At 39.3% G+C, this 121,896-nt stretch overlaps 5 protein-coding genes and 2 pseudogenes across 11 annotated transcripts; 4 read left to right on the top strand and 3 right to left on the bottom strand.

Moving 5' to 3' along the window:
- The first annotated feature begins 2,210 nt into the window (after positions 1-2,210).
- LOC129379299 (transmembrane protein 237A-like) lies at positions 2,211-6,704 on the top strand. Its single transcript, XM_055060009.1, is given in 11 exon segments — positions 2,211-2,238; positions 2,241-2,279; positions 2,361-2,480; positions 2,918-3,023; positions 3,870-4,024; positions 4,346-4,466; positions 4,818-5,009; positions 5,091-5,164; positions 5,250-5,337; positions 6,016-6,137; positions 6,491-6,704. Coding segments are annotated over 11 exon segments (1,113 nt in total). The 3' UTR covers positions 6,559-6,704.
- A 722-nt stretch (positions 6,705-7,426) lies between these two features.
- On the top strand, positions 7,427-38,319 carry LOC129379298 (abl interactor 2-like). 7 transcript variants are annotated; one of them, XM_055060001.1, is made up of 12 exons: positions 7,427-7,572; positions 19,854-20,021; positions 23,885-24,061; positions 25,792-25,809; positions 26,715-26,818; positions 30,228-30,383; positions 32,929-33,053; positions 34,285-34,611; positions 35,408-35,566; positions 36,289-36,369; positions 36,500-36,679; positions 37,509-38,319. In XM_055060001.1, exons 1-12 carry the CDS (start codon positions 7,456-7,458, stop codon positions 37,682-37,684), a joined length of 1,788 nt encoding a protein of 595 aa, XP_054915976.1. In that variant the 5' UTR covers positions 7,427-7,455; the 3' UTR covers positions 37,685-38,319. The 7 variants fall into 7 exon arrangements, with proteins under 7 accessions (XP_054915976.1, XP_054915977.1, XP_054915978.1 ...); XM_055060002.1 differs by lacking the exon at positions 25,792-25,809; XM_055060003.1 differs by lacking the exon at positions 30,228-30,383.
- A 2,519-nt stretch (positions 38,320-40,838) lies between these two features.
- On the top strand, positions 40,839-46,164 carry LOC129379301 (CCR4-NOT transcription complex subunit 11-like; annotated as a pseudogene).
- An 835-nt stretch (positions 46,165-46,999) lies between these two features.
- LOC129379300 (plastin-2-like) lies at positions 47,000-57,353 on the bottom strand (annotated as a pseudogene).
- A 2,159-nt stretch (positions 57,354-59,512) lies between these two features.
- LOC129379303 (GDP-Man:Man(3)GlcNAc(2)-PP-Dol alpha-1,2-mannosyltransferase-like) lies at positions 59,513-63,680 on the top strand. Its single transcript, XM_055060012.1, has 6 exons — positions 59,513-59,629; positions 59,825-60,046; positions 61,049-61,251; positions 61,422-61,590; positions 62,361-63,001; positions 63,396-63,680. The coding sequence occupies exons 1-6, from the start codon at positions 59,580-59,582 to the stop codon at positions 63,677-63,679; spliced, it is 1,569 nt and encodes a 522-aa protein (XP_054915987.1). The 5' UTR covers positions 59,513-59,579; the 3' UTR covers position 63,680.
- Positions 63,681-65,381: 1,701 nt separating this feature from the next.
- Positions 65,382-82,677, bottom strand: LOC129379116 (serine/threonine-protein kinase Nek5-like). The gene is given in 26 exon segments (XM_055059721.1): positions 65,382-66,017; positions 66,474-66,594; positions 66,681-66,734; positions 66,737-66,763; positions 66,853-67,027; positions 67,098-67,181; positions 67,383-67,454; positions 68,170-68,265; positions 69,058-69,138; positions 69,235-69,348; positions 70,375-70,453; positions 70,721-70,921; positions 71,665-71,723; positions 71,821-71,927; positions 72,429-72,534; positions 73,334-73,420; positions 74,973-75,025; positions 75,028-75,085; positions 75,378-75,432; positions 76,985-77,071; positions 78,290-78,360; positions 79,555-79,638; positions 79,726-79,823; positions 80,016-80,112; positions 81,127-81,263; positions 82,663-82,677. Coding segments are annotated over 25 exon segments (2,409 nt in total). The 5' UTR covers positions 81,250-81,263; positions 82,663-82,677; the 3' UTR covers positions 65,382-65,797.
- A 1,231-nt stretch (positions 82,678-83,908) lies between these two features.
- LOC129379151 (integral membrane protein 2B-like) lies at positions 83,909-105,017 on the bottom strand. The gene is given in 8 exon segments (XM_055059779.1): positions 83,909-84,172; positions 85,264-85,414; positions 86,198-86,308; positions 86,403-86,546; positions 86,694-86,762; positions 88,849-88,896; positions 88,899-88,982; positions 104,755-105,017. Coding segments are annotated over 8 exon segments (780 nt in total). The 5' UTR covers positions 104,839-105,017; the 3' UTR covers positions 83,909-84,083.
- Positions 105,018-121,896: the final 16,879 nt, after the last annotated feature.

Here is a 121,896-nt window from a genome sequence, read left to right as displayed (position 1 = left end):
AGAAATGTTTTTTAAAATCTTTGTCAGCTGTTTGTGTTGACTAATGCTCATAGGATACAGGATCTGGACCCTGACAGCATCAGTGATGTCAGTACCGCATTATTTAGTAATGCGTCAGACCACTTTTTTCAGTAACGAGTAATCTAACGCGTTGCTGTTTCAAACCCACTAATCAGACTACAGTTACTTATCAAAATCGCTGTGCGTTTCTATTTTCCTTTGTCATTTTATTTTATTTCCTCTCTGCATCTTGGGGAGTGACCGCCATTTCTATGCGACACTATCAGCAGCGACAAAAACATAGACAATGGAGGGAAGAAAGAGATGTGCATTTTGTTGCTAGAAAAACAAGAACTAATTTGAGTTTTGGTCACCAAGTCTGTTCAATATAAGCAGCTTTGGGCTTGTTTTTTTCTAAAGTCGCTTGCAGATTTAATGAGTCGCGGGTTGCGGTTTGGAAATAAGGAGACATAAACCCCAGATGTCGTAAACGACATCCAGTTAGCTATAGTCAGACTCTCCCCGTCCATTGTTTCCCGGATGATCCGTCCCGCTGTGTCTTTGTTAATGTCAAGTAAATATATTACCTGAATGATGTCGAGCTTCGCTTTGCGCTACAACAGACTGCAAACATTGAGACTAAATGTAATAAACATGAAAAGAGCCACAAATGAATGAGTCTATAAAGTTGTGCAACTAAATGCCATTATAATTATTCATATTAAGATAAATGTCACAAATCTGTGCAGCCATCTGAGTTGTGGAGCCACAGGAAGAGCTCTGTGTGCTGCAGCAAACACAGGGCCGTAAAGCAGAATCTGGAGGCTGGGGTGGGGGGATGGTCTGAAATCCTATTTATAGTTTTCCAGACAATAGAAACACACAAAAACATGCACAAGAGTGCACTAAACATGCACTAAAGTTGTTGTTTTTTTGTACTGTTGTAACCATTAAATAATCTCACCTTCAGTTCAAACATATAAGTGGAGACAAATTATTGATGTAATCATTATAAAACAGCTTACAATGAAGTATAGGCAAAGATCAATGTGATGTTCACAGGTGGCAGAGCGTTGTTATTGTTAGCAGCTGCTGAATGTAACTAAAAACATTACTTTTAATGTAACTTTGTTACTTTCCAAATCAAGTAATCAGTAAACAAAATGATTTTTTCAAGGAGTAATCAGTAATCTGATTAGAGTTACTTTCTCAAAGTAACTATACCATCACTGGACAGTAATGCGGTGTTGAAGAGCTAGAATTTCATCAGTCAACAGAGATTTAAGACTTGACTTGAAATTGGGGCAAAAGACTTGATTTGAGACTTGACTTTACAAAAATTTATTGAGAAACATAATCTAATTGCTTTCATTAAAGGGGCAGTGTTAAAAAAATATGACTTTTTTTTTACTTTCCATCATGTGATAATGTTATTCCCTCATCAAAAACCTGCAGTGTTGCCTTGATTCTTTTATGTGTGTTTGAGAAATCCTTTAATTTTCATGGCAACCATTCAGCTTTCCAAGCTTCCTTCTCACAGAGCTCTCTTCCCTCCACTCAGCTCCTTCAGACTAGTCAGCAGCAATTAGCAAGCATCTGTTGGAACTGCAAATCTGCTGAGCTTAACATTAAAGGGTTGATCTGGTTAACCCTTTAATGTTAACCACTTTAACCTTCTGACGTTGTGAGGACAGGTGATGACTTCCTGGAGGCGGAGTTTCAGAAAGAGCAGGAGTTTTTTTGTTTGTTGTTGTTTTTAAAGAGACAGAGGCCCAATTTCAAAAAATTAAATTACAAAATCTAATTTGTTTTGAGTTTTATTTGATTTGAGGCAATTTCATAGCAACTGAAGTTAGCATGGTTAATTGATTGTGTCAGTGACTGGAAAGTACATAACACTGTCTGTTTAAAGACATTGGCAGATGAACTGAGAGGTACATGAAATTCACCTTGTGGGAAGCGCGTGCCTCGTGCTTTTTGATCTGTTTTCCAAAGCGTCGCCCCGCCACCTGTCTTCTGGCTAATCCAGCTTCCTCTGACATGCAGCACCGCCCGCCCGGCCTGCCGCCTTCAAAATCCCCATAGACGTTCATCTCGTGACCTAAATCAGTCCCGGAGAGGTGGCGGCCTCGCGGCGCCGTCCTCGCGCGCCTCCGGCGGCCTTCCCGCTGAAGCCTTGAGCTCCGGCGTCGTCACCGGGAGACGTCGCCATGCCGACGGTGAAGAGCAAGAAGAAGAAGCGAGGAAGGAGGTGACTGAGGCGGAGGAGCAGGGCGAAGGTGAGCGAGCGCCACCTCGCGGCGGCTCCTCCCGCTCGCCTGCTGCTGTTTTGTCGCTTCATTCCGTGTTTCGTGCCGCAGCGGGGCTGGAGGTGGAGGCGGAGGACAGGAGCCACTCCGACAGCAGAGACCGTCTGACCCCGGATCTGCACGACGCAACGCCGCACAAGAAGAAGAAGAAGAAAAAGGCGTCAACTATTGGTACGAGCATTGACGCTGAAAAGGGTTGAGTCAAATCTATCTTTAAAGCTGCAGTATCTGACTTACAACAACTATTATTGTTTTTCTTTGAAAAAATCCATCATTTTTACTACTGCCACATGAAAAATGCATCAAAAACAACCAGTCAGAGCTAAGAGGCAGGCCTTAGCGCTGTCAATCATTCTTGTACACATGATGCTAAATGTGCTTATAGCGGAGAAGCAAATCACCATTCCAGGAAAACCACATATCCGCTGTCATTTGCGGCTATGCTAACTCGCCTTAGAGTTCATGAAAGAACTGGCTGTAGAATAGCCGAGAGAAAGGGGGCAGAGGCACAAAAGGTGATTGACAGCGCCGGGGCCCTTCCCAAAAACGCAATGATCTGAGCAGAGTGCCTGTCACAGAGTGTGTCTGACCGTGTGTCGCTCGGACAGATCAGGAAACAGAACACGGGGATGTGCCAAACGGCAGCACGGCCGAGGCGGTCGGGGAAGGAGAGGAGATGACTGTTGCCGTCACCAGAAAGACAAAAAGGAAGAAGTAAGTACCAGTACCTGCAGCAGGATTTAAAACATCGGACTGATCTGACGTCAAGCAGAGGAAGTTCAAGAGTTACTGGTTAAAAACAAACAACGAGAAAAGGAGGAAGTGAGAGCAACTTAGCAGCTTCAATTACAAATAGAGTAAGGATTAACTGAGCAAGAAATGCATTGACTAGAAGTCATGACTTTTATGAGCTGACTTTTACCCAGAGCCATTTCAAAAATGCAAATCACAGAGACAGTTGTTTGTTTTTGTGGAAATATTGCTTCATCTTCGGTTATTGTTCATTAATAGTTTTTAAAAATGTTCACTTTAATGTGAAATCTGATTCCAGTAATATGTTCAAAGAGTTTTCAACATGTTACCATGGTGTACATTAGGGGCGTTACAGATTGAGAAACAGAAGTAAATATTGCCCCCAAGAGATCATCAATTTTTAGAATAATTTCAGAAATTATCTGTCAGTTTCGACAGTCATAAATGTTTGATTTTTCAAAATAAGAAATTTGTAAACTTTCTCTAAAAAAGTTTTGACTTTTGAAACAGAAATTTCCTAAGTCGAAAAGTGTAAATAAGAAGTTTCCCAGTGTTTTTCTGGAAAATTTCTGAGATTAATCATAATATATGAGGGGTTTTCTTTTTTTTTTTTTTTGGTAAATGATCAACTTTTTGGAAATTTCCAAGTTCTTTCTAAGAAATTTCAAAATTGATCGCAACATTTCTGAGTATTTTGGTGGAAATCTACTCCTCTTTTGTTTTCTGTCTTAATCCGTCGTTATTTATGGTTTGCCGGTTTCTGGTCACTTCTTCTTTCAAACTCTTCTTTGCTTTCTCCCATGACAGGAAGGCGAAGGCGACGGAGCACTACAGCAATGATCTGGAAGTCGAGGACGAAGACATCATCACCGACGCTCAGTCTCCCATTCCGCAGCATTCCCTGTTCTCCGCCCCCCACGGACACAGCCAGCCGGTCGGCAAAGTTTTTGTGGAGAGGAACCGTGAGTGGGAATCTGATAAGTGAAAGGTGTTGAGTTCCTCTTTCAATTTTCTATTGAAAAAGTCAAACTTTTTTCTTGTTTCAAACCATTGGTTTACATGAATTGAGCTCTTTCCCGATCTACAGTAACAGAAGAATATGAATTAACATGAGTTACAACAACATTTAGTTTTCCCTTGGGATCAATAAAATGTTTTTTGAATTTGAATTGAATTTAGGGTTGACCCAAAACTTTGGCACAATAATGTTTCCAGGGAAGTTTCTACAGGTGTCTCCAGAACATGTTGGTCTTTGTGTGTGAGGGGGACCTGTGTGTGCGCAGGGCGTTTCCAGGCCGACCGAGTGGAGCAGCTCAGGCACTCGGAGCTGACTGAGGACTACATGGACCCCAGGCAGATCTGGACCACCAGGGACGTCTCTCTGAAGGTTCACAACAGCTTCAGGTTTGTTGAGACATGTGAGCGCTCAAGCAAAACAAGCATGTAGCATGATATCAACTCCTTTTCACTTTAAATATCCCAAGCTGTTTGCTAAGTTGTTACGACAAAGCGACAGTGGGCTTTAGGGGTAGAAAAGGGAACCTGAACCTCTCTGGAATACATGTCCACTGACTAATGCATTGAAGAATATTTTTGTGACAATAGCTTAAACCACTGTCATCCTTTAAAAGAGACCAATAGGTGTCCGCTACCGATGAAAAACCAGAAACGAGCAATCCAGGCAACCCGCTGATGAAGCAACATTAGGTCTATAAATTGAATGCATATATACGGTCGTGTGTCTTCCACTTGCAGGGTGGTCGGTTTGTTCTCTCATGGGTTCCTGGCTGGCTATGCGGTATGGAACATCATCGTGGTGTACGTGTTGGCCGGCGAGCAGATGACCACGCTGCACAACCTGCTACAGCAGTACCACCCTCTGGCCTACCCGGCTCAGTCTCTGCTCTACCTGCTGTTGGCCATCAGCACCGTGTCCGCATTCGACAGGTCTCTGTGGGCAAAAACAGCACCTCCGAGATTTGTGTTTCTGTATGAAATTAACATCTGAAGTTGGGCGTATCATCATAGGGTCAACCTGGCCAAGACATCGATGGCCTTGAGAGGCTTCCTCACTCTGGACCCGGTGGCCGTGGCTTCCTTCTGTAAGACCTCGACTAATGTCATTGATGATGATTACGACGATGGAGATGATGACAATGTTTTCATGCCATCTCTGTGTGTATTCAGTATATTTCATAGCCCTGATACTGTCCCTCAGCCAGCAGATGACCAGCGACCGCATCAACCTTTATCCTTCGGCCAATGAAACTCTGTGGTGAGATCCGTTGTTATTCATTCAACTTCAGCGCTTCGAAAATCATCTAAAAAAACCAAGACTATTGTAAGCATTTAAAACCAACTCAATGCTTTTTGTGACGAGACATTGAACAGGTGTTCCTACTAAAGAGACCAATGGGTGTGGTTCAGAATGTGAGTTTTTCCAAACCCATTGGAATCCCATGTAGTCTTTGAAAAAGGGTTCTCGGTAATGCTGAATAAAACCTGGCCTGGCCATCTCCTTTTCATGCAGTTCTGCTCCCATTGAGCGAGATTTCTCAGAGCGGATTTCATCCGGGCCGATCAGCTAACAGAAGAATTTCAAATTGTAGAGCTCCTGTGGTTGTAGTTTAAGAATGGCGGTGGAGGAAGTGAATGAAGCCGTTCAGTCTGTGTTGGCCACACTTCCTAATACTGTGCAATTCAAGTTGGAGCAAGAGGAATGTTTAATACATTGTACTGCTGGCAAAGATGTTGTGACACAATGGATGTTTTTCTTTTTACAGAACTCCCTAGCTTCATAGCACTGTTTGAGATGGTGCAAGCATTAGTGATTGGCTGAAACCAGATCAAACTTTAACAAAGTCTCAATAGTTGAGGGTCCTGGCAATCCATACGATTGATTTTTATGGGGCTAGCTAACACCCAAACACTTGTCGAATTTTTTCACCTTCAGGCCTCCAGGTTCCGAGCAGCAGATATTGCGGCCGTGGATCGTGGTCAACCTGGTGGTGGCGCTGTTGGTGGGTGTCGCATGGGCTGTTGTGTCCACGCGCCCAGACATCGACTACACAGAAGGTGAGCCTGGATGACATCCAGGATAAAATCTGTTTGGAAATACCTTCTTATTAATTGCAGTTTTTTCCCCCTCTATTACATGTATTTCATAAGAGCTGGTCTTACTTTGATGTTGAAACAATGTTAATTAAAAAAAACAAACTGATAAAATCTTATCTTTTAGTGCGTCATAGCTGCTCATCATAGTTATTATTGCTCATCATCGTGGTGGTTTTTATTCTGCCACTAGATGGCAGTAAAGTCATTATTAGTAAAGTTCTTATTACAGTATAAGAACTGTAATATTGGGTTCATTGCTTGGTCGCAATGAACCCAATACTCAAAAAGATTTTGCTTCTTTTGTGTATGAGCAGAATTTTTGATGACGATGGAGGTGGAGGGTTTCCCCAGAGGAGAAGAAAACCTGGACATCCCTGCCTAAAACCAGACGTGTTGAATCTATGTCAGCCTGTGTACTAGACTGGAAATCGAACGGCTATTCGATCTATGATTCTGTTTGAGTAAATGTGTATTATTTGTTTGCTGAATGTTATTTTGTAAATCAATAAATGAGTTTATGTACGGTCACCGCTGTGTGGTTTGAGTGTGTTTGCCTGCAGGGGAATATGAACCAAACAGTTTTGAAGTTAAACTAGAGACTGATAATTTTCAGAGTCGTGTGAAAATATTTAGACCTTCTCTATTCAAAGAAGAAGAAAAAAAACACTATAATCGGCACGTCTTCAAAATAGTCAAGATACATTTAACCTGTGCTTTCAGGATGTTGCTAATTCAGTCAAAACAAGACGTGATGGAATAATATCTCACTTTCTTTATTGATGTCAAAGTAGACAAAATGTGTTTTCCTCAGGATTTTGTTATATAGTGCCCTAAATGCAAAACCAAAATAACTTACACTGAAGTTTTGTGCTGTCAGTTATGGTTGTTTATGATGTAATATATTCTACAAATTAGCTGTTATTACAGCCGTAAATTCAGTCTAAATCATAATTTAAAAAAACAACAACCATAAATATGCTACGTTTTGTTATTAAATATCCAAAACATTAAAAAAGGATTTGTACTGTTGCCGCCTGACTAAAAGAAAAACATAAAACTTACAGTTTTTCATTTTTATTCATTTATTTTACCATTCTTGACTCATGGAAAGGAGTCGAGAGAAGCCACTTCACGAGCCAAAAATGGCCCTTAAAATACATTCCCCCAGCATTTCCAAGGTATCTCAGCGCAGTTGTGAAATTTCCCACAGCCCTGGAAGGCAGCAGGATGCATCCAGTCAGCGCGAGCAACAGCCGTTAGTAGTAAGGACTATGTAAAGATGGCGGAGCTACAGATGCTGCTGGAGGAAGAAATTCCTGCGGGACGGAGAGCGTTACTGGACAGTTTTACGAATCTGGAAAGAGTAGCGGAATACTGCGAAAGCAATTATGTCCAGGTACGGGAGCGTTTTGTTTTTCTTTAAAGAAACCAAGGGTGCTAATTTATTTATTTTTAAAAAAAAGAAACCCACGGAACAGTTGTGTGGCGGGGAGTGGGCGGTAAGGGAAAAGGAGTGATGGAATAACCAACACAGTCCATTATGTTGCTGTCAGCTCTCTGTGGAAAGGTGACATATATATATATATATATATATATATATATATATATATATATATATATATATATATATATATGTATATATATATATATATATATATATATATATATATATATATATATATATATATAAAGCAGTATTCTAAATTAAACAGTATTCTCCAGCTCGACCAGTGCCAACATATTTTTCAGCTTAACAAATAAATATGAGTTTTACAGTGGGCATTCCATAGTACGTCTGTTTGAGGGGAAACTTCAGTGACAGATAGAAGTGTTAAAGTTCTCATTTAGTCTTACGAAGCTGGCGCATGCTCTTTGCGCACACACACCGAGTAAAGCGACCCTTTGCTTTCAGACGTGAAATGACTTAAACCCTCTGTTTAGATTATGTCTGACAGCTGCAGATAGGCAGGGAACTGTTGACACAAAATGTGTGAAGTCTGGTGTCACACTTTATTTACTGTATTTTATTATCGATTGGAAGGAGCTCCCTCAAAGTACACCATTCCCCACAGCCTCTGTTTTAAGTATTTCCACCAGTCCTTACCAGGTCTTTAGTAGTTTTACGGATACACTAGTTTATTCGTTATTTCTGCTGATAGACTCTGCTAATCTGACGCATTGATTCAGTCTTTGCACGTTGTCATTGCGTTGGCATAACATTATGACTCCCACCCCAAATAGTCCTTGAATGTGTGCTGGCTGGTTTCTGGCGGCAAGATGTTAGCAGCAGATCCTTTAAGTCCTGTGAGGATCTTTGATGTGGTACCAGATTTGTTTATCCAGAAAGATCCCTGCAGATGCTCGGTTTGGAGAAGCTTGAGGCCCAGCCAACACTCCAAACTCGCTGTTGTGCTACTCAAATCTTTTTTGGAAACCTTTTTGTTTTGTGTCAGAATGCTTTATTTTGCTGAAAGAGGTCACCATGATTCACTAGCTGTGTGATTGAGCATATGATTGAGCAAATTGGAATTCCAAGAAATCAATTCGCTTGGTGGAAATATTAATAGATTAAAAAAAAAAAAAACTCACTTTTTTCAATTTAAAAAAAAAAACAGATTGAGCCTGAGGACCAGGTGGATTTTCGGCAGCATTGAAATGAAGGTATTTCGTAATTCTGCAATGAAAACACTTTTTTCGCATCACAAGAGTCACCTGTTCAACAACTGGATGAAACTACTGCAGGAAAAGACAAAGAAAAAGACGACAGGAAGTAGGAGGACGATGGCTCTTATATGCTTTAATGAGTTATTCACCTGGGATTTTAATTGCGTTTTTAACTTGATGGAAACATCACGCTTGCAAAATTGTGTTTATTCGATATGAGCTCAAATTTGACAAGGTTTTGAACAAATTTGTAAGGGAAATGCTGTGCATTTCCCTGTGCTGTGTATTACTTCTAATAGAGAAGAAATTTGACTTTTCTCTACCACAAAGTTGGAACAATGTTCTTCCAATAGTCAACATAAACACATCGAAATACTTGTCAGCAGCGGCGGATCTAGAAAAATATCTACAGAGTGGCAAGCCTCAAGCTTTGCCAGAATTGTACAATTTCATACTATTTTCAAACATTAGCAGCTTAAAGTCTCACCAAAAATAACATGCAATTCCATTAGATTCTCATTGGTGCAATAAATTCAGTCATTTGTTTGCTCTCTGTCCTTGCAAACATTGCATTGACATGGCTTTCAGATCTTGAAAAGCAATGAAAAACTACAGTTTTTTTTTATTGTTTCCTTTTATCTTCTGGTTTCAACGGTGCATGCAAGGCAATTTCTACTGACTTTTAATTAATTCCTTTATGAATCCTAACCGGTGAGTCATTATTTTCTCATTTTGTCAGCAGCCCAGCTTACTTTGGATGCTGAACTGCTTTTTATTTGGCATTTTGTTTTTTTTTTGTTTTTTTTTCTTTCATTTGCGGATAACTGAGTAAATTCCATCTCAAGACGCCAAGTCAGTAGCTTTGGTTGGCTGCCGTTCTCCCTCTGCGCTTCACAAGAGACACCGTGACTGCAGCGTGTGTGCATGTACGTGGGCAAGCAAAGCTGCTACAAACAACTGTTCTCCCTAAAATACACACCTGTTCACAGCCACGTTTCATAACCATCTCGTTTGTGCAGCTGTGGGTGTGAGTTTCGCTGTCAGTCAAGAGAAAGTGGAAGAAAAGCGATTCCAGACTGGCTGAGGCGACGTTGCAGCCAAACGGCGCGTTCAGCTGTTATCTTACCAGGATTACGCATCTGTTACGGCAATTCTACAGAAATACCAGAATTAACGATTTTTATTTAACAGCTAGGGAAAACTTTGTCTGTTTTCTAGAATTAGACAATTAATGAATCAATGGTTCGTTAAGTTTTAACGATTTAACGAGTTAAGTTTGAATTACTGACTCAGATATAGCTGTAAGCGCTTTTTTTGGAGCATTTCCATATTTTTTGCTGCTGCTTTTACATTTGGAGCAGCTCTGCTGAGCAGCTTTTACAGAGTGTAGTTGGCTGTTTATGGATTTATTTAATTTAGCACTGTTTGCAGAACCAACTGTGCGAGGCATTACTGCTGATTACTTGACCCATTCTCACCAAGTCCTTCAAATGGTTTGTGGCCAAAGGGTTCAAATTGATGTTTTTCTTGAAAGAACAATTAATTCTTACATAAATCATAAAAGAAAAAACAACAACAGAGGAATGCCTGTTAAAAAGCTCTGTTTGCAGAAGTGAATTGTCCCTTTTTACCCCAGAGGGAGAAAAATAAACAATAAATCATGCAACTAGACCAATGCATTCAGGAACATCTCTCTACAGTGGCTGTCACCTGGCATTGCCACACACTACAGTTGTCAACGAGGGGAACAGGTAGAGCAGTTTCTTACCCATTTTTAAACGGGTACAACCTAAAGCTGTGCCCAGAAGTCGTCTAGGAAGTTTAAAAACTTGCTTGGCTCAGTGGTAGAGACTATAGGGCAGCTACCTGCCATGTTTCTGAGTTAAAAACATGTTTAAAGCTGGGCTGTATAATTATATTGATTCTACAATATTTAGAGATTTTTCCCACCCTCGGAAGGTATCGATTTTTCATCCGTGAGTATTGATACGTTAAACTATAGAGGTCCATAGGCTTATGGCGTTTTTTTAACATGTCTGGTTTGCGATGGCGAAGCAGCGAGACTCACGTTCAACTTGTGCTGAAAGTGCACATTTTAAACTACACACCAGTTTTTAAATTGTGTTAATAGGCCAAGTAAAACTGGAGTTATGCTCTACTAAGCAAACAAGATTTTTCCGAATGTCAGAGAAATGTTAAAAAAAGTTTTTCCGGTTATGTGAAAAGGAATGAGCTTCCAAACGCAAGAAACGCCACGCAACATTAGATTCCTTTGTTTTTGGAAATCTCAAATCTTCAATAAATAATGAGCGGCTGTGATTTGTTGATAAGAAACTAAGTAAAGTTGCGCAAGTAGTCGTGAAAGAGAAGCTGAACGGAGTAGCAGCAAAAGCGGTGAGATCGCGAAATTAATGCAAAGTTTGGAAATTGGAGCGACTAATGGAATCCAGTAAGTAATTTGTTTTTAGCTTAGTGGTTTCTGTTCTCCATATAAAGGATTCTCTGAAGAATGAACACGCAGTATGCAGTAGCGCTGCGCAGCTGCAAGGAATCGATCACTACAGGGTGAAAAATGTTTCTAAAACATCTCAAGAATAGCTTACTTGACTTCAGCCAAGACCAAGGCCAACAGGTTCTAATTTGCTGCAAAATCTCCAATCGATAACATTTCTTGTGCAAAATCACATTTTCGCCAGAGGTCACACAAATGTAAAACATTTATTTATTTTCAGTCATTTTCCAACAAACTGAATCCCAAGATAACATTAAAACAAAAAGAATCAAGTAAAACAAACAAAAAAAAAAAAAAACTGGTGAAAAGCAGAAAAAACAAATTGTTTGCATGTTCATAACATAAATCACGGCATGCCACCCACTTTTTTCTGCTGAGGACATTGAAACATGCAGGAACGTGAAACTGAGTCTTTGTCTCTGTCACAGTAAAGCCTCCAGACATTAAAGAGCAGAAAACTGACAGGTTTCAAGGCTGAATCTCATTGCAACTTTGAATACTTAAGGTGTTGCTGAGGCTGGATCACTATGAACAAGCTCTAAGTGTCAGGGATATGTAGTTATGAAGAACTGATTATCGGCTACTCCTGTGTTTGTCTTTGCATTAAAATATCCATACAAACATGTCCAAACAGCACCAACTCGTTGCTTGGCCTATATTTTTGCTGCGATCAGATGCGATGTCTTACGTAATCTTGTTCTGCTCCAGTCTTCTTAACTGTGTTTGGCTTTGCCCGTGTGAAACGCTCACAGCATTTAAACTTGGCCTCAGTCATTTCAAGAGTCAGTATTAGAGTCTTAACATAGCTTGACAGATAGTGTTTTCTTATTCTAATGAAAATTTCAGCAAAAGATTTAAGCCTGCTCCCGTTTCTTGTGGAGTTTCTCTACCATAAGCAATCTAAATATTTTTTCTTTTAAATGAATCCATAGGTTGTCTTTCTGTATTGATTTTTTGCCTTGTGTCAAACTAAAATTTACAGTCGCCTGTATCGATATTTAATGCTTAGTATCAGCAAATACCAATCTGATACATAAAATCAGTCCTGAGTTGACTTGAAGAGTTTCTTTTTATTTCCAAACACAGACATAAATGTACTGAATCACAAATTTATTTGATAATACTTCAGCAGTACAGTACATTTAAATACACCAAAAGCTTCACAAACCTGGTCCAACATGTCAACACGACTTTAATTTGTCAACAAAACTGAAACTAACATAAACAATAGGTTTACTACCTTGGTCAAACATGTGGTCAAATTGTTCAGAAAGTGCAATTATATAAATATCAAAACGCGACGTTGCTCAGAGCACAAAGCATAGAATTAGACTGAATAGATCCGCCCTTATGGATCAGACAGTTTGTCATCAATACCTAATCTAGAATGTTTTTCAATTTCAGACATTAATATCGGCTCCGTGAATCTTTCATAACATTATACACAAATCTCTGCCATTTGTATAGTGAAACCAGGAATATCTAGGCAGTTTATTCAAATATTTGCTTCAAAAGTAAGTGAAACACAATGAACCTCATTAATTAATCAGCATTTATTTTCTCTGAAAACCCTCAAGTAACGGACTGGGCAGCGTGGAGCTTATGCACCATGTTGACCTCTCACAGCTGGTAGCGGTTAGCTCGTCGGCAGAGGTAGCTGAAACGCAGCTCAGCTTCCAACTCCTCATTGAAAACACATGGCACACTGCTGCAGGAGGCAGCCTGTGGATGCCCAAAGTGAGCGTGTGTATGAGCGCGCGTGTGTGTGTATTTCGACTCGGAAACCATGGCGATTTGGTTCAGTATCAGCCTCCAGTTTCAGCGCCAACGCCAGGAACAACTCCTGCGGGGGCGGAACCGCCTGAGCGCTTGGAAAGATGGGTTTGTGACTTTTGACAAACCCCGGGGACGAACCAATGTGCAGGCCGACACAGGTTTATGATTCTCATAAAAATGTTTAAAAATCTGGCTTCTTTTGCAGGCCAGTTTGTGTCATTTGTGTGATTATTCTCAGTGTTGAACTGCTCTGTGATAACCCCCTCATAGATAAATGACTGTCAGTGTCTTATTATTATTCATATTCTCTTTCTGCAGTAAGGACATGCAGCCCACTCACACTGTCGGCGAAAGTTTTAAATGACATTACTGGATGTGTCCATGAAATCTGTAATGCATCCGTTTTTGTTATTCAGTGAGATGCTTTCATTTCAAGCTCTGATATTTTCTGATTTCATCTAAAATTGAGGGAAGAAGAAGAAAAAAATTCAATAAATATATTCTCAACCACCAATTTGCAGTCTTGTTAAAGGGACAGTATCGTACAAAATCAACTATTTTGAGCTTTCCATCATGTTTTAATCTTATTCCCTAATCAATAACATACCTTGATTTTTTCATGCATGTTTGAGAAATCCTTTAATCTCATTCAGCTGTTCAAAACACTGCCTTCAAGACGAAGCTCCTCCTCAGAGCTGGAGTTTTCAAGCTACTGAACTTCCACCTCATAGAGCATAGAGGTGAATGAATGATTCCCCCTCTCAGCTCCTTCAGACTAATCAGCAACAATTAGCAAACACTTGGTGGAACTGCACATCTGCTGAACTCATTATAGGAGCTACTTCTCAGTGCTATGCTAGTAAAAACATTGCTAAAGAGTTAATAGAGGAGAGATGTTGTGATAACTTCCCGAAGGCGAAGTGTCCAAAAGATCGAGAGTTTTTAAAGAGACAGAGGCCCAATTTCAAGGCGCTGAAATATGATGTGAAATTTCAAGTCATAGATGGCATATTTTTCCAGCAACTGAAAAGTAACATGGTTAGTTGATTGTGTTATAAAATGGCACTATGTGCCTGGAAAACAGATAACACTGCCCCTTTAAAAATGGTCTGTGGGTTTCCTTTTGTTCGTCCTGTGATGTATTGTGTCTCTGGAAAAGCTCTACTGTGTCTGTTTTGGATGTGTTGGCATACAATCACAGTTTCCATAAACCATGAGAAAGAACTGTGTGACATCTTTGAAATATTTATTTCTCTTAGAACAGATCAACAAAAGACTAAAAACTGCCCCTTCCTAGAAAAATCATTTGAACTTAATGTACGTTCCTTAGGTTTGCTCTGTTTTTTTGGAGCAATAATAAGGAAAGCAGAAGGGAAAGTCAAGTGCTACAGATCAGCAGCCGCCCGCATCCGTTGAAATAACACTGACACTGTTACAGTGTGAGAATGTATTACTTTCACTGAAAATGGGTCAGAGGTGTGTTGTGATACTCTGCTTGTTGGTGGAGGAGTCAGGGCGAAGTCTGAGATGTTCAGAGCTCTATTCCATGCTTATTATTCAGAGTTGCAAACAAATAAAAGAAATTGTGTTTCTTGCAAATCGCACTGTCTCCTCTTCCGTTGTCTGACAGTACAGTAGACCCCCGTCTATTCGTGGCTCAGTGTTTACAGATTTTTCCAAAAACCACCAAATCATACATATTAATATCCTTATATGGACAAGTTAAGTGATACCTGTTTAAGGATGTTTACGCTTTAATTCAGGGGAGTCAGCTAGCTTAAGTGCGAACTAATGCCTGTTATGTCTTTGAACATTTGCATTTCAGTTTGGATTAATCTTAAAGAAAATCTGGCCTTCTGTGTTCATTAAGTTAGTGATTAGCTTTGAGCGACTAATATTTAATAGTATTTACTAATATTTAATACTTGACTAATATTTCTGCTGTTTGAAGGAGGCAGCAAAACTCAGATAGACCAACACAGTGACCAGGTTTCTTCAGGAACTGATACCAATCAGGACATCTACAGTTCAAATAACATGACATAATTTACGATTCTTAAACCTTATGAATACATGGTGTCTTTATCAAACTACACTCCTATTAGAGAGGCAAATAATTAATCAACTTACAATTAATTAAATATCGATTTAATGGTTTACTAAATTAAAAATAGTTCTAAAAGATTAAGTAATGATGTAGTTTCACACCTTCTTTTAGTGTTGTGTCTTGGCTGCCATCCAGAAGAGGGCACCACTGGACATCCTTAAGCTAGCCGGTTGATACAGAAACAAAGATGGCAGGGCCATAACAGAACAGCAAAAATAATCGGTCCGGTGAACTTACGCTGTTACGTTTTGAAACATAAACACTTGACAAGCTTAAGTTATCCCCTTACTCAGGGAATTGTTAACATATATTTGTTTGGTAGTTGTTCCAAATTTAGCATTTTAGGAAAAATTTAGCCTTTTATGTTATTTAAAGATGGCCCATTGTCTTGACAAGAGAAAACTCAGGTTTTTATCAGTTAATTGTTAGTCAATCGATAAAGTCAATGAACTTTAGATGAACTCACTAGTTGATAACTTGATGAATTTGGCTGGTTCAGGAGCCAGACAGTGCAGTCATTGGCCAAGAGTTTATTGTTCAGATACGTTTCTTCTGTCTGAGGAAAATTGATGTCACAGAGCATTAACCACATGATCATTACAGCGTCTCACAAAATAAACAAAAGTTCTAAAAGCTGTCTTGTTCTACCTTACATCTAAAGAGGTACTGTACAGAGAAACAGAAAGGCTGATTTAAAAGTTTCTAATTTCTTAGTTACAGAGGAATTTATCTGTTAAATGTTCCCATATTGGAAACTTCTTACTGTTTTACTGAAACCATAACAGTAAATCTTTACAGTACACACATATATTTGAGCTGTAAACCGTCTGTGACATGCAGAGCAACGGACCTTTCCTTCTACGGTAAAAAAAAGCAGCCTGTAGTCTTCTGGTGGTTGTCAATACTTCAGCGGGGCAAGTGGGGTAGAAGATGCACTTGAACACACCGCCAAGCAACATCTGCCCAGTGCCTACCGAACATGCTGTAATCTCAAGCACACATGGGTTATGAAGCAGAACAATAGTTTAAAGCCAACCAGCAATTATGCCTCTGAATGGTTTGAAAACAAAAAAAACCCCCAACAATCGTAATGTTTTAGAGCAGCCTAAAAAAGACTTTTACACCTATGAGTAGGGGGGGCGATATGGACTTAAAGTTTTATCACAACATTTTGTTCTGCTATAACGATAACAGTGACAATAAAAACTACAGTTTCGTTTTTTAGTTGGTTGTATAGATGTGACTCCATGGCAGAGCAATCAAAGCCAAATAAACTCTAATACTGCTTTTGGAAAAACAAAACACATTTGTGCTTTTTTAGGACACCACTCCCATAAAGAGTATGACTTGCATCAATAAACTGCACACAGTACCTGCATTTAGTCATACTTTTGAATTTATTGATATTTCTTGAGACTATTCTTGAACAAACATAGGCGAAAATGACAGCAATGATTCTGACAGTATGGGCAGTTTTAGGGGATTTTAGACATTATTAATCAGAATTTATTGTGACAATGATAAATCAAAATTCTTACCAAAATAAGTATCATATACAATATAATAACAATTAGGTTCTAACATCAGTGTGATGCAGGGCTTGGACTTGCTGTAGAGCAAAATCCAAATCTAGATGTTTGGATATCTTTTTCGATTCTCATTTTGCTTCAAGATTGCATTTTTCATTCCTTTGAATAAATGTCATTTGACCCTTTCAAGATAATATTTAAGATCAATATTCTATTTTGAGGGGGTGAGGGGGATTTGTTGTAGCTGTATTTTGATGTGCTAAAATGTCCCCATATGCATTAAAAATACAGCAGGAAACATCCAGATGGTGATTAATAAACTCACATATGTCTTCATTAAAAAAAAGAGGTCAGAGGAATCAGAGCATGCACACGAATCAGTGTAGCTCTAATGTGATTCATGTATATGAATTTAGTTGGAAATAAAAATCTGGGTTTATTAACGTTGGTACGTGTGTATATATATGTGCGCGTGTTGTTCTGCCCTCGCCTTAGGCCTGAGAGGGCAGTGGTCCAACTAGGTCACTGCTAACGGGACGTTAGAGGTCTGATAGGAAAAAGAAGGAGCTGTAGAGGAGATGTAAGGATGTTGTCATAAATGTAGGGAGGAAAATAAATAATGTTGAAGAAAAAAGCTTGGCAGACCAAAATGAAAAAGTGACATAGAAAGACAGTTAAAGGATTCAAAACAAAAAATGTCAACAACGCATAAGCCTAAACTGCAGATGTACCTGAATGTAAACATAAATATAAATGTTACGTAAGGACATTCTGCCCTTAATTTTTAGGGACTAAAATCAGCCAAAATCTTACTGTCACACACTGCAGTACTTTAAGCCAACTTTCAGCCTCTCAAAAGAGAAAAGATCATGTTACTATTATTTCAGCTGAATGAGGACATGCACTTATCAGCCAAAAGAGTACAACCAACCGCCTAAAACTAAGTTTGGCACAATGCCATAGGAGACAATGCTTCAGCATGTCTTTTTACGTATTTCACACTGTTTGATCACTAAGTGTCAAAAAACTTCCATAGTCACAGCTCTTACCTAATGTGTAAATATTGCAACAATTCACCAATCCCAATGTTTATTCATCTCACACTATGCTAGGTGCTTTACTCCCCTCAGCATGCTCTATGATTGGAAATTTAATTAAACCTTAGACCTTCCTACTTTTTCATTAATAATACTAATAATTTTTTGATCAGTTAGGAGCACTATTGAACATTGAAACATAATTTCCATGATGTTTCAGTTCATCCTTAAATATGAGAGGAATTAAGTTGTAATGGCACGTTAAAAGTGCATTCACGCCAGCCTTGTTCAGTCTGTTTTAAATGAACTCTACTTCCTTTGACCATTCCTTTTGTTGGATAATGCGCAGTCAAACTCTGACATGGACTGAAAATGCAAACTCTGGTACGCCTAAAAACCTAGACCTTTTGGTCAAAGTGAGCTCTGGCGTGGTTCAAATGCATATGTGAATGCCAAGCAGTCGGGAGACCACTCCAAAAGCAGGAAGTGGACCATAGTGCAAAGAATTCTGGGTAAATAGAACCAAATCAAACACACAAAAAAGCAATAGTAGGAAAAATGGGTTGTGGTCTTTTACCAAACACAATAAAGCAACCCTGCAACCACTAAAATCTGACGCCACTCCATTTTTTGTTTACATTTTGTGAAGGACGGTTGCGCTCAGTGTTTTCTTTAAAGGCTTCCATGTAATTTCCTCCAGGGGCTGTTGGTGCAGCGCCACCACAGGGAGGAGGTGAACAGGTCTTTCAAAAGGTTTGGTTTTTTGACAGTGTGACAGCAAACTGCGAAAGTTGAAGTTGCAACAAATGTTGCAATTTTGGTCCTGATCGAACTGGACTGGTCAGGTGTGAAAACATCCTAAAAGTAACATAACCAGTCCCGATGCAGCAGAACACTTTGAATCCCACATCCTTCATCCAAATTAATGCTAACCACAAAGAGAGTGTCAATGTCTGCCACTATGAGTTTTCTCTAACGTGTAGTAAAATATTGTGAAGACGATATCGTTTTATTTTCTCATAAACGTTAAAATCTCACCATAATAATGGAGCTCAGCGCATATCCAGGAGTGACTTTCCAGAGGCTCAGCAGTAAGAGGTTAGAAGGAAACAGCACAGGGATCAAGTGGCCGCTTTTTTATTTTTAGTTCACATAAATTCTACATAAAGTCTGAGGGAACTTGCATATTCATAGCTGTATAAGTACAAGGAAGAAAATTTGGCAGTAACATCTCAACCACGCTTGAACAGGATTATTTTAATGAGCAGTGGAGCTTGTTTGTTACTCGTAGAGAAATTTTAATGCCGCCAATTATAATGCTTTAACTACCCCGTGTCTGTATGACCTCAGGTAGCACTTGGCTTCACCACTAGCAGTTCGCCTGCAGAAACTGGAAGCTGCTCCTCAAGCCGCTGACAGGACTGGAAGCCGGGGCAGATTGAAATGTTTTCTGGAGCCGCGGTGTGGCTCAAGAAGCGTGGATTTGGGCTCTGGCTGAGAATGTAGGGCAATGGGTCATCTGAAGTCATGACACAAACTGGGTGTGCGTGTTTTCTTTTCCGTTGTCAGTTATCATCTTTCTCGTCTCTGTGCAGCTGTGTGTGCAGACACACACACGCGTGCATGCGTAGATACACATTTGGGTGTCAGTGTGTTTCTTGTCAACTTCAGGCATGAATGAATTTGCGCTGACCTATATTGTGCTTGAGCGCACATACGCACACACACACACACTCACACACACACACACACGCACACACACGCACACAAACACACACACACACAGATGGTGTTTCTGTACTTATGAGGACTGTACATCATATATTTTCTATCCATCCGCCCAGCATGATTTATTCAGTGTAATTCTATGCTATGTGCTTTGAGCACATTTATTTTCTATTATGTTTAGAACTCTTAATTGCACTTTCTGAATCATTTGAAATATTTGTTGCAGTTTATCTTTGTTTTTGTTTTTTTTTGTTTTGTTTTTTGAAGCTGTTCGTCTTGCCTGACTCCTGTCCCAAATCTGTCTCCTGTCCCCTCCGTCCACAGTCTGCAGACAAAGAACAAGCGCTGGAGGAGACCAAGAGCTACACCACCCAGTCTCTGGCCAGCGTCGCCTACCTTATCAATACGCTGGCCAACAATGTGCTGCAGATGCTCGACATCCAGGCCTCGCAGCTCCGCCGCATGGAGAGCTCCGTCAACCATATCTCACAGGTCTGGTGACCCTAAATGTTCTCACTTGAGTGAAAAACATCATAGTCAGGAAGCAAATAGGAAATACCCATTTATGTGTATGTAGGGATATGTAGAGCCTTCCAAAAATATTCATACCCCTCGAGCGTTTACACATTTTAACTCCAGTTAGGCCTGTTTGAATAAACTCAAAAACAATTAATAACATTAGAAATTCAAACAAACTCAATAATTTCTATTTGCACGATTCTATTTTCTCTCTAATCTTCGTCTTTGAAACCAAAGATTTATGAATGCAGCATTTATGAACATTGCTTTTTGGAGTACATAATGAATAAAGTCATACATGGTTCTCTTATCCAGAGGAAAAGGACTCGTGGGTCATAATCATGTATGCATGCATGAAGGTTCATTTAGCCACTCTCGGGCTGAGTGGAGCAGCTCTGAATCTATTTCTGAACTTTGTACTTAATGATCGAAAGAACTATTCACAGCCATTGAGAAGCGGCCAAAGTGCAGAAGCATGTTGTCTTTCTTTACATATCTGTGCAGAAAGCATGCTTAGGATACATGTTTGGTACAAACTATTTCTGTATTGAGACATTTTGTCGTTTTTATTAGAACAAATTATTATGTCAGCTGCTTCTTCAATATGGTAGAAATTCAAAATAGTTTCCAAATTCAAAATAGCACCTTTTGCAGTTTCATGCTAATCAGATGAAACTCTCAGAAACATTCCAGTAGCGTGTGGAATTAAAACTCAGTATCAAGTTTGAGTGAACTCACTGTCTCTATTCGAGCATCACAAAGGAAAATAATTTCATCTTTTAACATAGAGGCAGCTTCCAGTCATCGAGTGACATGTCGTTTCAAAGTTCTGCTGCTGATAATAATTTGATGATGTGTTAAAAGATGATGTATTTTCTGTGAAAAATGCTCAACATTCCTATTTTTTTGTTATTTTTCACGTTGGTGTTTTCATAAAGATATGACTACCCTTGTTATGTTAAGACTTCATTGTTGTATTTTAAAAGAAATTCGTAGCCTGACCCTGATCTTGTCATGACACTTTTATGTTTCTGTGCTTGATGTTTATTTTGTGAGTATTAATAAGTGATCTTCTGAACACAGCAGTGGTTGGTTAGTTAATATTAACCCCTGCTCTACTGATGGTCTGTCAGAGAGGGCGTGAGCGTCGCCACATTTCTTATTTTTTTAACCGAACCAAAACACACCAAATTCCACAGCCCATCTAGATGCTAAGGATGTCAAAGTCAAGCTAGCATAACTGAACTACCTCCCTTCCCATTGCTATTTTTGTGAATTAACACTTTCTCCTGACCTCATTATCAAGCACTGCATCCTTTTTTCTGGTATATGTCACGTGTACATTTAAGACTCATCGCATTTTGTTGACAACTTGACAGCTAAAAGCAGTGGCAGTCATCGTCAGCGAGCAACTTCTTGCTTGCGTGACGTCACGTTGCATCGGGAGTCAGTATCGCCACTTTTTTATGAATGCCAAATCCGAGGAGATAAAGCACAATTTCCCATTGTGTTACTCAGCTGGAATATGTAAGAGCCCCCCTCCCCAGTACAGTCAGAGGTGTGAAGCATCACTAGCGATTCAGTGAGTTACACTGTGCTGCACTCCTACACAACGGCAGCTCTGTCAAGTGCATTCATCTCAGACAAACCCAGCCAGCTTCCATAAGAAAATAAGCTGAATGCTTGGAAAAGGCTTCAGTTGAAAAGAATTAGTGCACCGAAGAGTGCTTGGAGGAATTAAGTTGGACTTCTCAGCGGTACAGAGGGTCCATTCTCCCCTTAGACCTCCGAATTATCGGCGCAGTTTCCATGCAGCCATAATGAGATGCTTCTCTCTGCTGTGTTGGCCCAGGCTGAGGACGGACGTTATAATCACCACTTTCTGTTCAGAAAGACACTCGCATCTGTTATGTAGGCGAACACTTTGCACTGTGAGGCTTCTTCGCATTCACAAACACTAAGATACTCTTATGTAATGCATTTAGCATTTTATGCAGCTGCAATCACCAAGACATTATTCATGCAACATCAGAGACATCTAAAAAAAAAACAGCCATTGTTAGGATGATGTCCAGTGTGTGTACCATGAAACTTTGTTTTTCTGTCATTAGCTGGAGGCAAAAGGGACTCAGTGTTCAGTGTGTTTCTTTGCTTTAAATTTTATGTTTCACAGTTAAACCCAAAATTATTATGTTAGTATATTACATCAAACTAGAAACAATTTTTAAAAACATAAATATGCTCTTAATGAAACATGTTTAATGCCTGCCTAAAGGTTGTTGTTTTTAAAGGATGCTTTTGATCTGACATTTGCGCCTCATTTGAATGTATATTATATATTATTAAATATACCCATACTCCTATGACTCCAATAAGCATTGTATTGAAAGCAGCAGATGAACTATTCTGCTGCTTTCCTAAATGACAATGTTTTGAATTCATATCTTGAGATTAAAATAAAACCTCCCGAATAATTTTACACTAAGAGAGGATTCCAGCCTCATTATATCATTGAAAATACCACTCTTGTCATCTTTATAAGTAGGAAATGAATTGGTCATTCATAGATATTAAGAATAGAGACTTTCATTTTAATCAAAAGATTAGACAACAGTGTTTATGGTGACAAAACTGCTGTGTTGTCTTCACCTTGTTACTCGGGTCTCTAACTCTCATAGGCCACACAATGCAGGTCCTTCTGCTTGCTCACCAAAACAGAAAGATGTCAACTACCAATTTCGCTAGTAGGTCAAAAACAAAAACACAGCAGTCTCTTCCTTGATGGTACAAGTGTGGTTTCAGCTGCAAATAGTACACCGGGTTATGAACCCGGTCAGTAAGGTCAGCTGGTTGCCTTGCTGTTGGTCATAAAGCTCTTCTGAATAATAGGATGTCAATAATTGTCCATTAGGACTGTTGTAAACAAATATTTCAGTAATCGTGTAATCTATCGATTATTCTTATGATAAATCAAGTAATCAGATAAAAAATTTCAGCGAAAATAAAACATTGGTAAATCTAACATAACAGCAGTATCACTATCAGATATCAACATCAGTCCAATTTTTCACAGTTGAGATTCCGAACAATAATTTTTCTGTAGTTTAGAAAATTAACCATAATATCTCACTTTCTAATTTAACCTGGACAAAAATTATACAAAATCTGAAGTTATATTCAGTTTTTTTTGTTGTTGTCAAACTTGTAAAAATCTCCGTCATGACGTGCGATGCCAAAACAAATGTGACTCTTCCTTGAGCAAGAATGGCTGCTGTGAACTTGTACACAGCCAGCCTCTAATCATTCTATATTAAGAAGTACTTTCTTGTTTCATGTGCTCTCAACAGGCCAACTCTACACAGTGATCCACCCGCACATGGTGCACACATGGATCCTGCTTTCTGTAAATTTCACTTGATAACCAGAGTAAAGTATCCTTCTTCTACTGACTCCCCAGCTCCACAGGCAGACTGTCATCCATGTTAGGACTTCTCCAAAAATATCCAGAGTGTGAGAACACAGAGCAGTGAGAATTTCATTCTCACACTGAGCACTCTGGGTTTTTAACAGCCGGTGAGGAAATGAGGGAATCAGTGATTCCAAGGGAAGATTTGAAGGCAAACTGCCTTTCTGAGAGAAAGAAATATTGAGTTCAACTTGGAAACAAAAAAATTACTTTGGGTTCTGTCATTGTTTTGAAGTAGTAACCACAGTTATTACAACTTATACACACAAGGTTTGTGCGTATATGGCACTATCTGTTGAGACGATATGTAATCTTTAAGCATCATTTGATCAAAGAAGTCCAACTATCGACTCTTTGTTCCTCCTTGCAGACAGTCGACATCCACAAGGAGAAGGTGGCGAGGCGTGAGATTGGCATACTGACCACCAACAAAAACACATCCCGCTCCCATAAAATCATTGCCCCAGCCAGTCTGGAGAGGCCCGTGCGCTACATCAGGAAGCCCATTGACTACAGCGTGCTGGATGACACTGGACATGGAGTCAAGGTCGGTGGCAAAAACGAGTTAATAACGGCGATTGCTCATGTAATTAATGTTGTGGCAGGCCGTAAAATTCTGTGACGGTGCCAGCATGTTAACGTTACTCTGAAATTCAAAAACAAAAAACTAATTGAAAGTTATTGTATTGTTTTGTTTGTCTTTTTTCATTTGAGAACATGATAGGAAAGTTTCAGAGCTCCTTAAGGGATGTGGAGGGGAAAAAAAATATTCCGACTTACTTTTGCGAGATCCTTTAAAATGTTTGAAATGAAAAAATTTTTGGGTGGAATGATCATATTTGTGGAGTTTCTGTAACTCGCTATGTAACTAACCCTACTCAAAAAGTGTGTGTAGTTCCTCTGTGAGTAAAGGCCGCTGGTCATAAACTGGAAATGAGCTGCTGGGGAAACATATCGATGTGGAAATGCAACACAGATCGTAGGATTTGATTTAAATGTGTCCCCGTGTGCTAAGAACTCTCTTCAGATCATCTCACTTGTATCTAAATTATGTCTTCTGTCGAGCATTGATTCAATTTGTTTTTAAATAAGTACAAACACAAACTAAAAATCTCTAAGTCTGCCTATATATATATATCCATCCTATGGTGTTTATGGGTAAGAATTAAGCCTTAAATATGTAGAAGAAGTTTAGGATTTCACAAGAGTAATTTGGAATTTTGTAAAGCTTTTGTGTGATCACATAAAAGTAATTCAAGACTTTGCAGAACTTTTTTGTGAAATTGCAAAAGTAGTTTGGGATCTCGCAAAACTTTTATCTGATCCCACAAAGTAATTTTTTTAATCTTTGAGAGAAATTGTAAAACTTTAACACGATCTTGCAAAATCTGTTAGGTGATGTTGCTAAAGCTATTCAGGATCTTGCAAACCTTTTGGGTGATCTCGCAAAAGTAATTTGGCATCTTTGCATGAAAGCGGAAAAGTTTTACGTGATCCCTCAAAATTAATTCAGGAGTTTGTAAACCTCTTGCATGATTTTAGTATATATAAGTAGTATCCTGCTAAACTTTTGCTTGACCTTTCACAAAAGTAATCCAGCATTTTGCAAACTTTTGAAAGGGTTTCTCAAGATCAGGATTCACTCTTTTTCTCCATCTGCCTTAGGAAAATTAGCGTAAATCTAAGATAGAACATTTTCACAGTGTTTTTAATTTCAAATTTTTCAATTTTTTTTTTGTGAATGAAACTGAAACTCAGGCTTTAAAAAGTGAGATGCAAGACAGAGAAACCGTTTTACTTTTCTGAAACGGTTTCAATCAAAGCCAGGATATTTTTGTTCATAACTGTCTGAAGTTCAGTTTGTTTTGTGTACAGCTCATATCTTTTTTCTTAAGTGTTTCTGCCACCCACTGGTACAGTGTCACCCTGGGCAGAGAACCATACTGTCATCATCCTACTGTGTCACAAGTTATAAAAAGTATTCCCTTGGGCTGTAGTTTATTTGTCTCTGTTTTCAAAATGATTTATTTAGTTGCACACTTCAGTATCACTGCATCACAAACTACAACCAAACTAAAGCATCCTGATCTGTGTTTCTGTGTCTCTATCTCAGCCGGTGTTTATCTGAAGCTCTCTTTCTGCCTTGCATTTTCTGTCTGCTGCTCTTAACGATTGACCGTATTTGCATGATGCAGTTGCACTCTGCCTAACCTTTAGATAAAAATGTCTTCTGTTTCCTTTTCCTCCTGTTCCATCTGCTGTCACTGATGTGTTAAGTGGTTGATGAGGTTCAAGGTAAGAATCTACAACACACCTACACATAGTACAGAGCGAATGCATCTGATGTGTCTTACCAGGCGATGATTGAAAGCCAAAAGGAAGAAGTGCTGCTTATTTTGTACTCCATAATGTATGTCTGATGGTCAGGCAGAACAAATTGTAGATTTTTTACATCTATTCCACGCGTGTTTTATTTTAACCGGTATACAAATATGGATGTTGAGATTCTTCCTCTTGTAGTATTTTCCATCTTTACTGTCCTTTTGTCCCTCGTGTCAACTGAGAAATTTTACTATGCTGGCAAAAACTTGAAAGACTCATGTAGAAAAACTAAACAATTTCCCAATTGCTGTGTTTCCAATAAACAAGAAATTAAATTAAAATGAAGTGTGAATAAGATTGTTCACATGATAAGTCATTAAAAATAATGTTCCACCATCATCCTCCTACTACTTCCTGTTGTCTTCTTTGTCGTTTTCTCCAGCAGTAACAGCCAGCTGTTGCTGAATTGTGTGATATGAAAAAAAGTTTTTCCAAAGCAGTTTTACAAAATAAACAAAACACTTTTGGGTCCAAAATAGTTCTTTCAAAATGTTGGGTTGCCAAACCCTGGCCTAGGCAAATAGACTGAGAAGCAGCCAATTATAACTTTGCAGAAGCTGCAGAGGTCCACAGCTAATTGTTAGTCATCCTCTCGCAAAATCTGGCCTTGGTAGAAGAGTGGGAACAAGAAAGATGCAGAAAACATGAGGAAGAAAATTCTTCCTCATATTTTTATTTTCTAAGGAACATGAAATGTCGGTGATAATGCTTTGCCTCAAATCTACATTATGTAAATGAGAGATTCCAGTCAAGTTGGTGTTTTTGATTGATTATGTCCAAACTAAGTAGTTTTGATAGTGAGCGTGTTTGTTTCTCAGGTAAATGGCCAGCAGAGTCTGAAACTTGGAGGAGGCCTGTCCCGGACTAACCCCCCGACCCAGAAACCACCCAGCCCTCCAAGGGCAGGAAAAGGAATCTTGGGGTATGTACACCTACTTTCACTTTGATTACTCTCATCCAATGTAATTTTCATACTTTTCTGTAAATTATTCAACTTTGTGACTCTTTTTGTGCCCTGGAAGACAACAAGGTTAATGTTAGATGAGACGGTCAACTTCTCTGTGGAAATCTCTTAGAAACAGGCTGCAGCGCATATTTAAATCTCTTGTGAAAAGACGGGGGTCCTGTGACGAGGTTATTACAGATTTGAGATGGCAGAGGGAAATCACACACACCCACACACTGAAACGCAGCGCTGTGAGGAATAACATCATCTGTTGGGAGAGCTTGTTGTGTTCTTTGCCCTTAAACATCTGGGTCACCAAGCTGTTTATTCGTCTTTTGGTCTTCTTTTCTCTACCTGTATTTTACTCCCTTTCTCCTACACTATAATTGTATTATATCCTACAGTTGTTTCCTCTTCTTTTATGCACGTCACTTTCTTCTGCGTCTGTCACGTTAAAAGCGGATATAATTGTTGACTCTTCCAAGCTAACCGCTGCTCTGACCGAGGACACAAAAAGAAAGTCTCATTTTCCTCTTCTGAAATAGTCCAAACCTCAAACATTTGAGCAAAAGCCGGATTTTGGTGAGTCTTTCAGTGTCGCATTTCATCATACTGTCACCCAGACTCAATATATGATTCATATACCAATTGGGACACTCTTCATTTAGGAATTGTAGAGACAAAGTGCTGAAAACAAACAATTGGCAGCTAAAATACAAAAGTCAAGCCTTTGACATTTTCTCACTATCTGTCTTTTTTTATGTTACCATCCTCCTTCAGGTCCTTTGTTTCTGTATGTTCTCACTGACAGTCAGGCTACTAAGCTAGATAGAGATGCACATTGTTGTATTGTTTGACGGGCATCAAAAAGTACACCACAATTATGTTCTATGAAACAACGGTGTCTGGTGGGCGTTTAAACCAGCATGTTTCATCAGCAGGGCCCTGAAAAATGATCCATCCAACATTTTAAGAGATTCTTTTGCAGCTCTGGCTGTATTTTTAGATTTCTAAAGCCAGTTGGGTTCATTGAACTTTATTTATCAGATCAGAGAGGGTTAAACACAAATGTATACCTCAGTTTTCCTATTTTAATATGTAAAATATTTCTTAAGCTATACATTGTTTTTTTTCATTAAAGCTAGAGTATGTAACTTTTATAAAAATATAATAATATGTTTGTTTTCTTTTTACATATTTGTTAAAACTGTGACACAGTAGAACATCAGACAGATTTTCTGTGAAAAAAATCAAGCTCCCTGCAGTTCTACTGCCATCTACAGAAATGCACCACTCCTAGTGAAAAACAACCAATCAGAGACAGCAGAAGGGTCTTAGCGCCGCCAAGTATGCCTGTGTATGCCCTGCTAACACCCTCTCCCATTCTCTCTGTTCCACACAGCAGAATGCTAAGATTAGTTAGCATGACCACTGATGACGACAGATAAACAGTTTTCCTAAAATGTAAAGTTGTTTCCCCATCATTAGCACATTTAGCAGTGTGTACACATGTTGATTGACAGGGCTAAGACCCTCCTTCTGACTTTGATTGGTTGTTTCTGATTGTTTGCATTGGATTTCTGCAGATGGCATTAGAACAACAAGGAGAAAGCAGAAGGAGCTTGATTTTTAGTGAGAGCTCCACCAAATATTATATACCGCAGTTTTAAAGGTTGTGATTGTAATACGGAGGTGTAAAAAACTGTATACATATGGAGCTAGGAAGGTTGAGCTGCCAGAGTCAGCAGGCGTCTCCTCTTGTCTCTCTATGTCCCTTCCAGTTTCCTGCAACCCGCTGATCAACCGGCTGTTTCACCCTCAATCGGCAGCGTTAGTGGTTAAATAATAGCATAATGACAGAACCTTTAAAACAATACACCCCATTAAAGGTTGTGTTGGTGCTTTATGTTGTGAAAAGTAGTAGATAATCTCCAGCTTTCTTTCCATCAACACCTCTCCATCTGCACTATTTGATCCAAAGTGCGGTTTCTCAGCGCGGCGGACAGAAGCAGCTCAGCGGTTGGTCAGAACCGGGCCAACGGGTCTGCCTCTCTGTCCGCTCCCCACAGGCCGGCGGGGAGCGGACAAACGCACAGCAGAAAGTCGGCGACACGCTGCCGACAAACCGCTCCTTCTGACAGCACACACACTTTTCTTTTCTTTTTCTTCCCTGCATTAACTAACTACCGAGAGGAACGTTGAGTCATTTTTGTACATTCTGCACGCGTTCTGTTCCAGTGAAAAAGCGGCATTCAGCCGGGATTAAAAAAACGTGGTGAGCTCGGGAGATCTAGAATAGAGACACCCACATGGCTGCTTCAGCATTGTAGCAAATAGATGTTTCTTATCCTGCCTGAGAAACGCTCCATTCATCACCAGCTTTTACTTCGGCTAACAATGACTCCCTTTGTTTGGCCTCATGTTTGTTCAACCGTGGGTGCAGAGTTTTTAACAGACTCTGTGCTCATTAAGTCTTAAAATTGTTTTTTTTTCATTTTTAATTGTGCTTTCTGTGTTTATATTAATACCTAACTTTGATTTTTTTTGGAGGGGTTCAACGTGGAAGATTGGTTTTTATTGTGAATGTATCATTAAACTGTGGAGTCTTTTTGTTCCGCTTTTATGTCCTACATTTCTACAGTTTTGCTGAGCTGCAGGAGTAATTGTCTAAAAATACATCCTGACCTTTAAAGTTGGCTTGACTTTTCTTTTACAGCAAGAGGGAGCCAGTGTCACTCTGCTGTAGTTTTCTTACCACGACTATTAAACAGTAGGAGCTGTCGTTAGAGCTAACCACTTACTAGAACTTCTTAAGGGTAAAAAAAAAGGTGTGCAGTGCCCCCTTGTGGCTCCTTAACAGAATATGTTGGTGTCAAACTCAAGGCCCCGGGGCCAAATCCGACCCGCCGAAGCTTTATGTGTGGCCCTCCACAGTCCCTACACCAAATTGTATCAATCAATCCCACCGTTTTTTGTTGTTGTTGTTTTTGTTTTGTTTTTTTTTTTTGTTTTTTTTGCAATTCCTTGAAAATTCACACAAATTCAACAGATCTGTGCAGTTTTTCACACTATTGCATAATTGTTTGTAAACAGCAGTATCACCAAAACAATCATGAAATTCTGAAAGAACTGATCGATGTGAGATGTTTGATAGTATCTAATTTTAAGGAGTACTTATTGAACTTATAGCTATATATTAATATTTTAACAGTTTGTTGATGGGTTTTATCAGTACACTTTGGCACCACCGGCCCTTTAAGAACATTCATGATCTTGACATGGCCCAAAATAAAAATGAGTGTGACACAGTGGGACAGATGACCAACGCCGCAGGTCTGCGCTCCTGTGCGAACCTCTTCCTCACCTTTACGTCTTGCACGCACAGGCACAAGAACTCCCCCTACAGGACACTGGAGCCGGTACGCCCTCCCGTCGTGCCCAATGATTATGCCTCCAGCCCGACGAGAAACAATTCGGGTGCTGGACAGCTTCCGAGTCCGGTCCGCACCGCCACCCTGAACCAGCGACCCCGCACGTACAGGTAGTCGGGTCAGAGTTCAGACGTGACTGAAAGAACTGCGTTTCCGATTTACTTCCTCTGCTCTTGCTCTACTAATCCCATTGTTCTTTCAAACTCAAAAATTCCTGATGTTCAACACAGTCACGTTCAGTTTGGAAGCAGAGCTTTAGAGGTGGTTTAAATCACAGATTATGGTGCTTTTATTTTAAGCAGAATTTATTTTAGTCATAAAAAGTGACTTGCAGTATTTTGAAGTAACTTCATAAGTTAACACATCCTCAAAAGTACATTTATTTCTTAAATTAAATTTATTTTGCATACATTACACACAGAGGAAATACTTCAAGCAACTATTTATGTTAACTTTTGATGATTTTGGCTTTTTGCTAATGAAAGCCTATAATTCAGTTTCTTGGGGTGTGAACATAATCGCTGATTCAGCTCATTTATTACGATTATTGTTGGACTGATAAATCGGCCGGCCGATAAATCAACCTCTGTTAATGACAGTCACCCCACTGGCCAACTCAACAATTGTGTTGCTATATTTAGTGTATTTTCAGACAAAAGACATAGGTGTTGAACTAAATTGGAAGCGGCAGGTCAGACTTCTTAAAGATCGGTAATCAACAATCGGCCAGAAAACTGCAGAAAATTCCAATGCACTTTAAGCTGGTGCAATATTCCCAAACTAAACTGGCATGTGTTGAATAAAACGTTTTGATAACTTTCTGCTTCAGCTGAGACTAAATGTTGCCTTTTAGTTCATCTTAGCACCTTTCATGTTTTTAGGCCTCAGTGCCTCCATTTACAGCTATTCTACCAAGTTACCACTTTTACTGAACATGAGCAAACATTTTGAATTTAAGATATTCACATTGTTTTGGACGCAGTTTATCACTACTTTGTGGCCACCGCAGTTATAATCTGTTTGTAAGTGGCTGAAACAAATAACGCTAACATGTGGACAGATCCAGGAAAGATAATTATTCATCCACATTTAGAATCTGACCCTGAGACATTTTACAGAAAACCTTGAGACTCCTGTGAATTTTCACTTAATCTTTGCTCATGACTTCTCCGTCTTCCTGTGGGATTTTGCTTTCGGCTTGGTTTCATCACTCTGTGCCATGGCTTGCTTCTTGGCTTGTCTAAAACCTGCTGCTGTTCACTCTACTGCTTTTGCTTCTGGCTTTTTATGTGCAAAGTTTTTTCTTTTTGTTTAAATGTCACATTGTGCTAACTGTCTGCTTACATCCGACTAACTGATTTTCTTTGTTTCATCTTCAGTCGTGCATTTGTTCGATCTCATTGATTGTTTTCCTCAATTCCAGCAGGAAACATTTTGTTCAGTCCTTTATGGTTAGAGCAGAAAAGAAGTGCCTTGATTTTGGAAGCAGTTGTGAAAATGAAAACAATTATTATATTTCTGGCACTTTTGTGGTTCATTAGTAATAGAGAAGTGTTATGCTTTTCTTTATTTTAAGCCAGTGAATTGTGTTGCAGTAAGTACCACAAAGACTTGGATTCTTTTCAGTTTGTCGTGTTTTTACATCGTAATCCTTTTGAACGACACGTCTGGATGAATTATGGGGGTTTTATTTGTGCAATTCCTCTCACTCATAAGTACAAGTTTCCAAGTTCAAGGCTAAAAGAATTCAAAGAAACTTCCCCTGGAATTTGAGACTCAAATGGAAATGTGTTTTTTTTTTTTTGTCTTAGCCAGCACTTGTTTGAACGGTAGTGTTATCTGCTGGGCTTGTCCTGATGCTCTAACATGGTCATTTCTAACAAAGCAGAAAGTTTTGCCTCCAACATAAAACAAAAGTCTTTAGTCCTGCTGGAGAGTCATTGCAACTCTTTCAAGATACTTTGATATGAGCTATGACAATATTTAATTTCCCTTTGGAATTTAAAGGACTTTACGTCTGTTAATTGTTAGATTATTTTATTATATGTTTGGTAAAGAGTTTACACCACATTACGCAATGCAGTGGTTTGAGAACATATAAAAATAAAACTTGCCAAGTTTGACAAGGTGCATGTTAGTGTAAAAGTACTTTTCATCTGATGCTTTGGTTATTTTCTTCCTTTTTATATTTATTAGATGTAAATAGTTGTCAGCTCTTTTTCCCATACGATCAACACATTCTTTCATCCTCCAGCTTTGAACCAATCAGATTGCATGTTCTTGTCTGCTTGTTTATTCATGTCTTCTTTGCTGCCATTAACCTGAACCTGCTACTGCTGTTCGCTGGACTTCCTCTTTACAGACTTCTGTTTGTCGTCCCGTCTCCATCGCCATGCCAACCGTCTAAGGACGTGCAGTTTTCACTATTTTATGTCCTGTTCCTGTCTGCAAACTTTTTTGAAAAGCTTCATGTCGCTAAAAACGTTTAGCAGTTTTTAACAAGCAAAAATTTTGATTCCAGTTCAAATGTGGATTAGTTTCATTTTGCCCAACCTGCAGCTGGAACACCTGTCTCCACAGCACTGATCTTCCTTTGTTTGTGTGTGTGTGTGTGTGTGTGCGTGCATGCGTGCGTGCGTGCGTGTGTGTGCGCAGTGGCAGCAGCGGAGGCAGTCACCCCAGCAGCAGCAGTCGCAGCAGCAGCAGGGAGAACAGCGGCAGTGGCAGCGTGGGCGTTCCCATCGCCGTGCCAACGCCGTCCCCGCCCTCCACTTTCCCAGGTAACAGGACACCTGCTTAATGTCACAGCTGCAGGGGACGATGTGTGGCTGAAACGATTAATCGGATTGGTCGCGCTAAAACGATTAATAAAATAACTGTCAAATAATTTAGTAACGGATTAATCTAGAGTAGGCTTAAAAAAGGCTATTTTCTGGAAGAATAACATACTCAAAGCAGCAATTAAGCCATTACTATACAAATATATACATTTTGCATTTAAGATTAAAAAAAAGTTTGTAAATATGTTCCCCCCAGAACTCGTGAAGTGGCAGTTTTAGCTCCCACACCCCAAAAACTGTTATGAAGTGTATGATTTTGTTGCGCTTCTTTGTTTGAATTCTAAACTAAACAGTCAGTTTTTCCCAGACTAACTGTTTAAATAATTAAACAAAATAATTAGCTTTCTTTTCTTCAAAAGAAAACTCAATAAAATAACACCAAACCAAAAGAATAAATCTTTCAACAGGAGAAATAATCAAAGATGGAAATTTTTTAATTCTGTCCTACCTAGAAGAAGTATCCAACCAGCTGAGATGGGGCTCTACTGTCCCCTAAGGGTCACTGGCAGCTCAATTCTACATGGAGAACAGCAATAAGAAATGATCTTTGCCCTTCTGCCCACACCCACTTTGCATCCACTAAATCTTTATCCTTAAAGACACACAAATGGGTTTCTCTGTGTAATACTTCTACAGGTTTGTAGCTGCAGGATGTTTGCGGAGAATCAATGCATACGATTTGGTGCTAAATCGTATGCATCGTATGCATACGCTGCAGCTGCAGCTGTGCTACTGAACAGGTCCTGCAGCAACATCATTGTCCATAATAACAGGTCTTAAATTTTGTCATGACAGGACTATTTAATCCTGTATATTTTATGTTTTTCCCCCTCATAGTCTTTTCTGTCAGGCAAAGTCTAAGTCACTCTCAGATATCATTGCATTGTAATACTAAATCACTTCTAACATACCTTTGCTTGCTAGATAGCTAGCAAGCTAGCTTCTTTGCATCTATCATGGGGCACTATTAATGAATCACCAGTTGGTTGGACAAAGTTTGTACTCTTCTGTGGAGATGCAGTTCTTAAATTACATTCATAATGGTATTAAAAAGTCGTAAATTTGAGTTGGTGAAACCTACAGACACCTTGTCTTTATTCTTCCCTCATTCCCTGCTTTAACCTTCCTTCCTAACTAGCTCCTCTTTCTCTTCCTTCTCGTCTTCCCCAAGTCTCCCCGACTGCTGGACCGTCCAGCTCTTCGTCCACAGCTCCAAACTCCTCCCCTTCTCCCTCGCCGACTCCTTCCTCTTTCTCCTCTTCCTCCTCCACTGCCACCTTAACTCAGCCTAACGCACCCCTACCACCAAACTCACCCGCACACCAAGCCGACCCGTCTCCTCACACGAACTCCCAAACAAACGTACCGAACACCAACACCTCCCCGCCTCCTAACCCTTCTCCCAGCACCTCTGAAGGCCAGTCCCAAATGTCTTCTCTTCCTCTTCCTGCTCCTCCTCCTCCTCCTTCACTCTCCACCTCTTCTTCACCTGCTGAAGGTGAGTTTGTCCCAGAACACTTCAGCGACTCAAACCCAAGTTTTTTTAAAAAGGTGTTTTAATACCTGAGTCCAGTAGACTTGGTTCATTTGGGCACCAAAATTGCAACATTTGTTACATTTTTAGATGTCAAACCTGTTGAAAAACCTGTTAGCCTCTCCACCAGGGGGGCGCTGCACCGAGAACCACTGAAGGAAACAACACGAGTGGAGTGCAACTTCCTTCTTTTGTAAAATGTTGACAAAAATGGAGTGGTCTCTTTTGTCGTTTTCAAAAGATCACAAACCATTCACCTGCTGGCACGAGACTCACACCTTTGTTTTGGTTTTATTTACCCAGAATGCCCTGCCTTTTAGTCCACTTCTTGCTCTTGGAGTTGTCTCCGGTTCGCTTGGCATTTGCACCGTACCAGAGTTCACGTCAACCGAACCGAGACCACATTAGAGTTTAAATGTGCGTTCACAAACGAACTGGACTTTCTAGACGAACAAACAAGAGTTCGATAAAAGCGGACCTGCATTCAGGGTTGGTCTGAATGCACCCTTAGTTTATTCTCTTCACATCCATTTTCCTTAAGAAAGAGAGCTGATAAAATGTGACCCCTTGGTTGCCTTTTTCCTCCTCACAAACTTTCCAAAGATCTTTGGATAACAACTGTGTGTAGTTGCTTTCACTGCCAGCAGAGGGAGACAAAGCTTGTTCAATCCACTCCAGGTTCCTTTTAAACAAGCAAGAAATGAAAGTTTACATCAACATTTCTTAAGATTTGTAACAGAGTTCCTCTCTGGTGCGTCAGGTCCCTTCGTCCCCCAATTCTACAGCATGAACCGGCCCCAACCTCGACAACAGACCCCACAGGTTGGGGGGTCACTTCCATACCGCCGACCCCCTTCTGTGACTGGTCAGCCGATAACCAACCACGTCAATGGAGGACCCTACTACAACCAGAGCCCAGGTTAGCCTTTCAACACTCAAGTTTACTAATTGCTGAAAATATGACAGAAGGATGTCTTTGAAACCTCGTTTTGGCAGCAGTTTATAAACACTGATTCTGTAGAAATTAAGTCCTGATAAAGCAGAAGTCTGTTTTGGAACACAATTACAGGTGAAACCAGAAGTTTACATACACGTACTAAAAAGACACACACCATTTTTTCCCTCATTGTCTGAGGTTAAACCAAACGTCTCTTGCTTTTGGTTAGTTTGAAAGGTGCATGTAAACTTCTGATTTCAATAGTATAAACATAAAAGTCAATGAGAAATTTCTGATTTTAGCGTAGAGGTGATTTGTATGATAAAGTCAGAGCTCAGATTTGGGAATGACAGCACTCTAGAGTCGAGAGTTTTCTAGTTGGACGTTAGAAAAGTAACAGGTTATGTGTTTTGGTGTCAACCTTTTACCAGTTTAGCTGTGTAAATATAAAAGGGACATTTTCAAGAGTACAAACTGTCAGGAGTGCTATTAAATACTGCGATATATACAAATGTAACTAGTTTTTATGTGCACATATTGGATTCTGAACCCGAGGGGTGGTTTCTGAGATTCTAACTTTTGTCTAACAGTCAGAATTACGATTTTAAAGGGATATTTTGTCTTATTTACAAATGTATGCTGGATCTTCTCAGCAATTTTACACTGGTTGTTTGAAGTCCTGGTCGACTCCTGTGTGTTTGCAGCCTCGCCTCCGCCTCCATCGCTCCTGCAGTTCACCCCTCAGCTGCCTCTGATGGGTTTCGTTGCTCGAGTTCAAGAATCCAGTGAGTCTAACAGTCCCTGTTGAGTTTTGGTCGTTTCACAAACAAACCAACATGAATGTGTTTGTTCACTGATGCTGATGGTTGATCATTTATTCGCTAAAACATCCCTAAAACATCCCTTCACCAACAGTTACAGAGGCTCCTCCTCCTCAACCGTTAGCAGACACCCCTTCAGGGCCTGATGAGACTCCGTCCACCCCGAAACCTTTAGAGGACGGACTTGGTGAGGAAGACTCTAAAGTAGTGGAGTACAGCGATCCGTACGCCGAAGAGGACCCGCCGTGGGCCCCCAGAAGCTACCTGGAGAAAGGTATGAGACAGAAATACCCTCAGTTTTTGGATTTCATACCTGTTGGGACTATTTAGTCACATCAGCCATAAATCCCGTTTTACAGCAAGATTACACTTTTACCATCATTACAATTGTTTTATTCTTCTTCAGGATTATTTTTAACAAAGTGGATTGAACACAAGCAGCTTTTTTTTTTTACCAACAGTAGCTTCATTTCCGTTGATCATATGACTGCGCAAAATGGAATTATGAAAAGAAATTGACTTAGTGGAAACATGTCAATTTAAAAAAATGACAGTTTTCCAATACAAAGTTCTTGCACAAGGATGACGCGGTTTGTTCACCGTATCAAAATTAGTGTATTTTGTCAAACTGCAATTAGCTGCGTTCCCATTGACCATTTAATTGTACAAAGCGGAATTTTGAATATAAATTTACTTTATGGAAACACAGCAATTTCGAAATATCTCGTTTTTCGGGACAAGGTTTTTGTGCTATTGAAATTTCACAAAACTACAATAGGAACAATTTATTTGCATCACATAAGTGTCGTAATCAACCATCTGATGTTACTACCGGTGAAAATGACGTCAACAGGAAGTGATAGGAGGATGATTGCGCGACATGTTTTTTTAATAACTTACTGTAACATGTGAACAAGCTTATTAAAGTGTGATTTTATTTGAGTTTCTTATTTAACGGAAACACCACAATTGCATAATTGTGTTTTTTTTTTTACAACTTTAACGGAATATTGACTAAGTTTCCCACAGATTTGTAACAGAAAGCAGCTGCTGCCACAGTACAAAATATATTTACTTGACCTTTTTTTTGTATCGCCCTCCAGTGGTGGCTGTGTATGATTACACCGCAGACAAGGAGGACGAGCTTTCCTTTCAGGAAGGAGCGATCATTTACGTTGTCAAAAAGAACGAGGACGGATGGTTCGAAGGGGTGATGAACGCCACCACCGGCCTCTTCCCAGGAAACTATGTCGAGTCCATCATGCACTACGCCGACTGAAACCGCCTGGGTCTCGCTCATAGGTGGAGTTTATTTAATCTGCGACTCACTTCCTTTGAGCAGTAAAGGTGAACTTTGGCCGGCTTTTTATATGTTTCTCCTTTAGGTTCAAACTATTCAATTCAGTTGGATAATCTGATTATTTATTGTTTTCGTTGGCTTGTTACAAAGTGTTTTAATCTCCCAGATTATCTTCAAAATGCACTCCATTTATCTCCGGTGAATTTCAGGTGATCTGCACACGAGGCTGGTCATGTTTTACTAATAAGTTAATAACTTGCTAATACACAACATGTTTTAGCTGTGAGTAAATCCATTCATCAGAATGCTAGTTCTTCATTCGTTCTTACCACAAATACAGACACACAGTAACAAAAGATAGCGAGAAGCCAGTGTGGAAATACTCCTGAGAAAACTCTTCTTTTTCTTCCACATTTTCCCGTTATATTGGTCATAAATCAGTGTAGAATTATTGGAACAGATACGCATGGCAAAAAAAAAAAATCTTCTTGGCCTTTCCAAAAGTTGCACACTGTGCCTTGCACAATTATTCATGACCTTTTTCGCATTTTGTCACATTTCAACCACAAACCTCATTGTAGTTGGTTTGGATTTGACTTCATAGTCAAACAAAACATAACGTAATTGTGAAGTGTTATCGACTTTCCCTGCTGCACTTTTCCTTCTCGATTTAGCCTAAAAGTAAAAGTTTGCACCTGTTCGGTCATAGAGTTTTTAACGCTTTAATCTGATGAGGTTGAAGCAGCACAACTGTTTGCTGGACCTTTTGAAGGTGTGTGAGAATCTGTTTAGTTTGTGTCAGATTTTTGTTTCCTCAGTATTAACTTTCTAATGTAACTTTACCATATGTTTATTTTTTTTTTGTTTGTTTTTTTTTTTCATTTGCATTTTGCCATGAGGAGAGTAAGTGCCAAAGGACAAAAGAAAAGATACTTAATGACTATTTTTATCGGGGTTCTTTCTGTCTTGCGATTATTAGAATCGAGAAGATTTTACCGACTGAGCCAGTGAATTTTAACACAGACAAAATGATTTTTTTTTCGATTTCAACTGATGTTATTTTAACTTATATTTTCAATAATGATTGAAAAACACATTAGCTTTCATAAAGAAAACCTCATTCAAACATGTCTGGGATTCCATTTTTTTTTCTTCCTCATCTTCCCTCCAACTGTCTGAGGCTCCCTTAGCGCCCCCTGGCGGGTCACACTTTTAAAAACACTGGTTTTCAGTACTGACGGTTATGACGGCGTTTTGGGGCAGAATGGATTTTTAAAAAGTAGTGCATTTGTGACAAAACAAGGTTTCCTCACACACACTACAAACCAACACAAACTCAAGCAGAAAAGCACTAAAACAATAAAATACTCAAAGTGGAGAACCCCCATTTACCTTCACATTGCACAGGCAGAAAGCAGCCGTTTAATTTTTTTTATATTGCAATAAATCAAAACATGCAAGCCCAGATTGCAAACCGCTCTCAGGCTAACAGCAAATCAGAAATCTTTGGTGATGGATGTCCATGTTTCAGACTGTCTCTGTGGTGGTGAAGTGAACCCAAACAATTTGCCAGGTGGAGATTCTGAACCTGTCGCCAGTTTTAAAGTTTACAGCGTGACTGCCTGCATGCCTGATATATATATACATATATATAACTGACACGTGTATTTACTATTTTATTTTCACAATATCTGTCTTTGTAGTGGATTTTTTAATTTTCTTTTTTACTGTTTTACTGTCTGGTTCTTCGTCTGAAGTGCTCTGTTCTTGTGCAGTTCTGTGTTTTGTTTCCTTTAACAGCGCTGCGGAGTGTTTGGACTTTGCAGCGTGTCAAAGATGCAGGCGGATATTTTGTGCCAAATGTACGTTTGTGTGTGACGTGATGAGAATGCAGGTATCTGTGTATGAATCACAACCAAACTTGTGAAGCTGGACCTTTTTTAAAAACAGTATATTCCTGTGCAGTGTTTCAAGAGGCATTTTAAAGAGGAACTAGAAAAGATGACTTGAAATATTTATGAAAATCTGTGCACAATGTGACATCACGAAGGAGCTTGTTTATGCTTCTAATCAATACGTCATCTTGGCAACTTTGCTTTTGCTGCAGCATCCCTTTAAAGAAAATGCCGACGGAGAAATTAACCGTGAAACGGTACAGACTCCTTCAACAAATCTGATGCTCAAAACATGTTTTATCTTTGAAATGTTTCCCAGGATCTCAATAATCACATTTAAGCTTGTGTATGTTATTTTTTGGATCAACACTAAGCACAATTAATTTGTGATTTGAAGCATTTTTGAGGAGTTTATCATCATTATTATTATTATTATATTTTTTTGTTGTTGTGCACTCATTTTTTGTAGGAGACTGAATTTGAACTGAGATGAAAAACATCTATATTTTTGCTTCATGTCTTCAGTCCTTGTTGAGTTTTTTTGGGGGGGGTTCTTTGTTACGTGTTTTCCGTGGTGTTCCTGCATCTTCCCAGTGCAACGTGTTCTCTGGACGAGCTTTCTGCTTTCAAAACGGAACCTGAACTCTGAGCACATTACTGTTTTGTAAGACAGAAAACAAAAGGAAATTACTAATAAATGTTTTAACATCCTTCCTTGTTTCTTGTCTCTTTCTCGCACATTTACTGTTAGAAAATAAACTGTTATTTATTACTTTCTACTACAAAAGTAATCAGCTGGTAACAAACATGAATATGAACAACACATGAGTGTACCAGGTAAATTCTTAATAATAAAATAATTTTTTTAATTTTATTTATTTCTTTGTAAAGTCCTATTGTGCAACTTCATACATTTATTTCCAATGTATATGTTGGTGTAAAAACGTACACCACGGGATAGTATCTTGAAGTTAATTCATCTTCTAGTTTTCCAGATTTTATTTTGACAGGACAAAAAGAGGAAGTTGTGTCGTAAGGACCTCTGGGTAAACTGATATTAGCAAACAAGGCGAAGGGAATCTGGGGTTCACGCTTTCATAATGGTGGTTAAAAATGAAAAGCTTTCATAAAGCATAACTATTTGTATTTCTTCACCTCACGCGCGTGATAAAAATTGCACTTAAGACCTACTTTTCATTTTAAATTAAATGTGAAACTCCATACAATGAAATTACATGTCCCATGATGCAACTCAACGGAAGTGTCCTATCTCAAATTTAAACGGCTAGATTCTCCAGAAACCAAATTTTAAGGCCGTCAAACGCTTTTTGGCTCCCATGTCCGATTCAGTGAGGCTTTATTGGTTTTATACGACAAATTGTAGTCACGGAGTTGTTCATAGTAACTTCTTGGGTCGCAATGTCAGGTTTTTGACTGACCTCTCCGTCTGTTTTTAGTTAGCATTACCATGTAAACCATGGTAAGTTATTGCTAGCATAGCTCAGGATGCTAATGCCGAGTCAATATTTTTATGGTGTTTTCTCAACATACTCAAACATGAATTAACATTTCTCGACCAAGATACTTTATTGTATCTTTATTCATTTAGAAATACGTCGTTTTGGTTTTTTTGTTTGTTTGTTTGTTTTTTGAAGACGAAGGGAGCTAACGCTAAAGCAGAACAAAACCGGGTGAGAGACCACCACAATGACTCTCGCCCCAAAGGAACTGTCGAACCTGCTGAGCATCATCTCGGAGGAGGCTTGCTCCAACACCTTCGAAAACCTCTCCACCCACTTCCACCATTACTTCGGGAAGGCGGAGCACTTCAGGATAGGGTCGGTGTTGGTCATGCTACTCCAGCAGCCCGACCTGCTGCCGAGCTCCCCGCAGCGGCTCACCGCCCTCTACCTGCTCTGGGAGATGTACAGGACCGAGCCGCTGGCTGCCAACCCGTTCGCGGCTGTGTTCGCCCACTTACTGAACCCCGCGCCGGGAGACGAGCAGCAGGAGAAGGTGCTGTCAGGTAGGGCTATGATCTGTTCATTTGTTTTGGTTAGTTTTTATATTTTTAACTCAAGAGGGACTTTGAACCTAAGGAGATGAAACACATAAATGAGGTGAAGATAGTCAAGTGGATCAATAAAGTCGAAATAATACGATAATAAACTCATAATATTACAACTTTATTTTGGTAATATTCCGACATTACTCTCAAAAAGATATTGTCGATAACAGACTTTCCTGGACAATAAATTGTCCCAGAATCGTGATTAACGGTAATATTGTTTTTTGGTACAATTTTCATAAAATATTATGGCATGATAATAATAATAATGATCCATTCTCAAAAATTAATAAGTCTTAAATTTTAATGAACATTTCCCACTGGAGCTGGAAGACATTTGAAATGTTCAAAGTAAATACAAAGACAAATAAAATTTATCGTTGAAGTCTCTGTATACAAAATTGCCCTTAGAAAATAGTTCTTTGAGACCAAAGCACCAGACTGCAAACTTTTGTCGTCCTGTTTTAGTTTATCATGCAGCTAATTGATTTATGGCTTATTGGACAGGCCTAAATATGAGTTTAGTCTTGCAATATTACGATTTTATTAAGAAAACTTTATTGATCCCATAGGGCAAATACATTTTTCAAATAATTCTTATCATTTTTATTTTTTCTTACTACGATCCTAATACTCTCTTGGTCCTGGTGGTTTACGCAGAATAATATGGTGTTAATTCAAACTGCAAAAAATTTCTGATCCACTATGTTGGTCTGAAAATAAATCCAAATTTTTGTAACTAAACTTTCATAAATAACGGCTAGATAATGATGCTTTTTAGCAGCATTATTTCTTTGGATACTGAAGAAAAGATGTTTGTAAAGAGTATTTAATACCTTCATCCTTCTTTCTAATAATTTTTATTCAGGGATGTGTACATATAGAACTAGATGGTGCTAGAAAACCCTTCTCCTTGACAAAAAATATGCCCTTCTGAATGCTTTTGTGCGTGTGTCTGACACAAAATAGCATTTCTGGATTAGAAAGCCCCTATTAGATTGTCAACATTTTGGAGCGTTCATGTTCAGAATTAGGTTTTATCTGTCATCTAAACATCTTTAACTGAATGCCTTGTGTCCGTTTTGTATGTCCAGGTTTCCTGCCGCCCATCACCCAACCGGAGAAGTTCTTCCTGTCCCAGCTGATGCTGGCACCGCCCAGAGATCTGTTCAAGAAGACGCCCAGACAGGTGTCCTGCATGGACATTACCAACATGCCCCAGTCCATTGACATCAGTTGCAGCTAGCTTTAGCAGGTCAGCAGACGCCAGTTGAATCCTTGTGTTGGAGGTAAGTTCACAAATTGAGATCGGAGGATCAAGTGTGTGCGTCTTCGCTTCGCAGAGCGTCAGTCGGAGCTGCCCACTCAGAGCAAAGCCAGCTTCCCCAGCATCCTGAACGACCCAGACCCAGACTCCTCCAACTCAGGATTCGACAGCTCCGTAGCCAATCAGATCATAGAGTCTCTGGTCACGGGGCCACGGCCGCCGCTGGAGAGTAAGGCTTTGCTTTTTATTCCATGTTCTGCTTTGTGAACGACAGATTCACAAACGGTAACCTGGTTGTTCTGCGCTCAGGTCACTTCCGGCCGGAGTTCATCCGGCCCCCACCCCCGCTCCACGTGTGTGAGGACGAGCTAGCATGGCTGAACCCGACCGAGCCGGACCACAGCATCCAGTGGGACCGCTCCATGTGTGTGAAGAACAGCACAGGCCTGGAGATCAAACGCATCATGTCCAAGGCCTTTAAGAGCCCGCTGTCCGCCCCAGCAGTCCCAGGTGGGTCACAGACGGGCTTCATTTAGCTCAGACACAAAGTATCTATTTTTATTATTTATTTTCGAGGGCCAGGACTTTAACACATTCATTTTGATCAATTAGATTTAGATGAGAGATTTTCACACGTTAAGTTTGAATGTGGTTATTTGCATTTTAGTTAAATGTAATTGATTGCCGTTTGTCCTGTGTGCAGCTGCTGGCCGAGCTGGAGAAGGACCCCAAGCTGGTGTACCACATCGGACTGTCGCCAGCCAAGCTGCCGACCTGGTGGAGAACAACCCGCTGGTGGCCATCGAGATGCTGCTGAAGCTGATGCAGAGCAGCCAGATCACTGAGTACTTCTCAGTGCTGGTCAACATGGACATGTCGCTGCACTCCATGGAGGTGGTCAACAGGTGGGGCAGGACCAGAGACTTTCTTTTTGTTTGAACTGAGCAGGATGTATGGAGAACGTAAAAATCACAAGAAGCAAATCTGCAACGAGTTAAAAAAGTTAGTGAGGCATTCTTTGTGTAAATTATTTTATTTTAAAGTTGCCATTAAATTGTTGGGTTTGAATTACAATTGCAGACTCAATTCTAACAATGGTTAGATGGACTGTAAATGTTCCGCCTGGTTAGATTTTCTGTTGATCCAAGTTTCTCGCTCAAGTTGTTTAAATTCTTTTGTCCTCCATCACCGTTCCATGATTCCTAAAAAGTCTTTGAAAGCCTTCAATTCATGTATCTAAAATGCAGCCCTTAAAATGTCTTAAATTCAATTAAAAATATGTAATTTGACATTCAATACATTAATCAGACGCCTTTAAATGTAGACGTGGCATTTAATCTATTATTACATGTCGTTTATATTTATCACAGAATTTTTCCGTCAGGCAAAAATTTGAGATGCGCTCAGAAATCTCCGTTCCGTTCTCTGATTCGAAGTGTTTCAAGCTACCGCTAACTCTCGCTGACTAGCTGGCTTTGTTCATCTGTCATGGATGAAAAAATCTGTGACAGATGGATTTTTTTTTTTTTTCATCTGTCATGAAAAGCAGATGAAACGTGTAACTTTATCACCAGTTAGCTGGACGGAGCTCAAACCCAAATGATGCAACATGAATTCTGTACAAAAAATAAAAACGTGACACTTTAAAATATAAAATATGTGATTTTTGTTGTGTACATTTCTGTTGTGATCCAAGTCTTAAATTTCATTCATAATGGTATTAAAAAGTCTTAAATTTGAGTTGGAGAAACCTGTTGAAACCCTTTGAACTTTTGATGATTGACTCGATAGATTTGTTTCCTACTGTGTGAAAACAGCTGAGCTGCACCTCAACACGTTGCTGTAAGGAACGGTTGTTTACTAGTTGGGGTTGATTGTTGTTCCTCCTCCCTCCGTCAGACTGACCACGGCCGTGGACCTGCCTCCAGAGTTTATCCACCTCTACATCTCCAACTGCATCTCCACGTGTGAGCAAATCAAGGACAAGTACATGCAGGTGTGTTGGTCATCCTACATTATATATTCAGGGAGAAGATGTTAGAAGTCGTCCTAATCAAAGCACAGCAGTAGCATGTACCCCGACGGTGGGTGTTGGCTTTAATTGTGAAGACTGATGCACTCCAGTGGAATTATGCTGAGTCTTTTTAACATATTTTCAGTAGTAATGTGACATAAAGTGGAAATGCTCTCAAGGTGTGAATACATCTGAGGCCTGGTCCTCATGCAGATGGACATCTGGGAAAACAAATGACATTTTTAGGCCCATTGGCCCCCTTAGTATCAATCAAAACAATTATTTACAAAAACTCTGACCAAAGTGGAGATTTGAGAAAACTATGTTTGCATGTGAACATGAGAAAACAGAGCGTTTTAGCGTCTGCAACAAATAATTCATATTCTTGTTTTTCACATGATTCCCAATCAGCATTGTCTTGTTTTATTATCTTTATATTCTAAACTACTATTCAAAAGTAGTTGAACTTACAAATCAACCTCCTGATGAAATGTAAATGTCTTAACAGGAAGTCATGGTGGTTTTGAAGCAATCTGGTTGGCTGCCTGATAGGTTGTAGCTTTGTACAACACTGCCCCCTATGGGTTTGGCATGTTTAAAACAACGTTTTTATTCAGTTCACCTGGATGAAAATTTTTTCTGAACTCACTTATGCATGTGTGATGTAATTTTTTTAAGTGATGTGGCAAAGATGTGAGTTTTTAAAAGGCGTCGGCTCTATGTGGACAGGGTTAGGTTAGGTTAGGTTAGGTTAGGTTAGGTTAGGTCACTGTGCCAGTTTTTCCTCATCTATGGTTCGTCCGTTCCAGAATCGGCTGGTCCGACTGGTCTGCGTCTTCCTCCAGTCGTTGATCCGAAACAAGATCATCAACGTCCAGGACCTGTTCATCGAAGTCCAGGCCTTCTGCATCGAGTTCAGCCGCATCCGTGAGGCCGCCGGCCTCTTCCGCCTCCTGAAGACCCTGGACACCGGGGAGAACCCCCCCGAAGCCAAACCGACCAAATGAAGAGACGCAACGGCGCCTTGAGATGTTGAGAGAACAGCTTCCTGTTAAACAGCCACAGTGAAACCAGCAGCTCCTCACTGTGCTCAGAGTAAATAGTGTAAATATATATTTTTTTTAATCGGACGTGAAGTCTTTTGACTCGCATCTCACCGTCTCGCTGTGTGTTTTCTCTCTTCCTATAAAAGTAAAAAAAAATGGGAAAAAATCAGCTTTTTGTCTCCTGAACTGATTTTATTGCCAACTCTTTAAACTTATCTCAGAACTCATTTCCTGAAATGTCAGAACGGCCTCATATTCTAATCAGTTACTAAAAAAAGTCGAGAAAGCTGCCGATCTTGTGTCAAATCAAGAACCAGTGACTCATTCAATGACTGCGGCTCATATGTGCTAAATGCTAAATAAGGTGAATGTGAGTAAATTGAATCAGGTTAGAATCATGTTGCATACTGAGGTCGGTGGCTGGAAAACACTGATGGTTTCACTTCCTCCTTCAAAGCTAAAATCAGATCGTTTCCATGGAGACTTACAGTCAATTCTTTGCAGAATTGCTTTAATTAATTTTTAAGTGTGAATTAATTTTTAAGTGTGAACAGTCTATGGTCATAACAGCAGCTCAGTTGGATAGGCCGCTTCAAAATCATAGTCCTGCAGCATAACCTAAAAGCTGGTTGTGTTTGAGCTAATCAGTGGAGAGGAGGGAAATTTTTATATTCTTTTGTACAGTCTATATTTAAAAATGATATTTTGCTTCGCTTTTTGTTGCTGTGCCCCATACATTGCTCAGTTGCTCATGGAAAGTCTCGCAACACGCTTTTTTTGTATTAAGTTTTGTAATACAAGTTATATAAGCAACCATCATGTTCAAAACGGCTCAAATTGCCTGGTGCTCAAGGAAGAAAAAAAAGAAGAAATATGACAGAAACATTAGCACAGTAAAGATAATGTAATGAAATCACCTGAAATTTTCCTGAACCGTGTTGGACCAGAACCCTGGAAGGTTTCAGTTCTTTACATCAGGATAAGTCAATGAAACGCCACCAACGTAATAATAAAAACAATCTCTTTATTTATTGTAGACATGGAATTAACATGAGGCTAACATTTAAAGAGCATAATGACTTTGTTACCTAGAAGTTAGATTTAGTGGGGTGAAATGGAAGCAGAAATTCTTCATGATATGGCATCTGAAGCTGACAATTCAGATCAACTGAACCCAAACACAAATAAATAATACTGTGTTTTAATGTGAAGCCTTTAATTTATGTTGGGGATTAGCTGATCAGTTATTGGGACGGGTTGGATTATTGTTGATCTCTGTACAGGTGCTTTATGTCTTTAGGTGTCTTAAAGACGAAAAGATACTGTCTTGTCTGAGTTTAAAATGGTGTAACAGACTGTTTTTGTAAAGTTTCACAGCCTGCTTGCTATAAGAAGATGAGCACTGCTCCTCCCCTTCGCCCTCAGGTTCACCAGGCAGATGGCGAAGGCTTCGTCCCGTCTCCTTAGGCTTTCCTCATGCCACGTGCCATCAGGCAGGCGAACACCGTCATCACCATCTTAGGTTTGACCTCCACAAGGTCCTCGGGCAGCGCGTACACCCGTGCGCCGATCTTCCTGGCCATGGAGATGGCGTACCTGATGACGCAGTGTTACAGCTCAGGTTAGGCGAAGCACAGGAACCAATCTAGACTCGACTCTTGAGACTTTCTCATCTAAAGCTCTTAAAATGAAGCTTGGTCAAATATCTGAAGCGCAAAACTTGTGTTCATACTTTGCGTTGTTGAGTTTCTCTTCCTCTGTGAGGTCTTCGGTCTTCAGCAGGTCGTATCGGATCGATCCGGGCTGGATGGCGTCGATCAGATCCAGAACCGGCATACTGCTGCTTATAGACATGTCCTGCACAGAGAGGTCACTCAATGTTCAATGGAAACATTCAACATCTACAAAGTTTATGTGGTGAACAGTCCTGGGTCATGTTATTCAGAATTCCTGACCTAAAGGCTGACTTGTCTGGGTGATTTACCTTAAAGCTGGAGATCGTGCCTTTTCCTGCGTTTGTGAGTGTTCCATTGACCCAGGATACGATTGTGTCGTCTACAACCTTCTGTCCATCACCCAGATCCTCCAGGATATTCAGGGTGTACCTGAGGAAGAGGCAGATGAAGGTGTGATGCAACAACCGGTGGAAAGACGTGCAAATGATTTAATTAAAGATGTGCAAAAAGCTTTCAGATACATTCATATGTTCTTGCAGTAGAGATGATGCCATAAATCAAACCCTCATTCTCTGGAATGAAATCATTGTTGCAACAAAATCACAGGTGGCACAAATATTGACACCAATGTTGTCAATAGTTTGTTCCACTGATATTTAAACGAGTGTCCTTTATAATACTCTTAAAGTCTCTGTAGATAAGCTAGTCCTGGGTCCTCTCTTTAAGTTTTAGGCTAATTTGGCCTTAGAAGAAGGCAGAGCATTTTCCTAGTAATCCTGCCATTGATTTTCAACACGTATCCTGTTGTTAAACCAATTTTTGGCAGAATCCCACTGAATTTACTGGTATTTCATAGAGTTTATCATACCGTCCACTACAATAAGGATCCCATGGCCTTTGGAAGAAAGACAAGCCTACAGACTTTATATATTAAGTTAGTATAAACTTAATATACAGACTGCTATTTTGATTAACCTTGTGTGCCAAGATAAATAAATGTCCTATTCCAGGCCAGTCACTGGGGCCTAAAAGAAATCCCCAAGAAACATCCAAGAGTACTGGAATATTCAAGCAGTAACAATAAAAGCTAAAGTTATTTCAGGAAGATGAGGCTCTTTATATTTAGGCTGGATTTTCTCCAAATGGCTTTGGTCTTTGATAAATCACTTGGTTCTGGACACTCAGATGGAAAACATCTTCCTCAAAGGAACACGTGTTAGAAGAAAATGGGAACAAGTTACCTCCTCATGAGCTGCCAGAGCAGAGCGAGGGTGAGGGTTCGGTTTCCTGCGTTCAGGTCCTGACCCGCGATGCCAACCAGAGAACTTGGCCTCCTTCTTGCCCACTCCACTGCATAGTTACAGTTCTCCAGCTGGAAAGCAGAACAGCAGATGGTTAGTTCAAGTCCAAGAGAAAGTCTTCTTCAAGTCAGAAGTTTCCTGTTGTACCTTCTTCATGTTTGCTGCCCAGTTTAGGGTAGGGAGGCTTATTGACTCTGTCCCAGTCTACTGGTACTTTGATCTTCTCATACAGCTGGAAGATGACGAGGGCATCATCAATGTCGCTGTAACACACACACACAAACACACACTGTCCGTTAGTCTCTCTGGTTATCAGCAGTGGATGTCTAACTGAGCTTTCTTACGCATAAAGATGATTGACACGAGGGTTGACACCAAGAGAGTTCATCCAGTTCCTGAAAGTTCGCTCCTCCCTGGTTTCACCTGCAGGCAAAAACTGATCAAACCTCCCCCAAAAAAAAAAAACACAGTATGAAACGACAGAGGAGACCCAGGTCTTTGGAAGATGTAGACGAACCTTCGATGGAGCTCCAGTCGATCCTGGTTCTCTGGCTTTTTCAGAGCTGGGTATTTATTGAAGAGATTGGCAACAAAAGCCAAGTTGAGCTTGGGGTTGCCACGGACGACGTCGGCGGGCATGACGAAACTGCCTGCAGCCGAGCTTGTCGGCCTGGTCCAGCATGCACTCGGCCCTCTTCAGGTCCTCTTTCTCCTGCAGAGACGTGAATGAAAGTCCGAGGCTCAGGAAGACGACTTCTCTCCAGAACAAATGATTCTGATTGGCTGATAAAATCTCACCCTGATTCCTGACATGTCGACAGTGATGGCAGGAACTCCATCTTCCTCTCCTTTGGGTGCCACCTGGTTCAGGATGTTGTAGTACGCCTTGGAGTCCTGGAATAAACCCGATTGAAGAAGTTAACCCAGGCTCAACAACAACTTCAAGCTGTTGTTGTAGCTTATTTAGCTTTTGACAAATGGATTATATAACCCATTTAGAAAACTCTCAGCATCCCATTTATAACTGATAGAGAACATGAGTAATTTTCTGGTAGAGCACTGTTTTGTGTCAGTTCATCATATAAAATCCAGTGAAGTTGTGGTGTGTGCTTGGAGCAGATGTTTGTGTTGTCACCTTGATGTCGGAGCTGAAGTTGTTGATCTTTCCACAGCCGGCTTCCTCCAGGTGATAGTTGGCCCAACGCAGCAGCAGCTCCTCTGGGAAAGCTTCATGAGGTCCTCCAGACTCTCACCATCCCGCAGCAGAGCGATCAGTGCTGCACAGACCAGTAAAACCATTACAACTGTACCTCATAGTGTCCTGCACATGCTGAAGACTTACAAGTCTGCAGTATGTTTGGGTGCTTTCTTGTCACAAACTGTCTGAGTTTCAGTCTCGGCTCTAGCCGAACACCCACCTTCGTTCCTGCTGATCTCGATGTCGGCGAACAGGCCGATCTTGATGACCTGCCACAGCAGACCGAGGACCAGGTGCTGCCTGCCCTCCTTCAGGTCCTCGGCCCCGATGTTCACCACGTGGCAGCCGATAGCCGACGCAGAGTTCAGAGCCAGGTTCAGATTCTCCTGTTAGACCCAAACAAGCAGATTCAGCGGCCATGCAGACGACCTGCAGGAACGTTACAGTTTGCAGTCGTAGATGTCTCACTGGATGGTGAATGGGTGAGTTTTTTCTTGTTGATGGTTCTCTCATCGATGGTGTCTGGGACGGAGAGGTTGATCATTTTGCTAACAGGAGAGATGGAGCAGAGTTAGGCCAATAAACACGGCTGCAGTCGCATGTTTTTAAACCCACTTCTGCCCCAGCGACCTGAGAGAAATGAAGAGTGAAAGTTACCAGAGGATGATCCCGTCTCCCATGCCGGTGAACAGGTCGTTGTTGTCGGGATCCATCGGAATAACGTGCTTACAGTCTGGATCCTTCTCCAGAGCTTTGTTGATCCAGTTCACAAAGGCCACCTTCTCCTCTGTGGACCAAACGAATCACACCTCATCAGATCCCAGGCCATCATAGGATCAGAAGAGAATCATGTCAAAACACTCAGCAACACATTCACACACATTCAGCGAGGCATTCATTTAAAATGTTTTCAATTAATTCTGTTGGAGTATGATTTGATGCAGACTTGGCAGAATGTGTAAAAACACTGAAAATAAATTAACCTGCATTGTATTTCTATTGATAATCCAACTTAAGTTTATTTATTCAGCGGTAGAGAAAATAAATTTTTAGTTGTGCCAACAAAATGGTCAAGTTTGCAGATGTAAACCTGTACATGATACTTCGCTCTGTAAGTCAAATATATCTTAAATTATTTCAGATTATTTGTTTTTTCTCTCCAGGTTTTTTTTTATTTATTTAAAAGTAGGCTGACAGGAAGGGTAAGGAGAGGAGTGCAGGGTCCGGGATTCGAACCAGCGTCGGCAGCGTGGAGGATTCAAGGCCTCCAAACGTGGGTCGCGCGATCTACGCCAACACAGCTCGCCCAGTGAATCTTATATTTATAATTCAAATGTGTGAGTTTGTGAAAGATAACTTACAGTAGCTAGTTTTGTTAACTTTTTGGTAATTTTGTCATATCTCTAAGTATGAAGCTAGGGAGGGTTTTTAAGTTCGCACTTAAATGAAAGAAGAGAGGAGGGAGTGGGAACTATTACCTGGGGTATTTAGCTGCAGGTTTTAGTATCTCGTGCTGCACTTTGAACCGAGGACGGAAGTTGAGTTGCGTGGGTTAGCCATGTTGTTCACGCTAGCACAGGGCTAACCACTGCTAGCACAGGGCTAACCACCACTAGCATGGTGGTTAGCCCTATGCTAGCGCCCTCACTCTTGCCTATTTTCTCGGTGGACGTCACCACTCGCCTTTTTTAACAGTAATCTTACAGGAAGAGGGGTAGACATGCCGAGGTCTGTCGCGTCACGCGCTCCAAGAACCCCGCCACGCGCCAACCCGCCCTCCTGTCTTTTCAAGGTAAATATTAATTTTAAGCCAGCTGTCCTGTTCAAACTGAACGCTTTGATGCGATGCTTAATAAAATGCAGTCATATTTGCTGTTCATGGAAATCGAATCAAGAATTTAAATTCAACTTGAAAATATTTAAACCTGATAATATGAGCGAAAACACAGAATCTGGTGCTTATTTAACTTGGGGAGGACAATTTAGCATCTTGTAGAATAATTGTTTGGTTTCAATTACAGTATTTTGTTGAAACAAACAACATTAATGAGCTGTCAGAACTTGAAGAACAACGTCCAGACAAGTCGTCTCTTGTTGTTCAATGAACTTGGTGGTATTCAAACTCTGAGTTTAAGCCTAAACAGCTTTTTTGTTGATTTTGCATTTCCAAGGCAGAAGGTGAACCTCCATTTTCAAGTGAAGCCACCTTCAGCTGTTCCTACCTGAGTATGAGTGCTGCGTGCCGGACTGCTCCGATGTTCCTGCCACGTTGCAGATTCCTTCCTTCTTGTTGATGGCCTTCCTGAAAGTCTTGGCCACCTCCGTGCTCTTCAGGCCGTGCACCATCTGGACCCGGGCACAGAACAGAACAGGAGAAATGAGCCGTCTGAACACCCATTGACCGAAGCCACGTCTCCGTCGACCCGGCTGACCTCGGTGAACTCCTCAAAGGTGAGCCTGTCACTGGTTTTGGTCAGCTCCTGGACGATCTCCCGGACCTTGTATCCGGGCAGAGCCAGGTTGGCGGCCCTGAACAACTCGTTGAGCTCATCTTTGCTGATGAACCCGTTGCCGTCCACGTCTGTCGGAGAGACGAGAAGGACTCTTGAGTGTGAGGCTATGTATATTTTCTACAATGTACAATCTGTTCTTAAAACTCAAGCAGTTGAAGTTCAGAACAAGCATACAGAGGGGCTTGTTGTTGAGAAAACCAGCAGCAGTTCCTCATTGATCCTTCCTCTCTCAGAAATACAAGAGGAAATGATAACAAAGATGATTCTCTTACCAATTTTGGCGAAAGCTTCTTTGAGTTCCTCCATCTCTTCAGCAGAGATCTTTGTGGTGGCCATGTTGGTCAACTGGACCCTAAAACTGACCCAAGAAGAGATGAAAGGTTTCCATAAGGCAGAGGTGTCTTTCAGTCTAGAAGCAATATGATCACGTCTTCTAATTTAGTGATATGATGCAAAGCCTTCATAGTTCTCACTTTTGCCACCCTGAAACTTCCCCCTGCTGCAGCACTTCCTGTCTGACAAACAACCACTTCTTTACAGCTCCTTGCTGTACAGGCAGCAAGATCTGCATGGTAACCTACCAGTTCCTACTGGACAGACTTTGCGGACAAACTCAGATTTCCCCCTAAACAGGCCATGTTAGAAGAACACTGATTTATAGGCTGGACTGAGATGTTTTTTTTTTTTTAATAACACAACCTGTCTGTCTCCAGTGAGAAACAAGAACACTCAAAACTTCTGAAAACCACCTGATTATTAAAATGCTTTTGCAAAAACTTTCACAATTTGCTGTCAGAATAATAATTTGCTTGGTCACTGCAGGGTTTCACTGCCATGTCTCTCAAACTATGATGCAAGTAGCGCCTGCACTACTTGAGTTGCTTTTTGTGATAGTCCGAAAAAAATTCCTTTTTAGAGTCAGGTTAAAACGTAAATATGTAGCAAATTAGCAGGTAACTCAAAGCAAAAACAGTGAAATGACGCCTTTTGTTTTTAAGAAAAGCCAAGTGTAACAAACAAGCAGATGAACCCTAAGAGTCGGTTTCAGCTAATGCTACGTCACATTAGCCAACTGGGTTTAGCCACGCTAGCTCAAAAGTAAAGAAGCGGGTTAAGAAATTTGCTTCTTTTGCATATATTGATAACATTAAAACTATGGGTAGTGCAGAAAAAGTTTTATCCAGCATCAATCAGTAGCAGATAATAATAATAACAAGTTAATAATTCCTACTTCAGATCTTTCTGTTTCTTTCTATTATTTTTTTTTTTTACCTGAATCGGTTTTAATATTTTGTAATCAAATAAAAACTGAGGTTAGCAAAAAAATAAAAAATAAGATCAGACTTTCAAAAAGACAGTTTGAATATTGACAGCAGCAGCTGGTGCTGAAGTCTTTTCAGACAGTCAAAGATGCAGATGTTGCAGTCTTGGCCAGTGAAGGAAAGTCACGCATGCTGGGTTTGTGGGCTTCAATCGGCAGCAGACACTGGAGCATCACCATAACGCTGCAGGAGAGTGGAAGTGGAATAGCTGACATGTTTTTGTTTTTTCTGGTCGGATTCATCTTCTAAATCAATGGGTCTGAGCTTCAGTAAGGATTTTACTCGATCATTAGCTGTGAGTTGGCTAACGATTGTTAGCTAATTCAAGAAAGAAACCCTCATAACGCCATAGAAGAGTGGTTAAAAGATTAGTCGGGGAAATGAACATTTTGTTTGTTGTGCCTCAGTGAAGGTGGCGAAGGAAGAATTACTATTTATTTTGGAACAGATAAACACTTTTCTCAGTCAAGCAAAACCATTCATAAAGTTCAGGAAGGTAATTTTGTTTCTATAGGAAACGGAAAAGGTCAGTCCAGTGACATTTTATTTGCATTAGCGATGATCATATGACATGCAGGACATTTTATTTCAGTGTATGATGATTCACCCCGAGCGCGTCGGTGTGTTCGCAGATCCTTTTTTGGCATTTCGCAGGAATATTTTAAACCACAAAAGAATAAACTTTGAGCTTGTTGGCCGTCAGTGATTTAACTTCCTGCTCCTCTGCAGTGAAAGACGAGCCTGATGATGAAACAGTTTTAAAAAAGACGGTGAAATATAAAATTATTTCACACTTGAAGGTGTTGCCCATATTTTAATTTTCAGTTCAGCCTTTCTTAAGAGTCATAGCTAAACTGCTGTTACATTGAAGCCAGCTACACACAAAGTCACTGGGCTGACCTAACTGGAGTTTGTTTTCATGAACGCCTCATGTATTCAGACTATGAACACCCACCGAGGAGGGAAACCTGTTCAGACAAAGAACTGTGTTTTATATTTCTGGGTTTTATAGCTCTCTGGGTTTATTGAAACCCAGAGAGCTGCTGAGCTTGTCTTTGGACCGATGACGGCTTGGATGGTTCACACAAACAGAACTGATTTTAGATCAGTAAGAGGAAGTTCCTCTATCTGTTGAAACGATATCCTGTTGAAACATCGCTGTCAGAGCTCGTCTGTTGACTTTTTTTTTATTCTAAGAGACATTTTAGCGTATGACGTGAGATAGCAAGATGCTAAAATGACAAAAAAAGGAGAACTAATCATAAAGGATTACAAATATGTTGAAGTGCTGTTGCTTTTAGTCACGTGCTTTCCTGTCTGAATTTGTGCACAGGTAGATGTTTAAACAGCAGTAAAAGAAAAGTAAATTATATATAATGAGACGTTGAGGCAGTGAAAACGGGGAAGTTGCTTCTTGCAGCGGACAGCAGAGTGGAAGCAGAAATGAAACTTGGCTCTGCATATCTGCAAGCCTGACCAGTTTTTCTGCCGTCTTTTCATTCACTGACGTTTAAAGTGTGAGATTTGTTACCGATTACGGCTTATCTGCCGTTTATCTCCCGTTTTTCCATGCAGCACAGCCTAAAGAGATCTCTATCAGCTCTTAAAAGCATCTGCTCACGTTGCTTCTTAAAACTTCCTTCCTGTGTTGCTAAGAGTCGTAATTATTCTGCAGTGCTTCTCTGCCATCCTGCAGTAAATTCACACCTTTTTTTATGTTCTCACATTTACATTAAAAAAATATTCCTCCTGCATCTCCTCCCTCTGCATGCAAGACCCCAAACATGGGCATGTTATGGTCATTTGTCACTTCCAACTAGAAGTTTGTTTGGTTATTTCTGTGGGCATGCAGAAGAGAGAATGTCATAAAGTCAGAAACGTAAAAGGTTGAAGTTTGTCTCAGGAGGCATGTCCCGGGTTTTGAATTTTCTATATTTGACAACAGTTTGATGCTAAACTGCAACAGGCTGCAGGAGCTCAGATTTTGGATCTATAAACTACATTTGCATGTTCAAAAGAGGCAAATGTTCCTTTCAAATCAGGCGTTCATTTTCACTTTGACGCCGGTGCTCGTCTCCAAGAATATTTGACTCGACACAGAAACGTTTTCCATAAAACTGAATAAGAAGTGACGAGTATCACTTCCTTATATCAACATCAACATTGTTTGGACGACCTTTTAGACTGAGATAATTGTGCTTTTAAATCATTTTTCAATTATTGGTTTTGGGTTTTTTTAAGGAACAAGCAGCAGGGGAGCTAACATTAGTAAACGCCACCAATGCACCACAGAAGAAGAAAGCATAAGTCTTAAATGAGATGTTTCTTGAGTTTTGGGCGACATTTTTTATTTCAAACAAATACGTGATTGTTTTTAGAGTCTGTTTTATGTCTACGTGACACAAACGTGCCTCAGGCTGCAGCTAACACTTTGCACTTTTTTATTTCTTCAACCTGCTTCCTGTCTGCCATCTTAACGCATCAGTGAAGATGTGAGAAAAAAGGGGAAAATTTTTCAGAAAATGACTTGCAACTGGAATCCATCTTCACCCTTTTTTGCACCGTTTTGCAGAAAAATATAAATATTTGAATCTGCATGTTAGCCGTCAGACGATGCAGCAGAGGTTCAGTGTGTGGAAAACTGCATGAATTACAGCAGCGTCAGCTCCCAGACCGTGTCACACACGTGTTAACGCACCCTGGTTAGGTCATCTTATCGGAAACGAGACGGATTATTAATCATAAATTAAATGCCGATGTTTCGTTCAGGCCCACGCTGAACTCGGAGGGAGTTTTTTCTTCTCTCAGTTGATACGACGCTAACCACAAACTTCCTTTCCTGCTAACTGCAAGCTGCTCCTCTTCTCTCAAACCTCCATCTGCCTTCGTCTTCGAACTTATACATGAGCAGCGGCTGAATCATTTCAAAAAGATTTCGTCGCTGAGCAGTTTTCAAGCGCGTTGTGTTGCGCATGAAAGCAATTTCTTTAAAAATATTAAAGCAAAATTAATTTATTGTGCCGAAAGTCACATATGTTCTAGAGTCTCTCCCTTCTTTGCCGTTTCATCAGAGGAGTTACTTCCTGTAAATTCACCTGATACCTGGGCAGACACCCAAACGGATGCGTGGCAAACCTGATCCCATCGGCGCCGCCTTACCTGAGAGATGATGCGAGGGGGTTGGAAGGTGAAGCGGGTGGTTTCTCTGTCCGTCTGGCTGCTGTTGCTGCTCACCGCTCGACAGGCAGCGCTCTGAATCAGCTCGGTCTGAAGGGGCCTTGGCTCATCTATTCAAATTTCCGAGGAAGGAAGTGACATGCGGCACTTTAGAAACAGGAATCAAAGAGCTTTTGTCTTTATATGGCAATGTGCGCGGGCTTCGAGTTCAGGTGACCTCCGCAGTCGGTTTCATGGGGCTCTGGTGACAACATCTCACTGCTGGTACTTGTCTGAAAATGAGAATGATGTCGAATGATGTCGCAATAAATCAATGAATCGCGTGATAAATTAAAATGAACTCGATGATTTCCATTTGCCAGACTTATCGTTTTCTTTTTTCTCTTTCTGGATGATAAAGGTCTTCATTCTGGTGCTTTGGTCTCAACTATTCCTTTGTATTTGAAGGATGATTTTGTTTACCTCTGTAAACTCCATAATTAATTTTATTTGTTGTTCCTGTTTTATTTTGGATATTCACAATATTTTCCAGTTCTTGTTAAGTTTTCATTAGAATTGAACATTTTTTTTATCTTTGTGAATCTGTTTGTGCATTATTATGCCTTCACCTTTTATGACTTGAAAATGGTCTGAAAACAACATTATTATCGTTTATTGCGATAACTTCTGATACGATCTATTGTTCAGCAAAATTCATTCTGACAGGCCGAGTATGAAGGCGCAGTATTTCTTGTCTGTCATTTCAGAAAGGGAAATGATTGTTTTATTGAGATTCACAACATACAGAGTAAAATAGATTATGCTTTATTATTATTATTATTTGTAATGACTATGACTTACAGGTAAATAAATGCCAAAAATGTCAGCCTTCTGAAAAGTTTGTACATTTCTCTGCACTCGGTACCAGGCTGGGTCTTCCTTTGCAGGAATTGGTGCATTAATGCAGCGTGGAGCGGACCAGGTGTAATGGAAGCCCAGGTTGCTTTGATAGATTTTCTTAGTGAATTTTGGCTTTTTGTCATCTGCAAGTCACAATCATCAGAATTACAAGAGATGCATGATTGAAATAAATCATTCAGCATTATTTCCATTACAAATGTGCACAGAACTTTGTCAGTGTATCGCTGAAGTCTCAATTGCAGATTTACATTGAATAATAAATGCAATTGAAATCACATGTGAATAAGTTATTCAAAAACCTGGCACAAAATCATCCTTCCATACTGCATTTGCATGCAATATTTCATTTTTGAAACTTCACCGGCCAGATGCCAAACGTTTAATTTCAGATTCATGGAAATAAAATGTCGTCCCATTCTAAACGAATGGCATCTGTGCAGAAATCTGAAAAAACAACAGAGAATTACATTTCGATTCTAAAACAATTTTAAAAAAAGATAGAAAGAAAACAGTAAACAGAAACAAAGAATGGTTGGATTAAACTTTAGATGGATTACGTACAGCTGGGCGGATCTAGGGGAGTTTGTGTCATCTACTGGTGAATAGATGAATAAAGACATTATTGTAACCATCGGAACAGAAAGGTTAAAAAAAAACTGCCAGTGATTATTTATTTGGTTTTTTTTTTGGGTCAAAAAAGCCAAATAGGTATTTATGATTGGTGTGTTACGTTTCTGTATTGTCCACTGCTGCTAGTTTACCTGTTTGTCTTGAAACACTTTGTGAAAACAGGCTATGAAAAAATAAATCATACAGTATGAAAATGCAGAGCCAATAAACCGGTGAAGTTTTACATGGTAAATGTAAATATTGGCATCATGTGTACGTCTGGTTCCTTCAGATTTTCTCCCAGATTCTCCCTGATGTCGGCCCATAATCTCTTATTATGTTGAATTCTCTGAATAAAATGTAAACAAAACTAGAAAATAGTAAATGAATATCAGAGGCCTCTTCAGATGGGCTGCAAAACTGACTGTTACTGGAGATCCTTCTTGGCCACAGCATCACTATCCACAACCAGCCTTAAGACTTTTGACGATATGAATAAATACATTTAATGTCTCTTTGGAATATAACTGACTGTTTTTAATGACATCATAAGCTCAGATCACTCTGATAGGCTACTTCCTGGATGATCCACCAGCTCACGTTACGAAATACACCGGGGATGGAGGTTCTCTTTCTCGTCCCATAATTTCTAGATTGTGTCGCCTTCAATTAAGTGTGATTTATTTTTTCTTTCAATCTTTTGCTTCTGAATCAATCAAATGTGGTGACGTGCATAAAAACTGAGACACACACAGCTTGCTTCCTCCGGAGGGCAGAAGTAGTCAATCACATGTTGATGACATGCAGGTAAACAAAACGCTGAGCCAATCAGAGAGCGGAGGCCCGGTCAGCTGACAGGCTGTGACGTCACGGCAGAAGCTTGTCAAAATGGCAGGACACCATCACCACTTCTCTCTGTGCTTCTGCGACTTGATGAGGTACAAAGGCTCTATTTTTTATTTATTTTTTTAACCAAAAATATAGCATTATATAGAAAGAAAGTGTCGGAGAGGAACATTAGTTTATTGCTTGAAATGTAATTTTGGTGACGGCGTTAAGTTTAGCCTAGCAGCTAGCAGGCTAACGTCAGATTGAAGCGGGTTTTAAGCCGCTTCATGAACTCCTTCCGCCAGGTTGCTGTGGTCCCTGGTGATGCCCTGCGTCTTCCTCAGCCTGGCCCTCACCCTGCTGCTGCTCCTGGTTCTGCTGGGGCTCCGCGTCTGGCTGCAGGGTCGCCGCAAGACTCGCCGCGCTCGGGACGGCGGCCCGGCTGTGGCTTTCTTCCACCCGTACTGCCACGCTGGAGGAGGCGGGGAGCGGGTGCTCTGGTGCTCCCTGAGGGCCCTCATGAACCGGTAATGGAGCCCAGACACATCCTTTGGTCGAAACACTATGTGGTCACGTCACGTCACTGACAGGGAGGATGTCAGACGGTGGCTCAGCTGGCAGCTCGCGCGCACCCTGTTCGGCTGTCCCGAGTTCGATTCCCGGGCTTCCCTCTCGCTGCTCTAGTTCCTGTTTCCCTGCTGCTCCTTTCTGGATCTTTGGGTTCCATATTAGCGAACCAAGAAACCTTCAAAAAGCAAAGGTTTAATTGTTTACACAACTGGTGATAAGAGCAAACAAGTGTCAGGTCTGAGTGACCTGCCTGCCTGTCGACGTGGCTCTGCAGCGCTATGTGACTATGTGAGATCTTTTTAAAACCTCACACAGTGGTGGGCCACATAGTCTTAAAGTTTATCCCGATATTTTACTGTACCTTGGTGATGACGATATAAGTGATGAGATTACTTCTGTTTTAGGTATCTATAAATGATAGGGAAATGCTGCTCTAGAAGAGATTAATGTGCTTCTTTAGGACTCTAGTGAGAAATTATGTATCACTAAACTCCACACAGTCACTGCATTTAATCATATTTCCAAAATCATTATGTGTTGATGCTCTCATTGAACAAACAGTGGAAAATATAGTAAAGTTAATAATCTCGACAATATGGGCAGGTTTGTTTCGCTTTTAAACATCATTAATTGGAATTTATCATAACAATAAATTCTTATAAGAACTGTTATTGATAAATTTATGTAACACAATTGATAAACAATGCAATAAATGCCCATCTCCATAGAGGCAAGGTTTTCTTCCATAAAGCTACGTGATGCTTGATAGATTTGTGGTTGTGCCATATAATGCACAAACAGATCTGTTTGATAAGCCAACTCTGCTTTAAACCTCTCCAGAACCTTCTGACCTGTCTGCTGTCTTCCTTCATCTTCCCTTTTTTTTTTTTTTTTTTTATATTTGAAAACCTAATAAAAATGGAGAGCTTATGGCAACCGTTGCCTCCCCATTATTCTAGATACTCCAACGTCTCCTTTGTGGTGTACACGGGGGACCAGGGAGTGACTGGTGAACAGATCCTGGAGGGGGCGCGCCAGCGTTTCAACATCACTCTACCCCGACCCGTCACCTTCGTCTTCCTGCGTCACCGCGGCCTGGTGGAGGCCACTTCGTACCCTCACTTCACCCTGCTGGGCCAGAGCCTGGGCTCCATGTTCCTCGGTAAGACGTGAACACGTTGAGTGTTAAGAGTTTAGAAAAAGTAAAACACAGTTCAGTTTTAGGGTCACTTCTGGTGCTTCTACAAGCGTAGGTCTTTCTGGATCTTTGGGTGTTTTCTTCTTCTTTGTATTAAAGCAGCTAATGCAGGAGTGTGTGTGTGTGTGTTTTAGGGTGGGAAGCTCTCACAGCTTTTGTTCCTGACCTGTACATCGACTCCATGGGCTACGCCTTTACGCTTCCAATCTTCCGGTACTTGGGAGGCTGCAAGGTGGCGAGTTACGTCCACTATCCCACCGTGAGCACGGACATGTTGTCTGTGGTCAGAGAGAGGAACCCCAGGTAGAGATCACCGTCTGGCTTTACACCAAGCTTTAATGTTATTTCCTCTTCAAAAACATACCTGGAGTCTTGCCTTGATTCTTTCACGAATGTTTGGGAAATCCTTTGATCTCCCGTGGCAGCTGAATGGTTGCCACGGGTGGATTTAGCTCCGACTTTGTGACAAAACTCCTCCTGAAAAAACTTTGCTGCTTATTTTTAAGAAAACTCTTGAGTGAGCGTGAATGAACGGCAGAGGTCATAAAACCACAAACACACATTGTTCTTGAAAAACATTCCCAGCTGAAACAAGGTGCCACTTAGAAAATAATACAAAAAAATATCACCAAGCTGCACACAGTAACTATTGAGTCATATTTTCAAATTTATTGATATTTATCGATGCTCTCATGGAAGAAGTAGAGCAGAAAATGTCAAGAATAACACTTATGATCATGCTGTCAGTTTTTTACAACTTTACCATCAAGTTTCTTGAAAGGCAAAAACAGAAATCTTGTTTTTAGCTCATTTTATTAGCTTTACTCTCTTACTTCCTGTTCAGAAAGAGCAGGAGCTCCTTAAAGAGATAGAGGCGTTAAATTACAGATTTCTTTTAAGTCATATTTTATATGTTGGATTTTTTTGTAACCACTGAAGGTGGCAGAGTTACTTCATTGTGCTATAAAATGATCCTATGTGGCTGGAAAATTCAGAATACTGTCCCTTTAATGAAATGTCCTCTTATTCTGAGCAGAAACTTGAACATATTTCCCCCAAACCTTTAACTGCAGGTTCAACAATGCGGACTTCATCTCCAGAAACCCGGTTCTGAGCGCCCTGAAGGTGCTGTACTACTGCCTCTTCGCTCTGCTCTACGGTCTGGCCGGCTCCTGCAGCGACGTCGTCATGGTGAACTCCACCTGGACGCTGGGACATATCCTGGCCCTGTGGCGCTGCCCCAGCCGCACCAGCGTAGTGTACCCGCCGTGCGACGTCAGGGCCTTCCTGGACGTCCCGCTGGAGGGGGAGGAGGACGAAGACGAGCTGGAGGAGGGCTGGGAGGAGCTGGGGGGCGAAGAGGACGGGAGAGGTGGAGGAGCTGGAGGAGACAGGAAGTGCCACTCCATCGTGTCCGTGGGTCAGTTCAGGCCGGAGAAGGATCACCCGCTGCAAATCAGAGCGTTTGCCTTGCTGCTGGACAGGAAGGGGGACGGGCCCGGGGGCCGGGAGGCGCTGCGGCTGGTGCTGATTGGCGGCTGCAGGAACCAGGAAGACGAGGACCGGGTGCTGATGCTGCGGGGCCTCTGTCAGGAGCTCGGCGTCTCCGACCGCGTCGACTTCAAGCTCAACGTTCCCTTCGCCGAGCTGAAGAGGGAGCTGGTGAGCGCCACCATCGGGCTGCACACCATGTGGAACGAACACTTCGGCATCGGTGAGAACACAAGATTATTATTGATTATTGTCTCCATTAACTAGGTGGTAACTGGATAGCAAAAATGTCTAAATAAGAAATTTTCAGTAATTAATTACTGCTCTTTGTATTCTCCAGTTAATGATTAATCCATTACTAAGATATTTGACAATTATTTCAATCATCAATTCAGCACAATTAATTTGATTAATCATTTCAGCCATAGATTAAGGTTATTTAAGCTGATTGGACTTGCATTAGGTAAAAAAATAAAACAGGAAGCTGTTTTTTTTTTTGTAGATTTTTTCATATCAGCATTTTATTCTGAAGTAATAATAAAGTAAAACACCACTTACTCTTCAGGTAAGTGGTGTTTTATGTTTGAGAGACGTCCATCCCGTCTCTGTCGTTCCAGGAGTGGTGGAGTGCATGGCCGCAGGAACCATCGTCCTCGCCCACAAGTCAGGCGGCCCGAAGCTGGACATCGTGGTGCCGCACGAGGGCAGGCAGACGGGCTTCCTGGCGGACAGCGAGGACAGCTACGCCACGGCCATGGAAACCATCCTGGCGCTGACTCCTTCGGCTAAGCTGGAGATAAGACGCGCAGCGCGGGAGTCTGTGGCGCGGTTCTCAGACCAGGAGTTTGAAGCTTGTTTCCTCGCCGCGACGGAGGCGCTGATGAATCAGATGGTGCGGTGAGGGCGAACCGCACTGGGACTAGAGACGGCTAGAGACGGCTGTCTGTACAGGAAGCTAGCAGGCTGGTATTCGAAAACAGGAGAGGAAGAATGCGCCAAGTGATCTGAGTCACTTCCTTTCTCTTGTCTTTTTGAAAATCTTTTCCTACTTCAGACTTTGTAACTTCCACTAATATCACTGGGCAGTGATCTTATGTCTGTTTCAAACAAGCTAACTGTTAAAGCGCAACACAGTGCCTCATTATTAGCGTACTTACCAGGAAATAAGAAATTTATAACTGAAATCTCTGCCTGCCCTCCAGATTTAAAACCAGATAAAATTCTCCACTCTGTACAGACTGAGGAGAAAAAAACCTGAACATTCCCAGCAACCGATGCTAATATGTAAAAATACCTTGTGGGTCGTATGAATGACGGCGTGTTCCAGGTCCATATGTGGACGTGTGTTTTCTGAACTGATAGTCCAGGTTTCAGGAAAATCTTTGTAAGTGTAAACTGATAAATGTTTATGGTCAAATTTAAAGGGGATCATCTTGATACTTGACTCTGATAGATGAATGAAAGTTTTTGAGGTTGTTTAATTGGTCAGTCATCTGGTTCTCACACATCTTGACTTCAGGATGAAGGTCAGACTGATTGGTTTAAGCAACGAGGTGTTTAGTTTCCCCCTTTGCTTCCAGTGTTTCTTCTTTTACTAAGCTGGACTTAGATTAGACTCACTGTCAACTAATCTGGGGAGAATTCTAGGAACTGCAAAACGTAGCTTTTTTTGAGTTTCGTTCTGGGTTATACTGTTGCTGCTGACATGATTTTGAAGAGAATTATTTTTTTCTGACTTCTAAAAAAAAGAAATGGGTATTTAAATATGATTTTTCTGTCATTAGAGGTTAAGTTAAGATTGATGCTTCATGTAATCTCTATAGTTATATTAATATGAAGGTTTAGCTGAGGTGACGGCCAAATCTACCTTGTCTGAATGTTGTTGCTCCTCCTGCATTCCTGTGTTTGATGGGCATGATGATGTAATAAAAGGTGTATTACAAACCCTCTTCTTTAAAGAGGCATTGATACTGTTTAAGCCTGTGTATAGAGAATGTTTAGATTCCTAGAGAAATGGAAATTACACTTGAATAATACACAATAAAAGCAAAAAGATGCAGCTGATAATATCTTGTGTGCTGCCCTTGTGGTGAGTGTCTCACAGTGCACTATATTTAGAGTTTGTGATGACTTATGTCCTTGGAAAAATAACTAAATTACTTTACTGCAACTAAAACATCACAAGTAAAATATGAAACTGATTATGTGAATAAAAGTGAGACTTTTGGCTGCTTCCATTCACTGCTGATCGTTTTGCATAACCTTTGAACAACTTGCTAGCATAAAGTATTCCAGAGATGTTACTGCTGGAAGAAACAGGAATGCTACTGCCTGTGTGCATTAAAGGAACAGTACCGGTCAAATGCTAATTGTATTTTCCTTTTGTCACTGTTGTGTTCTGCTGGTTGCCTTAGAATAACAAAAAAAAGATGCATGTTTACATGTTCCTCAACCTTGAACATACACATGAATACAACAAGTATGAGGTACAAGTCCAAACACAAGTGAAAAGTTGTAAAATTGATTATATATTCCCCTGAAAGGTGACCATTGATTTTCTCTCAAACAATATTTGTCAAAATTAACTTGAAAAGTGCCGCACATTAAATGTAGATGTATATTTCACAATCTGTGACTGATGATCATGGTTACATTCAGTGTTTCCCTTTGTGTTTTGGTATCAGAGGTGATGTTGAAAACTTAGTGACAGGTAGGCCACACGTTTTTTTTTTCATGCTTTTTTTTTTAGTAAATAAAGATTTTTTTACATTCTTAAAATTACATTTATATTATTGTGCACTTAAAATCAGGCTTGCCAACTATTTTAGTCCAGGTGTATAACATGAATATATAGATGAGGCTTTGTGAGTCACACCACTGCAGACACTCCCTTTGTAAACTTCAGAGTGAACACTTTCACACGTTTTAAGGCAGTTCATTCATCTGCTAACAAACCACTGAATCAGCCTGATGCTTATCTAAAGCTGCACTCTTGTCCGTCTGCGACTCTTCAGATTTACTAGAAACATCCGCTTGGTGAACCTTCAGACCCTGAACTGCTGACCTCTACTTGGGCTTGCTGATGACCTGAAGAGCCATCTGCTCCTCCGTCCTTCCTCTCTGCTTCTTCTCCCTCCTCCGAAGTGTTTTCTCCAGAGCTCGAGTCCTCCATGACGTAAAGGTTCCTCATGGAGTCCGCCACGGCGTCTCTCAGCTCGTCCTCCGACTCCTCAAAATTCCTGAAGATAAACACATCAGTCCTATATTTATCTACATTTAAAGATTCAAATGAATTTTTCAGGCACATTGACTAATTTATAGCATAATCAAGTAACTACGTCACCTTAGTTGTTATGAAAATGCTGAGTGCATCTTTGTTGATTGTGCAAGACGCTCTACTAATATTTTTCAAAGACACAGGGCTGTATAACTGAGCATCTGTTGGGGGGCGTGGCAAGCAGGATTTAAAGTGGCAGAGCCCAAAAACTGCTCATTCTGACAGGAGCTCAAAATAGCCAGAACTGAAATCTCATTATATATTTTTTTAATATAATGAGATAAACATGTATGTAATAAACATGTTTATTGTTCAGCCTTAAGGTGACCTTTAATTTGTATTTGCTTTCTCTTTTTTATTTTAAATGTGTAGTTTTGTACCATACTGCGTTCAGAGTGCAGTTAAAGCGTGAACTCACGTGTCATCATCATCAGACCTCGACTCCAGACGCTCTTCATCCATCTCTATGTCCGAATCCTCTTCCTCCTCTTCCTCTTCTCCTTGTCTTCCCTTCTCCTCTCCATGCGCAGCATCTAATGCTTCACAGAGGACAAACAGTTCAGCGTTCCATGTTCAGCGAATCTCTTCAGCCTTCAGTTTCTTGCTGTTGGTGTTTTGACCTGACCTGTGTCCAGACTTGGTGTGAGTTCAGCCTGAGCCAGAGCGTTCAGCAGGGAGCTGGGGGACGGCTGGTCCACCGCCTGCGACCTGTTGGAGGGCCAGCAGGGGGAGACGTGTCAGCTATGTGGAGCTTTAAAAAAATACATGGGATACTTCATTTGTTGTGGGTGCTGCACCTTCTGAAGGCTCAGTCGCTGTGCTGCAGGGAGAGTTGACGTCCATGTTGGCCAGGGCGTCCAGGAGAGTCTGAGGGGTCCTTTGGCTCCACCCCTTTCTCTCCTTTGACCAGTCTTTGAGCTTTAGCGCCTCCCCTTCCTGGAAGCTTAGCGTACGATTGAGAGGGTCCACTTCCTGTTTGGTGAGAGGAGAAGAAGAAAACTGAAGCCATGCAGCGAAAATGACTTTGTTTCAATTCTTCTACCTGCTTCTCTTCATTTTTCCTCTCCTCCTTTGCCTTTTCTTCTTTTTCTTCTTCATCCAGCCGGATTTCAAACATGATTCCCTTCTGCAGGTCCCAAACGATTTAAATGCTGTTCATTATTTTCAAAAGTCTCACCTCATTGTCTTTACTCATATATCACTGCCATGTTTGAAATATTCCTTTTAAACACCAGCTGAGATTTTCAGAAGGTGTTACATATTGTGTTTCAGTATTTGAATCAAAATGAAGCTTTTTTTTTTTTAGGTTCAGCAGACAGAACCTCACCTTATCTTTGTTTTTTTTCTGAGAATTTCCCTCGTTTTCTTCTCCAGTCTGCCTCACAACTGCATCCATGTCCTGCAGCGGGAAGGAAAAACTCTGTAACCTGGTTGACTTAACAACAAATATGTAGGATTTGACAACATTTCTTTATGAATAGATACAGCTTCAAACCAAAAGAACAGATACAACACGTCTGATCACAGTGTAGCTATAAAGGCCTAAAAGCTCAGGTGAAACATTCCATACACTGAAAGACAGGTGAGCCAACTTGGAAAAAAAAAAGTTAATCAAATTAAGTTTATTAAACATAAATAAACTTGATTTGATCATTCAATAATTTCAAATCTGTCAACTTTGGTTGTCTTACATCTGACAAAACAAACCTCGGTTTGTTTCGGGGGGAATTTTATGTGCAAAGCTGTGAAGTTAAGTCACTCATTCCTGGTCAGTATCTCTGATACAAATGTATGGAAACTTGAATTTGAGGGGAAAAAAAAAAAGAATGTTCTCACTAAGTTTTCTAGCATTTAGGAAACAGACATAATTTTGGTAACTCGAAGCTAAAGCAAGAAAAGTTTGGTCTGATTTGACTTGAAAGTCTTTTGATTCAGTGTATGAAAATATCTGGCTTTAACTGTCCACTTTCCTAAAATACTATTCAGCACAAGTTTGACACTAATTTCCAAGCTCAAGTCATGTAAATATCAAACTCACTTCAACACTACATTCTTGATATTTATTTTCCTTTATTTCCAGAGGTTTCTTTCTGTTTTTCTGTGGTTCTTCGTACCTGAGCAGGTGTTTCTTTCTGCTGTTCTTCAGCATCCGAGGCGGGCTCCGGGTCTCGTGCTTTTTCCACCACAAAGGTTCTCCGTTTGTCTTGTGGCTGAGTCCAGACACATGCATAAAGCCGCTGCTGTTAATTCTGTTACAGATAAAACTTGAGGTGCCTTGTGAGCTTTAGAGATGCAGCTTCATCGCACACAGCTGCTGCATCAAACATGCAGCCAAACCCAAACCCAAACCTTCTCCCCTGTGGTTTAGATGCTGAGCAGAGACTGTGTGAAAGAACCGGGTGTTAGACGTCTCAAAAAGTTCACATCGTTTACCTTTTGAACCACAAACAAGCAAACAAAAAAAACATTTATGTATGTTTCAGCAGAGCTCGTTTTGAACAAGGCATTTGCAAAACTATCTGGATTTATTCTGGCATCTGAAAAATCCTCCGAATGTTCTGCTGTTGTAATTTTAAATATGCCTAACATCTAGTGTTTACAAACTTATGGGTCATTTATATGTTAGAAATTCTATGAATAGAAATATTGTTGAAAAAGTCCATGTATTTGAGTGACTCCATAATTATGTGAATCATCATGATACAGATTAATTCCACTCAGAATGACGTTTTAAAATGATTATGATTATGTTCTACTTACAGCTAAAATACCACAAGATCAACAAAAATATATATTTAATAAGAAAAAATAAAATAAAAAACAAACTGGGCTTAATGAATGTTTAATGAATGAATGTTTAATTCCTACAAAAATGTTATTTTTCAACAGGTGTCTTTAATCTGACAAATTGGAACACATATTAATTTATTGAATATGTCAGTGCATATTACACAAACTCTTTGTATAAATACACTATAAATGATATAATCTAATTTGCATACCTCTGATTCAGCTTTCTGTCTCATCTGTCTCACCTCCTGATGATACTGCTGCCTGATGAGATCCAGCTGACGCAGATACTCCTACACACACACACACATACATTTCATTTTAGATATTTGGAAAACTTATTTTTGATCATTTTACACATTGATGCAGTTGTTTGTTTGGTGTCTCACCTGCTGTCCCTCATGTTTTCTGTCCTGAGGAAAGTGCTGCTTGTCAGGTAGTCCAGCTTCCTGCTCCTGGTCGCCTGGCTTCCTTTCGCTCTCAGCTGTACACGGCCGCAGACCCTGGAAATAGTAGAAAAGTCACCAAGACAAGAAGTCAACTGAGAAAAGTTCTTTAGATAGAGTAAATAGTATTTAAATAAGCGTGAAGTTGACAATATTTGTCCCTTTTCTACATATGATTCTTGATTTAATGATGCCAGTTTTAAGTTGCACTTATTTTAATGATGTTCATGTGAAAGTTTTATTTTCACATGAATGTAACACATATTTATGACAACTTATTATACATCTAGATTCTTCAGTACCAACTCTTTATCAGTTAAAATCATGTTCTTAACCAAACGGTTCAGTTCTTGTTCAGCTCTGAAGGATTTCCACGTACTTCTACAATAACAAATATTCTATTCCACTCTATTTTTTTCTCTTTCTGAGGCCAAATAATATTTTCATACCCAGAACTATTTCTAATGTTCACAAACTACAGTATTTTAAACTGCACAAACTGAACTGAAGATTCACTCACATCGGCATACCAAGTGCTTGAAATGGAGACCCATTTCCAGATTACAATACTTCAGCTAATAATTATTTTACCACTTGGGGGCAGTCATAAGCTGTGTATGGAGACTTGAATGTTCAGCTCTAGATATTTAGGCACTCATTAATATACGGAAATAAAATTAGAGGATGGTGTCACAGCAAAAGTAATTAATCTATCCTAATGTAATAACGTACAGTTTTAGACATTTCACAAAATGGCTTTTATTCCTTGATGTTTGGTTCCATGTAAAATGTGTTTTGAACAATGTAATAAAACGCTACAGATGTTCTTTATCTGAAAGATTCACTTCCTGATAACATTTATTTATTAATCATCATCATCAACTGTCATATTTATGCATACATCTAAATCCATCCATTATAGTAATTGATGGCCTAATATTAGTGTTCACTATGCTTCCTGAAAGTAGTTCTGAATTTTATCCAAAATGTCAAAATTGGAGACATTATTAGATCAAACAAACTCACTGCAGAGGCTTACGGTCAGGGTTTAAGTCACCCTGATGGTACGGGGTTTGGTCTTACCAGCTGTTTTTCTGCTCTCAGTTTGTACTGGTTGGCCTCATGTTTCCTCTGCAGGTACTCGTTACGAGCTGCAGCCACACTGACGGACACAACAGGTGAAGGTGAGCACAACGTTACCGTGGTAATGGGAACAAGGTAAAACTCACCAACGCTTTCCACAAGCAGTGAAAAAGTTTAGAACCAATTTATTCCTGCTAGACATAAAATTGTGGCTAATTTGAGCAAATCTGGATTTGATGCAAATATTACCTCAGATGAATCAGTTTCTTAACAGAAAGTTGTAAAAACATTTTGGATATTTTTGTTGATCTTTTATAGAAATGTGCTGCTTGTTTGTGCCACCCACAGCTGGTATGGTTCCACAAGCGGACCATCTTGTTCCCAGAACTGGAGGTTCACATCTGAGACTTGCTCCAGAGCCGCAGGATCAGGAGCTAAAGGTGGAGCAACAGCAGCAGGAATGTCCTGATTCCTCCTCTGAATGACATCCAGCTGGGCATAATAGTGCAGGTAATGGCTGCCAGTCTGCCTCCCATCCAACCTGTAGCTAGAAGAACAACATATTCATCTCAGACGTTTAAGAGAATGACTGGATTGTGACAGAAACCACTCTCTTCAAAGAGTAATTTTTTAATCTTTTCCAATTGTCGAAGAAAACTTCTCAAAAATATAACATCCTTCATTGCTATATCTCTGTTGGTAGATAAAAGAAGCACATTTCCAACACCTTTTTTATGGATTGATATCAGAAATTTGCAAGAATTTCTTTAAGTATTTTGTAGATTAAACTCAAAATTTCTGAGTTTTTGCCAGCTATGTACTCCTTTTTTTCTATCTGCTATGGTCCAAATATTGCCATCATATATAAAAATATTCTTTTAGTTTCTCAAACTTCTTCGAGGTTAACCATAATCAAACTATTAGGCGATAATCATTCACTAACACTTTACATAGCTAACACATGAGACAAGGTTTGCGTTTCTATTGCAAATGTTTTTGATATTCCACTTGAACCAAAGACAATTTTGCAATTGCAGTGTTCTTGTTAAATCAAAAATGTGATTAAAACCACACATGATAAGTCATTAAAAATCATAGTGGACACAGATGTAAACACATCCAAGTGGTAATGAGAAAAGATTTTCTAATAGATGTATTGAAATAGATTTGTTTCAATATGACTGAAAAACCCCATCATCCTATTACAAAAACTGTACTAACAATTTGAGGGTTTTTTTTACAGTTACTGGAAACACGCAAACTAGTTTTGAGGAGGTTTTTACTACCCACTTCTGGAACCCTGCAGATGCTCCGTCTGCAGCTGGTTTAGCTGCTTTTTGATGAAGAGGCTGCAATAGTACATAAATACAAAGTTAAACCAGCAGAAAAACGGAAAACCCAAATACTGGATCGAAAACAGGGTGTATGATGCTGCTTCAGGCGTACTTTGTAGGGAGTGGTGATCAGTCTGAACGGCGCTCTGTGGTCCGGTTTAGTAGCGGGTTTCCTGCCTGCTGCCCCAGGTCGCTTTGCTGCTCTCGCCTTCTGCATTTCTCTGGACAACAGCGGAGAAGAAAAAGGCTTTGTTTTGGTCTCAGTTTTTATATATGCTGTTTGTTAAAAATAAGACATATTGATGTTCCATTGCAATGAATTAGGATCACTATAGATAGAAAAAAAAGGAGTGAATTCCCACCATAAACATTTCTGAGCTCAGAAAGTAAAACATTTGCTAGAAAAAAAAAATCAGAAATTCTGAGATTAATTGCAAATGTCTCCAAGTTTTTTTATTTTTATTTTTTATGATTTTGGAAAGTTTCTTGGTAAGAATTTGTGTTTTTGCAATGCACAGTTAGGTTTTTCATGATACTAACTACTGTATCATTAATAGTGGATTTCATGTTAAATGTAGCCTGAATGTTTTCAAAATGGTCTATTTCTGCCAAAATCACAAAGAGCCATCTAGGAGAGTAACAATGACATTATCAGAGGTCAACACACTCTTGTTTGAAAAAATAAAAAACACACACAGTCGATGAGTTTTCACTTGGTGCTTTGTGCTGCGTTACCTGACGGCCTTGTTCTTATTTTAGCAGCATCTGATGCAGCTGCTGCTCCGTTTCGATGGGAAGCCGCGTGGTTTAAATCCCCCTGCATCGTCTGCAAACACAGAAAACCACACGCATACATAACTACACCGACAGCTCATATTTTACATCACTGCTTATGAAAGCCAATAATAATTTGACAGGTTTCATGAGAAGCAAAACAAGTGTCTTAACTCTTTGCTGTGTTCTGTAGAGGCATTGGAGCTTTTTTCTTTTATAGAAAATCAGAAAACAAACGGCATAATAAAGACCAAGGAATGCAGCAGACACGTCAGTTGACGTTTTGCAGACTTTTAAAGCAGAATTAGGTTATAAAACATCCTAAGCTTTAGACATCTCATGGATATCCATTTAATCCATCATATGACAATAAAATCCAATTGACAATCTGTGGCAATAGATGATGTACACAGACGTTCTGCATCCCATCTGACTGAGCTGGAGCTTGGTTCAGGACAGAGTGGGGGAAAACACAAAAATATCAGCCTGGAAAGTTGGTAGAGTCTTGCAGCTGTAACTGCAATCTAACGTGACTCTACAAAGTGTCAGTGGACATGAATATAATTTACATATTTCAAAACAAAAATACAATTTTTTGTTTTGTTTGTTTTTTCTTCTACTGCACTATTATGGACAACTAATGGAGCTGAAATTGGTCTATCACAGAGAATAAAGTAACGTTTTGCTTTGTACTGGCGCTCTGTCTATCTAATCTATTTATGGTTTCATTAAAATTATGTTTTTAAAGAGTCTTATTTTTACCCCTGATTTGTATATCTTTTTCAGCAAGGCTACCATTTATCATGTACATCCTTTCACCAACATGACGGTTTAAATAGGTGACCCATTACCTGAATGCTGATGTGTTTACTGACGTGTTTTTCTAAAAATGGACGTCGGAGGATTGAGCTCACTGAGGGTCGCTCTCGAGGGTTGACCTGAAAAAAATAAACAAACAAAAATAAAAAAACTGTTTTACAAATGTGATACATTTTCGAGTATGTCCCACAATATCTATTTCACTGAACTATTAAATTAACACCTGGGACAGATTTTATGTATTTAATTTATGTTCAAAAGTTCTGAGTCGGTTTATTGTGCGAGAGAAGAGACAACTACCTCATCAGGACCTCTAACAGAATTAATTATAAGATGACAAAAATGATTGTGTTTAATAATAATAAAGTTAGTGGGTTGATAATAAAGATTTATCACCTTAGCTACTATACAGCAGGTCATTCTCTAAAGCTACCATTAGCTGTTTGCTTGTTATTGATTAGGATAGCATAGCAGCTTGTTCTAGCAATATTCAAGCATCACACTTTGACCAAAGAACTGGTCAAAAAGTTGATATTTTATACATTTTATACAAATTTTCCCAATATTAATCTTTAGAGGGTTTTTGTCTGGATCAATAAAAATTATTTATTCATTGGCAAATATTCGTAATTTAATAATCCAGGTCAAGGTTTATTCTCATTGGCAGCCTTAATATTTGACATTAAGTCCTTTTGATCCATAGTTTAGGATAAAAACCTAATTCTGCATACCAGGTTAAACCCACAACTCAACTGTGATATGTTGAGTCAATCCAGAGCTGGATTGGTAACACGTAACGCAAAAAAGTTATCAAAAATAATCTAAATTTGGTTGTTTTTAATGCAGCGGTTTTAGAGTACACCGACAAAGAAAAACGTGATTTTTTTTTTAGAGATACTAAGAAATGTGTATTTCTAAGAGCGATGTCTCCAGAGGACAATAGAGACTCTATAGAATCACAAGAAGCTCAGGATAATAAACAGCTGCTTAAACCGTTTGTGACATTCTGTCATTTACACCAAGTGATTATAAATTAATCCGACCTGCTGCTGCCAATGGCCTTTCAAGAGAGAACAACTATAATCCCATATTACAGGCTCTTTGATCCCTGAATTGCACAGCAAATTGTGCTGGCTTTTATTCAAGTCATGAAATCGGCTTCATAGTCTCTGTGAAATTCTCACTTCCTGAATTCTCTAGGAATGTCGGGTCCAAATGGAACGCCTCCGTTCAGTTGGGAAAAGAAACAGGAAAAACTGCGAAAACTCAAAAATCTCAAACAGAAAACAAAAACGTCATTGTTAAAGCTTTTTCGCAACTAAAGTTCTGGTGTCTTGTATGCTTAACGTTAAAATAAGCTGAAGTTCTAAATTATTCTTATCTTCTAAAAATGTTGTGAAAGAGTTAACTAAGACCTGCCAAAGGGAATTATATAAAATAGGCTACTGAAGCAAAAAGAAAAGAAATAGGCCTAGTAGCAAACACTTTTTACTACTGACTGAAGTATCACTTCTGTATGATGAGTCATTTTCAACCTGATAACCAAGTCTGATCCACTGACACCCTGTCAAGACCTGATTCTTGTTTGTACCTGCTGTGTGACTTCACTTGTTCCTGTCGTGTTACGTAAACGCTGCAACAAAAGAGACAAGAGTCAAGAGTGTGTCCGACCTTGAAGAGCTGGGTAAGCAGCAGGCGAAGGTCGTGGGAGTAGCGGCTGGGACAGGTGCGTAGTGGCCTCTGCAGATCTTGCTGACCAGCTGCCTCAGGCTGTTGCCCTCGAACTGTTAGAGGAGACCACAATTAGTAAATAAGACTGGGACAAAAAGATGCTAACATTCAATTAATTTAACAACAAATACATTTTTAAAGAGGCAATAGTCAACATAATGTAATTTTAAACCAGTCAAGTAACTATGTTACATTAAGTTGTAAGAAAAATGCTATATGTATCAAATATGACTTAAAAGAAATTTGACTTTGTGTTTTTATAGATGGATGGACGATGGCAGTGTTAGCTTAGCGTTTATGAAGTGGTGAGGGTAACAAAGCGTTTGCCGGTGTGGCAGAGCTCACTGGATGCCTCAGGGTGCAGAGTTCATAGAGGACACAAGCGAGAGACCAGATATCTCTGCAGAAGCAAAAACATAAGCAAAAGGAAATATTTATCAACCTCAGTCAATTTTACTGAAACTCTCCCTGGTTTTAATTACACCATTTCACAAACATCCTCCCTGCTAAGTACATCTTACACGCCACCTGTTGAAAAAGCATGCGGTTTGTCATCATCTCACACCCTTCAGCCAAAGTCATAAACCTGGAGGGAGAAAACAAAGTTAAATGCAATGACATTAGACAGCCAACAGAGGGAAGATAACTGTCTTCAGGTATTTGTTTTTTCTGGCTCAGTCAAGTATCTGACAGATCTTCACTGTACGTTGACGTTTTGAGAAGAGGATGAAGGTAAACGGTTCGAAAGGGTCAGGATTATATCCACCTCAAAATGTCGCTGCTAAGAGTCTCGAGTAGAAAGAAGAGGAAGTCAGTTTGACCTCAGGTTCACAAAACGGGAACAGAAGAGAGCGGATGAAATAACAGAGACAGACAGTTTATTTGATTTGAAACACACAAACAAGAAATAATAACTGTTGCAGTCAATCAACTCTCCAACTTCAACCAACGAGCTTCAAACCAAGGTCAAATAGAAGTAATTTATAAGTGTTATATAGACTGAACAGATGAAGGCTGAAGATATTCAGTTTATCCCAGTGTGAGATGTTCAGATCAGACAATCTAGATATGAACAGACAGAAAGTGTGTTCCTCTGTATGTGTCTGCACTCGCTGTCAGGATGAAACCCCCTCTGGGTGGACTGCTGCTCTACTGGGTCATAATGACATGATTACACAACCAGGCCTCATTACTGCGCTCACACATGATCGTCCAACAGAGACAGACATGACAACCAACACACTCAGTCAGGGCCAGAGCTCCACCCATGTGGCGCCCCTGTCCAGGCCCGCTGTAGTCATCACAAGGCAGCAGAAATTTTGGACGGACTTCAAACAACTCCGCCCTCATTGTGAGGAATTTTATTTCACGGCTATTTCAATGGAAACGTAGCGCTTGGTGAAACATTAATTATTTTCTCCGAACTACTGAAGAACAGCCCACAGATTCCGACAAGATAGTAAACTTTCTGTGAAGTTGATGTCATTAACAAGTTTAATAATAGTAAAAAACAAAAAACCCTGAATACAAATGTAAAACCCCACAGAAGTGTTTCTGGTGTGTTGGCTTTCATATTTCATATTAATCATTGACCTGGTTGTAATTCTCTACAGGAACATTTGTTGGCCCTTAGTATGCAAATTCTCTTGAACCAGCAGCAACGTGACAGGCAGGCCGCAGCATGTAGATCCACTCCAAGGTAAAAAAAAAAACAGAAAGTAAAAATGGCAGACGGTACAGTGAGGGCAGAGTTAACGGGTAAGATAAAACTCAGAGAATCTCAGTGACACTAAGGTGAGGCGATCATTTTCAGTGTCTCCTGCCGTATCTTAGATCGCTGTCAGGTCGGAACGACTAAACACGAAAGAATTTCTGGGCTGCTGACTCCACATTCTCCACCAGGATCTCCAGATAAAAGGCTGCACTCATCCTGTAGTCAGTTTTGTACGTACGTTTTGTTGTTGTAGGGCCGACTCTCGCAGATCTCTGGTGAGAGGTAGTATGGCGTCCCGACACAAGTCCTGGCCATCTCCAGAGTGCTAAACAGAAAAAATAAAATAAATAACAATCAGCCCACCCTCAGTTACACCTCTATACAGAGACAAACTGGATAAAAGAAAGACTGGCTAGTTTTAAAATATGAGCTTTAAGAATTTTTGGACCTTTTAGCTCTTGTCTTTAGCTAAAAAGAACTTAGATTTTTAAGTGTATATATAACAACAAATTCAGATTAATACCAGTTTGTTTGTTTTTTTTGTTTTTCATTTTTTCCCTGCTGTATGTGCATTGCATTTCTAGTGTGACACTAAAAGTGTCATGAATACGTTTTCACATCACTTTGTGGGAAATTATGTGCTTTTTCATCAATTCTCGTCCTCTTTTGGTTACATTTTATGTTTGTCTTTATAAATCATAGAATAGAAATAAAACAGAGGTTCTTTAAAGATGATGACAAATTTCAGAGAGATTACCATTATAAATAATTTGTTTTTAATCTAAAAACAAGTTTTATTTGGCTGCCTTGAGAGCAGAAATTACTCTTTAGACCATAAAGTGAAAAACTCCTGGTGTAAAGTATATTTTCAGAGCCAAATCTAGTTTGAGGAGCTACACTGCAAAAACATAAAATCTGACCAAATATTTTTGGTCTCATTTCAAGTGAACATCTCTTAGTACATTTGAAATAAGGCAAAACTAACTTACAAGTAACTTTTCAGCAAGATACCGAAGCTCGTTTTCAGTCAATAATTTGGTGATAGTGATGAAAAAGTTAAAAGTAGAATCATTTCATTTCAAGTGTATTAATATCTTTGTGCCAGAAATCAGATCAGAAATACTTGGTAAGAGTTTTGTTTTTCCAGTGCTTGACAAGAAGGTTTGCTGTCCTGTCCCTCTTTAATAATTCATATCTACAAAATTCCTCCTTTTCTTGCGGCATGTAGAAGTACGACAGTCACTCCAAAACAGAACGCCTTCCTTTTCTGCCTTCTACATCTCTCTATGTAATCAAAGTCACAAAAAATGAAGAAGCTTTTTCTTCTGTACACTATAGACAATAATCACACTTTATCGTACCATTGAACCAACTGTTGCAATCAAATGCCACCAGCCGGCTACCATTTCCACACCCTTGTGTTTACTTGTCCGAGTTGACAGTTTGAGGAATGCTAATCAGTTGTTTGGAGCTCCTCCATGACTTACGGTGGACTTGCCGACAAGCAGCCGCTTCGTGTGTGTGAGGATCACACTCGACTTACTTATTCAAAATTCTTGCGATACCAAAGTCCCCCAGCTTTACTTTCATCCCTCCACTGGTTAGGAAGATATTCTAGGCAAGAGAGAGAGTGCAGGAATGAAAACAGATTTGTGTGTGTGTTTGCGTGTGTAAACTGATACGACTGATGAAACAGAGAGATGGCTGTGAACAGAAATGCAGTGTGTTGTCATCTTGCTGAGTTATTCTAGGAGCTGGCACACACAGAGGTCTTTGTTCAGAGCAGGACTGACCTCAGGACGGTTCTGTTGTGCAATTAAAGAGCTTTGTAATGATAATGCTTGTTAATTAATGAGCTTCACCCCAGAGACAAGATGTTGACAACGTTTATAGACACACAGCAATAAATACTGCGCAAATGATCTTTTCCAAAACACCACAAAAAATGTAACTGTTTTTTTCCCCCTCGAGTTTTTCCTACATCAGACATTTTTTCTTGAGCTCGATAAATTTGAATTAGAAGGAATTAAGCAACTGTAAAATGGGACAATAAGTTCAGAGTGTGCAAATCAACATATGGAATGATGTCATCAGGTTATGTCAAATCCCCTTCTTTCATTTTTTCATCAGCTCAGATTGTTCAACATGATGCTGCCATTACCATGTTTTAACATGAGTATGGTGTGATGCGGGATAATATGAAGACAGAATGCAAGTGAGTTTTCAGAGTATCATTTATAAAGGCAAATTGAAAACAATGTGTTAATTTTCCTAAATTAATCACTTTTCACTTCTTTCTTTTGATTCACCATATAAAATCCCGATACATAGACTGTAGTTTGTGGATGTAATAAAAGTGTAAAGGTTTAAAATATCTGAGAATTAAAAGACTAAATAAGAAATACAAAATGACAGCTGTGAAATTTTCAGAAAAGATCCTAAAACAGTTTTAGTCACTGGAAAAACAAATTGAGTCCAAACTGTTTCAAATCCACAGTGGAACTTCAATGAAACTTTGTAAATAATAAAAAGATTGTTGTGTCATGCTGAAATAAACTTTTTTAAAATTATGCAAATAAACTTTAATTTGACCATTTTATTGACCTTCCTGTGAGTGAGGCAGTTCAAATAGACGATAAAAACATGGTTTTATCTTTGTAAGTTCAGCAGATTCACTCAGAAAAATATCCCTACAAAGCTAAAACCTGTTTGTTTGTCTGATAGAAAAAGAGTGATGCAAAGTTAAAAAAAAAAAGTGTTTCAGTAATCTTTAGTTTTATTTTTAGTCTTTCTTTTAGGGTGTTTCACCTGAGATTTGATGTCTCTGTGAAGAATCTTCCGGTCGTGGATGTGCTTGAGGCCCAGGCAGATCTGGATGAACCAGTCCACAATCTGAGAAACAAAAAGTTCACTTTTTTTCCTCCTCCGTCTGACAGGGAGCCCGGCCTCTTGTAACATCCAGGCTCAGATTTCAGCTACCTGGGCCTCAGAGAAGGGAATTCCTCTCTGCATGTTGATCTTCTTCAGCAGATCTCCTCCATCGCAGTACTCCATCACTATGTACAGACTGCCCTTCTCTGCACACAGAAAAGTTTTCCAAGTGGTTCGTTTCTGACAGGAAATGACAGTCATCTCAAAGATAGTAAAACAATGTGACGGGAGCATAAATGTTGCTTCACACCTAAATCTACTAGAGATACGAAACATATATGGCTGAATTGTGGATCAGTGGGCCTGAAAAATGCTCTGGAAGGAAGATCTGCTCCGACCTTGAAATGTATTGATGAAAGAAACGATGTTTGGGTGTTTCATCTGTGACAGGAGAGTCACTTCTTTCTTAGAGGCTTCTTTCTCCTTCGCTGACATCTGGACAATAAACACACATAATGGTCAATGAGACAGCCCTAAAAGTGAATGAAGAGGGATTTTTCAAACTGGTTGGATTTTATTATATTGTAGAGACATTTGTTTCTAGATTCCAACATATTTCATAGGTGAGGCATTTTAATAGGAGTTTTGCAGGCATATAGTGATGTTTTATGGCATAGTCAAGTAACTTTTAACATCAGTTGTTATAAAACTGCCATATATATATATATATATAATATATATATATATATATATATATATATATATATATATAATATATATATATATATATATATATATATATATATATAAATGACTTAAAAAGAAATTTGACTTTGTAATTTAATGCCTTGAAATTGGGCCTCTGTCTCTTTAAAAACTTCTGCTCTTTTTGTAACTCCGCCTTCAGGCCTACTCAATTATCCCTTCAACAACGTTTTGAGCAGTGCTCCAACCACTGAGAAGTAGCTCCTATAATAAGCTCAGCAGATTCACAGTTCCACTGGGTGTTTGCTAATTGCTGCTGGCTAGTCTGAAGGAGCTGGGTGAGGAGGACGGCTTTGTGAGGTGGAAGATCGGTAGCCTGGAAACTGTACCCACATATTCTTCCAAGCTGAATGGTTGCCACGGGAGATTAAAGGACTTCTCAAACATTCGCAAAAGAATTAAAGTTATTTTTTGATGACGGAAAGCTCAAACTTGTCAATTTCACCTAGTACTGCCCCTTTAATACATCTGAAATAAATACTTGTTTTATTTCAAACTGCAAAGACAATCAGGAAAACAAAATATTCCTAATTATATTGATATAATTTGGGATATTTGATAAGAAATGTTATTGTAAAATCTGAGAAATGTCCATTCATTTTTAAAGTAGATATTACAATTCATTCAGTAATTTTGATCTTTCTTATGTTTTGGGTGTTATCAAACTGTTGTTCACTGTAGACATGTGCCACTTCTGGTTTCCGAGCAGACTGGTCTGCGGGCAGTGTGCTGTTGTTCCTGTACCTTCCTCAGGCTGATCTGCTTCACCACGCAGTTCCCGTCTCCATCTCCCCGTTTGTCTCTGACGAGTAAGGCTCTCCCAAACGCACCTTCTCCGATCTGCCGGATAACCTCATAGTCATTCATAACGCCTGGAAATGCTGCCACGCACACAACAGGATTATCAGCCAGGCGTCAGCTGTGCCAGAAACAAGCTGTTAGCTACAGCATATTTACATTTTGTCTCACTGTCTGCAGTCAAATCAGACCACACTTCTCTTGGTTTTGGGTCAGTTAAAATATCAACTAAGCCAGCCCACTTAAGACCCAACCAAAATAATTTCTATTTGCTAAATCCACAATAGAAATAATACCTCAAATATTTATTTATGATTGTCTTCTTCTCCTTCTTCTTGGATTTACTGGCGGTTGGCAACAAACCTTTAGTAGCATTAATGCTCCATACTGGTATGGAGTGTGGTTTGTGATGGTCTATCGATATCTTGACCACATTTTGGACATCTCTGCATCGCTTTACAAACTGCTGATATGTGACCTTTGACATTTTAAACAACAAAGTGGTGGCCTGCCTGAAAACTGAGATAACCTATTTTGATGTTTTGTGGCAACTCTTTTTCTTCAAATTCACTGAGGATTGACAAACTTCCTACTTTTTCTCCATTTATTGTTTTTGACAATAATAATTGTCAGAGCAAAAAGCTCCTACAATACTTCTCTTAATTTGATCAAGATCTTCGTCTAGCAGTGGTGTCAAACTCCAGTCCTCAAGGGCCGGGGTCTTGCAGCTTTTAGATGTGCCTCTGCTGCACCACACCTGAATAGAGTAATTAGGTCATTAAAGCTCTGGAGAACTGATGTACAATGAGGAGGTAATTAAGCCATTTCATTCCAGTGTTTTGTACCTGTGGCGATATAAAAACTGCAGGACAGCGGCTCTTGAGGACTGGACTTGACACCTGTGATCTAGCGGGATCCCATAAATCACTCATCTAATTATTTTACTCTCTCCCATGATTTTTTTTTCCAATAGTTTTTTGTTTGTTGTTTGTTTTTTACAGATATTATCAACATTTAAAGCCTCATTCTTTTGCTCTTCATTTTTACAAAACTACCAATAGGTGTCCATCTCTCAAAATCTTTACCATTTCAACATCTCCAATTTTTCTTTTTAATTTCTCTTGACACCACGATGGGGCTGATGTTACCATGTTCTTCCTCGTTCTTAAGTTTTAACATTATTTTAAATTCCTCCCTCACAACTTTCCTTTCTTCTTCTGAACTACTTCCTTCCAGTTCTCTAATTCCCTTTTTGTATTTATTCTTCCACGTCCTATCCCTTTCAATTGTATATGTATTATATATATATGTGTGTGTGTGTGTGTGTGTGTGTGTATCATACTAATAGCTTGAACTGAGTTCCCTATTAAGTTCATGTCCGTTGCCATGGATACGGCAACACAGTAGCAAGCTAGCTAAACTTTCCTTGTCTCCGGACGAGAGGCTTCCTTTTTAATGTTTTTAAAGAAATAAGTTTACTACGGGTTTGGGACTTCACAGTCGCAGTACAGTAACATGACTGAGAGGTGGGGGAGGAAAGGAGCGATAACAAGTTGAAGAGCCGCGAGACGTCACAGTAACGTCCGTCTTTCGACCAAAAAACTAAAAAAATATAAGCTGCAGTACGGCGAGCAAGAGAAGGTACCGCGGAGAACACTGGGAGATGTAGTTGTTTTCCCACATCATAGGTAGAAGCTCACGGTTCCCTTCAGAAGGGTGGATTTCAAACGTTGTTAAGCATCTTAGAATGCTGTTCCTTTTAATAATTGTAGTGTTAAACAATGTCTCTTTAAACGCGACTGAGAGTTATTTGGTGTGCATTTGCAATATCAAAGAAGATTACCTTGAGTAAATATAAACATTAAAGTCTCAAACATAAAAAAATAAAACTAATTTCTAATATAAGTGTGATGTGAAACCGTCCTCTGGACTTTCAAGGTGACCCCTCCATCTTAACGCCTGGTTCTTTTCCCATGATCCTCCTGTGTGTGGGGCTGCAGGGGTACTTTAATCACAAATCAATTTCCACTGCGATCAAATGACAGGAGCGGTGACAGCTGATCCAGTGTCAGCACCCATACAACATTTTAGCATGTTAAAACGCGTGTGACGCTGAGAGGAACTATAGTTAAACCGCCATTAAATCAATAACAGTGAATGAAAGACAACACAGACTGCTGTTTTTTTTTAATCCATTTTTTGGTTTATGAGTTCATTGAAGAGCTTATATACACAAATTTAGTACAAGAAAAATAACAAAACAAAAAAGTTATCAAAACTGAAACTTAAAAAAAAAACACATTTGAAAAAGACTTTAACATAAGTGTGCTTCCTGCTTGCCCTTCCTCCTCTGGATTTTCCCTTTCCAGTTTTTGCCTGTTGTTTTTAGAGCTAAAAAAAACCCCAAAAACAATAAAAAAGTATGGTTCTGTAATCCCCCATTGAGAATGCATTCCAGACAATCGGTGCAGCATGTTGTTAGCTACAGCAAACATTTTTAAAAAAGTCTCTCTAGTCTGTCGAGGTTCGAAAACCACAATCAGTGGGATGCCCTGTTTCCGAAGGTTTTTATTTTTATACTTAAAGAACCGCAAACAACACCCATATCTATAGAAGCGAACGGTTGCTATTTACTGCAGACGTTTTGATTAAAATCATTTATACGTGGATTTTCGGCTAAGCATCATAGCTTCCTAGATGATTCCCAAGCAGAAAAAGAAACAGAAAAAATAATAAGCTTTTACTTTAATTAACATTCAGTAGATATTTACCACACAGCTTCACATTTCACTCCTCTCTCTTGCTCAAAACTCTTTATTGCAGAACAGAAAAACAGATAGGTGACGATGAAGAACACGATCTCGCCCGGCGCCTGCGACTTTAAGAGCTTCGGTCGAGGCGTCTCAAGGCTCGCAGATCAAAGTTTCCACCACAAACTTGTTCTCGAAGTGACGAATCTTGTGGCAGTTGAGAGCTTCGCGCTTCTGCATACCTGTGAGACGGAATAAAGGTTCTTCGTTATGTCGCGTGAACGGCACTTTGGGTCCTCTGCTAAGGAAAGGCAGTCGCCTTGGAAAACGTATTTCAAAGGCCTTCAATTTTCTCTACATCTAATAATATTATAAACGCAAATTTGAATGTGTTTTCTTTGGATTTCTGACTGGCAAAAATAATGTTAAGTGTAAGGAAAAACTTCGTGGACACAAACAACTGTGACCTCCCTCAGAATTCAACCCCTTTTTCATAACACCTTTAAATAAAAATACCACAATTGCCTTCAGAAGCCATGTTCTTAGTAAAAAGTGTGAAAAAAAGAGAAAAATTGGAAGAACATACGCTAGAAATAGTTCTGCTCAAAGTACATTCGCTTGTTATAATGGCCTAGTCTCGGGGTGGGCAATCCTGGTCCTCGAGGGCCGGTGTCCTGCAACTCTTGACGTCTCCCTGGTCCAACACAGCTGAATCAAATAACTGAATCACCTCTGAAGTGCAGTCAAGTTCTCCAGAGTTCTGCTAATGACCTCATTATTTGAGTCAGGTGTGTTGAATTGGAGACACATCTAAAAGTTGCAGGAGAACAGCCCTCGAGTTGCCTACCCCTGGCCTAGTCAAAGGCCAAGCATAAATCAAAATGAAAAATGGGGGCAAGATGGATGCCTTTATCCAATCTCTGAGAGATGTAACTATTTTGAAAAGAAGCAGGAACACCAAACAAATTTGAAATTAAAAATTGTTTTGTGCTTTTATGTTGTAAAATGTGGTGGGAAAAGTTATTAGGAGATAATACATTGAGATTTTATGAATGTTCTGAGTGATTTTTATCTAACAGCGCTTGGTAATTAATTTGTTTGTTCACAACAATCTGGTGCTGGGACCCAGATCTCTCTAATGAACACTCGAGGGCGGCGATGTTCACAAAACCGTGTTGAAAACTATAATTTCCTTCTACTTAACAGTTAAACCCTCCCCCCCAAAAAATACAGTCAAATGTATGGTTGTCAAGTTTGAACATTTTTAAGATGCGGAAGTTATATGTTCATATGTTCTGTGTGTGTTGTGGTGTTACATGGAAAAGCTACACACCCAGAATTGTGTCTCTGCGCTGCAGCTTGAAGGTTTCTTTGTTGTGGCAGAGGTTGTAGATGAAGTACCCAAGCTGGTCGACGTTCTCAAGACGCTCCGTCACCATCATCTCCTCGTGGATCAGGTACGACTGGGGGAGGTAGGAGCCAGCCTGGCAGAGGGGAAAAAAACATCTCTGTCACAGAGAAATCTGGTTATCTTTTTTAATAATTCTTCCTTCTTATGTTTCAATCTTAAACAAAAAAATATTCTCAATATTTTGAGATTAATCTCAAAATATTGAAGTTTTTTCAAGCAAATGTTTTGACTTTTCAAACTCAAAATCTTTTTTGATTTCTTTTTAAAAATTCCTAAGATTAATCTAAAAATTTACAACTTTTCAAACTCGGAATTTTTGGGGGTTTTTTCTCAAAAATTTCTGAGATTGGTCTCAAAATTTGTGTTTTTATTCTAGCAAATGTTTTGACTTTTCAAACAAAATTTTTTTTTCAAGAAAATTTTTTCAGAAAATGATCCCCCTTTATTCTTCTCCTTTCTACAATGGCCATAACAAGCTGCCGTAGATTAGTCATTACATTCTGGGACCCACTCTTTTTTGGAGGCCACATTTCCTTTAAATTTGTTGTGCGTGGAGAACAGCAATACATATTTCCATTACTTTATTTGAGTGTTGTAAGAATAATGTGGCATATTCATTCCTTTGGACTTGCACATGTTGCATCAGGCCTTATGTTACATTAAGGGGAGAAAAAAATGCTGTCTGAATATCTGCTCCAACACGTCAGGGTGTTTCGAAAACGCTACGATGTCACAAAAAATTAGATCGTTTTTTATTCAGAGCAACTAACAACAACACATGTCGAGTTCCCTGAGAGGAAATCAGCCTGGATTTCCTCTGAGGAAATCCAGGCGTCACAGGAAAACCTTGTGCTACCTTGACTTTGATGAGCAGATCCAAAAGATCTCTGGGAGGCATGACGATGGAGGTGTTGAGTGGGATGACGTAGCATTTGTTCAGGTTCAGATCCAGGTAAGCGGTCAGCCTCTGGGAGAGGTAAAACAAAAAATGAAAAAAAAACGGCACGTTAAGCACTCCTCTGTCAAATGTTCTGTTCTCTCAGAGTTGTGAGGTTCCTCACCCTCTGAAAGTCGTGGACGATATCAGCGGGGTCTCCGTCTTCGAAGTCTGGCACGGGCACATTGATGAACTCCACCTGCTCCCGCTCCAGCACCCTGATCTTCTCTTCCAGCAGTCGCTGGAAGTTCCTGTTTGGCATCTCCGCCTGCGGAACCACACCGGTACAGGACTCAACATGGTCGCTTTGAAATAAGCTTTGCCTGGCAGCTAATTTTTAAAGTTATTTCTAAAGGAAAAAAAACTAAATACCTTCAGGACATGTGAATATTGAGAAAATAAATTTTTCACAAACCTCCTCATCAGGGACCATGTAGTCCTCCTCGTGGTAATTCACACCACAGAAGAAGACCTCGTCTTCCGGCTTTGGTAAGGGGAAAAAAAAAGAAGAACATTTATAGAAACATATTGAGATTTTGACACATAAACAGAGGATGATTGTGTAAACACTAAGTGTGCTTGTGCAGTCCATGTCCATCAGTCTAGGGTTCACATCAGGATAAAAATGTTTCTAGTTCAAGATGCGCTTTTGAAACAGAACATCACATATTTTACAGTTTGCTGACGTGCTGTTAACACATACTTTTTGCATTGTTTACACATTCATGGTGTATAGTATTTGGACGCCTATTAAACGTGCAAACATGTTGTTCGTGTGTTGTGTGAAATTTCCACAAGTACATGATCTTGCTGGCATTCCAGGCCTATACTATAAACATAGCACATTGTTGCTAGCCAACAAAAGAGTGAGTGAGTTAGTTGATGTCACCCACCTTTCCTAGCCAGCAGTGGAAGGTTGAGTGGCTAAACCTTTCCTTCGCCTACATTCCCCTAGATCAGACATGTCCAAAGTCCGGCCCGGGGGCCAAATGCGGCCCGTGGTCAATTTTCATCCGGCCCGCAGCCTCCGTCATAGAATCAATAACGCCTGGCCTGCGTGTAATACATTGGGCAGCAGCGCTGTTACTTGCGTGTTCTAAGTGCTGACATCTAGAGGCTCAAATAGGAGCAGCAAATTAATATGTGAGGCCCCCCAATTTTCTAAAATGGCGGCAATTAGCAAAAGGAGGAAAGTTGACTGCGAGGGCCGACGGTTCATGGATGGGTGGAAATTGGACTATTTCTTCATTGAAATACGTAACAACTGTGTTTGCCTCATTTGTAAAGAGACAGTGGCTGTTTTTAAAGAGTTCAATGTGAAGCGACATTATTAAACAAAACATGCTGAGGCACATGACAAGATCACAGGTAATGAACGCAGCGAGAAACTGAAACACCTTGAAGCTAGCTTAATCTCACAGCAGCAATATTTTACAAAAGCTCGAGAGTCAAACGAGAATGCTACAAAGGCTAGTTACGAGGTAGCAGCGCTGATCGCAAAGCATTGCAAACCTTTCACCGTTTCACTAGTGCGCAGCATCCTGTCCCCGGGTCGCCAAGTGAGAGAGAGGTGTGCTAATCAACATTATAGTTACTGTCATATTTTAAATGAGCCCTGCACTTGTTGATATGACAATTTCTCTGTTATTGTGTTTAAAAATTCTGTAAATATTAAACTCCCATTTTGAGATTTTTTTTTATGTTTCAAATGTAATTTGCACCAAGAGTACAATTACTTCTCTTCAACTATTACAAAAAAGTTAGTGTTAAAAAAGTGAAGTTAAATGAATATTTAATTTCAATTTTCAATGTCAATTGAATTTTGATATGTATGTTTCAAATGAACCAAAACATATGCTTAAGATGGCTGAAATTAAAATAAAAAAGCAAATGTGAAACACACAACAGCTCGCTGAAATGTATTTAAATTAATTGCTGTTATATGTAAAGAACGTCCGCCAAGGTTGGCCCCCCTATATTTTTAACACACCAAATCTGGCCCCCTTTGCAAAAAGTTTGGACACCCCTGCCCTAGATTGTTGTTCGGCTCTGAATGTGAAACTATAGAACATCTTATTTGAAGTGTTTTCTGTCAATGTTGATCGTGTGTCTATCCCAACAGATATCGTTGTCGTTTCGTCACTCAGTCCTTCTGTCTGCCTGCATATTCACACATTGGTGTTTTGTTGATGTTGGGTTGGAATCCCGACCTGGCTTCTTTCTTCATGGAGTTGGCATTTCGACCCTGAGCCTACGTGGCGTTTTCTTTGGGCACTCGGGCTTCATCCCTCAGACCAAAAACATGGCTGCTAATTGGTCTCTCTAAATTGCCATTAGGGTGTGTTTGTGTGTCTTTGTGTCGCCCCACCTCTCGCCCAATGACCGCTGGAAATAAAGACGCCAGAGCCAGCAAGGATATATAGCAATGACTGGATCTAACATCTAAACTCTATGGAAACCTTGTGTGGTGAAGAAAAGACACATGACTCTGTCTAAAATACCTAATATCCCACATCTTTTTGTTTCCTCACTTGAGATACTTCCGCAGCGCTATAATGACTTGTGTTCACCTCCAGGATGTAGTAGCGGTAGAGGTAGGCTCCTGCCACCACCACCACCCGGACAGCATGAGGGCCAGCCCCAGACACATGCACCAGCACCAGGTTTGAGATTGGCGACGGACCACCAGAGCTGCCTCGGCATCCTGCAGGAGAGAGAAGAGAGGCTGTCAGGGATTGGTTGACGGCAGCACACTGGGCCTGTTGCTAGCTTCCCCATTAACACAATGACTTCTTTATATTATATTGTTATGTCAGTATAACAGAGTCATATCAGTCTTATGCTCAACCCATCAAATAAAGAGTTACCGGTCAGTCTATTGTTTATTTTACAACTGGCTATTATATGGTTGATTGTACTGACTGAACAAATCAAAGTTGTTTTTGCATGTTTGACCAAGCTGGTGTATTTATGTGTGCTGTATTGATGGAGAGTTGTCACAAAAAATGTAATTAAGTACATTTATGTCTGCGGGAAAAAAACAAACAAACAAAAAAAAAAACGTTTTAAGTGTTTTTTGTATCAGATCAGTAACCGCCAATACTAAACCTCAGATATCGGTATCAGAAGTGAAAAAAGTGGATCTGGCCCTCCATAGGTATTACACTATTTGAAAGTTTTACTTGAAAAACACTCTAAAAAGGTACACTGCAAAAAACTTAGTAAGATTAAATATCTTAAATTAAGGAGATTTATGCTTGTTTTTTTTTTTTCTAACAAGATCCTTTTTCTCACCAAGAGATTTGAGAATATTTTTCATAAAATAATATCTTTTTTGTTCAAGTAAAATTGGCTTGTTTTAAGTAAAACACACTAATTTTAAGATATTTGTAGATTCATCTTGGTTAGGTATTTTTTTTTCTTGTTTTGGAAAATCTTGGTAAGATAAATTTTCTTGTTCTGTTGGCAGATAAGTTTTCTTATTTTAAGAACATTATACTCTATTTTTGTACTGTTTTCCCCCTTGTTTTTGAAAAGGGATATTTTGCAGTGTCCATTCCTGGTTAAATTTTGATGTCTTCAAATGTTGATGATATTTCAAGTCTTTGCCAGCTTTCAGGTAGCTGATGATCTGGGAATAGAAAAGATCAGAGCTTGACCACAAACAGGAAGTCTGGAAAGCCTCCAGACAAAGTCGACCAGAGGCCTGGGTGTGACGGAAGGCCAAAGTGGGTCTTTGTGCAAAAAAACAAACACCTTTATTTTTTATTATTAGATCAGATGAAGGTTTCACTTCTCTTTACAAGAACACAGAGGGTAGCGTGACTCATCACAAAGCAGACCACAAGCAGACATGGAGATTGAGGGAGAATCCCCCCCCACACACACACACACACACACACAAAAGACACAGTGAAACGAGAAACAGATGAGTACCATTTCTCAACCTCACTTTGCAAAATCAAAGCATCAAGCCTGAAAGCAGGCATACGTATCTGTATAAAAGTGCAAGTAGTTAATTCAAAACCACCTAATGTGCCCAGCCTTGCTTCCTGTTTGCGTGAGCTAAACTATGTCAGATCTTGCAGTCTTGTGTAAACCCCCATCAAAAGAAAACAAGCTTGAGAAAACAACAGGCTCTTCCAAGAAAAGCCAAAGTCCAAGTCTACAAGTTGAGAAATAGTAAAAATCTGTTATTCCGCTTTTGATTTGACACAACTTGAAAGTAAAACTAAACGCTTTAGTTTTACTTTGCAGCCATGTCGTCTGTTTACAGCAGTACCACCCAGTGCAGCTCAGGGACACCAACATTTCCTGTGTGTTCCCACAGACTGTGACAGGCGGCACGAAGCAGGAACAGGAAGGAAAGCATCAAACTGTCTTAACTTTCAAAGTCAATTTTTTGCTTAGCTATCTTTTTATTCATGTATTTATGTTTTTGTTAAAGAAAACATTTCCCAAAAGACTGAAATTTTTTCTTTAAAAAAAATAAAAATTCAGCTTCCATGCACCACAAATCTGGAAGTACCAAAATTCAAGTTCCATTGAACTAAGGTTAAAAACCCGCCTGCTTTTGATTCCTAATAACTGGAACATTAATTAATACATTTGACGTGCTTAACAATTTGATCATGGTATTTGACTAAATTCTTGTTTCATAAATGGTTATGTAAGTCACTCTGAATTGCCCTTGTTAGTAAAATGTTCTACACAGACTTGACTTCAAGGACACAATGCCATGTTTCTCCATCAACACAAAGTAAGAGTGAAAATATAACAAATGGGTACTTTTTTTGTTTTGTTTTATGTAGCCATTGTGTTGCTGTTATCCCAAAAGAATTCATTCAATCTTAAGCACTTCCTATGTTTTTGTATTAGAAAATCCACAATGGACAAAAGCAGTGCATAATTGCAAAGTGGAACTAACAGAGCATGTTAGTTCCACTTGTACAATTTCATACAATTATTAGAAGACTTTCCAATTTATAACCCGACCAGTATGACGTGCGCCTTCGTATTCAGAAAGTTTGCTGTCCCGCTGAACCGACGTTGGCACAAAATGCCTCATTCATGAGAAAAAACACAGATGGACGGTCAGCACTTTCAGGCCTCCCTTCAGCATACAGGAAATTCAAAAAGAAAAACAATGACTCTTCCTGGACACCGATAAGAGGAGCAGAGCAACTGCTGGGAAAAAGAGAACCGAAGAAAAGTTGTTTTGGGGCAAAGAGGACCTTTGCATAATAGGTGGTCAGTTTTTGACAGGCTGGAAAGCCGCTGAGGAGGGCCTTGACGTTGAGGCTGGAAAAAAAGGAACTAACACTAAAAAAAGAATAAAAAGAGGAACCCGAATGAGAAATGACTCAGTTCTGAAGCAGCGTTTCTGAACAGGTGGTTTTTGTCAAATGGCTTCCCAAATGTTTTCACCAGCGAGGCACGAAAGAGCCTATTCCAAACGGCGTTCATTACAGACATCCAGCCACTCCCATTCATGCTACAGAAACAAGTCCGACGAGCCAAAAACTACAACGGAGAGATTTGTCGAAAAATAAAACATCCATTTGAGTACTTTTCAGCTTGGTTAACTGGTATCTCTCTAAACCAGCTGCTGTGAGTCTTCTTTTAATCAGGAGGTTCAGTTTTATGTGTAGGTTTATACAGGCTTGGCAGATTAAAGATTAAAGGCTGATTTTATTAGAGAGGGCTCACACATGTAGGGAGTGGAGTGGAAGCAAGTTATGCTTACTAAATACTTGAAAACTGTTTTCCATGTAAAAGGTAAAAAAAAAAAAAAAAAAAACATACTTAAATGTGTGGTTATGATACGTCAAGCTGATTTTTACCTCTATTTCAATCTTTATTAGCCCTAAGTGGGAGTTAAAAAATAAGCAGGCCTTCCACATGTCAGGAAGTTTCTGAGAGTTGCCTCTGGATGCAGACGCTCTGATTTTCCTGTTTCACCACCTCTTCGTAAAACTTCTCCAACAAGACCCGACAGGCCTTCGGACCAGAATTTCACAAGCGCAACTCACACGCCCTCATTACCACACACTTCTGTCTGCACATTCAAGTATACCGATGCCTCACGCAGGAGGAACAGTATGTGCAGCCATCTGAAAGTCTTCTTGAAATGAAGCCGTGACTACACACCGTCGTCTGATCGCCCCGTTTGGGTTATTCAACATGATCGGAAAGACGCAACAGCAAATGAAATAAAGAGAGATGTTCAAAAGAAAGACATCATGAGAAAACTATTTTTTTCATGAAGTTGGTCTAACTTGGTGGCTTAGGGAGTCTCTAACTACGTTTCAATTGACTGTACAATTGTGCAAATTGGAATTACAAAAACAAATTAGCTTAATGGGAAGGCGCCAAAAATTCACGTTTTTCTGATTAAAAAAAGTTTGAGGTGGTTTTTCGGCCGTATCAAAATTAGTGTACTTCGCAAAACTGTGACAGAAATGACTTTTTGCATCACACAAATCACGTGATCAATAACTCGGCTGTTACTGCTGCCAAAAACCACAGAGACAATAAATGGTAGGAGGATAATGTTCTTACTTAACAGAGAAATGGCAAATTGTGTTTTTTTTTTTGTTTTTTTTTTGCATTAGCAGGAATATCAACAAAGTGCTGTGCACATGTGTAATGGAAACGCAACGTCTTTCGTGATCAACATTAAGGGAGATTCTGGTTGAGACATCTTGTCCCTTATGATACTAATTTCAGCTGTTAAGGAGTTTTTCTACCACAAATTTGGCTTTACATGCTAAAAGAGATTAAAGTAAGATTATGTGGATAATTCAACTTTGGAGACTAATTACATAGGCAAAAAAAAGGCTACAAATCTAAATAAGCATGAATATAAACACAGATAACTTAAAATATGTTAGGTATGGTATCAGTAATCAAAACTAAAGTAAAAACTACTAAACATAGTAGTAGTTTAACAATTTGATCATGGTATTTGATCAAATACCATGTAAGCAGTAGATACTTGATGTTATACGCAAACAGTTTCTAAACAAGGCAGGAAATCTATGTTTATGCCTCATTGATTCTACAGAACAGAAAGGAAGGAGATGGCTCATCTTTTAAACTAGTTATTAGATTAGTTAAATGGCAGACCTTTCTAAGCTGTCCTATTTGTATCACAAACATCTTTGTTAAGGTTATCTGTACACGCAGCTCAGTCTGAGGAAGCTGAAATGACCTATGAACACGTCACACCGTGATGTAATCAGAAAGACAGGTGTAAAGATATAACGTTGACTCACAGCGCACACTGAGGTGCTTATGTTTGGTACTTCTACACTTCCAGTAATGTCTGGTTGAGCTTGTATTCGTCAGAATGATTGCTATTATTATTAAATTCCTAATTTGGTGGTTTGGCATAGAGCTCTAACATGAGGTATGTGGAAATAATGAACCACTCTCATTATCCCATTTTAAAATAATTCTGCTTGATTTTGATGATTTAAACAGAAGTTTTACAAAGAACACTTCATTTGTACAATTTTTTACAATTATTGAATGATTTTATTCAGTTTTTTATTTTCTTTATTATTGCATTTACCAACAGTGCTGGTAAATGAGAAAAATGAAAGAAAAATAGTGTAAAACACTGCATTTAGGGTTTCACAAAATATCGCAAATTATTATTAGCATTGGCTAATTACTTATAGGTTACATGCATTCAAACTAAGTTTGTCATAGGTTCGCTGCCACTTGTTTGAAGCAACATAAAACATTTTAGAAGGTAAAGAATCTAAAATGTGGTCTGAACATTGTAACAATACTAGTTATTGCAATAGTTAATATTTTAAAATGCTATGACTAAGTGTTTATTATTAGTTTGTATTTTCAATGTGAAATAAAATTTCAATGTTCACATTTTGCTGCAGTTAAAAAAATCGTTGAAGTTGACAGAAAATTTGAAAATATCACTAGGTGATTCTGTTTTATTGATTGACATAATGAACAATCCATAAACACCGACTAAAAAGTCTTAGAAAAGCCAACATACAAAATAAAGTCTGGTGGGGATGCAAGTAAAACCTGGTGGCCCGCCAGGATTCTCATACACTGGGGTGATATAAAAAGCTTTCACATCTCAAAGTCAACATCGTTATGTGTGTCAGACAATTTTAGAGAAAATGAAGTGTCTGTTTTAGTGAAGCAGATAGAGGAACACTTGCACCGATGCGTCAGCACCAGCATGAGTTCCTAGTTCCCTATGTTTTTTTGAAATAAAGAAGTTGTACAATAGTCAGAAAAGCCACTAGATGTTAAGAAACGACAAGTGTTACCTGTTTTTTTTTGTTTGCACTGAAGGAGACATCTTAGTGGCTTGTAAGACAATAAACAACTAAATTCAGGATTGTTAGCAGGTCTGTAAACATTACTGTATAGGTATAACAGTATCGATTTAGAAAACAGTCTGAATGTATTTTAAATCAATAATTAATTAGCATCATAAAAAGGCCAAGAAATACATATGAAATAAACATAAAACTATATATATTTATATTTTTATAGTAATTCTACAAAATCTGTACTAAAATATAAAAATTCCTTATGTTTAAATTTTTTTATATAACTAAAAGCTAAGGATTTATTTTAAAGGCACCTCTCTATCTGTCTACGACTATGACCATGTTATATAGAAATAGAGCTAAGTGGCTCAAAATATTTCTTCCAACAAGCAAAAGGTTGCATTTCTGTGTCGATGGCCGAGTATCGGTGTCCAGAACAGCTTTAATTTCAGCGCACCAACACAAACAGAAGAAACTCTAAACCCTCAACTCTGCAAGCAGCCAGCAGGCTACGCTGATTCCAAGAAGGACTGGTTAGAGGATTAGATCAGTACTTTGTTGATACCAAAAATTTCAGAGGAAAATGCTAGAAAAGGTTTGCACACTCCCAAATAACCAAAGTAGGTCATCTTGGAAAATGACTAAAATGCAACAAATACTATTATCTCTCTCAGCGCGACGGTCAGGAGAGGCTGAGGGGTATCCCGTCGGACCATCAGTTGCCGAAAACCAACGCAGAGAGAAAAAAACAAAAAACAAAAAAACAAACAAAACCTTTGTGAGCCAGTGCGCCCCCAACCAGACTGCATACAGAGTAAGAAGCTTGCGGGGAACCAAATGACCGCGACTCTTAAGAAACCACGTGAGGATTAATTAGCTTCACAAAACGTTTAAGTGATTTACAAACAGTTAAATCCTCCTCTTCCACTAGAAATCGGTCGGCTTCATTTCACGTAGCAGGTATTAAGAAGCAGCCTTGTTATTAGGACGCCATTATGACCGGCTTATGAAGTTGCACTAAGCGTCAGCTGTAAAAGAGGGAAGCGGCCGTGTGAACCTGCGCTGTCTGGACCCCAGCGCTGCCAAACTCGGTTCCTGCCTGTCTCCTTAATCCACCTCTCTCTCACCCGCTTCTTGAGTTTTAGTGGGGCGGCGGCGCTCGGTGGGAGGCAGCCAAAGAGCTCTGTGGCTGAGTCCCTCTCTCCTTGATTAGGCTGTAATCCTTTTCAAGCGGTCCACATGCCTGAGATGCTAACCAGAGAGTGCAGGATTGGAAAACCATGTGTGAAGCTAGCAAGGTGTTTGGTCCAAACTTGTGTCGTTATGTGAAGGTGTAGCAATGGTCAGTGGACCAGAAAACTCCTCCTGACCGGGAATGAAACAGCTCAGAAGGTGATTTGAGTTTACAGAAAGTGGCACAAGGAAGGAAACTCCACTGCCTACACAAGCAGTTTCATGATGTGGTAAGAAGGCTGACTGAAACAGCCGCATAAAAAGCAATATCTAACTATTTTCACTAATGATTAGCCTTCTGGCAAATAGCACACCAAGTTAACGCATTCTTTCTTCAAATCTTTTAGGCTCTCCACCAAATGGAAATTCGAATTTCAAACGTTTTCATCTTCAAAGTTGATATAAAATTATCAGGTCATGATCTGAACAGAAAAAATGACTTTTCTTGTTATTGGTTCAAAATTGTAATTTGTTGTTTGATGTGTTGATGTGTTGATCAAGAGATCAACACATCAAACAACAAATTACTTTTTCTTTTACATTTGGTTTTGCTCTACTTAGAATAAATGAGAACATTTCAGTAAAAATAATCTTAAAAATAGGGACACGCTGATCCACTTTTTTCACTTCTGACACCAATACCGATATTGGTAGAATCGGCCGATACGATACAGAAAGACAGTGCTGAATTGACTTAAACCGTTTGATTTTTTTTTAAAAAAACAGACATTTACTGAATTACAAATTTAGCTAGCTTCACAAGCTTGGACAAACAACAAGTTTAAATTGTTCAGTCTGTGCAATTGGGAGTGAAACAGCCAATGTAAAATAAATGATAAAAAAATTCAAACTCACACAAACAACAGATTCTCTACCATGGTCAGATATGTAAAACATAAATTGCAACAAATCTTCCTTTTCATTGTTCACACGGTAAAATTAGAAATTCTTATTGTTAAATAAATAATACAGCATGACATCGCTAAGAGCACAAATTATAGAATTAGACTGACTAGATCTGCCCCGATATTTGTTTCAATATCGGGACTGATACAGATGACGACATCGGATCGGTGCAGCGCTACTGGAAAAACGTCTTGTGAACCGATTCCCTGTCATATTTGTGTTGCTAAAATGAGCCAGGCGATGTTGGGTTGAAATATTAAGGGTTAGAAAAGGTTCAGAAGAGACCGTAAAATTACTCAGACATGTAAGTTTTGTTTTCCTACAACAGCAACAAAAAAACTCAAGCTGGGTTGAAATGGTTATTGTAATTTCAGACATGGAGCAAGAAATGCAAACAGAAAGAAGTGGAACAACAACCACATAACAGCAAGTTTTACATGGCGCTGTACTTTGGACTTTACAACACGGAGAAGGCTTTATTAACACGTTTTTCCTCGTTACGCTCAGCGGGGAAACCACAGGATCAGCCTCAGTTCAAATAAGCTGTTCTAATTTGGACGAAACAATCCGAAACACGTTGTACAAAAAAGGAAACTTTTCTCAAATGTCTATTGCGCATCACATAAGCTGGCAAAACTGAGTAGAAAAAGGCTTGAAAAGCTTTCTACACAAAGTATTATTTATAACTTTTTAGTTCTTTTCCTTCCATTAACGATCTATTTATATTTATAATTGGGGACATGAAAAGTTGGACATATATCAATATCTGATAGTAATAGTGCTGTTAAGGCCCACAACAATATTTACTGATATTATCTACCATTTTGACACCTTTGGAAAAAACGACCTTACAGATGAACAAAATGAAGATAAACATCGGTTGTTCATATCAGACCAATACCGATATGTTAAAAGCAACTAACATCGGTTAATTCCAATAACAGTGCCAATATATTGTGCGCCGCTACGTATAATTATGATGAAATCAAAGCTGTAGTTTCACTGAAGGAAAACAAAACTTTCGATTTGACAAATTTTTCAAATTGTTCAACAATTATGAGAAAAATAGATCTACCAAATACTAGATCTATTTGTGATCTTTTTTCATTTGAAAAGTCACATCTTTGATTAAAAACAAAAATATTTAAGATTTTTTTTTTTTATTGGGCAATCTATTTCAAATACTATGTTGAGAACGGTTTTCTTTTAGTATCTTAAACAACAATATTTTATGTGTTGTAGAAAACGTCTGTCAACTCCATTGTAGTAAGAAGTTCGGATTACTCCAAATTTCTATAATTTTTTTCTTGGACCTAAATATAATAATTGGAACCACAACACTGTCATATCCCACATCCAGATTTTAGTGTATTTCTTCAGAAATCCATACAGGGAAAGGTGATGATGCTACATCTCCCGACTCAAACACTACAGCTGCTGCTGTCTAACAGAGCGTCGGCTCAGCGGAGACCTTTGATACACCGGCAGCGCAGCGCGCAGAGTGACGTGTGAACCTGTGAGGGGATAAGCTGTGGCGCGCCATCGTGTCAACCTCAAGATAAACCAGCTAGAGGTTAAGTTAGGTCTGGGACACTTATTGGGAAACATCCTCCAAGTAATTTTACTCTCAACTCTGCTTTTCTACCTACTAAAATAACTCAAATGGAAATAATGGCTGTTCTATTATAAATCAATACTGGGAATAGATAAAGTTCCAACTGAAAACTGCCCATTCACTGCTAGTTGGGAAAGCAGGAAACACAAAGAGCAAAGTCTACTGCCTTTAAAGGGATTTTTAATTGATCTGGTTAAAGGTTAGTTTCCCCCTCTATCTGGGGTTTCCCGACAGTCATCTTCACTCTAAGCAGTCATATTTTTAAATAACTTATTTTAAGATGCGTTAGAGGGCCAAATTATTAACAGAACTCATGTTAGGGTTGCAAAAAATAACATGAGTTTATTAAAAACTTTAGCTCCACGTGTTGATTCAGATATATCTTTAGAAGCTAAATGTAACAATTTACTTATTATGCAATAAAGCTTTAGAGAATGAAGCAGGATATGTCTGAAGGGGAAAGCTGCTATCAACGAGTCTAATCCAGCACGCACCCACTAGGCAAAAACCTGCACTGTAAGTATGTTCAATCTGAAATCCTCTGGAGACACTTCTCACGAGTCTGTAATAGGCTAAGCAACATCACACACACCACAGAGGATGTCCTGGAAGCAATTAGAAGCTAAGGGTGCGCTCACACCAGCCCTGTTTGGTCCGCTTCAATCGAATGCCGGTCAGTTCATTTGTGTGAACGTCCAATTGAACTCCAAGAAAGCGAACTAAAAAATCTTCGTCTGAGTTTGGTTGACGTGAACTTTGGCGCGGTTTGAATACATATGTGAACACCAGGCGGACTAGAGAGCACTCCAAAAGCAGGAAGCAGACTGTAGCACAGGGCATTCTGGTAAATACAACCAAAACAAACATGTGAGTCTAGCGCTAGAAGGAGAAATATTTTAGGGTCTTTCACCAAAGATGAAAAAATAAATCCTGCAACTGTTAAAATTTGCCACCACTCCATTTTTGTTAATATTTTGCGAAGAAGGAAGCTGCACTTAGCAGCTGTGTTTTTATGACAAATGTGCGCAAAATTTAGTCAATATTCAGGTAATGTTGAACAGTGCAATTTTACAATTGCAATATTTCCATGAAATAGGAAATCACAAGTGAATTAGTTTGTTCATGCAATAAGTCATTAAAAACCATGATAGGCCATCATACTCCAACTACTTCCTGTCGCCTTTTCCTTTGTGGTTTCTGCCAGTGTGATTTCAGCCTCAATAGAAGTGAGTTTGATACGGACTATCAGGTGTGCAAACACCCTAAAACAATACTCCCGTTTAAATATTTTACCCAAATCGTTTGTTGAAGTTTTCAAGTTTGTAGAGAATAGCTGATGAATGAGAGACTACAGTGGAGTTCAACAAGCAGAGAAAGAGAGGAAAATGTTAAAAATTTCTCTCGTGAGCGCTGCATATCCACTGAGTCACTCCACACCAGCTCATCAGACGGTTTACATTGCGGTACTCTGGTTACAGTGTTTGTCTATCACTCTAATCAGTCCGGTCCAGCTCAGCTGGTCACCTGACGAATCTTGCCGCCCATTTTCCAACTCCTAAATTTTGCTGAGAAAGCAATGAAAATGGCTGCCTGAACGCTGGCACTGGAAACTCAGGGAAAGCGAAAGAGAAAGCCCCTTCTGTTGCACCTGTAAGTTCAGAGGATTTGTGACACAGAAACAAGGTGGCATTCAGGGCGGCTCATGTTACGACGCAGGAGTGTCGGTTTTCCAAGCAGACAACTAAAATTATCATTATTTTCAAGGTTTTATTCAGGATGTAAAACGATAACCGACACGATGAAAGGATTCATTTGAATATTTCCGTTTTCTGGTTCCTTTTTGGAGAGGCGTGCGTTGTTAAACCAGCGGAGCCGCTTCCTGTGCCGTAGAAAACTTTTCCATTCAGGCAAAGTTGGTTGTCGGTACGCCCGCAGTGAAAGGCGATGATTGTGTCCATGAAGGAAACACAAAGCCACTGTTTCCACAAAAATAAACCTGCAGCATGTTTTTAGCTGCAGCAGGTACTGTCATCGTCTGTCCTAATTACTTTATCACTAAAGGAGTGACTAGTTACTAGGCAATAGCACCTTCGCTACTCGAGGCACAAGAAGCAAATTCAATTTTTTTTTTAATTCTGCAGATTTGTGATGATAAACATGTAGTTTATTTCCATATTTAGAAGTATTTATTAAGATACAGATAGAAGTGATGGTAAAAAAGTATTGTTAGCCAATTTTATTGCACTATTAACACCATTAAATTGACAAAAGAAGGCAAAAGTTACAAAGAGAGGCCGTAATCTGTACATCTTAATAATAAACTGCTTTTTAACATCAAGGGTTAAATATATTTCCTCTTAAAGAAATGATTACAGAAAGATACTCACTGATGTGAAGTAATTTGCACAGTTCTAATGCTACATTGTTTTGAGAATTAGATATTCTATTAAAATGTGTTTCACTAAATAATTAACCGGGCTGCAGCAATATTTAAAATTATTCTCCATCATAAAATGTACTGAAAACAACAAGCATGTGGAAAGAAACTGTTTGGACAGCAATAAATGTTAGTTAAATATGTAAGCTATCAGGTCGTATGCAAGTCATATATTTAGTAACTCTTGTTGCTTAAATGGCAGATAGGATGTAGGAGAGGCATGGCAGGGGTAACTTTGTTTAGGAAAATTATTTCAGATGGAAATCTAAATTTTCCCATCAATAGTTGGATACACGCCTTACTTGAAAATACATGTCCCGTTTGATTGTTGCAATAACAAACAGAGACATCATAAGTGGTATTATTTAAGCTTTTGGTTGTGTTCCTGGATAATTAACAAAACTTGCAGTTAATTTGCAAAACGAAAGTTTATCAGTCCTTGTGTTACTTTGCTATTATCAATACCTTAACTTGAAAATGGTCTCAAAATGACAATATTATCATTTACATCAGTCAGGAAGGGGACGATTTATTGTCCAGCAAAATGTGTTATTGTGACAGGTTTAATTAACACTGTCTACTTGTGTGTTTATCTCTAAGTCTCGGAGTTGTTGCTACATACACCAATATCCTCCAGCCCTAAACATGACCCGCAAATTCCTGCATTAATGTGTAATTGAAGGTTCTGCTGTTGAGTGGATCATTCCTGCTGGGAAACACTTAACATGATCGAACACGTTCTGATTCTTTGGAGCTTTTTCATGTTTAAAGTTTGCAACTGAGTCGGCCAACTAATTTGCTCCTCTAAGTATCTGGATGGTAAATGAAACCTGACAGAAGCACGGTCATATTTACTCTAAACTCCCTGTTTGTTGAGGAGCTTAAAGAAACTTGTTTTTCCATTTCTAAGTAGCAGTTAAAGTCTTCAAATCATAATGTATCCCAACAATTGACAAAACCGTTTCAAGTAATAAACGGTCAACAAAAAAAAAAAAAAAAAAAAAAAGAGAAGAAAAATAAATAAATAAAAAAATTAAAAAAGGACCAGATTTACAAGAATGTCAGCCCCTGGGCTGGAAACCATTTGGTGCCCTATTCACAAAAAAATAATTATTTTTACTAATGCAAATTACTAGGGCTGTCTCAATAAGCAATAAATCATTTAATAGTTTAATCAATTAAAATGAGCTTAATAATTCCTATTTGCACAATGTATTATTTTTCTCTTTTCTCTTCCTCTTTCTACCAAAATCTAGATGAGAAAAGTCTTCAATATGGTGCATTGGTCTCAACTAGACCATTTTTTTGAAGGGCCATTTGGTTTACAGAAACGTCATAATTCGTTTTACTTGTTGTTTTGTTTATTTATTCTGAATATTTAAAATGTCTTCCAGTTCCAGGGTTAAATATCCATCAGAATTTAAAGTTTCTTGATTGTTCAGAATGTGTTCTTGCATTTTTATCCCATTACCATTATATCATTTAAAAATGGTCTCAAAACAACAGTATTATGGCTTACTGCGATCATTTCTGATCAGCAAAATTAGTTATCATAGCAGGCCTACAAGTAACACTACATTAATAGATTAAACTATACGCAATTGGATATGAACCGATGATACAAACTGATGGTGGAAGGTTTAATATTGTAACTTAAAAATTTTAAGACATTTTAAAACACCCGAGTATATTCATATGAGTCTTATATGAAGCATAATGTCAGCAAAAAATGCATTTATGAATGAAAATAAATAAGAAAAACATGTACAGGCCACTCCCAAAAATATGGGCCGTGAGCTGCTGCCTGTTATTTAAAGTTTGGCTCAGCACAGATTGGTGTCACCTTATATCACTTTGATACTGTCATCATATCCTTTAAAACAGCCTTTTGCATTTCAGTTGCAGTGTTTTTCTGTAAGATTAGGATGATTATAAAAGGAGTTGGATTAGGCTGATAACAAGATGCTACACATTTCAGATCCAGCCTTTTTTTCTTTTTCTTTTTTTGTTATCCAGTTCGACACAAAACAATCCAAGCCAAGTCCAGAGCTCGCTGTGTTTGCACGCACTCCGTTCCCCAAAACAGGAAACGTTAAACTCGTCGAGATAAGGGTTGCACAGAACGAGCTCGCAAAACGAAACAAGACTGCAGGCCACAAAATCCACAAAGCCACGTCGTTGAAACCAAGATTGGAAAACCGCCTCATACGGCGCAGAAAATGTCGTCTCTCTCACTTTATCTCCGACTTGTACCAAACGCACATATCCGATTTTGCAACAGAGCAGTTTATCTGCACAGAGCTGAGACTCTGCTCTGTCTCTCTCTCTATCTCTCTTTCTACTTGCACGCAAAGAGCTAAAACTTCCTCTGCTTGAATAAGAAAAAAACAACAACTTTGTTTCACAACAGGGTGGCAACTTGGCAGAGAAAAAGGAATTGTGAAGAACTTTTACCCCAACAGATTTAACACGAATCAGCAGAACCCGCTCTGCTCTGAAAGGTTGAATCATTTCTCTTTTGCAAGCATTACATCACAAAAGGCGTTCCTCGCTGTGTTTTTTTGGAAGGTGAAACGCGTGAATCTGAAAATAAAAAAACAATAAAAAAACGAACACCTCAGGAGAAACTGTCACACTCTGGAGCTGCACTCACATGTGAGTGAGCCCGGCCCACTACAGGAAGCCGATCAGAACTCACACAGTTTTTACTGCCGACACGTTTTTCACCAGCTGTGGAAAGGAAAGCGTTCCCTTCTGAAACTGTCAGGAGATTAGATAGAACAACAAAACACAGAGTGAGGTGTCCAAGGGAGTGAGAGTTGATGTGATGACAAGAACTTCCTCTGCTTATCCGTTTGCTTTTACAGTGCTGACACAGTTAAGATAGCAATGCAGGCCCAATACATAAGAACTCAAATACCTAAATCATTTGTCCTATTCATTAAAAGTACTTCAGGAACTCCTACTATTTTAAAGTCACATGAAACCACTTTGATGGACTTTGTAAAGACAGCAATTTAGTCAGAATACGGTTAGGGACGCATGCTACTACTGTACCAATTGTTAACATAATAAAAACTAGTTTTAAAAGCTTTCCACCAACATAAAGTTATAAGTTCAATCTCTTTTAACAATGCGCTTAGGAGAAGCAAGACTCCTAAATCTAATTCTCCTCAGGTCTCCACAAAACCCTGCAACAGGATAAAGCAGGACTGAAAAAGTAGATTCTCAAGAGAACTCATTACAATAAAAATGACAATATTTCAATTTGAAATACACTCATTTGAGAGCGTTGAAGATTTCTAGTTTTAAACCGCTATAACACGTTTTTTTTTCTGAAATAAGGTGACTCGGCGGTTTACAATACTTGAATATCGCGATATTTAAGCCAAATTGCACACGCAAACACCTAAACCTACGTGGTAGAAGAGGCGAAACTTATTCCCTACTATTATTTTTCGTTCATTTTATGATTTATAATTTTTAAAAACAACAGTTATGTGCGTTATTTAAGTTTTGGTTCCCAAACAGAGCGCGAGGAAAAAGAAACTCAACTGCGCTCGCGCTTCAACCGACAGGAATCCAACTCCAGGCCGACGTCGAGTTCAACCGTGGAGATTATTACGAGTTTATTTCATTTTGGCAACAAATCCTTGTACCTAAAGAGTGGGAAGCGAAACGAAATGGAGCGAAAACTGACGAGGACATAAAACGTGCCTTTAATGGCCGTTACTGTTGAAGTCCAATAAAACGCTAAAAGCCAAATCAGGAAGTAACGTCCGGCCGAATTCCGAATTTCTAAACGTTTTAATGCCACGCAAAACACGACATTTTTATTTTTATTTTTTTAATGGCAAGTTACACATGAACATAAACTACTTTGCAGCGCTTCGGACGACAGCCAACAGGCTGAAAACCAGTTTAGTTTTCGCTCTTTCCGTTCTGCTTCAAAAGCCATTTTCAACCTCACCGTTTCGTCCTCGGGGATCAGAGTTTCAGCATCTTTCTTCACGTCTTTCTGAGCCAAAGCGGTATTGAACGACACTTTCACCATCCTGAAACCGTCGGCAGCAGATTCCCAGAGGCGAACAACGACGAAGGAAATGGTTGAGAGGGACAAAAAGATATCAGAAGTTGCTCCGAAGTGAAGTCGGTTCACTTCCTATTCGGCCAAGTCTGGTATGTTGTGAAAACAAAGCCGCGGAGGTCATCAAGGTAGCATACGGAGCTCCTGCGCAACTTCCGCTAGGCTTTCCAAAATAAAACGAGTTGGGTCGATCCTGTTCTTTTTTTTTTGGAAGATTGTTAAATAAAACTAAGCGAACAAAATACAGTTGAAGATTTTTAAATTCAAGATTGCTTTAAGACAATTGATGGTACAATAAGCTAAAAAGAAATATAGAAAATGGTGGGAAAAAAAATCATAATCTGAACAAAAACATAAAACCGAAAGTTTAAGGAAAAAATATGTGCCTATTCTGTATATTAAATTCCAACTTAAGTTTTTTCTTTCTTTTTTCTTTGGAAAACATACACTGCATTGAAGATTAATGTGAGGCAGATATTAATTTATTCTGGCAATGAAATAGGTGGAAGAATGAAAAAAAGCAAAAACATATATAGAGCTATTTAAGAGAATCTACTTTTATGCCAAGCTGCCAACAGGGAGAAAATGCAAATTATAATGATTGGAACATGAGGCAATTTTGTTCCAATATTAGCATATTGATGTGTTATTGTCAGCTTTAATGTTTAGTTTTATTCTTGCTCATGTCTAAATACAGTATCATAATATATAACATAATATATAACATAAATAAGTTGACTTAGACAATGTCTTATTCTTACTGGCTGGATGTATGTCATTTTTCTTTCTTCTTTTCAAAGGGAATAATAATAATAATAATAATAATAATAATAATAATAATAATAATAATAATAATAATAATAATAATAATAATAATAATAATAATAATAATAATAATAATAATAATAATAATAATAATAATAATAATAATAATGGCAGTGTAAGCCAATTATGCAGAAGCCACGAAAAAATTGGAGCAGTGAAAATAAACACAGCTGTTACCACCAATAAATATTTTCGGATTAATACGTATGAGGCTTTTTTTTATTTTTTTTTTTCAAAATGCCAATTTATTTTTGTATAAAGCTGAAATATACAGAGGACATGCTTGATAAACAGGGACATTTGAAATTACAGTGATGAAAACTATTAGATAACACGTATGATAAAAAAAATGGAGGTGCGCACAACCCATTTCTCACAAAGTTGTGTTTTTATGAACTTCCTGCAGAAAGATTCTCCGTCTGGCTTTTTTGTTGTTTTGTTCCATTCGTGCTTTTATTTACACGAACCGGAAACCCCGTGGTCGTCGAAATGCGAGCTTTACTTGATCTGTTGTCGAGCAGAAACACAACTTCACAGACGAGACGGGCTGTTGTCGGCGGTCCGTACTGCGCATGCGGGTTAGTTGCCCCCTTTGGGTTCAGCTGAGGATTTACATCAGCTTCAAGTACGTCTGCTGGGACGATCACAACATTAGGTTTGAAAGGCAACCTGCAATTTGGACACTCGTTCACAAAATAAACTTTGCTTTCACTTTTCCAGCGAGGCTTCGGTCGTAAATCGCCCCAAACACTCATCCACACACACTGCCTGCCTCTGTGGATGCCCAATCTGCTTCACTTTGATTTGATTTGATTTTATTTTGTTGTTGTTGGATTAACATGCTTAGAAATGAGCTAGACGTGCAATATTTTAATGAAGCAAATCATTTCAGATGGAAGTGTGAATTATTGTAGTTTGAAACCGAAGACATAGATTTTGCACATTTGCTTTATTAAAAGAAGCAGATTCTTTTGGACTCAATTGAAAAAAACAACAACATAAATTTACTGTTGTACCAAAAAGAAAAACTGTTTAAGTTGTATATAATAAGATCATACAGCCTATTTCAGTTTCGAGCTGTTTCCAATGATTCTCGATTTAACTCTGTTTTCTTTTCTCACTTCTTCTTTTTTATTTTATTTTGAATGCTGAGTTTGCAACCAGCAACGCAAAAAAATGTGAACGCGTGCGTTTTTATCCTCCGGTGTTTTGCCCCTCCTGTCGTACCTGAAATTCTCAGCCCCCAGAGATATCTCTCTCTCTCTCTCTCTGTGTGTGTGTGTGTGTGTGTGTGTGTGTGTGTGTGTGTGTGTGTGTGTGTGTGTGTGTGTGTGTGTGTGTGTGTGTGTGTGTGTGTAACAGCAGACCAGAGAGCAGCCTCATTTGACTTGCAAACATGGCTCCAATGACAAAGTCTGACACGTCGGTAAGATGAGACTCAGACGGTGAAGAGACGAGACTATTGAGCAACTGCAACAGTTGACTCAACAGAAATGGAAAGCAAGATATTTTCAGTTTCTAACTGATTGCAACATCTCACTCGCAGGATGGGATTATGTTTTAAAGAACCTCAGACCTAAACTAACTGTCAGCTTTTTGTTGCAACGGTTCATATTGTTTGAAAATATCTTGTCGATTGATAAGATTTATTACAAACAGCCACTGGTTGTAAAAACGTCATTTTCGAGCAGAAATAGGGTCAGAACACCTGGATTTAAAAAAAGAAAAATCTATAGTTTTTTTTATCCTTTTTATCGTGGGGGACACACGTGCTTAGAATCGATGTATTGGATTAGGGAATTATCGCAAATAAAGAATAAATCGACTTCATCGCTTTGGAAACAAAACCGAATGGGGCACAAAACCTTTAACAGTCACGTGACATGTGGTATCCATGAATGGTGACGATATGCACAACTAGACATTTAATTCTACAAAAAAGTATTTTTTTAACAGTCGTTAATTTAGATTCTCCGCGGACGTTTTATTACTTTGACTTTTCTTTGTTGTGTCAATAATTAAAAAATAGAAGCAAATATTCTACCAGTTTATAAAAGTTATAATGACATAAAAAAAGAATTACAGTAAATCTTAGTGACAGGGCCTAAAATGGAAGTATTTATAATTGTACTATATTATATATTATATGTTATATAAGTATTATTAAACAGCTTCTATAGTGTATAATTACATTTTAACTCATATGTGTTGCTTTGATAAATAAATAAAATCAATTTTTTTTGTTAAGACAACCCCCACCCCCCAAAAACTAAGTATTCAAATACTATAGTTATTGAGCAGTGGGCGGTCGCCTGCTCCTGATTGGTTCAGCTGTTCATTGGTGACGTCATCCTTGAGTAGCATACGCAAACCCTGAATCACACGTCACCGAGTGACGTCATTGACCGCCTGGTTCAGCTGTTCATTGGTGACGTCATTATTGAGTAGCATACGCAAACCCTGAATCATACGTCACTGAGTGACGTCATTGACCGCCTGAACAAAGTGCTTGAATGTCGGCCCTCTGCCCTCATTTGGTCACTAACGATTTTCTTCGTCTTAAAGGTAAATACGTTAAAAATACTAAAGCCATTGGAGATAGGATCCTGTCTTAAATGGCGAAATGATTGTTTTATCTTGTATCGACATGCAGGATGAAATGATCATTTATAGTCCATTTTTTTATAGTCCATTTTATTTTTTAGTTTGCGATAATTTAGTAACTTTATTTTTTGTCTTAGTCGCGTCAATATTTATAAATGCAAAAAAACAAAAAATATTCTACTTCTTGGATTCGGTTTCTGGTGTTTTCCAGTGAAGCCACAAGGCTTCACCGGTTGTCCACCAGATGGCGCCAGTTTCCGGTGAAGCCTTGCTTGTGGCTTCACTGGAAAACACCAGAAACCGAATCCAACAAGTAGAATATTTTTTGGTTTTTTGCATTCATAAATATTGACGCAACGAAGACAAAAAAAATCTGGTGGACAACCGGTGAAGCCTTGTGGCTTCACTGGAAAACAACAGAAACCCCGAATCCAACAAGTAGACCTGGAGAGGTGTACAGTCTCTGGCGACATCTGGTGTTTTCCAGTGAAGCCACCATCATCCCTTAAAGAGAGCAGATATAATATCTGGAATCACACAGAGACAGAAGCCACAAGGCTTCACCGGGAACTGGAGTCATCTGGTTCACAACCGGTGAAACCTTGTGGCGATGAAGCCTTGTTGGATTCAAAAACCCCGAATCCATTCGGTTTCTGGTGTTTTCCAGTGAAGCCACAAGGCTTCACCGGTTGTCCACCAGATGGCGCCAGTTTCCGGTGAAGCCTTGCTTGTGGCTTCACTGGAAAACACCAGAAACCGAATCCAACAAGTAGAATATTTTTTGGTTTTTTTGCATTTATAAATATTGACGCGACTAAGACAAAAAAATAAAGTTACTAAATTATCGCAAAACTAAAAAATAAAACGGACTATAAAAAAATGGACTATAAATGATCATTTCATCCTGCATGTCGATACAAGATAAAACAATCATTTCGCCATTTAAGACAGGATCCTATCTCCAATGGCTTTAGTATTTTTAACGTATTTACCTTTAAGACGAAGAAAATCGTTAGTGACCAAATGAGGGCAGAGGGCCGACATTCAAGCACTTTGTTCAGGCGGTCAATGACGTCACTCAGTGACGTATGATTCAGGGTTTGCGTATGCTACTCAATAATGACGTCACCAATGAACAGCTGAACCAGGCGGTCAATGACGTCACTCGGTGACGTGTGATTCAGGGTTTGCGTATGCTATTCAATAATGACGTCACCAATGAACAGCTGAACCAATCAGGAGCAGGCTTAGTTGTTGTTTTTTTGTTTTTTGTTTTATTTTTTATTATTAAACACTTTGACCGATTTTACAATTCTGTCATACTTACATGAAGAAATAAAGTCTTACTGGGTTGAGGCACATATCATTATAAGACAATAATATATATATTAAAAAAAAAAAAAAAAAAACATTAAGACCTGCAGGTGGCGCGCCGAGGACACAGCCACCAAGAAGAATCGGCTGCGCCTCCGTGGACGGAGGAGCCGGAGCTTCACGGACGGAGGTCCCGGCAGCGGCGGCCTGGCTCCCCGGGTGAGGCAGGCGGGAAGGAGCACTAGGGGGGGACCCCCGCTGGGCGCCATCACTGTTTGGAAGGACGGGATGACTCCGGACTTGATAGGGAGTCACCCCGGTCCTGCACAACTTTTAACTGTGATGGTTTCACTCTTGTTCTTATCTGCTTTAGTTTAATTTAACTAACGAAAGTGTATTTTAAAGAAAAATAAAAAAGATTCTGTGAAAACTGCATAAATGCCATGTTTTTAAAATGTCCCAAGTAACAATAAACTTTTTTGAAAGAAAACAAATCTGCTCTTTTTAAGGGATGATGGTGAGCAGTTCTTCACTGAATCACAAAACATATTTTAAACAGTTTTTATTTTGTGTAATGCTCTGCTGGTGTTGCTTTACCATTTCACAATTTTCAGAATAAACTAGAAACTCAAGGGAAAGGCCACTGGATTATCTGTGTAACGTCTTTGATGACAACAGTGTTGCTCAGAATAAATCCTGATCAATGAAAAGAATTGTCTCGGAAATATTCGACAAACAATGTCATATTGGGAGGAGATTTCAATATGGTGGACAATGAATAGCTTGATAGATCTCCCTCTAAACTCCAATCTCATCATATAAATGTGGTTTTACAAAACTTTTGCTGACCTCTGAAAGTGGTGGATCCTTGGAGAGAAGGAGTCAGTGCAGTCGGTCCTCCAGTTTAGACCCGATGGCTCAGTAAGTCATGCATCGACTTCTGGCTGACTCCAGACAGTTTGATGCAAAATAGTGTAAATGCTGGATTTTCACCTGTACCTTTATCTAATCACTGCCTGATACAATCAGCATCACAACGCAATGTAAAAAAAAAAGTCTCTCCAGAGGTCTGTTTGAAACATTTTGTTCTAACATGTGACTTTGATGTCTGCAGACTTCCTGCTAAGTTATCTGCCTTTCACAAGCAGGTTTTGTTGTGTTGGAAACTTATGAACATGGACAGCTTTACTCCTCACCAAACTCCATCTGGAACAACAGAAATGTGTTGCACAGAAATACATCTCTGTTTTTGGATCACTGGATGGAAAAAGACATCTGGTCCATAAGACAATTTCTTAATGACATGGAGATTGGTTGTCTTATGATGAATTTTTCTGGTTGTATCATTTGAACTGCTGACACAGTCAGTTCAACACAGTAATGGACTCTATTCCCACTGCAGTCAAATATCTGGTGCAAAACAATATTCAATCAGCAAACCTTCAGTTCCCAGATCTTCAACTGTTTGGTGTTCACCTTGTGGACAAAAATAACTAACAAACGTATGAATCAGCATCTAAATAATTTTATGTTTCCTGTCCGACCAAATGAAAACTCCATTTTAAATTTGTTTTGTGATTCAGAGGTTAAAGTGGAGAACTGCTCACCATCATCCCTTAAAAAGAGCAGATATAATATCTGGAATCAGACAGAGACAGAAGAACCGACATCATTCTTAACAACCTGCTGATCCTCACCAAATTCTTCATCCACTGCTGTAAATGGGGAAATAGAAAACTTGACTTTTCATCTTTTAAACACCTTCTGATGGAGAACCACTTCAGAACCTTAAAACTGATGAAAAACAAGCATGCAGTATAACTCTTGGACACCAATAATTATCTGAATTTATTTGAGGACTAATGACCCTTTGTCTATTTCTGTTTGTTTTCATTGTTCTGCTATCCCTCTGTTTTATGTCTGGCACATTTTATTTATTTATTTTTATTTTACTTTTTTTATGATGCTATTATCTTATAATGACATGTGTAACTTAAGCCTGTAAGATTTTATTTCTACATGTAAGTGCATGACACGTGATCTTGTAAAATGGTTCAAAGTGTTTAATAATTAAAAAGAAAAAAAAGCAACTAAGTATTCAATCCCTGTAGTTAATGAGCAGTAGGCGGTCACCTGCTTCTGATTGGCTCATCTGGTAACTGGTGACGTCATCCTTAAATGGGATACTCATTCAAGGATCCTTGAATGTTAATGACGTCAGTGGGTGACGTCATTTACGTCACCCATTGACGTCATCGACAGCCTGAACAGAGTCTCTGAATGTAGGCCCCCTGCGCTCAATAACTTTTCCTCTCCATTGATTGGACCAGAAGCTCTCATCAGCCTCATCAGTGAGTTTCTTGTAAAAACTATGCAGTTCGCTTTAGCATTTTTACAAAAACATAAATATTGCCTTTCTTTTAATACCATCTCTCCAGCCCCTAACATTTAAAGGGAAGATGTTAATAAGACAGCCTTATTTATTAATTCGGCCGATGTTTCTAAATGTTAGAAAACAAAAGACGACGCGCGACGTCCACTGCGTTGTCAGTAGACGAGGCCCAGTGCTTTGCGATCTCATTGAGATGTCTGTGATTTCTTTGCGGGCATCTTCGTTATTCTTTTTCTTGAAGCCCTGAATTTTTCAATTCCAGCGCCGTGTCGGTGATATATGATATAGAAATATAAAAACAAAATAGATTTCTAAGTCTTCATTATAGTATTTTTTATAGTATTTAAATGTAAATTAGCTACCTACATTGCTAGTTCATATAATATATAGTTACAATACATAAAATACATACTTTTACTGCCAAAGTTTTAATTTATAGGTTTTATTTTGTATTATTTATTCTTTTTGTTAAGACTCTTATTTTGAAGGTTTAAGGTAGGAAGTAGATGTAGAAGCGTCTGGTTACCAGGTTACCAGAGACGCTTGCGATATAACAGCATTGCGTTGGCAAGCAAATGAAGAAGCATGATTTAAGTGTAAGAATTTACTGAATGACCTCATTTCTACCTCAAAAGGAAGGGTTAGCCAGCGAGGTATGTTTATATGTTTTACGTTATTTTTATATCGATATTGTATTCTTGACACCATCTCACTAAGTTTACGTTGTGTTTTAGTTCGACGGTGGTGTTGGTGTCAGGGAAACTGAAGCTGTAATAAGAACAACTTTAAAGAGTTTCGTTAAAGCTGACTTCACACTAGCAGTGCGACGAACTCTTAATTGCCAAAAAGAAGAAGAGGTGGAAGTGATACATACTTATATAAGTTATTAATGACTTATTTTAACTGAGATGAGTCACTTTGAAAATATTTCAACTTCAAGACTAAAAAGGAACCAAACTAAGTATTCAAATGCGGGCGGCGACAGAGAGTTTGCTTTCCGGGTGAGCGACGCTGACACGCGAGTGGACGACATCAAGAGGAGAGGTCTGATGGTGGACGCTGGTGCGACGTCGCATATAATCACCGACATCGGGAAGTTTCGGAAGCTTGATGAAAGTTTCCAGGCCGAGACGCACTGCGTGGAATTGGCTGATGGATCCAGGTGTTTTGGTGTTGCCAAGAAACGAGGAGACGCGTTAGGTCGACGTCTTAAAACAGTGCTGAGGAACAAATTGTACATCCCTTCATATCCGCAAGACATCTTCTCAGAGAAAGCTGCAACATCCAGCGGAGCAACGGTGATCTTCAAAGAAGAAAGAACGTTCTTCTCAGAGACGATATCAAGTTCCCCATTCACGTAGGTAACACATTGTATTACTTCCAAACGACGGACAATGGATGTGGAGCTCAGTGTAAAAAATGTTATGACTTACAAGGTTGGCGTGAGATTCTTGGACATTGCAATTACAGAGATGTACTGAAGCTAGAAAATGTTGTTCATGGCATGGAAATTAAAGGAGAGGTGAACCAATGCCATAACGTGAAGTCTGCAGGAAAGGAAAATTTGTTCAAACTAACAAGGAGCCAGATGCAAGAGCTAAAGAACCACTAGCAATGGTCCACACAGATTTAGCAGGACCTATACATCCAACGTCCAAAGATGGTCACAGATATGCATTGTGCTTCACAGATGATCATTCCTTAATCATACGTCACAGATTGACGTCAAAGACCTGTCGCCCTTCTGTGTATGGCAAGCCTTTTGATAAAGTCGGTTTCACTGCTTACATTCCAGGTATCTCAAATTGTTTTATGACCAGACGTTTTAGCAATTTAAGATATCTCTTATTAAAATTTGACTGGACAAAAATACCTATTTGAGATAATTACATTCTAACCAGTCCAAATGACGTGAGATTTATTTGTGGCATTTACTGAAGTTCTGCAGGCAACTATTCGGACAGCACAAAGGGGCTTTCACCTCATTCAGAATTCAGATATCTAAAATTGTAATTTTGACAGTGATAATTACGTTCAAGAAATCTTAAATCGTAATTCAGGTTACGTGTCTCGTCAAATTACAGAACAAGTGACGTCATTTGAGATATCTTGCAAGGAATTTTGACCAGTCAAAATGTAATTGAAGATATCCTGAATTATTCTTACTAGTCAGAATGTAAATGCAGATATCTTAAAATATCATTCCGGAGAGTCAAAATGTAGTTTTGTCAAGTCAAAATGCATTTTTCGAAATCTAGAAAGTAATTACGGTTAATCAGAGGGAACGCAATTTATGTGAAAACGGCTTGCCATAGGACACTTGAAGCCCGCATCATACGTCACAGATTGACGTCATTGATCGACTGAACCAGAGCCTTTGAATGTAGGCCCTCAGCAGTCATTGCGTCACGAATGATTTTCCTTTGCAGGGAACGTAGACAATACCCATCAAATACAAATTAGATGTAGCTATAGATAGATATCTAGAGATCGATATGCACGTCTTTCTGTCATCTGTCTGTCAAGAGATATGTGATCGATAGACGTGGATATCTATCAAGACATAGTTATCCACGTCAATCTATCGATGTGGATATCTATGTCTAGACATAGATATTTATATATCTATATATCTATATATCTAATTTGTAGAGACCCTGGAGAATCAGTCGCCGAAGACCCTGGAGAATCCGTCGCCGAAGACCCTGGAGGACCCGTCGCCGAGGACGCTGGAGGACCGAACGATGAGAAAATCGATGAGAAAACACACTGATAACAGAGGCCCATTGTGCAGAACATTTTTATATCACCTTTAACTGTCTGGTCTATTCATGTAGGGGGGATGCATTTTAATTCTGAGCCTGCACAGCTTATTATTAGCCTATCGATTTTTGCATGCCCTCCCTATTTTCCTGAAATATTAACCCATTCATATAAACCTCATAGCGTAGTTTATAGTAGTCAGCCACCAATTGTGCAAGTTCTCCCACTTAAAAAGATGAGGCCTGTAATTGTCATCATAGATGTTCCTCAACTATGAGACAAAAGAAGAAAAAAAAATTCAGATTGTCTGATTTTTGTTTTGTTTTTTGTTGTTATTTTTGGTTTATTTTGATTTTTCTTTTTTATAATTCCATTTGTTAGTGTTATTTTGAAACAATAATCCTGTGTATATCTTAGTCGTCTAATCATCCCTTTATGATGATGTCTGGTATCACACACAGATACTAGTAAGAGAAACTGCATCTCATGTTGGCGTATTAGGCAGGCTCCCATTGTGTCTGTTATGAATTGAAACTGTAACCAACTAGTTTAACTTACGAATAGATAAGTTGAGAAAACTTAGATTTCAATGTTGAAGTTACAGTTAGTCTATCTTTCTAAGTTCAAAGAGGAGGATAATGAGCACAAACAACCATATCAAGAATAATGAACAGACTGTTTAATACAAAATTAAAGAGAATATTATAGTACAATTTTTGTTTCAACATAAAGTGTCCACCCTTGTTATAACAGGTAGTGTAGTTTCTTTTAGTTCAGATTCCTTATTGTTCAGTTCCTTCTTTTAGAAGCTTTTTAGTTAGTAATTGCAATTAGGTCAGTCAGTCAAGTCTTTGTTAAATGGCCATGTGTTTCTTTGGATCCAAAATCTTATCCAGTGCAAAGTAGGCAGCGGATCCAGCAGTCCCAGGTCTTGGGTTGAAACCTGGAGCTTAGCAATCCAATCCAGGCCTGCGATGCTGTGCAGCTGGACAACCTTCCAACTTGAATGTAGTTCTAAAAAAAAAAAAAACTAACCTGCATATATATATGTGGTGGGACCGGTGTGGTTCAATAGAACTATTTTTAAGACAAAATTGTAATAATTTATCCCCAAAAAGTTATCTTCAAGGCACACAGGCCGCTACATATGAGGCTTGAGACAATCTCACTAATTTCAATAATTTTATTTATTACATCAGTTCATGCTAATCAATAAAATACATTAAGTTAAAACCACTCACATTAAATAAATAACAGTGACGGCTCAAGTCAAGGGTGGCAGTGCAGTTCAGGGTAGTGACCTAAATAAAAGAAACACAGCAAACAAAACCACAAAACTAAAGAAAATTGTGCAACAAATCAAAAGAGCACCACCACCCGGAAAGTCCACCACCAACACCACGAACTGGCCTTTCCTGTCAAGATAAAAGACATTCAAATTACATGAAAACATAATTGTCGTTCAGTCAACAATCAGCAGCAATTGTCAATTAAGAATCCGTCCTGGGATGCCACGCCACAGACGCCACTCAAGAGCGGCAGCAGAGTCCGTCCAAGCTGGTCGCCAGTCCGAACCAGCCAAGCTGGACAAGGGGCAGGAGTCAGGTTCACGCTGACCACGACGGCTGGCAGAAAGCCAGCAATCAGAGCGACAAATGGACTGCCGACGGACAACCAAAATAACAGAGGACCATCAACCAGGAACCACAGGGCAACAGGCAAACAGCCGGCCAAGGACAAACAGCAGCGTCTATAGCAAACATAAGTGTTAAACATCAAATCTAAAAGCATGCAGGTAATGAGCTTTTCACTTACCACAAGCTCTATGTGTAGTGCCTCTGGCTGGGAGGAGGATCAGGCAGTTTACACAGGCCACCTAGGTGTACAATTAAAGCTAAGCGAAGGCTAGGCTAACAACAACAAGTATAGGAGAAGCCTCTTACCAGAAGAAGGAGCGATCAGCATGTATCAGTCAAGCACACCTTAGTGTCAGACTGGCGCTGCACAGCAACAGAGGTCTAAACCGGAAACACATGTTGACCAGGTGAGGGAGGGCCCCTTATATACAAACAGCGCCACCACCAATTAAATGCCAGCACTTGTGTGGTGCGTTCAAAACCTCCAGGGCATACTGCCACATTCAGATCTCAATTAACTATTAAAATCCAAAAGTATGCAGGAAGCAATAAATTCCATTTATCGCAAAAATAACATTCAACTAATGGCAAGCTTGCAAAACAAACATCGCACTCTATGCGACCCATTATAAGTTTGTACATAACAAAAATGCGATACAGTGAAAATCATTTTAATCTCACGTTTGGTTTTTTTATGTTTCTCTTTTCTTCCTGGTCGGAACATATGAACAGTAATGCCTGTGACGCCAGTTAGCATTATCTTAACTTCGGTTGCAAAAATAGATTACAACACTCACGAGAGAAAATCACAGTAAAAATGTTTTTTTACTGCCAGGGATCAGGTCACAAATCTTCTTTTCTGTTAACCGTTACCGGAATTTATCAGAATTTATCTTTTAGCGTGCAATAATTCAGCACAACGTGCTACAGCCAGCTACAATTTTTCTTCTTCTAATTTTTCTGCTGTCTAAACCAGAATATAACTCACAAGCCCCCTGCTGGCGTTTTCTGGTATCAGTGGCAGTGAGGACGTCTTCCGACTGAGTTCTGGTGCGGGGATGCTGGCGCTCTACTGTGTTTTCTTTGAATTGGACCTGAACGGAAGGAGGCGTGGCACGCCGAGGAGTGAGCGGCGTTGGAGTGTTGAGCAGCCCGCTGTGGACAAACGAGAGTGTGCGCTGCACAGAGATCACCTCCACGAACACGATAACAGGCGGATATATATATATATATATATATATATATATATATATATATATATATATATATATATATATATATATATATATATATATATATATTATATATATATATATATATATATTATATAAAATAAAAAATGCAACAATAATTAATAACAAAAGAAAACAATCATTTTCCCCTATTCAACATATTTATATATGTCTGTGTGTAGACATATTTACATTTTGTGAATGCCATTTTTACACTTTCTGTCACTCAAGGTGGAGAAAATGTGAAAAATTGAACACTAAGTGATCATTTCTTCAACCATGAATCCAGAAATACATGTTTTGTAACCCACATATATATGTGTGATACTATTGTTAGTAGTATTTTGCATTTTATTTCTGTAGGATTTTGTTTTGTTATTTAATGGAACCACCAAATCAGTTTCTTGTGATACCAGAAAACGCCAGCAGGGGGCTTGTGAGTTATATTCTGGTTTAGACAGCAGAAAAATTAGAAGAAGAAAAATTGTAGCTGGCTGTAGCACGTTGTGCTGAATTATTGCACGCTAAAAGATAAATTCTGATAAATTCCGGTAACGGTTAACAGAAAAGAAGATTTGTGACCTGATCCCTGGTAGTAAAAAAACATTTTTACTGTGATTTTCTCTCGTGAGTGTTGTAATCTATTTTTGCAACCGAAGTTAAGATAATGCTAACTGGCGTCACAGGCATTACTGTTCATATGTTCCGACCAGGAAGAAAAGAGAAACATAAAAAAACCAAACGTGAGATTAAAATGATTTTCACTGTATCGCATTTTTGTTATGTACAAACTTATAATGGGTCGCATAGAGTGCGATGTTTGTTTTGCAAGCTTGCCATTAGTTGAATGTTATTTTTGCGATAAATGGAATTTATTGCTTCCTGCATACTTTTGGATTTAATAGTTAATTGAGATCTGAATGTGGCAGTATGCCCTGGAGGTTTTGAACGCACCACACAAGTGCTGGCATTTAATGGTGGTGGCGCTGTTTGTATATAAGGGGCCTCCCCTCACCTGGTCAACATGTGTTTCCGGTTTAGACCTCTGTTGCTGTGCAGCGCCAGTCTGACACTAAGGTGTGCTTGACTGATACATGCTGATCGCTCCTTCTTCTGGTAAGAGGCCTCTCCTATACTTGTTGTTGTTAGCCTAGCCTTCGCTTAGCTTTAATTGTACACCTAGGTGGCCTGTGTAAACTGCCTGATCCTCCTCCCAGCCAGAGGCACTACACATAGAGCTTGTGGTAAGTGAAAAGCTCATTACCTGCATGCTTTTAGATTTGATGTTTAACACTTATGTTTGCTATAGACGCTTCTGTTTGTCTTTGGCCGGCTGTTTGCCTGTTGCCCTGTGGTTCCTGGTTGATGGTCCGCTGTTATTTTGGTTGTCCGTCGGCAGTCCATTTGTCGCTCTGATTGCTGGCTTTCTGCCAGCCGTCGTGGTCAGCGTGAACCTGACTCCTGCCCTTGTCTAGCTTGGCTGGTTCGGACTGGCGACCAGCTTGGACGGACTCTGCTGCCGCTCTTGAGTGGCGTCTGTGGCGTGGCATCCCAGGACGGATTCTTAATTGACAATTGCTGCTGATTGTTGACTGAACGACAATTATGAAATGACTCATGTATTTGAATGTCTTTTATCTTGACAGGAAAGGCCAGTTCGTGGTGTTGGTGGTGGACTTTCCGGTGGTGGTGCTCTTTTGATTTGTTGCACAATTTTCTTTAGTTTTGTGGTTTTGTTTGCTGTGTTTCTTTTATTTAGGTCACTACCCTGAACTGCACTGCCACCCTTGACTTGAGCCGTCACTGTTATTTATTTAATGTGAGTGGTTTTAACTTAATGTATTTTATTGATTAGCATGAACTGATGTAATAAATAAAATTAGTGAGATTGTCTCAAGCCTCATATGTAGCGGCCTGTGTGCCTTGAAGATAACTTTTTGGGGATAAATTATTACAATTTTGTCTTAAAAATAGTTCTATTGAACCACACCGGTCCCACCACATACATATATATGCAGGTTAGTTTTTTTTTTTTTAGAACCACATTCAAGTTGGAAGGTTGTCCAGCTGCACAGCATCGCAGGCCTGGATTGGATTGCTGAGCTCCAGGTTTCAACCCAAGACCTGGGACTGCTGGATCCGCTGCCTACTTTGCACTGGATAAGATTTTGGATCCAAAGAAACACATGGCCATTTAACAAAGACTTGACTGACTGACCTAAATTGCAATTACTGAACTAAAAGAAACTACACTACCTGTTATAACAAGGGTGGACACTTTATGTTGAAACAAAAATTGTACTATAATATTCTCTTTAATTTTGTATTAAACAGTCTGTTCATTATTCTTGATATGGTTGTTTGTGCTCATTATCCTCCTTTTTGAACTTAGAAAGATAGACTAACTGTAACATCAACATTGAAATCTAAGTTTTCTCAACTTATCTATTCGTAAGTTAAACTAGTTGGTTACAGTTTCAATTCATAACAGACACAATGGGAGCCTGCCTAATACGCCAACATGAGATGCAGTTTCTCTTACTAGTATCTGTGTGTGATACCAGACATCATCATAAAGGGATGATTAGACGACTAGATATACACAGGATTATTGTTTCAAATAACACTAACAAATGGAATTATAAAAAAGAAAAAATCAAAATAAACCAAAAATAACAACAAAAAACAAAACAAAATCAGACAATCTGAATTTTTTTTTCTTCTTTTGTCTCATAGTTGAGGAACATCTATGATGACAATTACAGACCTCTCTCATCTTTTTAAGTGGGAGAACTTGCACAATTGGTGGCTGACTACTATAAACTACGCTATGAGGTTTATATGAATGGGTTAATATTTCAGGAAAATAGGGAGGGCATGCAAAAATCGGTAGGCTAGCTAATAATAAGCTGTGCAGGCTCAGAAATTAAAATGCATCCCCCCTACATGAATAGACCAGACAGTTAAACGTGATATAAAATGTTCTGCACAATGGGCCTCTGTTATCAGTGTTTTTCTCATCGATTTTCTCATCGTTCGGTCCTCCAGCGTCCTCGGCGACGGGTCTTCCAGGGTCTTCGGCGACGGGTCCTCCAGGGTCTTCGGCGACTGATTCTCCCTCCAGGGTCTCTACAAATTAGATATATAGATATATAGATATATAATATCTATGTCTAGACATAGATATCCACATCGATAGATTGACGTGGATAACTATGTCTTGATAGATATCCACATCTATCGATCACATATCTCTTGACAGACAGATGACAGAAAGACGTGCATATCGATCTCTAGATATCTATCTATAGCTACATCTAATTTGTATTTGATGGGTATTGTCTACGTTCCCTGCAAAGGAAAATCATTCGTGACGCAATGACTGCTGAGGGCCTACATTCAAAGGCTCTGGTTCAGTCGATCAATGACGTCAATCTGTGACGTATGATGCGGGCTTCAAGTGTGCTATGGCAAGCCGTTTTCACATAAATTGCGTTCCCTCTGATTAACCGTAATTACTTTCTAGATTTCGAAAAATGCATTTTGACTTGACAAAACTACATTTTGACTCCGGAATGATATTTTAAGATATCTGCATTTACATTCTGACTAGTAAGAATAATAATTCAGGATATCTTCAATTACATTTTGACTGGTCAAAATTCCTTGCAAGATATCTCAAATGACGTCACTTGTTCTGTAATTTGACGAGACACGTAACCGGAATTACGATTTAAGATTTCTTGAACGTAATTATCACTGTCAAAATTACAATTTTAGATATCTGAATTCTGAATGAGGTGAAAGCCCCTTTGTGCTGTCCGAATAGTTGCCTGCAGAATTTCAGTAAATGCCACAAATAAATCTCACGTCATTTGGACTGGTTAGAATGTAATTATCTCAAATAGGTATCTTGTCCAGCCCAATTTTAATTAGAGATATCTTAAATTGCTAAAACGTCTGGTCATAAACAATTTGAGATACCTGGAATGTAAGAGCAGTGAAACCGACTTTATATCAAAAAGGCTTGCCATACGCAGAAGGGCGACAGGTCTTTGACGTCAATCTGTGACGTATGATTAAGGAATGATCATCTGTGAAGCACAATGCATATCTGTGACCATCTTTGGACGTTGGATCTATAGGTCCTGCTAAATCTGTGTGGACCATTGCTAGTGGTTCTTTAGCTCTTGCATCTGGCTCCTTGTTAGTTTGAACACATTTTCCTTTCGTGCACACTTCACGATATGGCATTGGT

This window comes from Poeciliopsis prolifica, unplaced genomic scaffold, assembly GCF_027474105.1.
Source record: "Poeciliopsis prolifica strain line A6 unplaced genomic scaffold, Auburn_PproV2 SCAFFOLD056, whole genome shotgun sequence".
Classification (NCBI taxonomy): Eukaryota; Metazoa; Chordata; class Actinopteri; order Cyprinodontiformes; family Poeciliidae; genus Poeciliopsis; species Poeciliopsis prolifica.
The sequence above is the reverse complement of the archived record's forward strand: the minus strand, read 5'-3'. Positions and strand labels throughout refer to the sequence as shown.

What these genes read in the sequence shown, in the direction of transcription:
- LOC129379298 (XM_055060001.1), top strand. Translation starts at nt 7,456, where the DNA reads ATGGCGGAGCTACAGATGCTGCTGGAGGAAGAAATTCCTGCGGGACGG. An exon ending in CAGCGACCCCGCACGTACAG is followed by an intron (nt 30,384 to 32,928) that starts GTAGTCGGGTCA and finishes GTGTGTGCGCAG; the next exon opens with TGGCAGCAGCGGAGGCAGTC. An exon ending in CTACTACAACCAGAGCCCAG is followed by an intron (nt 35,567 to 36,288) that starts GTTAGCCTTTCA and finishes GTGTGTTTGCAG; the next exon opens with CCTCGCCTCCGCCTCCATCG.
- LOC129379303 (XM_055060012.1), top strand. Translation starts at nt 59,580, where the DNA reads ATGGCAGGACACCATCACCACTTCTCTCTGTGCTTCTGCGACTTGATG. An exon ending in CCTGGGCTCCATGTTCCTCG is followed by an intron (nt 61,252 to 61,421) that starts GTAAGACGTGAA and finishes TGTGTGTTTTAG; the next exon opens with GGTGGGAAGCTCTCACAGCT. An exon ending in GTCAGAGAGAGGAACCCCAG is followed by an intron (nt 61,591 to 62,360) that starts GTAGAGATCACC and finishes CTTTAACTGCAG; the next exon opens with GTTCAACAATGCGGACTTCA.